The following is a 144,179-nucleotide window of genomic DNA, read 5'->3' on the forward strand; positions in this document are numbered from 1 at the left end:
CGTTGGTCGCGAGTACCAAGTGGATGTCGCAATTTAAATGTCTTCATTTAATGAATTTAAACAATAATTGTTGCCGAATGAGGTTTCTGAAGGAAGTGCACAAAAACTGCATGGTAAGTGCGAAGAATTTTCTTTTTTATTAAAACTTGTAACTGTTAATATTTCTTGAACTGCTCGTATATCATTACAAATCATCCACTAGTGATGGGCATAATCGAGTTCTCATAATCGAATCACTCGATTATTCAAGATCATTCGAGAACTCGATTACGACGAGTTCTCGATTATCGTATCTCGAGTTCTCGATTACCACTTTTCGAGTTCTCGAGCGATGAACTTCTCGAGTTCTCGATTACCACTTTTCGAGTTCTCGAGCGATGAACTTCTCGAGTTCTCGATTATCATTTTCCGAGTTCTCGAGCGATGGACTGCTCGAGTTCTCGAATATCACTTTCCGAGTAATCGAGCGATCAACTGCTCGAGTTCTCGATTGCAACTTTCCGAGTGCTCGAGCGATCAACTGCTCGAGTTCTCGCTTTGAACTTCTCGAGATCTTGAGTTCTCGAGATGTTGAGTTTTCGAGATGTTGAGTTCTCGAGATGTCAATCACTCGAGCAATGTATTTTTCGACCGATTTGATAATCGAATGAACCTCTCAATATAGTTGACTTCTGATAGGGGTGCCCACCTAGAAAGGGAGGGGGGGGGGAGGTCATGGCGTAGCCTGTGCCATTGACATTTTTAGGGGCGGTGTTTTAAGGGGTATTTTTCATTTTTTGGGGGGCTCTGCGATATTGAGGGGGGTGCGTCTTTGACCTCAGGGAGGTACCCCTGCTTCTGAAGTGATTCAGTTGCAGGGGCGGATCCGTCATTTAGGGGTTAGAGGGCTGGCTTTGAAAAGTTAATGATTTTACTTATGAATGGGCATGGTTTTTGTTGGCTTCCGAAAAAATTTGCATTGTACCCTTCCCCCAGAAAAATTTGGAGTGACTGACGGGCTGCGCTGAGGTGCCCACAGGGGAGGTGGGGTCATGGCACAGACTACGCCATTGAAATTCTTAGTGGATGTTAGTCTTTTTTAGGGAGTATCCTTCTTGAGGGGAGAGGGTGTTTTGAGGGGTATTTTTTCTCTTTTTGGGGGGGAGGGGAAGGAGGTCTCCGCGATATTGAGGGGGGTGCCCTTGACCTCAGGGCGGGTGGGTACCCCTGCTTTTGAAGTGTTTCAGTTGCAGGGGCGTATCCGCCATTTAGGGGGTCAGAGGGCTGGCTTTGAAAAGTTAATGATTTTACTTATGAATGCGCATGGTTTTTGTTGTCTTCCGAAAAAATTTGCATTGAACCCTTCCCCCAGAAAAATTTGGAGTGACTGACGGGCTGCGCTGCGGTGCCCACAGGGGAGGTGGGTCATGGCACAGACTACGCCATTGAAATTCTTAGTGGATGTTAGTCTTTTTTAGGGAGTATCCTTCTTGAGGGGGGGGGGGTCCTGATTTTGAAAGGTGTGCCAGCACACTTGAGGAATAGATACCCTTGCGATCTAAATGGTGTTATTATCAAATAATTGTCTCTCGAATGTTTCATTCGAATATTGTTAATAATTGAATGTATGCTGTCGAATGCTTGTTTATTAAAAGATCCTTTGGGATGCTTTGGTAGTCTAATGATATGTTTGTTGGAAGTGAAGGTTGGGGACGCTAATAAGGTTCTAACTTGAGAGAAATTAAAATTATATTTCAGGTAAAAAGCGGAATACTTAAGTTGAAAACCTGAGGGGACGTCTTCCCCCTTACGTTCATCTTCGACTGTACCATTGGGCAATGATACAAGTGTAACAGGTGTTAACAAACGTTTTAGAGTCCAACTATACACATTACTGCAGACACGTGTTTCGGGGTTCCAAGGAACCCTTTTTTTTTCAACGCAAAATAAGATTGTGGATGTAGGGACATTACTGGATGTCTTTAGGGACCATTCATTAATTACGTAAGGGTCTTGAGGGGAAGGGGAATGGAAAAATGTCTATATTTGGGGGGGGGGGGGGCGGTTCAAACCCATTCTTTTGCAATATTTTCCAAGTCGATGTTTTACATTTGAAATTGCGCGGTCAAGTGATTTGACAGGATTATATATTTCATTTGCGTCTGGAAAATAAATAACGTATTAGGATAAGCTGTTTTAATTTGTTTTACAAAGCATGAATAATGTTAAACATAATAAAAGAATCGCATTATTGCATGGCATGTTTTTATTTTTAATTAGTATCGCATCATATACAAAAAAATGTCGAAAAAACATTCAGTCTAAATTCCTACTTTCTAGTAAATATTTAATTACACAAAAAAGTTAAATTTAATAATAGTAAATTTAATTTCGATTCCAGTGATGTTAGATTCGTTATTTTATTATTTTGAAAAACGAAATGGAATCTTACGTAAGAATAGGGGGAGGGGCTTGAAAAATCTTCCGTATCCTTACATGGGGGGAGGAGGGTCAAAAATTGCCAAAATCATCCTTACGTAACTAATGAATGGCCCCTTACATGCAAAAGCAAACTATTTTGTTGAAAAAAGAGCACCTTAAAACTCCAAAACAATGTTTCTGCAGTACTCAGTATATTTGGGATACAAAACGTTTGTTATTTCATGTTACTTCTCGGCACAAAGGTATTTATTTATTTCTTAATAAAACAAGTTTTACTTCTGTAGTTTCTAACTGTGATTCCTTCTTATGGGTGCAAATAAGTTTTGACACAAACAGTGGGATTGTAATTTTTAGGAGATTTTGTCTCTTTTGGGGGTATTGCTCTTGGGGAAGAGCTTCATAGGTGTCGCGCCTTCGCTCTTGGGATGGATAGATTTGAATGATTTTAAAATCGAATGATTGCTTTTCGCTTGCTTTATTCGAATGGAGTTATAGTTGAATGTTTGACGTCGAATTTTCGATAATTGAGAGATTTCATAATAATCGAAAGATATTTTTCGAACGAAAATTGTTAATTATCATATGAGCGGATTTATGGAGGGGCATGCGTTGTATGAGTGGCGGATACAACGGGAGGGTCATGGGGGTCATGACCCCCTCCCTCCCACCCTAAACCTACATTATCCGTACGCATTGTGTTCAAACACTTCATGCATAAAATGCAAACGATGACAGTATCTTTTCATTTCATTAATTATTTTTTAAAGTAAATATTTGAACTACTACTTCGTTTCATTGCTCATGAAATTAATTTGCAACGTTTATCTCCATTAGGTGCCTTATTCCTAATCGATTTGATGCTTTTTATTGACTCCCAAACACGTTCAGACATTTTTCGTATTCAAAAACGGGAATTTCGTTCATGGGGGGGGGATGGCTTTCTTCAACACGACCCCCCCCCCCATAATGGTTTTCTGTATCTGCCCCTGGTGAGATTCGGCGGTGAAATCTTGAAACAAAGGGTAGAGAAACGCTTTCCATACTGTTTTGAACTTGACAGTTATTAAGATTAAATATGTACAATTTTTATTAAAAAGTGAGTGATAATGATAATATGGGCGGGTCTTTGGACGACACTAGCAGGTTTCAACTTGAGAGCTGTTAAACTTAAAAATATATTGAACTAGTATTGCACAAACTGTGTAATTGAGAATTTAAGGTGGTCTTAGCTCTTTTCGGATCATTGTTTCTTAGGGGGAGGGGGAGGTGGAATTGTCATAAGAGGCGCGCCATTGCTCACAGGAACAGACGAACACCTTTGTCATTCTATAAGGTTTAGAATCAAATAATTGCTTCTAAAGTGCTTTTTTTTCGGATGGGGTTACTCAGAGAGCACATTTCGTTGAGATAAAGGTTTTAAAACGATTGTTAACGCTGTGACAACCATGTCAAAACGTTTGTGAAACGTTTTAACGCAATGTGTTTATAATGCAGTGGTGCCCATCCCCCCCCCCCCCACCTGGCGATGACAATCATCCCTCAAATGCGACGAAGAACCCCCAGAACGAGAGCCCCCTAAAATAAGACGAAAATCCCTCTTATAAGTTACCCTCTCTCTTCAAAACTTCAATGGCGCGGTCTGCGCCATGGCTCTCCCCCCCCCCGCCCTCTCTCTCGTGGGAACCCTTGTATAATATATTGCTTCTTGTCGAATGTTCAGCTATCGAGCGTCTCGGATAATTTGAAAATCCAATACGTAATCTGCTTTTTAGAGAAACTTGGTAATCAATTTGTCCTTTTTGAGGACCAGCGCACGGAAAATGAAGCGCAGCTACGAAACCTTAAATTCCGAAATGGACCGTCGCGAACCAAAGCATTTTCAGCAGTTTTGCCTCAACACACTTTACAAAAAAAAAAAAAAAACTCATAAAATCAGCACATCAATTGACTCCAAATTTTTAAGTTGAGTAAATAATATACTAATCAACATTTATGAAAATATAAGGAATATGACATTAAAAATGTAAGGAATATGACATAACCAGAAGCGAGTAAAACAAGAAAAACATTTAAATTCAACTACGCACGCAAAAATAAATGTTACGCACACAAGAAGTCACAAATATCTTGCGCATGGAATTTAAAAAAAAAAAAGCAATAATCTGTATAAAATATAATTTTTGTTAAAAAAAATGGGTCAAAGAGTGGAAGCTAAAACTAATCCCACACGACGATCTTACATATTTCTTTTTAATGCATTCAGAAACATTTCAACTTCACTCCCTGCGCTTTTAATTACATATTTAAGTCAGCGAATGAAAAAGAAAAAGAAAAAAGAGCGAATCAAGAAAGAAAACAAAATCATGAACTTCAATGCACTTCAAACCACACTTGTAACTTTCAATGCGCCGGGAATCCCAATCTTCTGGAAAACGCAGCCAGAAATATTTTAACCTCCCACCTCATGTATCAGTCCGATTAATATAATTCTACTAACAAGAACACACTCATACACACACAAAAAAAAAGCAAAAGCAATAAACAAGAATAAATGAGTCCTTTTGCGCAGAGCAACGATTCCCCTACTTGTTTACATAATTAACTTCATGTTTGAGAGATCGAAACCGTTCGAAATAATCACGTGATGTCTGAGAATCATTACTTTAAATGCATAGCCGTTCGAATAAATCACTCAAAATGATTCTAAAAAAATAAAAATCGAGAAATCAACCCGTTACACAAATTGAGATCGAAGGGAGAGGGGGTGATAGCGTATCATTTCAATCACTCCGGGGAATCCCCCTGAGGGCCACCAAGAGTCAAGGGACCGTTGCCAGGTTTTTAGCCGCCACCCATAAACTTATAAAAGTTTATACTACTCCAAGACGGGTCGTCCAAATGCCGGGCTCCTAGTTTCTGATAAGCTAACAGTAGTGTTGACAAGCAATGAATACAATAACTTCTAAAAGCCAGGAGGATTCGCCCCTTATTATACCCCTAAATGATAGGCTTAATGGCACATTCCTATTTTGAGCGTACCCCTGCCAAAACAACTCGGGAATTCAACTGTTCCAAAAGTTAAGGGTATCCCCCCACCCCCTTTCGCTGGGCGATATGGCGCACCCTATCAAATGTTACGGGGCATCCGTCTAGAAAGAGCTCCCCCCAACTCCCGAAATGAGATTTAAAAATCTCTCAAAAAATCACTTCTAAAAATTTCAGTTTCGCACGCTGCGCTATGGACCCCTACACCCTCCAGAAAATGAGATTTAAAGAACCCTCTCAAAGAACTAGACCTCAAAATTTTAGTGGCACTGGCTGCGCCATGCCCCCACCCCTTCCGAAAATGAAATAAAAAACACTCTGAAAAAACCGGCCAATGGCGCAAGTTGCACCATGCCCCCTTCCCCTTTTTAGTAAGCACCCCTGTAGCAGTAAACTCAATTCTGGAAAAGTTCAGAAAATGAACTACTTGAGTACTCGATTCAAACGTCTCGAGATCTCGATTTGAAACATCTCGAGATCTCGATTAAAAACATCTCGACATCTCGATTCAAAAGATCTCGAGAAGTCAATCGCTCGAGTACTCGATTATAAAGATCTCGAGAAGTCAATCGCTCGAGTACTCGATTATAAAGATCTCGAGAAGTCAATCGCTCGAGTACTCGATTATAAAGATCTCGAGAAGTCAATCGCTCGAGTACTCGATTATAAAGATCTCGAGAAGTCAATCGCTCGAGTACTCGATTTCAAAGATCTCGAGAAGTCAATCGTTCGAGAACTCGATTCCAAAGATCTCGAGAAGCAAATCGCTCGAGTTCTCGATTTCAAAAGATCTCGATTATCAATCACTCGAGTGATCGACTTGAAGAGTTCTCGATTATCAATCACTCGATTATCAGAAGTACTCGATTCCCGAGATCTCGATTATCAAAAGATCTCGATTATGCCCATCACTATCATCCACGTGCAATGTTACGGCGAACATTTATAACTTTTTGTTCCAAATGAATGAAACTTTCATCAACAATTTTATTTCGATCATCGAATCAAAAATATGACATTTGAAACAGTCGTTACCATCTTTGGTGTGTGTGTACTGTATATATATTTTAGGCAGGTGTTACAGACCCGACCATGCGCAAATCTATAGGTCGGATACCGAATCCGCTCCCGATGGTCGGAGCTCCAACCACTGCGTATATTTTAAATTAATCAAACATTGTTTTTGTGTATAATAAACTTTAAAGAGTATCATAAACTTTGTATAATACACTCATTCATATGTGTAACGGGCCATTCATTAATTCAGGGTCCTGAGGGGGAGGGGATGGAAAATTCTTTACATACCCTTGCTTGGAGGGGTGGGGGTAGATCCATTCTTACGTAATATTTTCCAAGCCGATATTTTATATTAGAAATCCGCGGTCAAGTGGTTTGGCAAATATTATATTTCATTTGCTTCAGGAAGGTAAAAGTATGTATTATAGGATGAGCTGTTTTTTACTTGTGTTTCAAAGAATGAACCGTGTAAAATATAATAAAAGAATCGCACTGTGTTTTGCATGTCTTATTTTTAATTATTATCGCATCATATACAAAAATTATTTGTCAAAAAACATTCGGTCTAGATTCCTTACAGTAAACATTTCTTTACTCAAAAATGTTTTGAAAAAAATTTAAAAAAAAAAATTGATAGTTAGTTTAAGAACGATCCCAGTGATGTAATATTTGTTATTTTATTATTGCGACGAAAAAAAAGAATCTTACCTAAGATGGGGGGGGGGGGAGTCTTACATACCCTTACATAGGGGGAAGGGAAGGTCAAAAATTGCCAAAATTGTCCTTACGTAATTAATGAATGGCCTCGAAGAAACAAAATTGAATTCAAACGTATCTTGTCACAATTTATGAGTGATTTTTTAAATTAATTTGAACTGATGTAACTTTTAAAACATTATTAATGTTAAAAGGCACACCGAGAATATCAATATAGAGTTTCAAAATTTTAAATCTATTTATTTGGAACTGTGTGGGTTTTTTAGTTTTATTTCAATCTTTAGATTCGGAAATGTACGTAATATTGCACGTGGGTGATTTGTAACGATGTACCAGTAGTTCAAGAAATATTACCAGTTAAAGTTTTAATAAAAAAGAAAATTCTTCGTATTTGCCATACAGTTCTTGTGCATCCTCTTCGGAAACACTAAAAACATTTTTTTTTTCATTTTTTAAATTAAAAAACTAATTTTTTTTCAAATGAAATAAGTTTTAAAAACAGTTTTAAATTCAAATACACAGCATAAGCACATGAAAACACGTTTAAAAAACAATTTCACCAAAGGAGAGTGAAATGATTTTACCTATTTTATTCTAAAAAAAGAGTGAAATAGCGGCTTTCCAAAACAGAAAGCAACCTCTCATTTAGGATATTAATTTAGTCTTAAAAAGAGTGAAAAACACTTATCAAAAGGGAGTGAAATAAGCTTATCCAAAAGGAGTGAAAATAACCGCTCCGCAAAAGGAATGAAATTCACTCCTATAAGGAAAGTGCGTTTTCGACACTGGAAAGGAGTGAAAATTTACTCAGTCTGAGTTAAAATCGCTGGAATTTTTTAAGAGAGTATATATCTATATATCTATATATATATATATATATGTGTATATATATATGTGTATATATATACATATATATACATATATATACATATATATACATATATATATATATATATATATATATATATATATATATATATATATACATATATATATGTATATATATGTATATATATATGTATATATATATGTATGTATGTATATATGTATGTATATATGTATGTATGTATATATGTATGTATGTATATACTGTATATATACATATATACATATAAGTGTATAAACTTGAGTGCATGGCTTTACTTTAACCTTCAAAAAAATACCAAGGATTTTTCTCGCTACGCTACTGACTGTGCGTATACATTAGGGTTTCCAATCCCGGAATAACGATCACGAATCCCGCGGGATAATATTTAGCGGGATTAATGCACGAGATGGAGAGCAAAATCCCGCAGGACTTCCAGTCCCGCAAATATTTCCCATGCAAGCGTCTTCCAACTTTTGCCCCTCATAAAACGAATATTTTCACGAACAATATCTGAAGTTTAAACCACCCTCTGTGCATGTTTGCAAGAAGAGCAAGAAAAACTTTGTGTCGCATATGATGAACGGTGGATTTACCATTGAAGAACACAGTAAAAATAGAGAATATTTTTCTAAGAATGTATAGAATTTTCATTCGTGATTTCGGTTTTCATTCGTTCAAATATTGGGAATATGCGTAAAAATTACAAACAGTTTCGAAAAACATCACTAAAATTTTAATCCCAAAAAGTTGCGCATCAGAAAAAGATTGCGAAAGTGTATTACAGATTTCAAACCCACTGGAGTAGTCAAAACGAAATATTGGAACACAAACCAATAACTTACTAAAAGTTCACGCACAATATTTTTCTCTGAAGAAAAAAGCAATGATAAACCTGACATTATTTATGCTCTCTCCTGTAGAAAGGTCCTGCCGATGTCTTCGTCGTCGTGAAGCTAGCATTATAAATGTGCGCGGTGGCATGAAAATTATGTTGGATAAATTGTCTGAGCAATCTGCAAATACAGTCGTATCCCGACTTACGCGAGGGATGCGTTCCAAGACTCCTCGCGTAAGTCGAAATTTCGCGCTGTGGAAAAGGATATGCATATGATTTTTTATAATAACATAACCAATTGTTTTAGACAGGTTAAGCACCTCTCAAACTGCTTTAGACCATTTTTAAACTATATATTTTCTTTTCTTACATAAAGAGCTACCTTTTTACTGTATTTTTGAAAAAGCTGCGTTATTCAACATAAAATACTGTTACGATGCACAAAATCAATGATCAATGTGACAGAGAGACGTAAAATAAAACAGTACGGTACGTGCAGCATGTAGTAATAACAAAGCGCTGCACTATTATAGTACTGTACAGTAGATACGATTAGAGTCAGATTTATAACTTAAATATTTAAGATTATGATTTATGCTGGCGCAATCAGATCGTTATTCCAATATATTCTTTAATACAGCATGAATTTTATAACTTTTCCATCCATGGTAAACTCCTCTTTCAGGGTCTCTATAATCCGTAATACAAGAGCAGTTTTAAATTCCATATTTACATTTTGCTTAGACACTACTCTGCGAGTTTTATATTAAAACTAAATTCTGAACTTATACGGATTGCCTTTTCTTGACTCTTAATTGTACGTATGGAAGATTCACTCATACCTAATTGTGCTACCTTCGATCCACTTTTTAGTTGTTCAAGCGTATTAAGACTCTTTACCTTTTCTTAAATTGTTTCAAACTTTAACTTTTTGTTTCCACCTTCACAACCTTTAGATGAAACAGAGTGCTTAGGTGCCATGATATTTTATCACCTTTCATATTTAAAATAAATTAATGAAAAATGGGGAATGGATATTTATCCACACTAACAAAGCGATGTTTAGACTAGTGCGGTGTGTGGGAACTTGCGCAGTCAGTGATGCTAAAAGTACAAAAGTCCAATTACGATGCCAATATTTAGTAGTCAATAACGAAGCCGTGTTGAGAGCAGGAAATTTGCATTAACTCTAAAATTCGTTGCTCGTGAAAAACTCGCGTTATAACCATTTCGCGTAAGTCAAGTCGCGTTGTAGCGGGAGTCGACTGTTCTCGGCACGACTCACAAAGAGAGGACTGAAACTTGGATGAAACACAAGATGATTCACCTGACAGTGCATACAATAAACTGTTTTAAGTTTTCTAATGTCTCTTTAAAACGAGAGGTAAAATTAGCGAAGTTATTCCAAAAATTTTTACTGGAGGCTTCGATTTTATGGCACCAATCAGCATCCACCCCCTGCTGTAATGAATCAAATGCACTGATACAATAATCAAAGTTAACTAAGCAACAAGTGTGTTCTCAATTATATTGAATTTAGCAAGATACGCAAATCAAATAGACATATCTTTTTTGTCCGAAAATTGCAGTTCTTGAAGAAATGCCAAACATGAACTCCACTGGAAGAGAAAAATCTATTTTAGAAGGTAATGAAGTTTATTGGGGATATTTTGCTGAATGTCCACAAGCATTAAATCTCTATAAAACCAACTGCAGTGAAGCCACAGCGCGCGTTTTCATCAAGCGCGGTATTTTTTGAGAAAAAATTCTTTCCCATCAAATACGAGCTATACTTTATTAAGACGTATTGGACTTTTTTAGGGAGCACACTTTTGCGTTCCAAACGATAGCTGCTAATTGGTATGTAAATTATTCGAGAAAACTACTAATTTAAGTAACAATCAGTTTTTTTCAAAAAAGCGCAACTTTTTTCTACTTGAAATTAAAACCTAACTTTTTGAAGAATAAAGTTAATCCCGCGGGATCCCAGGATCCCGCAGGACTGAAACTGGCTCGGGATTGGAAACCCTAGTATACATATAGTATTACAATAGACCACGTATAACGAAAAAAGTAACAACAAATACATCGTAGCTCAGGCGGAGTACCGAATAACTTTATTTAGAAAAATATTCACCTAAATAATAGGAAGCTTCAAAATTATTCCACAGTACCAATGAGAACAGGAAAAAAAAAAAAAAAACGCAACACTTTTTTTAAATGTGAAAAAAATTAGACGGCTATAATCCTTTTTAAAATATCTGGATATTGAATGTAAAATAAGCGACTTGGAAGCCGTCAAGTAATTTAAAATAAAGCAAAATCAATATAGATGTAGTTGATAGGGTTGTTATAGAAAATAAAAGGATGGCCAGAAAAATAATAAAAGGTATTTTTAGAAATAATTTTGGCTACAGAAAGCGTGAAAAGGATTTTAGCAGTTGCGTGGGACAGAAAGTGGGCATTTTGTTAGTAGAACAGACATTTTGTTAGTAGCCCCAACAAGTTACACAAAATATTACGAATAGATACATTAGAAAATTGCAAATGAGCTGCAACGGTAAAAGAAAAATGATGAAAAACAAAGAAAGAAAGAAAAAAAAGGCAGAAAGTAAAAAGGTTCGAAATGAATAGATTGTACTGCATTGAGAGAAAGAAAATTTGAGATTAAATGAGATTAAATGATTTATATATATATATATATATATATATATATATATATATATATATACAATGCATTTTTTTAATGTGATTTTATCACAAGTTAGTGCATCAGTACAATGTTCGAAACTGCTAACCGTTCAAAAGAACGGTCGTTCATTTTAAGGATTCGTTCTTTTTGACCCGTTCGTTCATGAACGACACATCTTGTAGTACATAGCCTAAGTTGCGTCGGAGAAAGGTTGTTCATATACCATGAGCATCATTCCAATAGTCCATTAAAATAATGCGTTCATAAACCATCTAAATATGACAATGTATACTTATTTTCCGACAAAGATTCCAGAGAGTTGTTTACAGGGAAGATGTAGTAAACAATTAACGTTTTCTAATGTTTACTAATAAGACTGCGTGTAACGTATCATATCTCTTTGCTGGCTTATTCAAACTTTTATATCAGTTCCTGATTCTCTTATCAGAAATTTTAAACTTCGACTTATTGGATGAAGTTTGGAACTCGAGGAATCCAAACTTATCATGTTATTAATATGAAATCATGCTTTACAAGTATTCGAATATCTGTTATTGAATGTTATCATCAAAAAAAAAACTTATGGAACTATACACCATAAACTTAGAAATATGGCAATAAACATGTATTTCTTACGACTTTTTCAATCATCTTTTCTTCAATTCTTGGTAATGATTTGCATACATAAAAGCAACAAAATATTAAACTGAAGGAAAGAAAACTATTTTTGGGAGGTTGTAGCAAATAGGCTACTAGACAGGCAAGAGGAAGGGTATTTAAAACAATGTCCACCCCCCCCCCCGAGATGTTTGAAGTATGTTGCTTTTCCCATAATGATAAGTGGTTGTTCGAAATTGATGTGTGTTTTCTTTTTTTTGGGGGGGGGGACATGAAATTTTGACAGTGTGTGACAAGATGGATATCTATACGACTATATTTTTTAACTTAACCAGTGGTAGGTTTTCGCAGGTTATAATAGCTTTTCTGATAATTACTGAAAATACTTGTGGATCCTTGCGCTGTTCCGTTCAAATGTTGCATTAAATGTCTCAATCAATGAAAGTTCATTTGCATACAGGGGACATAATCAACCATTGCATGGGTTTGTTTAGTTTTAACTCTTGACGACGAATGACATCTCTCACACCGGTATTGTTGTTGGTACCGTCGCAACCAATAACAACAAATTTTTTTGGAGAGACTGATCATTACATGTTAAGAAACGAATAATGCTATTCTGTATAATTTCAGTTACTCTGCGCGGAACTGCTATATGTCCTATATGGTTTTTTCTAATAAATATGAGCAAAATAAACCACTACGTGGGTTTTTTTAGTTTTAATTCTTGACAACGAATGACATCTCTTTTCACACCAGCATTGCTGTTGGTACCGTCGCAAACAATAACAACCAAGTTGTCTAGTGGCTGCTCATTACATGTTAAGAAATGTATGTTATACTGTATAATTTCAGTTACTCTGTGCAGAACTGCTATATGTCCTATATAGCTTTTGCTAATAAATATGAGCAAAATAAACCACTGCGTGGGTTTTTTTTAGTTTTAATTCTTGTCGACGACTGACATCTTCTTTCACACCAGCATTGCTGTTGGTACCGTCGCATCCAATAACAACCAAGTTGTCTAGTGGCTGCTCATTACATGTTAAGAAATGTATGTTATACTGTATAATTTCAGTTACTCTGTGCGGAACTGTTATACGTTCAAAATAGCTTTTGCTAATAAATATGAAAATTTGACCATGTGTCTATGTGTGATTTATGACCATAAGTACAACATTTTCTCTGTGCTCAGAGGAATTGCTAGACTATTGAACAGAAAAATGTTCCCCTTATGCTTATTGTTATTCTCCGTTTTTATCTATGCATTCATCCCTGAAATCACCTCTAGGCGAGAATCGATCGATGCCTCCCTCTCTAGATAGAGGAGGCGGGAAACAAGGCGTAATAAAGGGCATACAAGCTGTTGTCAATTTAAATATTTGTACTTGCTTTCGACTTAAGTAAGATTTATTATTCAAAATTCGTTTGGTTGTTCTGGGTACGAGAATTTCTAGAAAATGCTAAGATACCCAATAAACTTGTGGTGAAAAAATGAATTAATAAATGAAAAAAAATTAAATTAAATCAGTGGTGTTCATAATGTTTTTGCTTTACAACAGTAGCGGCGATTCGGGGGGGGGGGGGCAAAGGGAGGGGGGCAACCGCCCCTCCACTTTTATGGTTCATTTGTTAATTTTATTTTCCAATTTAGGAACCAAAACTAGAAATTATAAAAAAAAAGCAGAAGTGTCAAATTTTTCAGATCATAATTATTTGTTTTATTTTGTATATCTGTTTACGAAACATTATTTAGCACAAGAAGTAACATTTAGTTTATATGTTCATTGTTTAGATATTAGTAAATCAATTGTCTTACTTAAACAAGCCATACTTGCTTAATCAAATTATTACCAAGTGTTTGTGACATCTCAAAATACTTAGGAATAAATAATGTAAGTCTAATTCATGTCTAAGTGTTTCTTCGGGGGAAGTTATTGTGTAAATAATTCATCAAAATCTTAAGAAAAATGTGAGTTAAACTGTTATATTTGCATCAATTACCACTCATGTGCTCTCAAAACCAACCTTAGCAAAATTTTGTACTTTTATTTTCTTTTATTTATTTATTTATTTATTTTTTTGCTTCCGCTAACAATCCTATGGTTTTTAGTCGTTTTCTTTTGCCCCCCCCCCATTTTCAGTCCCAATCGCCGCCTTTGCTTTACAACTGTAGAAATACAGCTTGAAATAGAACGCATGCCATCATAGCTGTATTTGTAGCTGAAAAATCGAACCGTGAAAAACTGCAGCATAAGTTTTTAATTTATTGAGCTCGGTTAAAATAAAATGTGGTCGTTCTTTTATTTTCAGATGAAAAAAAAAGATAATATTTTCGTGAAACAACATCGCAGGGGGGGGGGGACACATCATTTGCGTTTTGTATAATTTTAGGCAAATATGAGTCACTGCAAATAGGAAGAACTTTATTGCAGCGACAATAATCGCTAGTTTTCGTGGATTCGGACGTCATTTTCACAAGAAATTAAGATTTAGCACTGGCCTATTTATTACGTAATTACACGTAATATTTCACGGACCTTGACCACAACGCTGTCTTTATTTCAGTGGCAGTTATTTGCGTGTGCGCGTGTGTGTGCGCATCCCTCTCTCACGCAATACACATATCTCACACGCTTACATGACTGAGTCTCGATTCGCGAAATTAATGCCTGATTAATTTCATTTACACTACGTTACATATCCCAGGAATGAGGTCGAAACGCTGCTTTGGTGGTGTCACAGTTCCTTCCTAAAAAGTGTTACATCAAAGACTATTGCTTCATGTCTAGAGAATTTCAGTAAGATATCATGCCGAAAATGTTTAAAAAATCCTATTTTATTTTGTTTATTATGTTGGATATGGTAACATTTAAACGTGAAATGTCCGTTATCTTCTTTGACATTTTCCCCTTTGTCATTTCAAAACTTTGACTGCATTTTCTTTCAAGAATTTTTAAGCAATTGGCGACAGTCATCCAGTTTATCATAGACCAGTGAGTTGAATATTGCAGTTGTCATAGTAATAATGATTAGTTTGATAGGTTTCAACATCAATAAAGGCAGTGAGATACAAAGGGATTTAAGAGGACGTTTTAAAGTTTTGAGTTAAACGAGTTCAAAGTTTAAATCCTTTGGTAGACTTTTAATGAATTTTTTTTCTAAATCACCTTGTATAGCAGCATCAACAAGGGCTCCTATATATTGCCCCTAACAGAGTAGAAGTTCTCCCAATATTTAAACTGGTTATTACCAAATTTTTGATTTTGGCACTTACATTCCTTTGCTTTTCACTGCGTCACCGTTCAAACGCAACAAACATCGCATTGCATTTAAAATCAAAATAAAGTTTCAGGTCCCCGTTTTTTGGCCTGTCTTTATTTTATATGCTTGCATATTCGAATAATAATAACAATTAAAGAGATATTATTATTATTACTACAATAGCTATAATAAGAAAAAAACAATAATAATACTACGTAATAATACTTCCCACACTTTTAATAACAATAACAGTAAGGGTAGACACCAGGAATGAAAATTTAGCGGTCCAGAAAAACAGCCTTGGTTAATGTTTGATTTAATAGTAGAATAGTAAAAATGGTAGACAAGAGAGTTAAAGAAACATCATCAACAAAAATGCTGTCATTTTATACATATTTCAACTGTATATAAGAATATTTTTATGCAAAATTGCAATAAATCATTTATGTTTAAGATTATCTTTACACAAACTCATGAATAAAATATAAACTAATAAAATATTTTACGCAACAGAGTTCAGCGGCGAGCGGATCCAGACTTAAGGTTTTTGAGGAGAACCGTTTCAGAAATTACTCAAAAGAAAGAAAAAGAAAGAAAGAAATTTAAAGAAAGAAAAAAGAAAGAACAGGAAAGAAAAGGACGGACGAAAAAGGAAAGAAAGAAAGGAAAGAAAAAAAAAGGAAGGTAACCTTAAAATTGCGTTACTATCTATCCTCTGCTTCGTCGTTTCATTTGCGAAATATTGTAAGCATTTCAAATGTTTCGAAGTCCACTGTTAGTCACAGCAATCGAATAATAACTAATTTAAAAAAAATTTTGGAAATTTCAGTTTGATAGACCAAACCAATTGTTTCACAAAACATCCTACAAAGACCTCAAATATATTAGTTCATTGTTTCATTGCGTGTTGAAAAACATGAACTACTTCTATATAATGCTATTAAAATTTTGAAGAATTCTAGAAACAATTCTCAAATAATATTTTACTTGCAGACGTATCTCACGCGTCCGTTACCGAGCAAAAAAAAGTAAATATTGTTTCTCGAAATATTCAAGATTTAATTGCATTATAAAGAAATAAGAGTCTATGTCTTTCATAAAGTTCATTCAATGAAACACAAATCTAATATATTAATTGGTTTTTATAAGGCGATTTGTGCAACAGTTGATACGTCTCTGTTACCGTGGAACTGCTTTTATGTTCATTTTGTAATTTGTACAATGCTTAAAGAAAATTTTAATTTGCAGCAGATAATGACGAACTCTAGAACAAATAAATACAAAAGGGAACTAAACATTTCCAAAAATACTGATGGGAAGTTGAGGGAAATCCCTGTGACCCTCCTTATTCGGCAGATTTTATCTGACGATTCGGCAAAATTATCATCATTTGGCAAAATTTGGAGTTCTATTTGGCAAAATTTGAAGTTCCATTTGGCAAATTGAGAATTTCCGCCCTACTAACAATTTAAGTTCGGGGTGCCCCTGTCTCCTCCGTTTCATAGGTTTGAATGACGATGCTTCTACGATGAGTAGACGGTGATGAGCAATTTATTGTCTTCCCGTTTTCCCTGGCACCTTTTATCAAGTTCACGTTCTAAGAATACATTCTACTGTAAAAACATGGGTGGAAACGGAAGAATTTCTTTGCTGTGTGTGTGTACAGAAAACTATTAGATGCACTAGGAATTTTAGAGGGGTAACATTTCCCCAGCTCCTTCTCCGAATACCCACGCCTGAAATAAGTGTTTCCATGTATGTGATTTTGGCAACATTTGTTGCTGGCTTGACCAAAATCGTTGCTTTGTCACCATGCTGGCGATTATAGTAATAATATTACTAATAATAATGGCATTAATATTAGTATTCATTGCAGCAGCATTAACAATAACACTTGCAGTTATAACATAAGTAATAAGAAAGCAATAATTTTAATAATAATAATAAATCAACGTTAGTTTTCAAGTCTTTTTGCAAGAAAAATTCTTCGTCGTTTAATCAAAGGCAGAAAACAGTCACAGCCTTCACGCATGCATTCCCTTTCAAAAACTTGATGGTGTTCCAAGCATTTCATTCGCTTTTACTTCCCCTCCCTCCATAGCTCCTAGATTTTGGCAAACAGTAATTTCTTCTTCAGCGTTGAACTGGGCAAAAAGAAATAGATGTGGCACGCATTTATTAAAGCTTTCTTTCTTAACATGTTCTATTGATGAATAATACATGCTGCATCAAAAGAAAGGCAAAAATAGATTTGTCTCATAAATGGCGACAAGTATTACGTAAGAGTAGGCTTAATTTCTAGTGGGGGAGTCGTTTAGTCTTCAGAACTTATTTTAATGTGCAAATAGCTTCCAGCGATAATGAAGAAGTTCACCTAATATTGAAAAGAAGTGCGAAAGTTAACTTCTCGCAGACAGGATTGCCCCGAACTCAAGAGTGGAAATTCTCAAATTGCGGAATGGAATTCCGAATTTCGCCGAATGATGATAATTTTGCCGAATCGTCAATCAAAATTTGCCGAATAAGGAAACTGTTGGGAGGTCACAGTGACCTCCCCTGACCTACCATTGGGGGCCCACCTGCCCGTAGGCACACCAATTAAGTCTTGTGTAAAAAAAGTGTTAAAACGGATAATGAATAATGAAAAAATAATAGTTTACGTCGGACCTTGATACTATTTGGCACCTAGAGAGGTTCGTAGGTTGATTTTTCGAAAGTCAAAAGCTCCAAATCACTTGGATTTCAATTTTAGAACCAAAAAATTGCTCTTTTATTACCGGATTTCAAGCTATTCGTGGGAAGCATTCGCGCTCGACATAAGGAGTGAAGAAATCACGTTTTTTTTTTCTTCTATTTTTTTGAATAATAGCAAAAATGTCACCAGTGTGTGTGTGTGTGTGTGTGGGTGTGTGTGTTTATTTTACTCTGATAGCGCTGAAAAATTTGGATCAGAATTTCGCTGAATAAAATAAATCTTTAAAACGATATATTTTGGCTCATGGGTTTTTGAACTCCCGAACTTCGCGTTTATAGCACGACGCGCTAACCGAGTCGTTGGAACTTAGCCTTAAGATGGTATGCAATAAAGCAATGCAAAATAAAAAAAACGAAATAATTTGGTTTTTTTAAGGCAAAATAACCAATTGTCTCTTTGAATTGTTTCTTTATTTTTCGAAGAAAGCGATGAAAAACATTCTTACAAATAAAGAAGAAAAGAAAAACACCTTTGAGAAATAGTACAGAGAAAACCTGTGTAAGTTGACATTTGCAGTGCAGCAGTCTAGTGCTCAACTTAGACAGGTGGTCAACTTAAAGAGGTTGATATATGTACAGTAGAGAACCAATTATCCGGAAGTTCGGGACCATAGCTATCCCGGATATCTGAATTTCCCGGTTTTCTGGATCGGTAAAAGCGCTATTGTTTATAAAGCTTAAATTACTATAATAAATTGTAATGTATATTCGAATAAGAAGAAAACAGTTCAGAAATGCTTATAAATATCAAAATATTAAAAACTAGTGAGAGAAAAATTTAAACACAAAAACTCTTAAGTTATTCATAAGACTTGAGACCCCTCACAATCAGTTTGAAAAAGGAAAAAAAAAAACACTTTTTGATATTTTAAAATGAAAGAAAATGAAGGGAAGGGCAAGAAACAAGTTTTTGAAGGTAAATGTGCGATTTTTTCTAGTGTATGAAAGAATTTGTTTTCATGAACGCATTTTTTTTTTGGAATGTTTTATAAAGATTTTGAGTTTGCGATTAAGATAGTTATTGACAACTATTGCTTTTGCATTAAGTTAATATCAATAGAAATTTGTTTTATGAGTTTTTGCAACCTTATTACAGTCTTGCGTTTAACGATTTTTAGATTCCACGAACAACTATCCGGAAAATTCGCGAATCTGGTTTTCGGTGTTTCCCGCACTTTCTCGAAATCACTTACGCTCAAAACGGCTTTAATTACAAGCCATTCAATGAAGTATCGCATTAGAATGCCACAATATTTATTTCTTTAGTTTTCAGTAGGAATAAAAATCGAAAACTTCAGACTTACAAGTGTGCTTTTTAATTCAAGAAAATTTCGCAAATTTTGCAAGGCGTAAGGGTTTGAAGTTCGTTTTTGTAAATATTTTCCCGAGTTATAGATGAGTAATATGGTATTTATTAAGAAGCCGCTCATATTCTTTTAGGTATTTCAAAAAATGCTTGTTTTTTCAAAAATTGCCAAAAATGCATATTTTTTTTTTTTTTTTAATGGCGGGAAAATCGGCAAAAGGTTGCCGGTTTTCTGGTTTCCCGGTTTTCTGGTTCCCCGGTTTTCTGGTTCCCGGATAAAATGTTCTACACTGTATATATATTCATAATATAGGACTAGTTCTGTACCTGATAAAAGCGGTTAACTTAGACAGGAGGTCAACTTTACAGGTTTTACTGCATACGATTTTGGTTTTGTTCTACTAAAAAAAACCCGTAAAAATAGCCCTTGAAACAGTTTCCTCAATGTATCTGTCTTTTCAATGGTTCAACGAGAATTTGAATGCATGAAATAATTATCTCTGTAAAAACTTATTTAAAAGTAACAACCTCCCCCCCCCAGGCTTGAGCTGAAGGTGACAAAATAGTTTAATTGAAACCTGAACTAAGTTGAAAATTTTTCACGGTTCAGCAAATTGCCTGCTTTTGTTTTCTCACTTTTAACTGAAGTTTATAATAATAAAAACAAAATTCTTCGTAGAAAAAGGCTGTTACAGAGTTTGTTCTAAAACGTGAAAAACTCATTTTTATTTTTCCGAGCCAAAGGGTTCATTCTTTTTCGAACAATTTGGTGTTACTTGCTTGAAATTTAAAAAAAATAAAAACTTTTTCGATCTGTTTTTTCGTTTGACGAGTTTTGGTAGTTACGCACTACGGCACACTATAATGATGACCAAATAATGTTCTATGCATGCCCAACTTCATGAAGTAGAAATTGAACATGTAGAAAGTTGTTTCCGTAGAAAGTATTATCCGTAGTACCTTTGGGGGTAGTTCTATCATCGTCGGCAAAGGCAGCTGAAAACTTTCATTACCCGTCTGGCAAATCTTATTTTTGTTCAGGTACGCCCAAAAAAAGCACATTTTCGCAAGTAATTTCAGATTCAAGTACACACGCACACAAAACCAGCTCTGAGAAAGATTGTTTTTTATTGTAGACTATCTGCGTTGCCCGACTTTGCACAGTATAATACATCGCAAACAAAATTTATGTCAAGTGATGCGTTTCAACAATCAGACTTGAAAAAAAAAATAAAATTTCCGAACACATCGAGGAAAAATATCCAAACAGGAAAAAATTAAAATCCCCCCCCCCCCCCCGATTACAGGAAGAACCACAAAACAAAAGCAAGAATTTTATTGGTTCGTAGTCGAAAAGAAAAAAAAATGCCAACAGATCTTTTTTCTCTGATTTTATTCACGCTAATTAAAACTGAGTTCGCTCGCAGACGATACATTTCTGATTAAATATTAATATTCGTTGACTAAAAATGCTTATAACTTTTCTCCTGGTGATTTTACAGGCTTGATTTTTTCGAAATTCGAAATAAGTAAATACACTTCAGGGGTATTTTTCGAGGGCTTTCGAATGAAACTGAAATTAAAAAAAAATCTGATAATTATTTCGAGTAGAAAGAGCCCTTTGATGCCATTTTCGGGTCCCAAAATTAAAATTCGAATGATTCGGTACTTTTTTGGCGTTTGAAAAGTCCCCCTGCGTTCTTTCTCGGGTGCCCAATTATCTCCCCTGCGTTCTTTCTCAGGTGCCCAAATACCTCCCTTCGAAATTTGGTTGAGATCTGATGTAAACTATGGATTTGTGTAGGGAACATACACACATACATATATATATTCTCTGTTTTAATGCTAATGAACGATTTTTTTTTTTTTTTTTTTGGAAAGCCATGTTAGTTTTCACTCATTTTGATGTCCCTTTCCGTGTAAAATTTTTGTCATGCGCAACTGACCCAAGAAAAAAAAAAAATAGATACACTGATTTAGCTTCTTATCGTTTGGTTTTCTACATTTTTATCTACATACTGTACTTAAAACCAGTACACGTAGGGTGAGCAAAAAAAAAAAAAAAAAGAAAGAAATTTCCTACGCCAGCATAACGGTTCCTTATATTCAATTATATAGAAACTAATCGCTAAAGTTTGAAATTGCTTAAATAGAGTATAAAAATATAAGTAAAATTGTCCCTCGTAGAAATTGATTGAGAGTAAGACTTGTTTTTCTTAAGAAATCAATGACATTTAGTTTTGCCAAAACGAGCTATGATCAGAAAATATTTGTGAAAAGTAATCAGAGATAAGAACATATGAACTCTCCTTGTTCTTTGAACTTCTCAAGTGACTTAAAAATAACTATTTGTAATCTCAGTGATATGAACTAATATTTGTACAAAAAAGAGCGAAGGAGAGACGAAGAAACCAGTTTTCTCTTCAGAAGCTTTGACACTCAACCACGTTTTATTCTTTCTCCTTATATATTAATCTTTTTTGTTGACACAATTGTTATTTTTCTTTAACTTTGGGCAGCTGAAACAAACTTAAACGAAGACGTTAAGTATAGTTTTCTTTTCCAAAGCTAGTGCAAGTCGATAGAAAAGTTTTCGGTTGCGATAAACTTCGCAAAAATTGTTATATAAACAGAATAAAACTAAAAGGATTTTTAAAATGAATGCAAAATAATTCGAGAAATTATCTTCTAAACCACTCTTATTCCAAGATAAATTAAAAAAAGTATTTATAAAGTCATAAGTGTGTGAATGGGAATCTTGAAAAATTCTCCTCGTTTAAAATAAGTGCAAAAAAAAAAAAAAAAAAAAAAAAAAAAAAAAAAAAAAAAAAAAAAAAGAAAGAAAGAAAGAAAGGAAAAAGAACATAAAGAAAGAAGAAAAGAAAAGAAAAAAAGAAAAAACTTTCAAATTTTCAAAATTAATCTGAATTCTGAAATTTTTAATTCAAATTATGTTTTTCGTAATCACGAGTTGCGACAGGACCCTACTCATACTACCCCACTCGCTTGTTTCTAGAAACGGTTCCTGTCCCTCCTCTTGGGCGGTTACATGTGCATAGTTGTGTATGTGTAGGCTTGTTTGTGTGCTTAGACCTGTGTGTATGCACGTTGGCGTGTGTGTATGTGTGTAAAAGCGGTGTGTGGATGTGTGTGAATGTGTATGAGCGTGCTAGTGTGTAGGACATGGACGCCACCGACCAGGAGCAGCGGCTACCGGGAGGAGTCGCGCCTGCAGAGGACGGTGGGGTTGAAAAAGGAACCAAACATCAAGGACGATCAAATGAATACAATAAGCAATCGTGATTGCTCAAAAAAAAAAAAGGTCGCATCTTTGTCAGCAATTAGTCATCGTCTTACTAAGAAGACGCACTTCAGCGTTTTAATTATGAAACATTTCTCCAAAAGCGAAAAACAATTGTAACGGCGGAGCGCCTCGATGGCAGGTCACGGGAGGTCACTGTGACCTCTCAAAAATTTCTTTATTCGGCAAATTTTGTCTGACAATTCGGCAAAATTATCATCATTTGGCGAAAAGTGGAGTTCCATTCCGCAAATTCAGAATTTCCTCTTTTCCCAAAAATTTAAGTTCGGAGCACCCCTGTTCACAAGTTCACCGAAATTTAAGCATTTCAGTTAAAACCAATCAGAAGTAATGTGTTGTTTTCTAAGAAAACTTAAAGTTCCTCCAAAGCTAAGAATAATTTGGAGCAAAAGCGATTTAATTATTCCTTTACAAAAGAAAGCAAATGATGGCAATAGTCACACCTTAAACACTGGTGGGTGTTTCTCCAAAATTTTTGCTTTCTTTAACATTCACATTGAAAACAGGGTGTGGGCAAGTTGTTCATTTCCTCTCCTCGATTCTGTTTTGCAGACACTATTGATAAGATTTCTTCTTTTCTCAACTTTCAAGAGATAAAACTAGAAGAGAGATAAACGTACAATATCCGGTAATAATTCTTTGAAGTAGTTTGAAATTCAAAAACAAAATTAACATCTTTTGCTTCAAGGGCAAATCTTTAAAAAAAGGAAGTTCAGTGCTTTATAATAATTTAAGGAATGAAGCGGTTTTGGTATTTACAAGTATTTTTTTACTTTATTATAAACTATTTTTTAGTTAAAAAATTATGTTTTGCACTTATTTATTCTTTACGTAATCATTAATGCTAAGCATTTATTTTATTTTTTCGTTCTGAAATATATGGTTATGTATGTTTTTTATTAAATTTGACTAAAAAGTCATCAATAAATGATGTAGCGTTTTGACAACGGGATAGGGGGTCGTGAAATTGTGATAGTTTGTGACAAGATAGAGGGAGGAGATATCAAGAAGTGTGACATCAATAATTTTAGTTGAAGTAAAAACATTTTTGTTGCATCATGTTTATGAAAAAAAGCGTGGCATGTAACAAGGAGATTGGGGTTTGGTGAAGTGTTATACTTTGTGACAAAGAGGGGAGGGAGTCAAATGTTTTGCAAAGAAGCGCTTGACGTAATTTATGGACAGCCTCTAATATGCACTTTCACTGCATACATAAAAAAAAATAATTGAGAAAGAAACTTGTTTGTCTTTCTTCCCACATACAACGAACTCAAAAGTCGTTTCAGGCGGTGACGCTTGAGACGCATTACTTTCCTAGTTTATATTTTTTTAATAATTAAGTTAAAACATTCATGATTTTTTTTTTTTTTTGATTGCATCAAGTGCAATAAGTAACAGCTTCCTAATACGTCATTTTACTCCTACAGTCTGAGACGTTTTTAACGCGGTTCCACGCGTACTTCGCCACTTGAAAATGGAAAATGCGCCTCAAAAATTTAGTCAATCGTATTTTCACTTTGCATTTTCAACAAAAATCGTGGGAATGGGGGGGGGATACATTTTTATGATCATAATATTCACCTACAGTTCATATTTAAAACCTTCTGTTATATATATATATATATATTTTTTTTAATATTTGAGTTGTGTTTAAACTCTAGCGCCATACTGCAGATTCAACCACTAATTTTAAGAGTGGTGGATAGCAGCATTATTTATTGATTCTAGCAAGATTCCATTAAATAACAAAAATTAGATTCTAGCATAAAGTAGTTTCGACTAACCAAAGGCAAGTAATAAACTCAGCGAATACTTTATTTTAGTTAAACCTTTCAACCTGCTTCCGTTCGTAAGAAACCTTATTTAGTCTTATCGATTTCTTTGGCTTCAATGACTTCTTGAGGAAAGCAATTTATTTTCTCTGCCACTTGTCATATAAATCGTTCAAAAAAAAAAAAAAAAATCAAAGGATATCTACAATTTCAGGATAAAATAGGAACAATATCTGAAACAGTGTCCTCATGGCATGATGTACTGTAAGAGATAATGGTATCATGAATGAAATAAAAAACGAATTTTATTGACTTTTCGTTGCAAAACGAAAACAACCCAATTTGTGTATTTGAGGGGAAAAATAGAAATATAATTTCCTGACTGAAAATCAATTTTGATCAATCAGAAACCAGTTTATTCCTTGTCAGTACTTGATGACAATCCCTTTCATTTATGGAATCGTTTGTAGCAGAAAAAGGTGAATTACAATTTGTTTGTCTTTTGTGACTAAATGGTGATTTTATTGGAGCTAGAAATACATACTGACTTAACACAAGAGAACCAAACCTAGCCTGGTGTGCAAATGGTCCTACCTATCTGCCGATCACGCCTGCTTTCATTGATCATCAAAATGAAATTGCCTATAGGTAAAGTAGCAACAAAAGTTAGAAGAATACCATCTCTATCCCACTAATCCGTCAGAGAACTTTTGCCTATTTCTAATGACGTAGGGGTTCGTATTACTACTAATGATATGTCAACGTAAATGTAACACTTCCATGTGTAAATTGAGAATTGCATCGAGATGCTCGATCCTCCTCAAGAACATGCGCTGATTTATCGGGATGGAATGTAAAACGAAGATCATTGCAGAAGAGAACACATTGCTCCGTTCATTTCTTCTCCACCTGATATGTTTCCTTACCCACGAAGACATTACGATGATGAACTGTTAACGAAGCCCGTACCACAGGTTTACGAGCACACAAACTTACAGCGTAGAGTTAATATCAAGTGGCTTTACTCAAAAGTGGTGACACTAGTAGAGTAATTGCGTTGCTTTATTTAAAAGTGCATATACAGTAAAACCTGTGAAGTTGACCACCCTTGTAAATTGACCACCTGTCTAAGTTGACCGCTTTTTTCAGGCACGGAATTAGCGCTTATCATATAAATCAACCTCTCTAAGTTGACCACCTGTTTAAATTGACCACTAAAGTAGTGCACCGTTAGTGGTCAACTTACACAGGTTTCACCAAGGACGTAGCCAAGGGGAGGGGGTCCGGACCCCATGGACCCCCCCCCCCTTTCCCGAAAGACCTTGTCTGCTTTTTGTCAGTTGTTGCACCTCATGTCAACAAAAATTTTTCAAAAGAGAAAAACTTTATGAAACCCGGTATTTTCCCCTTAAATATTCCCATTAATCGGCAATTTTCCCGCGTCCGAGTCAATTCAGAACACGAGAATCTCGTGCAACTGCCTCCTGTCTTTTGCTGTGTCGCGTACTCCGTCCGAAAATGACGAATTTCTGTTTCCTCTTTCAACTCAGCTGGGTTGTGACCTTGAAATTCGGCCCCTTTCCCTTGGTCCACCAGATTGCCATTGGCGTGGTTTTCTTTCTTTCTTTTTGTTTTGACTATTTTCCCGTTTGGACTTGATTTTCTAGACACATGCTGCACGAAGGACAGCCAGAGTGGGGTGCATCCCTGGTGAATCAGTAATTGAAATTTCTATTATTTTCTGTTTTAACACACAGTATTTTTCTACTACACATTTATAGGAAACATATCAAGAACAAATTTGTAATCAGAAGAAAATTAAGTTTACACAAACTAGGTAAGTTGTAGTTCTTTTTGAAGTTTTCTTAACAATACGAGCAATTTTATGTGTTAATGTGTTTTCCTATTTAAAAACTAAGTTCAGACAGCAACGAAAAAGAAATTCTGCACATTTCGTGCGCTTGAGGATGAGAAAAAATGAACATTAATTATTAATTAATTTATTTTTGCTCTTTATATTTTTGGAATGATTCATTTCAGATTCATTTTATATTTTGATTAATAATCTTATTTAAACTTTTAGTTTATTTTTAACAGCAATAAATTACTTATGTCCAGAGAAGGTTACAACTTTTGAACTGTAATCCTGAAAAAGTTCGTTTTTTTTTTTTTTTTTTTGAACGTTTGTGTCTTATTTTTAGATCAAGATAACAATGAGAAACTTCTCTCTCCTTTCTAAGAAACAAACTAGATTTTTTACGGATGTTTTTCCACTTAATATTTAAACATGACCATGAAACATATTAAATGCCCAAAAAGAATTTGTGTTTGGAGGTAAAATAAGTGAATGAAAAAAATTTGATGTTGATGCAACGAAATTACTTTTCGCTGTATCAAAATTTTATAAAGCGAAGAATGAAATTGAAAATTACTTGAATATTTTACTGTGATCAGGTAATGAAATTGCAAGTTCGGCCATATTAACGCATGTAATTTAAAAGTAATTATTTGAAATTCGTACTTTTAAATCTTACTGAATTGTGAGTCTATGGTCCCAAGAGAAGAGCCGTTAATCATTTTTAACTGAAGAAAAAAAATCTTTCTTCGATGTTGTTCCGTTTTTCAAGTGAAGCATATTTGTATTTGCTTGATTGGAATAAATTTTCTGATTGTTATTTACCGCCTTTGTACTGAGGAATTATTAGTGAGCATCTATGCATCTATCATTAGTAAATTGCGAAGGTAGCATTAAACGTAAAAAAAAAAAACGGACATGTGCATTTAACTATAAATTACCAGGTGAATATTTCTGCTATTTACTGCGTTACAAGCAAATAATTTAAAAAAGGTGAATGCGAGGTAAATTTTCTTGTGTTTTTCACTTCTATATTAGTTATTTTAACTCTTAATTTCTTCAAGTGAAAATTATTTACTATTTCTTGCAATAGAATATATTTTACTAACATGACATAAAAAACGAAAAAAAAAGTTACCTATGTTATAAAACATGATATACTTTCGAGAATACAGGATGATTACAAAATTGCTCCTAGAATGGAAGTTATACCAATTTGAAAATGAAAGAACCAGAAGTGTTATTATTGTTATATTAATTTTGGAAGATTGATTTAAATCATTACTGGATTTTTAACCACAATTACTCAAAGAGCTTTTACAAAAGATTGTATTTACACTTTGGAACATCAGATGACTGCGGAGAAAAATTTTTGCAAACTGAGACTATAAGAAACCTATAAGTTTTGTTTCCAAAAATTGGCTAGCTTTATGCATACATATTGTTGAAAATGTATCTAATTTGATGCTGTTGTATTATCGCAAACGGGACGAAGACTACCTTAATGATCAAAATTTGACTCCAAATAATGAAATTTTTGAGTCTAACACTTGCTTGCTGCTAATAAAGACAGTAAAGTAACTAAGTTATAATCAATATTGTCACGATAATTCGTAACAGAGCATATTGACGTTTTCCCTGTAGAACAGGTAATAAACGGAGCTCGTGTTTGATGGTGAGATAGGTGGGTGCAATGCCTCCTCTTGATCTTTTAAATGAAGCATCCAATTGAAAACATCAGAGGAAAATTGCCAATAATGTTCAAATCATTCATGACCTTATAAAAAAAATATTTATAAAAAGCAATCATTTACATTTTCTCCAAAATGTTGTTAAAATAAAAATACATAGATGCTTAATATCATTCATTATACGTTTCATTACTCGCCAGGTAAAAGATCTCTCAGGTATTTGTTTGGCTTGATAAAATTAAACTCCTAGTGCAGTTTCGCATCGCAGAGAGCTCAAGTGTCTCCATCTGGTGGAAACTCGGCGTCAAAATTTCCTGTGCCAGTCACATCCGCGCCTTAATGGTAGTATATGAAAGACTAGATGCCATATAGGTGTTTCGCACCAGGTCCGAAAAGGCTAAAGCCTCTAGCGAAGCTCCATTAGAAAGAAAAAAATACCATAACGGATCCTAAGATAGCTTATTTTACCAATTCGTTGCAAAAAAATAATAACGATAAAAAAAACGGCAATACGCCTTTAAAAAAAATGATTTCAGCACTGGAAGTCTCCGTCCCTCAAAGAGTTAATAGTTTGTTCAAGCTTTTAAATGATAGTTAGAAATGATAATTAGAAAACGGATAAAATTAGAAATTTCATTCTATTTCGTATTACCAAGAGAATGTTATAAACGTAAATGAATAAAGAACTAGTTCAAGTTTTTAAAATGAAACCTTGCTAATATTTTCGTCGAGAGGGTGGTTGAATTTTGCCAGAAATGTTGTTCAAATCAAACAGGGTGGCGGAATTACGTTATATAGCATTCATACAGTTATACATTCGACTCGATAGATATAGATTTCTTTATTTTTTCAAATAAAATGACTTGTACATATTTTGTTGAAATATATTACAAAGCTTTAATATTTTATTAAATTATCACCTGTATTTTCCAAGTAATCCCTAGAACAGTTTTCGTTTTCCGATTTTCTTTTAGTGTGAACTTTTTATTAATAGGAATTATATCACTCATTTTCAAAGCATCAGAACAGAAAAAGTTTATGTGATGGAATTTTTCTATCCATGTTTGAAAACTTAGTATGGAATAACTTTTAGTTTAATGTTAATTTTATAAACTGACAATAATTTCTTTGCCACTTATATAAAATTTTTATTAACTAAAACTAATTGCTCTATCAATTTCAATTATTTAATTAACTTTAGTTAGTTATCATATTTTCATAATTAGTTTTAATTGGATTTATTTCTTTAACGTAAATATAAGCTACTAATTCTGCTTTAGCATGCATCCTCTTTTGGAGTTCGTGCAACCTTGGACCCCCCCCCACCCCCCTTAACAAAGTTCTAGCTACGTGCCTGGTTTCACTGTACTATCTTAAGAATGGCCAGGAGTTACAGGTCAAGTTAGATATAAAAACACTTAAAAAAATTTCCAGGGTCGCATTTAGCTTGGTCTCGCCTTTGTAAGACTAATTAAGGGATATATTATTTAAAACAGCAACTGACATTCTTTCGTAAATTTGGTGGTGAAAACATACTCGCATATTTAAAACTTTTAATACCAATTGAAAAAGCAGATTCTTTTTTTAAAAATAGTACTTTTTCGGAGCTTCTAAAATAGTTAGAACCCGAGCTATGAATGTTTCATCGCAATTTCGAAATGCTTCCTCAATGAAAATCATTAACTAGCTCTTTACCTTTTTATAATAAACGTTGTTCCCTCTCTCGCCAAGAGCTGACTTTTTTTTTTTGCAAATGATAATTATTTTCATATCTAATTTATTCGTTTTTACACTGACGTTTTTTACGGGTGTTTTGTTTAAATTTAATGGACGACCAAAAAGATCTCTTCTTTATATTTACTCATTGATCATTTCAATTTTTTATAATGCATACACATTTTCATTTTAAAATTTGTACGTTTCATTGCATTTTATATATTATTGGTATGACTTTTAAAATGCTCCTATTTGTGCTCTTTTCTTATGAAATTTAGTGAGAATCAGAAATAAGAAAACGAAAGTCTGGAACTTGCATAAAACTAGCTTTTAGAAACATGAAACAATCAGCCATAAGGCATTGAAACTCGAAAGAAAAAAAAAAGGCGTTAAAAGTAAAAATATTGCTTCAAAACCTGGCTGGAATTCTTAGTTGGAAAAATTTTAATTCAACAAAAATAAATTCTTTTTTTTTTTAATAGTGAATGATTATGTAAGAAGTAAACTATTTTTTTGCAAAAGAGTGCGGATCGAAGTTTTCTCTTCAACGGGGATGAGTAGCCGTACTACTGCGAAAAAAAGTAGGAAGACTCTAGTCAATAATTTTTTCAAATTGAAAGACAATTATGGTGAAAAGAACACCTGGGGGGGGGGGGGAACTCTTAAAGCATTGTCTGATGAAAGAAGAGTTTGCTAAACTGAAAAGTACTCAATTAGGAAACTTATTCCCCCCCCCCCCCAGACGACAGGTAAAAATGTTTGTCAAAAACCGATGTGTAACACATGGTAAGGTATGGAAGTTTATTCCTGGAACAAAATTGGTGAAGCCTCAGTCTCTGAATGGGACAAAATAAAGAGTTTAAACTTGAGCCAGGAAGCCACGATATGGGATAGTTAATGCAAAATATTTTTTTTCTGGCGGTAAGAAATTTAATTTGGATGGACCAGACGAATGGAAGTACTAATGGCATGATTTACGAGAAAAGGAAATATTCTTCAAGTGCCAATTAGATGGAGGCTCTGTCATGAATTGGGGGGTGATTTGCTTACAATGCTATGTGCTCAGTTGCTTTCGTTTCATGTAAAATAAATTCACAAGCATATCAAAAGTCATCGCAAGTCATCTTTTCCCAAATGCTGAATTTAGAGCTGGAAAAAATTGGAAGTATCAGCAAAAAAAAAAAAAAAAAAATGCACCCTATCTATTCAAGTAACGATGCAAAGCACTGATTAAAACTCAACAATGTTGAAACTTGGTAAAGGCCAAATACAGATCTCAACTGAATGCAAAAATTATAAGTTGACTTAGCAAAAGGAGATAATGCAAATGGGAGAACTTTTACTTCATCAATAGAGCTGAAATCTAGTATCGAAAAACAAAAGGTATAAAACAGATTCCGAACTTTGTCAAAAACTAGTTTTATGCATGAAAACAAGAATATTTGAAGCAATTTCTTCCACTCAAGTTTCTAAATGTTTTTATATTTTCTCCCTGTGCTTTTTCTAGGTTGGCCGTAAAGATTTTACTCAGGCTCAAATATTGATCTATAATATTTCTGATAGTGAAACTTACATTATTATTATTATTATTATTATTGTTTTGGTCTTTTTACTTGTATTTAAGCAGGGGTGCTCTCCCCCCTAAGGGCAAGGGAGCACCCCCTCAATATCGCGGAGACCCCCAAAAACAAGAGCCCCCCAAATTAGAAGAATACCCATCAAATCCCCCCTGAAAATTTCAATGGCGCCATAACTTCCCCCATAGGTGGGCACCCCTGATTTAAGATTAATAATTATCACTCAAATGATTTTTTGATCCTCTGTTTAAGAAATGTCAATTTCTCAAGACAAATACCGGTCTTAAAATTTTTACTCAGACTATTCATGCTCAGAAACATGGGAGAGTTTAGTTTATAAATATACATTATTTTTGTTGTTTAAAAAAAAATGTTATAATAAAATCAATTTTTTGAAATTCTTGGTTTGTAAGCTAGGTGGCAGCACTTTGTTAGCTTCAATAAAACAAATTCAATTAGGTATCTTTCCAGCGTGGGTTAACAGATGGCAGCACTAAAATTATCTTATGGCATTAATTAATGAGATTAATATAATTCCGCTCTCCCAATAATTTAAGTTCGGTGCTCCCCTGTACAAAAATTAGCCGATTTCTTTGTTAAGATGGTATAATTTAGTACAAATTGCTTTTATCTGACATTAATTTCAACTTTCATTTTTCGAAAAATAATAATAAGGCCAGAGGGAATAATAGGAAAAACGCTCTGAACATTTTTAAAGACATAAAAAAATTCAAACGGCTATTTCTCATAAGCTCTTCCCACTTTTTTTTTTCTTTGTAAAGTGCAACAACTCTCTTATTTCATTCAATTGAATTCCTGAAATTGTTTGTAAACAGTTACATAATTATTGCTTATTTGAGAGACGTTGTGCAATTAAAGACTGAAAAGAAGGAAGAAACATTATCAAAAACCTACTCTTTATTGGCACTGAAAAAAAAAAACCACTTAATCTTCTCAATTCAGCATTCATTGAAAAGGTTCAAATTTGAATTTTTATTCAAATGAATCATTCAAATAAAATGCCTCTCTACCACCCTTTAGTTGCAACATTTTTTTATATTTTTTAAAACTGAACCTTTTATATCAATGCAACTTACTATAATTTAACTGAAGTAGTGATATCTTTGTAGAAGCAAGCATTGATCAAAATTTTGCTTTTTTTTATTTTAATTATTAAATTTGTATGAACATTCGGAAGATTAAAAAATATAAACACGGGAGATTTCTTTTTTGAGGTGCGATTATCATTATACGAGATTTTTTACAACGTTATTTTTTTTCTTTTTTTGGACAATGAGCGCATGGGAAAGAGTCCAATATTCTGGTTTTTCACCAAAAATAAGTCAAAAAATTGAACAACACCTATGAAAAAAAAAGATACTTTTTTGTTGATTTTTAAAATATTTTAGGAGGGAATACCTCCATGAGTCTCCATCCTTGCTTGGTAATATTTAGTTTTAAGGGGTCATTTGAAACAAGAATCAGCAAGAATAGTGTCGGAAGCTTTTTGAAGGTTTTATTTTTTGCCGTACAGTGTTATTAAATTATAGAGGAGACAAGTGATATTATTCATTTTGTAGTCGTGCTGCCATCTAGTGTATTATGCGTTAGGTATAATACTATTTAGAAAGATTCTCGTAAGATAATTTGTATTATGTTCAAACATCAGCTCCAACTTTCAAAACTTCCCGGGGGGGGGGGGGAGGGGGGGAGGGGGGCAAAAGGCATAACATAAATGAATAATCACATCGGAAAACAATGGAGCTGTGCTCATTTACTGTTCAGTTTTGGTCTCCTTATCTTAAGAAAGACATTAATGTATTGGAAAGGGTTCAAAGGCGGGCTACAAGGCTAATAAGTGGACTTTCCCACTTAGATTATGATTCCAGGCTTAGAAGGCTAAAAATGTACAGTCTTGAGCAAAGAAGAGACCGAGGGGACATGATTCAGCTGTTTAAATTTATTAAAACGAAAGATGTTACGGGGCTAAAGTTTAGCACTGAAAACAGGACAAGGGGTCATTGTTTTAAGCTATTTAAATCTCAGGCTAACATGGATATTAGGAAAAATTATTATTTTAGCAGGGTAGTGGAACCTTGGAACAGCTTACCGGAAGAGGTGGTAATGAGCAAAGGAGTAGACAGTTTTAAGAGGGCCATTGATCTTCACTGGGGATTGTAAATTGACTAGGACCAGTCTAGCTGGGCCCAGAGCCTGTTGCTGGTCGTCACTTTTGTATTTGTATTTGTATTTTTTGCAAAGGCATTCTTTTTTCAAAGCGGGGCAACTGCCCCATTTTTGATCACTGAAAAAATAAAAATGAGAGTTAAAAATAATAGAACACTTCGTTAAGTGCGTTACTACAGTGAAGAAAATATAAAGATCTTAAGATTTAATGCAACGTGCGAGACATTTCACAGCAAAATACTGTGGAATAATCCATGTAGTAAAAATATTTTTAAATACAACTGTTCAATTGCATTCCTATTTTTTAATTATTTGATGTTTTTTCTTTTCATTGCAAAAGAATTTATTTTGCTTATTGAACCTCTCACTCGCAGAGTTTACTTTGAAATCAACGAAATGCAAATTTGTACTTAAATTTAATGTTAGGTCTAATTTCTATTTTGCGATGCCCTGCATATTCAAAATCAACTTTAAATCAGTGAACACATTTGAGGGGTGGGAGAAACGCCAATATACTACACTGAAAGTTCTAAAAAGTTTTCTGATGTAATACCTGGCGAAAAGTCACATAATCAAAACTTTGTACCAGCGCGTAAAAACGCTTGCAGCTGGTGCATGCAAGGGTTGAGGCTCGCGCTTTTCCAACATTGGTAAACAATTATGATGCATTTTTTAAAAATGTAATTTTGCTGTTAAGGCTCAATGCGGAATAAGATTCTACATATAACGCGGTAATAATCTGAATATCACCGTTTTTTAACTCAAGTTAATCTCACCCCGGGGCTTAGATATAATCATTCTACAATATGCATACAGCATTCAAATTTTAAATATAGCTAGTGAGTTACTTACCTTCTAATGCTTAGGAGGGCGATGCCTGGTCTCTTTGAGCTAATAGCTGATTTAATATTATTTCCACTTTCTTCCTAAATATTAACCCTTTTTCAAATATTAGTATCATCAGTACAACCTCCACCACTTTTCCTATAAGATTACATGACACATTCTTACTACAATGTTGCTCGAGAGTACTTCTGAATTCTAATCGACTATTCATTGCAAAGTCGGCGAAAGTAATCGGAGATCCTTTCCACGCATTGCTCATCTGCAGATATAGCAGTACAGCACAAAAATGCGAGAAAGCTTATTTATCGATTTAAAACTTAAATTTGATGTTCTTTATTGCCACTATTGACGCGTTTACAGAAGAAATAAAATATCCGGTTTATTAATAGTAGGGGAGATAGTGACAGTTTTTAATACATCATTTATATAAAGCCAGATTTTTTTTTAAATCTTAGATTAGTTTACTTAAAAGAAGAAAACGCGAGTCTACCAAAAAGATATCGTTGCAATAATTAATAAAAAATTTTGCAATATGTTGCAAAAACTTGTGAAATTGTCTTATATATATAAGGTTGAAACTCGGTAATATTATTGATTATGTATAAACATAACGAAAAATATATATCAACCGCGTCCGAAGCGTTGCCGTGCCATGTCTACCACCCACGCAAGGTGCGAAAAAATCAGTCAATTTTGACTTAAATATATAAGCCTAATTTTTTTTTTAAATAATTGTTTATAATGTATAAAATATAAAAACAAAAGTCTACCAGTTGTGTTATGTTGCAAAGGCATGATAGACGCCACGGAATGTCGACCGCGTACCTCTATGTACCGTTAATCGGGCTGCTAGCACTCGCTAAAAATGTTTGCTTATCGTCCCGAAATTGAAATAAATAAAGCTGATTTATTTTTTAATAAATATTTTAAATCCTATTTTCACTAAAATTTTTAGTCTACCGTGATTAAGAGGTTGCATAGTCTTTGGTAGACGTTGCTTAAAATATAAGGTAGTTGGAAAAGTATGATTATTTTATCTTTTCATTCTTTATAAATGGAAATTTTTCAATTATTATTATTTTTTTATGATTACAATTTTCTATCATATTTAAATTGATATTCATACTTTTGTTATATTATTCATATATATATATATATATATATATATATATATATATATATATATATATATATATATATATATATATATATATATATATATATATATATATTAAACTTCAAAAATATTTTGAATCACCACCTTTTCAAATATATTTCGTAAATGGGGAAGTAAAGCTGTTTATTCATCTACTGCGAAGAAAGAAGAGGGGAAAGGGGGAGGACACGCCTATAATAACCTTGGGTCTGGGGCCTGGGCCTGAGTAAGACCCCTATAGTGGAGGAGCCGACGCATCCGCCATTTTGGAGCAAACTTGATCCAGTGCTTCGCGGCGATAGCATTGCTGCTGATGTTTATATTTCTTTAGCATATGTTAAATTGGGTCAACAGATAATAGCCATCTGCAGAACTGAAAAATCTGCCTTACTGCATTTACTGGAAAATAACAGATTTTTTAAAAAATAATAAGCACTTTTCATAATGCACTCAAAAGGACAAAATAACTTTTCTGGGTCAGAAAGGACAATTTAAGAATTCCTGTAGTTTTCAAAAATTTCCAAGAAAATGACACCACAAACGAAGAAAAGGGCGGTTCTAGTCATGTAGAGAATGTTTTATCATTATCTAGCTTTTAATCATAAATTTGAGTGTTGAAACACGCATTTTTTTTTCTTATTGGGAAACTTTGGCTTAAAATGACTTGAGCGCACTTTTCTTCGCTTGTGAAATCTTTTTCTTCAAAGAATTAAAAACTACAGGAATACTTAAATTGTCCTTTTTGACCCAGAAAAATTATTTTGTCCTTTTGAGTGCATTATGGAAAGTGTTTAGTATTTTTTAAAAAAAAATCTGTTATTTGAAAGTTTTTCATTTTCAAACAAAGTTTTACTTTAGAATTTGATTTTTTAGCGTTAAGTTGTACCTTAAGGTTAAACAAATCATTTAATGAAAGTCTGTAAGTGGTCTAGTTGCTGTATACGCAAAAGAATGGTTCACAACATATAAGTAACTTGGGATAAAGATCCTAATACGTCTTTTTACTTAGCCCCGTTATCGATTATTGGCATAGATGCATAGATGAGGATAAAAACCCTAAGAAAGCAACGACTGTGAATAAATTTCATTCTTGCTCCAGAGAGGACTTGATTCAAAATTTTCATTATGATTACTATTAACATTACATTTGCAAGGCAACAAAATTTGTAACAATGGATTTTATATTTAAACATTTAATGGGGAAATTACATGAAATTTGCTATTTTCCATCCTAACCGAAATAATGATGTTATTTCAGAATTTTAAATTTTCAGCCTTAAGTTGTACCTTAAGATTAAGCAAATCATTTAGTAAAATCCAGAAGTTTCTTAGTGATCTAGTTGCTGAAATATATAAGCAAAAGCACGCCTCAGATTACTCCATGACAATCAGGCCAAGTGTAATAAAAGTGCTTAAAAAAACATCAATTCTGAATCACCAAAATTTCTCATCTATGATGGATTCTTTTTATTACACCTAATGAAAGAAATTCCATCATCTTATGCTATGATAATGAGAAAATTATTAAGTATGTTCAGCAGTATTCGTAGTAATTGTTTTCGACACGTACCCCGTCTCCTTCCATAAAAGATAAGGAACATATCGTCGCCTCAGAGCAACAGTAAGATATCCAATCCCAGAAATAACACTAAGATATCTTACTGTTGTTCTGAGGCGACGATATATTAAGCGGAACTCACAGAGGTCAAAAAATTCAGATAGGAGACTCTGCAACATGTCCCTCTGACTTTTTGAATCAATTAAAAATATTACTTTTAAAGAAGATTTGCTAGAATATTTACTAAAAACTGGGAACAAGATATATAAAAAAGTGATTTATTTTGATGATAATTTTGTGTATATTTACTACAAACAGTGTTATAGATTTGAAACCATCAACAGAAAAGTTGTAAAAATAGTAGATCATATTCAATCGTGCCCCAGACCGCGAAGAATCCGACACAAAAATGATTTACCATCTTTGTAAGTTTTGAAGAGCTGCAGCCTCCATATGACCTCCACCTACGATGTTCAGATACTGATGTATTAGTTATAATATTGGCTAACATGAAGTTTTTGAATTCTTAAATAAAGGTCTGGATGGAAGTTGGCGTTGGAAAATCATTAAGATGTATCAATGTCTCTGAACTTTACAAGAATTTAGGAGAAACCGTTTGTTCCGCCTTGGTTGCTTTACACGCAATGACTGGTTGCGATCAAAATCCGGCTTTTTTCCGAAAAGGAAAAGTCCGACCATCCCTCTATTTACAAAATCGGAAGAATACACAGGAGCGTTAACAAATTTGAGTAACCCATCGCACAATGTAAAATGCATGTCGCAAATTCGAATACAACTCGAAATTTTGGAAGAGTTGTGCGTCGAATGTACAGACAAAATAAAATGGAAAAAATTAATGATGCAAGAACCATTACGTTTTTAAAAGTTTATAAAAATTTTGAAAAAAGATAAAGTAATTCTCGAAAACGTGAAGAGTTTTGATCCGTCATCCTTAACTCTATGTTAGTCTAAACTTCATGAACATTTCCTCAGAACAGCTTGCATTTCGCAAATTCGGACAAATTCTCATTTAAAAAATCTGAAAGCTTATCATCTCTTGATTGTGGGTGAAAAATTGAGGACAACTGAAAAGTTTTTAAATGGGTTACTGAAAACAATTACCGCAAGCAATAAAAGATGTTACATTCGAAGCACAGCCTTCTGCCTCAGGTAATCATTTTTTTTTTTCAACCAGACTTGGCTTTTAATAAAATTTTTTCCTTTTTTTATCAGTTGTTTTCTATTACAAATATTGATGATTTTACCGAGACAGCTAATTAATAGTACTGACATTCACAGTGATGATGATTATTGAACTGACAATGATGCTAAGTTGAGCGTAAGACATTTTGAATATGAATTCAGAAACGAAAGCGAAAACGAAAATTATTTGGGCGAGTCAGACGTGAGCGGCGATGCACCTGATGAACAGTTCACTTAAATAAAATTATGTTCCTTGCTACAGTTTTATAGGTTACTAGTGGTAACCGCACGGCTTTGCCCGTAATAGAAAAAATAAAAGGTCTTTTGGTTCTCCTGTATATTTACAAAGAATGTATGGTGAATTTTCTCGCCAATTGGCTTGTGCCCATGTTACGGTTCCACGTTATGATAATTTCGTAATTTACTCGTTCATCTTATGATAATTTAGTTCTTAAAATTGGAACAGGAAAAGAATCACATCGAATTTTCGAAAAATCGTTTCGAGGTGCACACCCCATGCTACAAACTAACTTTGTGCCAAATTTCATGAAAATCGGCCAAACGGTCTAGGCACTATGCGCGCCACAGAGATCCAGACATCCTACAGACATCCTCCGGACATCCAGACAGAGAGACTTTCAGCTTTATTATTAGTGAAGATTAATTAATATGCAAAGTACTGTTCATTTGATTATTTTTAATTATTTATTGTTATGTAAGATCGATCCAAAAAATTTTATTTCATGAGTACTTGACCATAAAAAATAAATAAATAAAAGAGGCGTAATTTAAAAGGTCAAGACATTATTAATGAAAAATAAATTTCACTATAATTTTGTACATAATTTTAATTTTAATAAAATATTTTTTAATTTTGTTTAAATGTTAAAATTATTTTTTTAATATGTTTAAATCATTCATACTTTTCCAACTACTTTATAATTTAAGCAACGTCTACCAAAGACTAAGCAACCTCTTAGTCACGGTAGACTAAAAATCTTAATAAAAACAGGATTTAAACTATTTATTAAAAAATAAATCAGCTTTATTCATTGAAATTTCGCGACGACAAGCAAACTTTTTTGAGCGAGTGCTAGCGGCCCGATAAACGGTATATAGAGGCACGAGGTCGACATTCCGTGGCGTCTATCATGCCTTTGCAACACAACACAACTGGTAGACTTTTGTTTTTATATTTTATACATTATAAACAATTATTTAAAAAAAATTTAGGCTTATATATTTAAGTCAAATTTGACTGATTTTTTAGCACCTTGCGTGGGTGGTAGACACGGCACGGCAAAGCTTCGGACGCGGTAGACATATTTTTCGTTATGTTTATACGTAACCAATAATATTACCGAGTTTCAGCCTTATATATATAAGACAATTTCACACGTTTTTGCAACATATTGCAAAATTTTTCATTAATTATTGCAACGATAACTTTTTGGTAGACTCGCGTTTTCTTTTTTTAAGTAAACTAATCTAATATTAAAACAAATTCTGGCCTTATATATATTGTCGTAAAATTTCGGTCGCTATCTCCCCTACTATAACTGGAGTAGAGACTCTTGATAACAGCGTTTACATTACAAACTGTCGTTGACCGTCCTCTGTGCAGTATCCTGCTTTGCACCTTTTTCTTCTTCGTAGTTTTGTTTTGATAGGGACTACATTCTGAGTGTTTCGCCTCCCTTACATATGATATATTTTATTCCGTATAGTACAGAATACATATGAGGCAGTGAGAAGCAAAGGGATATAATTGGACATTTTCAAGTTTCGAGTAAAACGCGTATAAAGATTACGTCCTAGGTAGATCTTCATTGATTTTTTTTCTAAATCATGCTCTACAGCAGCACTTACCAGGGCTACTAGAACTGTATCTTGTCCCAGGACAGAGGAGGGGTTCACCTACCATTTGTACTGGTTATCTCCAAAGTTTTAATTTTGCCACTTCCATCCCTTTGCTTCTCACTATCTCATATAAACAAAATATGAAAGAATTTACAGCTCAAAGAAGGATAAGTACACCCGAAGCGAGGGCGGGAGTCAAACCCACCGCCTCAAGTGTGGGAAGTAATCGCTTATTAGACCACTCGCTCACTCTGAGGCCCCTGCACCTTTTTCTTACCGTGGTTTTAAACGTTACATTCGGAAATACGGAACGGTCGCACCGCAAGCGTTCGGAATACTCGAAATGTTTACGTCAGCTTGTTCTTTGACTTCACCTACCAGCGTTCCGAAATACTTGCGATCACTCTCTGGCACTGGACCGGTTGCAACCGTTCTCACCCATCACAGTCTCGACGAGGTTAGCGAATCACGCGGTATTTCTTTAGGCCAATCCGGTCGTATTTCAAGTCTTACTCCCTTCGATTGGAGCATCGTCTGATGTTGAACTAGCCTAACCGCGCTGTAATTCGGAGTGTTCGGAAACAAAGCTGTTCTACCAAACTCGCCAGAAAACACCAATGACATAACCGCAATCTGATCTGCCACGCGTTGTATCGGGTGAACTGTTTCCGAATGCAGCTAAAGTATACCTGCAATGAGCAAGATTTTTGGTTTATATCAATTGATTATACACAGTATAATCAATAGCAGTGCATGACTAGAATTTCAATGCTAAGGGGGAAAAAAAGTTCTCACACCTTTGACTACCAAATCAACCAGTGAACGTGTCATACATTTTCGCGTATTGTAGTATGCAAGAATAAATCAGTTTATTGTAAAATTAAGTAAAACCTTGATTTTCTCTAAAATGTTTAAATTTAGCGCTATTGTAGCCCGGTGATTGACTTAGGAAACATTTCGTCTTCTCTTCTAAATAGCTCCTAGTGAGAGTTTAGGGCCTCGGCGGATTTAAAAGCATCTACTTCGTCTGCTTGAGGACGTGGGTCGATTCTCACCTGTGCCTTGGGCGGAATTTCCTTTCTTTGTTCGTGATTTCTAAACTCACATTTGAAATACATATTTCAAAAGCCATTGGCATGCATTGAGGGAAGAAAGAGGAAGCTTTCGTTTTATACTATTTAAGAGTCAATCAACTTCTAAAGAAACAGAAAAATTCTGTGTACTAAGACAAGATCAATACCTATTCAAGTATACCCATTTCGTTAGCGTCAAAGAAGCAACTTCTTAAGCAACATTCAAACGTCGTCCGTCCGGCACGTGAGCTCCGCTTTTTTTCTCTCCCTAAAACCAGTTTTTGGCCGGCGTTGCCATGACGACAAGCCGTATTGTGCGGGACCCGTGAACGTAATGAGAAGCTGGATATCTGACGGCTCTGACGTCCATAGAGTTAGGAGTCGCATTCATTGGCATCCACGAGATGAGCGCACTCTATTGGACGAGAGTACTGCCATGTGCTTTACTTGTGTTCGCAATGTATGAATGCTTCTCCCTTTTCGGAAAACGTACAGCTGTCCGCTTTGCGTGGCGAACGTGATGTGCGGACGATGTCTGAATTACGCTTTAGTCTATTTCTGTTATCAGTTCTCATGAAGTAGGGTCTAGTACAGTTGTCAAATTTGTAGTAAGAAAGGCAGCTTTTAATGAAAATTTGTGAAAACCCTCGAGTGAGCTATGTTTTTCTTGTCCTTCTCTACTCCTTTTAAGGAATGGACTCTTTTTCCGAAATGATTGGCAGTTGCCACATTTCCACGGTCTAATTACAGTTTCATCTTATTTTATTAGTTCATTGTCCATTCTTTAAAATAAATTTAAATCTAAACTTTCGCCATCTATCGGTATAAAAAATAATGGAGGCAAGGCACTTAGTATGCAGTCCTCGACATAAATACAGTTGTAGTCAGTTGTGACTCGGAATCTAAACTTTCAGTGTTACGGTAATTTGTCAAAATTTAAAGGAACGGAGCTTCAATTGCTACCTTTAATTTTTCTCTGCATACCACCATCGCTGAAGTCCGCAAAGGCAAAAAGTAAAGAACTATATAGTATAAGCACCTTATAATGTTTTTGGTTTTATTTCAGTTGCGCACTTTTTTACCCCACTCGAGACCTTTAAACTGCAAACTACGTACTTCCTCTTTGAAATTTTGTAGTGAAAACAAATTTGCTTCTACAGATGGCTCGAAAGTGAAAACTAATCCTTCGGGAATTCCAGTCATGTTTCTGAATGTAGCATTTTCAAGCTTACGGGTTAGATTTGATTTAAAAAATCTAAACTTAAAAAATATTTGCTGTTTAAAATGTTAATGGAATTTAAAATAGAACCAAGTGTTGTGAACCTATACCACCGCCTTCACCTTGAAAAATCCGACAAGTCACTGTGTAATTCATTCCTTTTTTAGACACATAGTGTGTCTGTGTTAAATTGAATCTTTAGCTAAACAATGTTGACTTTTCTTTGTGATAATAGGGAAAGGTGATTTCCGCCGAGTTAGATTGGGTTGGATTGGACCCAACTTTCAGTAGTTCTGTGAAAGTATTCCAACTCAAATCCATGCCAAAAACACATCTCTTTTTCGCCGAATTCCGCAAAAGCAGAACATTGTAAGGAAAAAGCTTCACCTTAGAGTCACACTATTGCCGATAGAGCATTTATTACATAGTGTCAGGATGTCATGAATATTCAACTCAATAACAAATAAATGTAAATATTTAAAATTTTAAGTTTAAATTATTAATAAATAACGCCCCATAACGTTTATTCAAATCTTTATACTGAAATTATTGCAGTTGAAACGGCTGTAACTCTAGCTGAAGATGCCACTAAATATTTCTTATAATATTGTTAAATTTTAAAATAATCTTGAGTTCATATTTCATACCTTCGATGTTCAGAATACAAATTTCCCATCTACGTCTATGGGAATGAACTTTAAGACTCATTAGCACGGGACAAATTTGGCAAAAAATCATTTGAAAAAAATATTTCGTTTTTAAAAATAAACATCAGAATCAGTAAAAGCAACTTTTATTGCGAAAAATACAAGCTGCAGTCAAATATAAAAATACTCTAATTTACAAAAATAAAACTCTTATTAAAAGCAATAAATATGATCCTTTCATTTCTTTTCTTACATTTCTCATACTTTAGTGGAAAAAAAAACGCGATTTTACCTTGAAATCTTTTGAAGTTGCAAAAGAAAGCTTTAAAGATTCAATTGAATAGCATCGCGAAAGGAAAAGGTGTTTTAAGTTGGTCTTTCCCAGTTAATAACAGTAAAAAGTAATGAAACGTGTTACACAGTAAAGAAAAAAAGATAATGCCTAGGCAAAATTGAGCAAACGGAAATTGCACGAAAAAAGGTTTGTTCTAATAAATTTGTTCATTGCTTCAATTTCTAGTGTCATGCAGTTAAAAGAAAATGACCATAGAAGTTTGAGTCACAGAAATTATTGCACAAGTGTCAAATGACTAACAATTTTAAAGAAATTGAGGTATAGATATAAGACTAAAGAATTTGTACCTTAATACCACGGAAGAAGTACGCAGATATTAAACTGTTACATCAGTTACAGTGACAAGTTATTGGCAATACAGTGCCCGCACTTTATGCACTTCTGGTTTGAAGTTTGTTAAAATTGTTTCACTGTAAAACATTGACTTCGCATCCAGTCCTAAATGTTCATAAGTGGCTTTGCCTTCGTCTGGCAGTGTCAGTGTCCTCCCTATAGCTCACAGCGCTATTTTTCGTGCCATAGATTTGCATTCGTAGATTTCGACCACCCGTTTCTTCGTCCGAGCTTCCATCATACGCTTTATTGCCGAAACCGGGATCCAAACCTCCGTTTTGGTTATGGAATATTTTGTCCACTCGTCTGACGTCACCATTCTTAGGTCGAATGTTCTTATTGCGACCATTGAATTCGTTTTTAGCACCTAAAGTTTCCATTTTGCTGTTGTTGCCGAAGACATTATTCCTGCGCAGTTCCAAAGCTCTGAGGGTTTCCCGGCTTCGACCTAAGCGATGTAATCCACTTAGTACTGGCGTTGCTGTAAAGGAAAGAAAAGCCAGATTATATTATTTTGTTAGTGTCATTGCTTAACAGCATTACTAAATGAGCACTTCCTGCGCCCAAAAGTAGTTACATTTAAATATTTTAGCATTGATGTTTTTTTTTACAGAGTTCAGGGTGCTATGCTATCAATTAACATTTACTTACCAAACACTCGGGGGCACCCCGATGAGAGGGCACTCTGACCTTCTACAAAATTATATAATTAGCAAATTTCGTCTGTCCATTTGGCAAAATTTGGAGTTTTATTCGACAAAATTTGAAATTTCAATCGGTAAATTGAGAATTTCCGCTCTCCAAAAATGTTAAGTTGGTTTCTCCCCTACAAGCACTCCCTCCTTCCCTCAATAAATCAGTACCAAATGTGGTTAAAATCGAAAGTTCGCACACCATTACGTCGTGCCCCATTTCGTAAAGACTACCACCACAGCATTCCAGAAACCATCAGCTTGCTTTCTAATGTATTCACAATTCATTAGTTATAAGATAGTTTTATGCGATTACTGGTGGAAGAGTTCCCACAAAATCAGGCATGGCCTAAGAATGTACAAAACTTGGATTTTTGAAATTAATTTGGTACTAATTTCGAGGAGGTTCGGAAAGACATTATTGTAGTAGTTGACCGATAATATAACACATTGAAATCTCTGGGAAGTTTAAATAAAGCAATAAAATTACCAGTTTAATTCTTTAGAACACAAGTATTCTAACAAAGCAACTATTTATGACAAAATTTTAGACCTAAATCAGATGACTAATTTGGGACGGAGGAAGTACATGAAAGTGTAAACAATTTAGAATTTGCCATTTAATTAATGCGATGTAAACTAAACCGAATAAAGATTTATCTAAAAAATTGTATGAGCCCTAAGCTGTCATTGCATTGAGTCTACTCCACATTTTAAAAACATTTCATATCTCAAGTTTTACCTATTCAACAGAGAAATGAAACAAGTTGATTTAGCATTTCAAGGTTTAATTCACTTATGCTCACACTTTTTCTTAGGGTTGCTTTCCAAGGTGCGTCCGGGAGCAAAATTGTTTTTTTATGTTAATTACTTAGTCTTATTTCGTAGATGATGTAATAAAAACAGTTTTAATAAGGACCAAAAAAACGTTACTTTAGTATAGCTACATTTTAACAAGCTGCATTTCTTATTTACTCTCTTCCTAATGATTTTTTTAAGAGGATTTGTCTTCTCTTTTGAAAAAAAGTTCCACCATTTCTTTTCCCACGTAGTTAAGTTTTCTTTAATGAACGGAAAGTTTCTTCTCTTCAGGATTCCACGCTTCATCAGGATCAATAAAGCAAATTTTAATTTCAGGAAGAGGACATCTAAGGTTAGTTCCAAATAACGAATTTCAAGTTACCTCAATCAATTCAGCTTTATTGAACGTTTCGCATACAACTTATGAGTGAAATATCGGTTTCATTAGAATACCTTCGGAAATATAACATTCTTTAATTTTTGACGTACAAGAACTTTCTTCACACTACAGCAAAAGACGTTACTACTAAGGGAAGTTTGCGTTTTATTTGTTGAGAAAATTTGTATTGAAAGAAACTATTTTGAAAAAAAAAATGAAAAAAAAAAAAACCTCTAGTTAAACGACAAATTCATATGCTGAATCAAAGATACGCTACACATACCATGAAACCTATTTTTACTTACGTGGTAAGATACTAATTACTATACGGAATATATTTTTCTCTATGCTTTTTAATTTTATAGTGTACCATAGGATATCAGTAATGCTTCATTACTATATCCTCTTTATGATGAAACCTAAATGTCCCATCTTTTAAGTTCATCATCTATCTAAGTTTATAATACCACTACGTAAACAAATATTCATTTAATGCAAACTGAAATGAAAAAAAAAGGTTAAGATAACCGATTCAATATCGAATATATGTGTACTATAAGGTACATAAAGAATTACTTACATATATTTCCATGCTCTCCATCATGGACATTTATGTTCATGAAACGTTTCCTAAAGGCAACGTCTAATGTTCCAATCCTGTTCCTTTGATTCTTCCTCTTTTCTAAATTTTGAATTGTCTTTCTTCGTGCTAACCTATCTCCATACAAAGATTCTTCACTTTTTTCATCATCATCTATTCCTCTGAGTCTTTGAAGCTGCTTTGCTATTTGAACAGCATTTTTGTCGATGAACGCATCATCGCTAATATCATCAACCTTTTGATTGCAGCATGTAAGCTCTATGGATGCCATGATGTGGGACAAAGTTCCAAATCGATGGAACAACATCGCCACAAACTGGATGACAAGAATTAAAGCAAAGAAGACAGCAAACACCAATCCAATGGGTTCCAGTTCCAGATATTCTTTATCTATTCTCACTTCGCTAGTTTCCGGAATATAAGTGATATTGGTCTTCACACCCAGAGGCCAATCAAGATGAAGTTGATCTTTGTTAAGTTGCAGAAGAAATACAATTAGAATAAAGAGTGCGTTGAACATAAAGAAAGCAAATACAACTTTGTTTCTCAATTCTTTCAACTCTGACGCTACTCTTGCTTGATGTTCTTTGTTCTGCTCGATAGGAAACAAGTACTTGTCGATTAGATCATTCCAAAACGTTATTTCAGCAGTCGGAAGATACTCCACTTCGCCACGTTTAAGGTCTTTATCTTCTATCCAATATGGATTAATTAAATCATCTCTTTCTTGCTTAGGCTCTGAAAAAGAAAAGCATTTTTTAAGCAAGAATTCAATAGAAAATGTGTTTGTGAGAAAGCGTCGTGTGTTTTAACAAATGAGATTATAGACAACATTTAAAAAAATTAAACGTTCAGCTTCAGAACCGTTAAAGTTATTTGATATTTAAAATCTCAATGCATTTGCAAATGCTTGCAATCAATTCACACGTATGCTAAAAACGATTACCTTTATCTTTCAAATCTTTGGATTTCAGTATTTTTGCTTAGTTTTTCGAGTAAATATTTATTGGATATTTTTTTTACTGATAATATTTCAACACCATCCAATTAACTCCCACATCTATGACATGAAACTTTTTTTTTCAACTTAAAAAATCAGTTGTGACAGTTGCATTGTTACTGTATGCTAAGTTTGGGAACAAAAGAAACAGCTTAAAAAAACAACATTTCATTTTTGAAACGGGAAAGATAGGCCACATACAAAAGAAGAAATTTGGCGACATCAATCACGTGTTCAAATTGAACAAAAACTAATTGATGCCAAGCAGAATGCAAATACTATTGGTTTACTTTTTTTTAATATAGAGAAAATCCCCAAATTGGTATATAGTGGCCAGCTTTCTGGCAACCTGTTTGTCTACCTTCGGTCTATCTTTTCCCTGAACAGAGTGTAGAAAGTTCACCTCTCTTTAGATTTATTGATAAGATTTTTTAAAAAAAATTCTGAAGCGTTAACCGCTCGTACCAGGGCTGTAGACAGGGTGGGGACCGTGGGGACAAATCCTCCCCCGAAGTTCTTGGATACATGATCTTTTGGATATACTTCGACTGATTTTTTAGATTCTTAATTCCAATAATGGTATCGTTTAATTAGTCTGTACAGCCTTTCTTGCTTAAAATTATTTCCCATTCATTTTTATCCTCACTTGACCATTTTAATCTCTTCCAGTAATCTCTTACTCGGCCTGAAAGTTTAAATTTTTAATCAGCCACCTACATAGGTGACTGCTGCATCAAAAAAGTGGGGGTGGGGAGATATTTTAATTCTTTTTTAAAAAATGAAAATATATCTGAATAAAAAAAATTTTAATATATTTTTAAAACAAATGATAGAGATCTTATATAAAACTATCATTTCTCAATGATGAATAACTCTGATGTAATACTAATTAATTATCAAATATTAATGAATTAATTAGTTCTTTAAAATAATTATTTTATACTTATTTTTCAACTACATTTCAGTTTCATTTTTTCAATCAACATAATAAACATAATTTTTAAACGCTATTCCCCCCCCCCCCCTGGATTACATGTCTGGAACCACTTTTGCCTTCGATCATGTCCCTCCCCGAAAAAATATCCCGGCTACGGCCTTGGCTTGTACTCTACCATTCAATAATTTTAAACATATTACATGACTTAAAATTCGCCTATAACTTACCAAGGCCTTCGCTGGGAGATATATCAGATCCAGAATCAAATTCTGCTTCATCATCATCATTCTCATTAACTACAGATAATCCTGCTTCTGAAGCAGCTCGAACTGAACCTCTACCACCAACTGAAGTCTTCCTTCCTCTGAATGGAATAGCATGAGACAATTCAAGTTGTCTTTCCAAACTAGAAATTTTCTTGTTCATCTGTTCCAATTGATCCCCGATCTTCATTAAATGCATTTTGTCTTCATTAGATTTTGGGTACGTACAAAGCATGCAAGTAAACAAATTGGCAAGACTTAATGTAATGCTGCCTTCTTCATTGCCGCTGCCTCCTAAGCCCAAGAAAGATAGCAAATCAGGATTTCGTTTCTTCTTAAGCAATTCTTCTTGTTCTTTTCTTTCTTCTTCTAACTCTTTCTTTGTTTTCTTAGTTTGAACTTCTCGTGTTCCCCAAGTGACTACATTCAAATTTACAAGAGAATAAATTATAAGCAAAAGGTACATAGATGGAATACTGAGGAAGTAGAGTAATCCGGGAACTACACACCAAAATTCCTGAAACAAAACAAGAAACTTTAATGATATTCCAAGAAACAAATTTTGAATTATTGCATAACTAATAAAAATATAAACTTTCTTTAGCAAACTTAAGTTATCTCAGGGGAAGGGAGTAGTATAGGGCAAAGCTCCCGAAGTAACACTTCGTCGTTTCCCGGAAAATTGAGTTTTACAGCAACCCGCTGCAGGCGGGGTCGTATATGCAGCGCCGCAAGAGGCAAGAAGGGGGGCTAAGTATGTTTGAATTATCCAATGAACAAAAAAAAAAAACACGGAAAATGTCTCATTTTACTGACATTGCTTTGAATCTGAAAATATCTGTATTTTCTCTCATAGATTTTTAATGCGTTTTAAGACACTTTTTAATATTCCATCTCGAAAAGAGGTTTAAAGGATGACCCCAAAAGCTGAGAGTAATGTTAGATTTTATGTTTACATGGAGACGTTTGATAAAGGATTAGAGACATACTGGGTATATTTATTCAAAACCATTTTTACATTAATCCCCTTGAGGCATTTACTTTAACTTAGACACATTCCATTCAACTTGTATGCACGAAACTAAACCAATAGAGGATCAATCAATTTACGGTATCGAAAAACCTTTACATTTTCAACAGTATTATGTCAGTTTCCATCAAAATTAATTTTTTATTCCTAATTCTCCAGTGAGAGAAAATTTGGTATTTTAAGTTAAATGCCATTACAATTTCTCTGACCCTATTAGTTGCTGAGACAGAAGGAATTTATTCTAACTCTAGTTTCCAAAGTTTTGAGACGCAGCAAACAGCAAGTTTACCATGAAGATGAAGGTATTTAACACTAAACGTACCTCTAATAGGTCTAAAAACCTGTTATGAACTTTTACATTGAAAATACGAATGTCCTTTTATCGCATTTGCAGATTTGACTTCACGACTTTTGTATAATGTTTTAGTTTTTTAATTTGTACTCAGTTTATTTTGATTAATACTTCTTGTGTACCGTTATTTACCACTACCGGTCATTTGACAGGCTATGACAGAAATGGGTATGCATTGATTGTTGATATGTTATTGTTAATATGAAGATCCGATATTATATTTATTGCTCTTGAGGTAGCTAACGCTAATATAGGCTCAAGTTATCGCTGAGTGTCAAATCAGTAGCTTTAAAGTATAGGCATGTCAACTGATGGAAAATATTGCGCGACTGAATACTTGTATTGCATTCTGATTTCGCGAAGTAATGAAAAATAAAAGTAGAAAAACAACTGAAATTCGTTGCATAAAAATAAGAAAATATTTTCATTGCCAATAAACGTTAGAATTCAGTGGAATTATGTGCTTACTTGTGGATGTAGTAGGGCTGCTATAAAGAAACTCCCAGACAATGCTATGAGAAATATGGACGAAGGTGAGCCCACGCCGTCTTCTGTTAGCTGAATAGAAGTACCAACCAATACAGCCATCATCAACAAAGCGTAAGCTGCACTCATAACTTGCGCCACCATGATCTAAAACAGATGAAAAATTTATTAATTTTGAGCTTAACTCAGAAATAAATGTAACTGGATAAAACCACATTACTCTCTTAAAAAATTCCAGCGATTTTAACTCAGACTGAGTAAATTTTCACTCCTTTCCAGTGTCGAAAACGCACTTTCCTTATAGGAGTGAATTTCATTCCTTTTGCGGAGCGGTTATTTTCACTCCTTTTGGATAAGCTTATTTCACTCCCTTTTGATAAGTGTTTTTCACTCTTAGTTAAGACTAAATTAATATCCTAAATGACTGGTTGCTTTCTGTTTTGGAAAGCCGCTATTTCACTCTTTTTTTAGAATAAAATAGGTAAAATCATTTCACTCTCCTTTGGTGAAATTGTTTTTTAAACGTGTTTTCATGTGCTTATGCTGTGTATTTGAATTTAAAACTGTTTTTAAAACTTATTTCATTTGAAAAAAAAATAGTTTTTTAATTTAAAAAATGAAAAAAAAATGTTTTTAGTGTTTCCGAAGAGGATGTACAAGAACTGTATGGCAAATACGAAGAATTTTCTTTTTTATTAAAACTTTAACTGGTAATATTTCTTGAACTACTGGTACATCGTTACAAATCACCCAGGTGCAATATTACGTACATTTCCGAATCTAAAGATTGAAATAAAACTAAAAAACCCACACAGTTCCAAATAAATAGATTTAAAATTTTGAAACTCTATATTGATATTCTCGGTGTGCCTTTTAACATTAATAACGTTTTAAAAGTTACATCAGTTCAAATTAATTTAAAAAGTCACTCATAAATTGTGACAAGATACGTTTGAATTCAATTTTGTTTCTTCGAGGCCATTCATTAATTACGTAAGGACAATTTTGGCAATTTTTGACCTTCCCTTCCCCCTATGTAAGGGTATGTAAGATTCCCTCCCCCCCATCTTAGGTAAGATTCTTTTTTTTCGTCACAATAATAAAATAACAAATATTACATCACTGGGATCTTTCTTAAATTAACTATCAATTTTTTTTTAATTTTTTTCAAAACATTTTTTAATATAAAAAATGTTTACTGTAAGGAATCTAGACCGAATGTTTTTGACAAATAATTTTTGTATATGATGCGATAATAATTAAAAATAAGACATGCAAAACACAGTGCGATTCTTTTATTATATTTTACACGTTTCATTCTTTGAAACACAAGTAAAAAACAGCTCATCCTATAATACATACTTTTACCTTCCTGAAGCAAATGAAATATAATATTTGCCAAACCACTTGACCGCGGATTTCTAATATAAAATATCGGCTTGGAAAATATTACGTAAGAATGGATCTACCCCCCCCCCCTCCAAGCAAGGGTATGTAGAGAATTTTCCATCCTCTCCCCCTCAGGACCCTGAATTAATGAATGGCCCGTTACACATATGAATGAGTGTATTATACAAAGTTTATGATACTCTTTGAAGTTTATTATACACAAAAACAATGTTTGATTAATTTAAAATATACGCAGTGGTTGGAGCTCCGACCATCGGGAGCGGATTCGGTATCCGACCTATAGATTTGCGCATGGTCGAGTCTGTAACACCTGCCTAAAATATATATACAGTACACACAACCAAAGATGGTAACGACTGTTTCAAATGTCATATTTTTGATTCGATGATCGAAATAAAATTGTTGATGAAAGTTTCATTCATTTGGAAGAAAAAGTTACAAAAAGTTCGCCGTAACATTGCACGTGGATGATTTGTAATGATATACGAGCAGTTCAAGAAATATTAACAGTTACAAGTTTTAATAAAAAAGAAAATTCTTCGCACTTACCATGCAGTTTTTGTGCACTTCCTTCAGAAACCTCATTCGGCAACAAATATTGTTTAAATTCATTAAATGAAGACATTTAAATTGCGACATCCACTTGGTACTCGCGACCAACGTTGGGTAAGCCTAACGTGGAGGTATAGAAGATTCTCCCTAAACAAAATCACGTGACAGAATCGAACCAATGAAAATGTTTTTGAGTCCTTCTTTTAAAGAATGTTTTTATATTTCGCTCATCAAAGGAGTGTTTCCGAATTTCACGCGAATAAAGAAAAGTTTTAGTCTTGGTTTTTTCGTAAAGCGTCTTTTTTCGATAAAGCTAGCACTCAGAAAGAATGAATGCACCCGCAATAGATTTCACTCTTTTTAAGAGTTATTTTTTCGCTCTTTTGAATTAAGAGTGTAGATAATATTACAGGAAGATAAATTATGCATAAACAGCACTGCAGCTTAAAGATTTATCATAAGCTCATAAAGTTAAAACTTCATGAATGTGGAATTAGTTCACTGGGAGTTTTTTGGAAAATCTATTCGCCAATATTTTGTAAGACAAAATGGTACCAAATTGGCGAAACACGGTAGTTATAGATCATTTTGCTGCCCTAAAGTCTGTGGCAAACTTTTTAAGGTTTAAGATAATTCAACGTGGTTTTAAATATTGCATACGAAGCTCAAATTATTTCGTTAATAAGATGAGAAAAAACGTAAATTTAAATCGAAAATGTGATTCGTACTGAGAAACTATTCTTTGTCAAATCGATTAAAAAATATTTTCCCCCGGAAGAAAACCATTTTCTTACGCTTAAATGTACTTAAATCAGCAGGAAAAAAGCTTAAAATTTTATTTCGTTGAATGAAAAAACATATCGTGCCCCGGCAAGGAAATTGACAACTAAAAAAAAAAAAGCAGAATTAGAGAAAATAAAGATTTGACGTAATAGTAGCTTTAAACGATTAACTCTCAAATATTACAATCATGCAAAAAAAGAAAAAATACATTGTAATGTTTACTTTTTGGTTTTCGCTGTCTGAATTAATCATGCATACTCGAAGTTTGAAAAATTTTCTTCTAAATTATAAAATTTTAACGATCGCACCGTTATGTAAGCCAATTTTGTGCGAGTTTTGTATCAAGAGCATTCAATTTACATTTTAAATCAATTGCTTGTATGTTTTTCAAAAATTGTTGTGTCTCTTTTCTTGCCAGGGTGCGATATTGTTTTTTACCTACATAGCTCATATGACATCATGTGTAAGAAGTACTAATTACAGAAAGGTTAATCAAAAAATATATTTTTTTTCCTCAAAAATAGAATTAATATAGTTCTGTTGAACTATTAGAGCAAGTAACAGATTTCCTACTCAAACTTCATTCATTTCTTTGGCTAATTTGCCGATAGTTCTAAGTAAATTAGGCTTAACATCAAGGAACAGAAGCAGAAACCTGACATGACATACTATTTTTTTTTTCGGTTTGTATTCGAACAAATAAAAAATCTCGAACTTTTCAAGATCGTCAACTAGTCATTTAAAGTACAAAAGTCTCAGCATTCTTACCTGAATATCATTTTTAAAGATGAAGCAAACTATCATGAAAAGTAATATGGGAATTATGTTATAGGTAAAAGAGTTCCAGTTCGATATCTTAAAAGCAGCCACCATTGCACCCACCAACATCAGAAAAATCGTTCCTGGACCAAGTACAGTTCCAACCATCAACATCCCTTGATAAATTATGTACGGGACAGAAATATTATCATTAATTGCTACTGTAGATTTATAATCTGACAACAGATCCATTATATTAGCCATGGTTGATGGAGCCCATCTTCTACGTTGTGTGTAAAATTCTCCAAATCCTTCGGGACAGTGAGTATACGCATCAGACGCAGCACTGTATTCGACACGATAACCTCTTTGAAGGAGTAAAGTACATAACCAACGATCTTCACCTGTAAAAGAAAACTTATTTGAGCATTACTTGGGGAATTTTAACACAATACAACTTATCTAACGGGGGGGGGGGGAATCATTCTTAAGTACATTAAAAATATGTTTGAATTAGTATATTTAAGAATATTTTATGTAAGAATAGTTCAGTCAAAATTCTCAATTGCAAGCATGGGCGCCTCGATGGGAGGTAACGGGAGGTCACTGTGGCCTAGCAAAATTTAGTTTGGCAAATTTTGTCTGACGATTGTTCAAAAATGTCATCATTCGTTAAAAATTGAAGGCTGTATTCGGAAAAATTATCATTCGGTGAAATTTGGAGTTCCGTTCGGCGATTGATAATTTTCGCCCTCCCAAAAATGTAAGTTCGGGACACAACAGATTGCAAGAAGAAAACTTCCGAATAAGAACTTTGTCGCAACTTCTTCCCCATATTTGCGCAATATATCAAAACCGAATGTTAAACTGTTGAATGTCTAAAAAATGCTGAGAATACCTTGATCGTACTGGACATAATGTCTCGCTTCATCTGATCTAGTTGTGTATTTCCTCATCACATTATCATCCATGAGCGCTTTTGCTCTAAATAAAGAAAAACAACCGGGACTGCAAAGCACACATCCAATCATATGTTCAGTAGCCTTTTGAAGCCAATGTCCTATGGCGTATTCAAATTTCTGATACCATACCATGGGACCTGAAAGATAAAAATAAATAAATTAGCATAGCAAAATTATATGAAAATTGAATTTTTCCGAAACCAACTATATTCAACTGGTACAAAAAGTTCAAATTACCTTACGGTTATAGAGTAAAAAAGAGATAGTAACTAATGCAAGACAAAGCTGTTGCTGAGTCACAATGAGTTGTGTCTTCAGACGATTTGAAAATGGTTTTGTTTATTGTAACTATTTCGTTTAGGCAAAACAGAACTAATTAAAAAATCAGTAAAACTTTTTTTTAAACGAAGTTTATATTTTTTCTTTAAAATTTACTTTTAAAACCAAGGCAGTTTTTCAGAACATATTGCGCGCATGCGAATTTCAGTTACTTGAACGGATTTGCAAATGCTACTTTTGTACCCATACAGATAGCTTTGCATTCAAATTAAACTTCAAATCAGTTTCAGAAAAAGGTTTTACTTCCCCTTACAAAAAAGGAAGTATTTTATTCGCGAAAAAATTTTCACCCAAAAATCGGCCTTAATTTCCATTTTGCTCACCCCCAAATGAATGTTGAGTTTTTTTTTCAACCCGACCACACGTGTATAAGTGCCTAGGAACGTACAGACACCCGAAATATCCATTTTGACGATTCCCGAGTTAATTACAACGAGTTTTCTTGTGACGTCTGTATGTACGTATGTATGTGCGTCGCATAACTCAAGAACGGAATGTCCTAGAAAGTTGAAATTTGGTACGTAGACTCCTAGTGGGGTCTAGTTGTGCACCTTCCGTTTTGGTGGCATTCGTATGCTCCAAAGGGGAGTCTTTTGCTCATTTTTGGGGGGAAATCATTGTTAATTTCGATGTAAACTCAAGTGGTGTTATAATTTGGCGGACACTTGGCGATATATCGCCATTTTGGTCGCCAAGTTTTGTCGCCAACTTGGCGACAAATTTGGCGATTTTTTTTTTAAATTTGGTTTTAATTTGGCCATTGTTGGTGATATTTAGCGAGTAAACTATCCTTATATATTATTTCTGTAGCCTGTTTTTGGTTTCTACGCCAGATTTTCCTCAATTCTTGATCGATTTCTTTGATTTATGCCTTTTTTTAAAGCTTATGGTGCTGGCTACTGACGAAAAATAGACACACGGTCTAAAAATAGTTTTTTTCAGCCGAAAAACCTGTTTTAAAGAACCAGAATGAGGTTTTCGGTTAAACTTATAACTTTAATTTGCGCTATGACCGACAGAGCTGAATAGCTTGATCGGCAGAGCGTTCTCTTCGTAACCAGGAGAATGCGTGTTCGGGCCCACGTCCGGACAATCTGCAACAAAAAATTAGAGAAATATCGCGCATTACATGAACACTTAATTAAGTGAATAGCAACTATGAAGGCATAGAAAAATGAGAAGGAAACGCTCCTTGCTGATATAAAAACTTGAAGTGACTTTGTGCTAAATTACTTCTGAATTGTACGTTTTTTTTTTCTTTTTAAGCTTTGGCTCTGGTAAGAAAATTAAAGCATAATGTAAGCGAAAATATAATTAACAGGTTTAAGATTTCAGACTACAATAGAATTGTTTTTGTTCAGAAAAAAATAATAAATTGTATATTGAAATATATATTCTTCTAATGAGTTTTTGACTCTTTGTACAAATAAAAAAATTACTACCTCAATTTGAAGGGTAAAATATATATTTTTTCTTCTTTTTTCAAAAAAAAAAAAAAAAAAAAAAAAAACAAATAGCTTATCATATTTTTATTACATTCGAAAAGCTACGCTTAAAAAAGAGCATAGTTCAATTTATTTTGTATTTTAACCGTGCTGTTAACTGATGAACACGTGCTGCCATCTAAGTCATAACGGTTCAAGCAGCCTGCGGTAACAAATTGTAAAAATTTTCAAGAATAAAAAAATGTTTTTTCAATATCTTATCCTATATATTATTCCCTTCTCATTTTAAATCTTATCAGGCTGGCTAATCAAGAAAAGTAGACTTACGGTCGAAAAATCAAGTTTTCGAAAACGCCCCTTGCTGTTTCAAAACCTTGATGCTGCCTGTAGTTCTTATGCATTTTTTAAAAGCAAAGTTCTAATGCAGTTTTCCATTTTTTACGTCGCTTTCGGCAAAATAAAATAAAATAAATATAAATAAAAATAGCCTGTGTGTGTGTTCCTATTTTAATAAAGCTTAAAAGCACTGGACTTAGTTGTTGGGTTAAATTGATAAGATTTTTTCGGTAGAGCATTCGGCTATAAACTATGAACTTCGGGCAAGTTTGGGCTGTCCGATATAATATCAAATTTATATTAGTATTACGCATTACATGTACTCATAACATACAAACGTAATAAAAAAATGCAGTGAGAATGCTAATTGGTGTTTCGACTCCTTTATGCAGGCTACAGTTATCATTCGGATAAGTTGACTGTTAATCGAAGAGTGTTCTTCCTTTTTTTTTTTAAGCTTTGACTACATCCAGATCCCTCAGCATAATGTAAGCATAAAAAAGTATTAGATTTACGTAAAGGAAATCCTTTTTGTGCAGAAAAACATTTTCATTGTATGCTGCAATGTAGATGTTTCTAATAGCAGTGTTCGACCTTTTGTACAAATGAAAAAATACTACGCCCAATTAAAACTACGAGTTTCACCCAGTAAAAAACTTTAATTTTTTATTCGCGCGAATACGATATAAAGCATTAAAATTATTATCAATTTCATTAGCAAGAAATCATTTTCTACTCCTCTGCTTTCTGCTGAAAAAAAAAATTGTCTTTGTTCGAAAAATTACATTTAAAAAACGGACTCAGTTCAACTGGTTTTTGTTTTGAATTTTAAGTGTTCGATTAAAAGAGAAACATGTGCGGGCATTTTAGCCGTAACGGTTAAAGCAACCTTCTATGTGAAATATTTCAATATTCAAAGATAAAAACACTTATTTTCAATCTAATTTATTACTTCTCTAGAATGTTCGTTTCAATCGCTACGTGAGATCTTCGTCATTCTTTAATCAAATTCCATGCTTTGCGAATAATTTTAAATCGTATCATGCTGGTTAATGACAAAACATAGAAGCATGATGTTATTATTATCATTATTATTTTGGCAAAAAGCTTTTTTGCTGTTTTTTACTACGCATTCCTTCAATGAATAGCTTTCGAAAAGGAAGGCGCAATTGCTAGGTTTGTTGGGGTGTCGGGCTGTTAATTAGAATGGCGCCAATTCATATCCGTGCCAATAAATATCTCTTTAATGTTTCTTTTTTTTTTCCGTCAGATGCTCACATGGGCAGGACTGTATTTGCCACAACCTGTTTTTTTACATGCACAATTATTGATTTTTCACGAGTCACTCAGACACACTTTTAATGATATTTATGTTTGAATTGAAAATATGTACGACGAAAAGGTGAGCGATGATCAAATTATCACAACGTTGTATTTAACGAGGTTTTGTTACTGATGTCTTTAATTTACATGCCTTCTCTTCTGCGCTTACTTTTTTTTCGGTTCTTCTTCATAATGTTCTTCCTTTGAAATTCTTAAAGAGCGAAATACCTTATGAAACGATTCGAAGCACAGTGCGGAGTTCCGCACGGGTCGACTAGTTGAATCATATTAAAACTGCCAATAATGAGAAAATGATATTAAATTGGAGTAAAAGGAAGTCATGTGATGCACACCTATGCTCGTTTAGAAGTATAGTACAGAAAAGGTAAAATTGATCAGTAGATACCAATTATTTACCCCAGTAAAAAAAATTTGTGGTCGACTTTGGTAATAAGCACTCAAATGCAAGAGTAGTTTTCCCTGTTCATAGCTTGAAAAATGTCTATTCAAGGCAAACCTTGTGCTGGATATTTGTCAACTTCACGAATAAAATTGCTCTTAAAGACCGGCAAGGGACTTTTTCAAGTTTATCTGGACAATCTTACAATTCCATTCAGTAAATAAATACAAGATTTCAGGATAAGCAGGAAAAATTCACAATTTCTTACAGCCTTCTCAGTGCAAAAAACACAATTCCTTGCCCCACACCTCTTTTTTATTCTTACATGATATAGCTTCATATGACTTTGTTCTTCATTCATGGAAACAAAGTCGTGAAGGGGAGACAACGTCCGATTTCATGCCTCAGAACAGGAAAAAAACACACACACACACACAAGAGAGGAGCTATGAGCCACAAACACAGGACAGAATTGAAAACTACTTCCAAGAATGACACCACAAATAAAACATATGCATTGAAGTAAAATTTATTGCCAGTACTTTTAAAGTAATGATGTTCTAAATTAATGTGTAGTTAAAAGGAACTGAACTTCTCCCGCGTACACATCTACATTTCTGGGCATTCTTTTTGATAAATTGAACAGCTTCGTCTCTACAGTAAAAGGGTTACTATAATCTTGGAGCAAGCATGCGATTTTTATTGCGTGTATGATTTTACTACTTTGTTCTTCAACCTATATTTGGATCAAACGTACTTTTCTACAACTTACACTCATTTTAGTTTTCTAAAAAAGAAATGCTCCATTACCTGCCCCAACTGGATGAATGCGCCCACAAGCAGCTCCAAGATTTCTGTTCTTTTTCATGAGATCCACAAGAAGTTGCACAGCGTGAGGTCTAAAATTAATGTCACCATCTAATGCCAGAACAAATGTGTTTTCCGCCATTGTTGCTTTTCTGTTGACATCAATGGGCAATTCCATGAGCCGGTGGCCAAGTAAATAGTACATGTACATTACCTAAAACAATAAAATGAATCTAAAATAAGTTGTCTTTCGTTTATAAAAACAGCAAGTTTCGTAAATGCTTCGTGATTAGATAAGTAACATTCACATACGCTAAAGCATGCTAATATTTTCATAATATTTAAAGTACTTGACTAAGCTCAGTACCTGACTCCATCGCTTTCGATGACGAATTTTAGCTTTGTCTTTTAAATGAGCAATCAGTTTATTTTTGCCGGGCATTATCCAAACCAAGCGGCCTCCATAAGGAGTAGGAATTTTCTTTGGAGGTTTCAGACGAATATTGCACTGATGAACATTACTAAAAAGAGAAGTATTAAAATACATATGCATGAAAAACAGGCAGAAAATTAATTTATACTGAACAGTTTTTTAAATAACAAAATGTTTTAACATAGCATAAAAATATACAGGTTTTATCTGAAAAAGTAATCCAAACTTAAAGAGATGATAAAGTACACCTATAGACTACTCGGAACCACTTAGCACCTGCCGGAAACAGGGCCTGATTAACTCGTGCCCCACAATTTTAGTGGCACCAAAATAGAGTAAATTTCTTTTTTTTTTCCTTTTATGAAAAATATTACTTCTAAAATGTGCAAATTTTTCACGAGAGTAGCGCCAAATTTCACCTCAGGAGCTGGGCATAAGCGGCCTGACTGGAAATGCTTTCATCGGGCAGTAGAGGACAAGTTCGTAAGAACTAAAGTTCCTTTAGGTATTAAACTCACAAAATCATCTTGTTTTAATACATTTCATAGTCTTTCTGTTGAACACAGAAATATTAAGAAACAAACCTCTTCGATGTGATAAAACAAACTGGTTTTATTAGTTGCTTCTCTTTAGAGTCGCTAGTTCAAGACTTTCTGCATTGAAAAAATGGTTTCTCGCAGCCCTATAACTTACGCATGCAACAATGTTTCAGTTTTTGATTCAACAACTTTCATTTTATCATCTAAAAATATCTTTCGTCGACTACACAACTTCCCAAAGACAAAACTTTTGCACTATCAGCTCTCGTAGAACGCACTCTATCCTATGAAGAATGCATTTCTGACCCTGCAGTGCTGGGTAACTCCGAATAGTCTAGGTAAAATCTATCACCTTTTACTGTTTGGTCCACTTTTCCAGATTCACCATATATATGATAATCTGAACATTAACGTATGGTATTTCATTGCATTATAAAACAAACGCTCGTTTGGCAGCATTTTTTTTTTTTAGAAAAGATCTTTCCTGCAGCTGAATTATATGCTAGTATGCACTGTTAGGATATTCTCACTTCATCGATAATCTAAATACTCTGGCAACCTCAGATATATTTTTGAATTTTGTTTGCAATAATTTCAGTTCTTGTGTAAAGCAAAATAAGGATGTAATATTTGCACACGTGGCTTCTTATAACCGAGCTAAAAATTCATGGCTGTACACAGAAAACTGGTTTTCACCGCTGCTTCTTAGCAAACCTAACGTCATAAAACGCAGAAACTTACAAGGAGACCTTACGGTATTGGAAATTCAAATCGGGATGAAATTCAGCAGATTAGTAGCACCCCTTGAGAGTTTCCACACAGTAAAGTAATAAAGCGCACTAGCCAGAATATTCCGAGAAAACAACCTCTGAAGTTTTTTTTTTATTATTCCCTTTTTTTTTTTGAATTACATTCATCTTTAAATTTTTAACTCTTACTCTCAAATTTCCTTTTTCTCAGTGCAGCACAAAATATTCATTTCGAACCTTTTTACTTTCTGCATTATTCATAATTTTTCTTTAACCGTTGCAGTTCATTTGCAATTTTCCAATGTATCCATTAGTAATGTTTTGTGCAGTGGCGGATGGAACAGCATGAACCAGCTCTGGCATTTACAGGCCAGCCAGCCCCGATAGTAGTGCACATATATTTATAGGTATGCGTGTTTAAATGTAATATTTAAGACTAATCTAATCAAATAGTCTGCAGTATCATGGCAGAAAAAGAGGGCAAAGAACTAAGGGAGGGTGTATCAAATGGACAACTTCGTCTTTTTTTTTTCCCAAAGGTAAAAGAGAGCTTCTATGGCGTCACCACTAGAATTTCAGAGATTAAATAAGAATTACGTTTACATATCGCCGCCTCAGAGCAACAGTAATATATCTTAGTGTTATTTCTGGGATTAGATGTCTTATTGTTGCTCTAAGGCGACGATATGCGGAGAAAATTAGCAATAAGAACCAGTAACCTAGTTGCCAGTAAATGATGTATTAACTGGGGAGGGCCCGGAGGCACTCCCCCGTAAACAATTCGAAACTAGCTCCAAAAATGCACTTTCAGACGATATTTAGAGGATAGGCGATGTTTGGGGGAGAAGGGATTCCAAGAATCCCCTCAGAAAATTTTCAAAATTGGAGTTTTAAAAACGCAAGTGTAAGCCTATTTTGCTAACTTTAGGAGAAATGATGGGGTTGAGGAATTCGCAATATTTCTCAATTGAAGTTCCCAAAACTCAAATTTAGACGATATTCGAAGCTCTTGCGGGAAGTCTAGAAATTGAAGCCCCTTAACAAGTTAGTTACTAATAAATTACTCCCCTCAAACGCCAATCTCTGCTAGTACTTAGCATCCAAAAGGTTATTTTTTACTTTTCAGTTCATATTGCTACAAAAGCGTGTTTTTTTTTTTTACTTTAAATTATTTTATTTATTAAGAAACTTGATTGCAAAAAAAAAAAAATACTTTTTACTTTTGGCAGTACATTCATACCTTTAAAATCTGACATGGACACCACACTACTTCCTTTTACATCTAATTGATAATACATGATTTTTGATTAATATTTTCTACCCTAGTTTGTTATGAACCGATGCAAAAAAGTGTTTTGCAGAGATTTTCCCAATATTGAAAGCGATTTAATGGATGACTAATTAAATATCGCCAATAAAACAAAAAATCAAACTACCCAAGAAATTTTCGAAACTGAAATCGAAGAATAGCACTGATATCTTGAATCATTTCGAATGTAGGCGAGTATGTCGCGCAGAGAGATCACATGCAACTTTTTTAAATGAACGATCCTCTGATGAACGGATCATTACAGAGAACGACATTGCCCATCTCTAATATATATATAATCATCGGAGGTTTTTCTACATTAATTTGTTAAATTTTCTCAGTGTACAAGGAGAATAATGCTGCGGTTACATACAACCTCGCTTTTTTAAAAAAATCACGACCTCAACAGTTAAGGATTGATGCGTTATGTTTCCACGAAGTCATAACTATTAATCTTTTAATGCTATCAATTAAAATGAAATTAGTATTTAAATCATATAAATTAGATCTTTTAAGCGACTATTTCGACCGCCTAAATTTGAAAGCAGCTGCGGTTTGATTTATATGTATTAGCATCCCACTTAAACGCCTCCAGTCCAAGGAATTGTAATCCGTTGAGCTAAACGAGTAGAGGTGTTTTTTTTAAAATGAGATGCCGCGTAAAAGAAAAATCCGTTTTCAGATGAAATAACTCTGCAGAAAGAATGTGACATTTATTAATCATAGAAGCTGAGGGTGAACTCACTCAATATTCTCGGAAATATTTAATTTTCTATCGAAAACAGTCGTTATAGCTAATCTCTTTTTTGCTGTCACTCGGCAAACTACAAAATTTTAAATACACACCGCTTTTAATTTTTTTCAAACAAAATACGATGCTTTTAAAGGATGCCTTTTTCGACAATAATTTCAGCATCGTTGCTTTCTCTTTTTTTTCAATCGGATTTGAAGTAAATTCATCCGAAGACAAATGCCAACAATCGTGAAGTGAACTATTGTATGATGTTAGATGCGACTGTGGCCAATGTTTGTGGTATATCGGATACTTACAATCTTCACGTAAAAGTTCGATCACTTCCGAAATTTAAAGAATTTTAGACCAACAGCTTATTCTCGTCGAAGTCTTTTTGTGAAATAAGTCTGACTCTTAATATCCAAAAATTTTGAATTTCACTACTTGGGTCACATCACTCCTATATTAAAGGTTTTTTACCAAGTTATGGAATATGGAAAAATGCAGGGGGCCCACCTAGGGGGAGGGGTCATGGCGCAGATAGCGGCATTGAAATTTTCATGGGTGTTTTGAGGGGTATTTTTCACTTTTTGGGGGGGGGGGCCGCTTTTGCTGTGGGTGGGTCATCGTGGTATTTAGGGGGTGGGTACCCCTGAAAAATGTGACACGTCAAGGATCACGTTGAAAAATTTTACGAAAGAAGGTTTTTCCGCGAAAAAGTAATTTTAACTATGCTTCATAAATAAACATTGAATAAGTTCAACAGAAACGTAAAAACCAAGTCTACGGTTTGTTTGCAAATTCAGTTCTGTAATGAACTGCTGTTCACGAAATTAGGACAATCTAATCGACAAATCTTTTTCACGAAAAACCAACGTGCTTGAAAATTTCAAACCGAAACGCTTCGTCAACTCGCGTAAAAGAACTATACTTAAGTCTAGCTGTTTAATTTATTCTACTTTTCTTACTTGCGTAGAAAGTTAAGTTTAAGTTGCGTTTAAAGAATATAGATTCCTAATTAGTACAGTTCAGTGCCTCGATGCTTTGGAAGCATGTGCGTGCAAGTATTGTGAAATGCCTCAGAAGCCCCCCCCCCCCCTTTAAGTTTTTCAGTCGTTTTTATTCAGTTGAATCAATTTCATAAAAAAAACGAATTCGTTGGTTTAAAATATATCGATAATTTAAAAATATTTTCTTCCAGAATTTAAAACCATTAGAAAAATTAATGCAATTTTCAAAATATTGGTGATCAATACTTTCATACCTGGGGTGTCCGAAACTTAAATTTTTGGGTGGGCGGAATTTCTCAATTTGCCGAATGGAACTCCATTTTTTTCCAAATTATGATCATTTTGCCGATTCTTCAGACGAAATTTGCCGAAAAAAGAAATTTTTGGGAAGTCACAGTGAACTCTCGTGACCTCTCATTGCTCTTAACGCGATGTCTCATTTTTTTTTTCCAAATGGAATTTCTTTCGTCTCAAAATTGTTCCTAAATTAAGGTAAAATATGTGGGAGCAAAATAACTTTTCAAGTTTCATGCTAGCCAGTAGTATCTCTTTCACCAAAAAAAAAAAAAAAAAATGCAATCAGACTTCTTGCCGACATTCTATACAATGCCGGTTAAGCTTTAGTCTACTTGAACACTCCGAAGCAGGTCAAAACATTCAAGTTTGTTGTATTTTATTTACTTTGAATTAGTCCAAACAAAATTACCTTAGAATCAAATAACCTGAATACGAAAAATGCAAAGACAAAAAGTTGCCCGTCTCAGATAGCTGTTCTTCAAACAGAATGTGTTTCGTAAGTAGGGTTGACTTAAAAACTAGACTCGAAACAAATATTTTGACATCAAATAATTGTGCCATGATTTTATAGTAACCTGGAAATACACTATATGACCAAAAGTATTGGGACACTTTGATAATTTCATATTTTTACGTATTTCTCGAGAAATAAGAGAACAATTACTCGGTAATTTTTTTGACATAAAAGTATATTCTGTCAGTTTCCCGTAAAATTGAATGTACAATTCATTTAAAGGACTAGCAATAAATTGAGAAAACAATAGGTTTTTGATAATCCTTCATTGTAAATAGCTGGGAATAAGCTATAAATTTCAGAAATAAAATAACGAACTATTTAGAATTTATTTTTATAATTTCGTGAAAGTATGTCATAGTGCAAAATTGCACTGATGAAAGGGCTTGCATGTGACAGCCCGGAAACAGCTGTTTGCTGAGTTTTTAACTCTTTTATACTACTTTATTTGTACTTTATACACGTTGTTATTTTTATTCATTCCATAGCAGGGGCATAGCTAAGGGGGGGGGTTTTTGGGGACAAACCCCCCCCCCCGAAACGTTTGTCACAAAAAAAAAGAGAAAAAGAAAAAAGAAAAAGAAAAAAAGAAGAAAAAGAAAAAAATGAAAATGACTTTTTTCTGAGTAACAAATGTCAAAAATTCACTTCGCCCCCCCCCCCCCCAATGCCATTGAAAATCTGCTCCACGAGTGACCCTCAAGTATAAAGACGCCTCCCTCTGCTGCGACAATTTTTTGATAATTGAGTGAAATTTGACCCTTCGCTTTAGAAATAAGATTGATTTGCTACATCCACGTGTCATAGATTCTGCAAATTGTTAAATTTGTTTAATTTTATGAGCGGCGCTGTGGGAAAATTGCATACAGTCGAATCTGTATAGTTCGAATTTCACACGAAAGAAAAAAATCGAGATAAAGAGGTTTGGAGATACGGAGGCTTTAAGAAACTTTATAGAAATTTGGAATATGATGGTGAAAATTTGAAATTGATACTAAAGACAATATGGGCTCTTGATTAAAATTCCTCTGTATTAGTTTTGTTAGGTATTTATTCCTTTATTACATTATTAAGTGCTTTATTGCGAGTTTAAGGAATCATTTCGACAGTAAAAGAAACTTCATGCATATATTTTTCAAGAAAAAGTCTTTTATTGGTTTTTGGTCCCTGATTTTTTTTTTTTTTTTTTGATTCATTATTTATCCTCTTGAGCTTAGCAATTGCTGCAAATCTAACTTGGCCAATATTCTACGATTTTCCTTTTTTCATCACTTGAAAAAATCTTATACTTTCTTTTCACCCCTATCATTTCGTTTTTCTTAGGAATCACAATTTTAAGAAAGAGAGCAACAAAAGAACAGTACTAATCCAGGTAACAGCGAAATGGCTTTTAACTTGAATGACGTTTAACCATGAACTTGAAAAGTTCATCTTACATGTCAAACCTCTGAATTTCACCCTTTTACTCTTCTTCCAAGAAAGTGCGCGAAACGACTGTCCTTTTCTTAATCTTAATAGAAAGCCTATTCGTAGAACGCATTTCTCAGTTTTTTCCACTGCCTTCTCAGCTCTTGAAGACAATTCCTCTGTTTCTGAATTGAAGAAAATGTTTTTGTATGCTGCTTTAAAGATCACTGGGCTTCGAATCTGAAAATGATAGCAAAACCGGAATTCGAGACGATAGAGGTTTTCGTTGGTCTGGTTTCGTGTGTGTCATAGGTCATAGTCAAAACTACCTTTGCTAACCAGAGTATCCATTGCAATCACATTGATTTTTCAGCCAGTATTAACTGCATATTCTTTTGGAAACGTACAGTCTGTTTAGAATAGTACATTCTAAGTGAAAGTTGCTGCATAATGAAGTGAGCAAAACCGATAACAAGCTTTTTTAAACCCAAAGAAAAAACTGAAAATGACGAAAAGGATTGCTCTAAAAAGAGAAAGTTAACGTCGTCTGAAAAAAAACGATTTACAGTCTGCAAAGCAGCATTAGTCCCATCGGACCCTTCTAAAGGTAATTTTATTTTAATACAAAAGAAAAACTGCATAGCATTACCTGAATAAAATGTTTAAAAACGAAATGATGAAATGAATCTAGATTATTTCTGTTAGCTTGGTTCGCATTAAAAAATAGAAAATAAAAAAGACTTCTGTTTATAACACTCAAAAATTGCTGTTGCTCTCTCAAATAGATATTTATGTAAATTCTAAAGCAGCTAATAAAATTAAAAATAAAAACTTGAAAGGAGAACAGATGGTACGCAGCTTTGAGCGAATCACGTTCTACCGTCTATATTTCTTCCCTAATTTTTTTTAATTCAAATTTTATTAACTGCTTTAGAATTAGCACAAATGTAAATGCATAAAAAGCAACTTATAAGTATAACGATATGAAAAGCAATTTCATTTTTTTAGGGTTATAATTCAAGAAGTCTTTTTTATTCTTTTTCATTATGAAAGTATGAATCATACTTTTAGTGTAAACCAAGTTAGTAAAAAGTCTTTATAGTCTGACCACCGATGAGATTGAAAGCCAAACATCCAGTTTACAGGCGGATATGGAAGTATCTATTAGTTTTTAGGGATGCCAGCTTTTGTAGATGTGTGTTAGCCTCTAAATTAAGCAGTCACACTGAAATGAACGGAACACGCTCATCAGATATTTGATTTCTCCCTGATTTGTATAGACTGGTTTTGACAAGACGTTGCTAGAAAATTTCACTTTAAATTAAATGGAGGGAAAAGAAAAAAAAGTTGAATTTTCCATAACAATAAAAAAAATTAAAAAAAAAAGTCTTTGCTTTTGTTTTGTTTGACAAAAGTATCGGACTTGGGGCACTCCATTCCAAAGTATGTAAGATTCACCTCCCTCTTATTTTTTTAATACTAAAAAAAGTTTACACACACAAACACACACACACACATATATATATATATATATATATATATATATACATAAAAGAAGTAACCCCCCCCCCCCGAAACTTGGGTCTAGCTACGCCTCTGTTCCATAGTACAAAGTTTTCGACTGCTTTTTTACAATGTGTTAATACTTAATATTCAGGATTCATTACAAGCTTTACGATGTTAGGAAATTTAAATTAAGCAAATGTTGTTTTTAGAAAACTGTCAACTACTGTTTATCTAAAGAACAATTTTTATGACCTTGTTAAATATGAATGAAAAACATTTCTTCACTTCCCAGTTTATTATAATTAATAAATAGCGACGTATCGATTGTAACAATGTCACAGCATTTTCTATATTTAGCTCATAAAAACTGGGCTTATGAAAGCGATAAGAAATAAGCAGATACTAACTGTCAAAAACTAAAATTATCGCTATTCTCTTCAAAAAGCGATCCAACTTTCGTTCAAGGCCAGCTAAAACAGTGAATCTGTAACTAAGCGAAAAGAATCTGTATTGTACTCAAAATACGGTGACCCAGAAAACATCGATTTTCAAGTATGCTAGAACAATGGGTCATCCCATAACCTCCAATTCATTTGGATTGTTCAGAGTCCAATACATTTCCGGAAAAGGAATACAAAGAAAAGCTCCGATTTGCAGAAATGATTTTTTTTTTCTTCTTCTCGTAGGAGAAAACAATGGATGAAATTTCTGGCATAAGAATCTTTGAGAATAAACAAGACATACAGAAGAGCAATCCAAACTGTACATTTAATTTCATCAGTCTTGTTAAGGCCGAGTGCATTGGTTGAAAGCACTGAAAACATTTAGTTTCGACCTCTAAGGACAAATGGCTATAGATTGCTTCATAGCAATAAACTCCCAAATTCTTGTGTGAAGGGAGACTTTAAAATGAGTTCAAGATGAAAAATAGCGGTGGGGTAAAGTGAATGTGGGGTAAAGTGAAATAGCGGGGCAATATGAACCTGTGAAATATTTTCATAGTTTGCAGCGCGACCTATCACGCAGTATTTTTACTATGTTCTTAAATATATAGTTAATTCCAGGCCTGAAATAAATTTCTCTAAAGATAAAATTATGTATAATTACACATGTCATTTTCAAAATTTGATACTTATATTGTGATATTTTGGTATATCAAAAATAAATAATAAAATGATAAAGTTTTTTGTAATAATTTTAAATATTAATTGAGGTTTACTGATGCCAAGTGCAGTATTTATTTTGTTAATATCAGACTTTATTCTATTGTAAATGTTTTATACAATTTTCAACTTCACGCAGGCAGAGTGAATGCGCAAAGTGAAAAAGTTAATTTCGTTTACTTACTCATTCATTTAATCACTTACGTAGTCATTCATTCAGTAATTCCTTTATATTCATTCACTTATTAATTCACTCGTTTTCATTCATTCACTTATTTTATTGTCCAATCACTTTTTTTCTCATATTAGTCGATTTATTTATTCATTTTTTTTTTATTTATTCATTTGTTTGTTTATTTATTCATTCATTCGATGAAAAATATTTTTAGCGATCAAATACAAAATACCTCATTTAATTTTTTTTTTCTTTCATTTTTTTTTTGGAGGTACAAAATTACTGCCAAAAAAGAAAAATATTTCAATGCAAGTTTTATTATGAAGTATAACGTTCTTTATGTACAAAACATATTCAATATATTTTCCAAAACAAATATCTAATTTTTCATTTTGAAAAAAATTAAGTTATCTTCCTTATTTCACTTTGTTCCACTTTTAACTACTATGAACTATAATACTATGCAAATAATAGTTTCAATTACTTATTTAGATCATATTGCACAATACAGATTAAACCATTTACGGTGATAAGATTACAGTTAAAATGAGAACAGAAATTTAAAAAAAAATCTACGTAGCGCTCAAACAAAATTAAGCATTTAAAAAGTCTAGTCTGGCTCTGATAAATCGACTTTCGATGGACAACGGTTTAAACGATTCCTCATTTGTTAAGATAGGGCGAGGGAAACCGAATCCGTAGCCAATAAGTTATTAGCATTGTGCCAATATAAGAACTTTTCTTTCAACCCAAACAAGAGTGAGTTCGTCAAAGATCAAGTGTCATTGTACCAGAGCAAGATTTCAAAAGAAAATTACAAAACGTATGTAGTAATTGTATGTAAAAACAGTGAATAATTTGTTTAAAACATTTGAGTTCGCCCTCACACTTTTGGGGGATCGGCGGAACTAACAATAAGTAACCATATCATAACCTCCTACGTAAAATATGTATTTCGGTGAGAATATATTTAAAAATAAATGATTCATATTTTTATTTATAATGACATGTTGTTTAAGAAAACTACTCATTTATTGTTTATGACTTCATCCCGTATAGTCTAGCTCTGGGCTTACTAGAACTAAAGTAGTTTAAACTTAAGGGGGTCCGGGACACAAAAATCGCCAAATTTTGCAAATGTGTTTTATTATTTAAAAAACTTCTCCGGCTTTTTTTTTTCTGCTCAAAAGGATGTTTGAATCTTGTTTCTATCTTAATTAGTACGAAAGATGTAATTATTTTTGTTACATGCATTTAACTAATACTATATTAAACTTTAAAACTTTAAACGCATTTTTCTCCATGATGCAATTTTTCCCGATGATTTTTTGCATTCAAACTCTTATAAGTCAAGAACTGATAAAGTAATGAACTTTGGAGCATATCTTTTTCAAACAGTTTACTTTATCTGCAAAAAATATAATTTAAAAACATATTTTCGAATTTTTCTTCAGATATTTTCTATTGAATTAATATTTTTTAAATCGCCGAATAAAAATTAAAGCTTTGATTTAATTTTTATTTGTGCATAATTGTTTGAAAAATAATTGACTAAGAATATTTTGACTTAACCCCAGTTTTTTTTTTAAACAAACTAAATTTTACTATTTTTTTCTTTTAATATTTATGTTATGATTTTGCTTTTAAAAAGATGGTGAATAAGTGCAAAAAATTTCAAAACTCTAAACTGTTGAACATTTTCTTTTTCAAAATGTATCCCGGACACCCTTAAAGAAAAACAGCCGATTCATCGGTTTAATTTGGCAATAATAAATGATCAGCAAAGTGGCCGATTGCGACCGATAAATTGGGGCATCCCTAATTCGATCCCAAAATTAACACTGAATAAAAGTTAAAAGGTTTTATGCCCTCTTTACGTTATCCATGAGAACCCATCCCCTCAAGAGCAATGGCGCACTCCCTGCAAATGGTACGGAGTACCCTCTAGGATGAGAGCCTTCAAAACACAAAAAATACCTCTTAAAATACTCTTAAAATGTCAACTGCGCAGCCTGCTCCATGAACACATCGAGGGCAACCCTGAATTATCTACATCTAATTTTCAACTATGCTTTTAGCTATCTTTCATTTTGGTTCATTATTTTTTAAGTACACGGAAATCTAATCAATATATTTTAACCGCTTTTTAAACTTCCCTAATTTCAAGCAACAGACGCCCGCAATAATAACCTATACCCATTTATACCCGTCTCACGACAGCATTCTTTTGCTGTTTGAAAGTGTCGTTATCAGATCTGTCTCTGAAGGCTTGAATTCATATTTTGAAACAGATGTTATGAACAGTTATTTCAAGGCAACTCAACCCGTTACACCGGCTTTTAACTTTTTTTTTTGCTTGATAACACCTGTGATTGGGATGGGTTTGTATACTACACCCTACCTTTAAGTAGGTCAAGATCAGCAGCTTTTTCTTTGAAAGTGAACTTAAACAGTTATCTCGTCTTCGGTGAATCTTCCATTCATCCATACCAAATGAGAAAATGTTGGCGAATTTTCCAGCTAGTGATGACAGAGGAATAAGTTTTCTTTCATAACCTATGAACGCTAAACTTTTTTCGGTATCTACAGGGTGTTCAATAATTGTTTGGAGCTTTACAAAATTAAATTAAAAAAAAAAAACTTGGAAGTTGCATCAAATTTCAAGCACCAAATTTTAGTCGATTTCAGTATGAGATCTCTTGAAAGTTTATAGTACTCTGAGCTGTAATTCGCAACTTGAATTCATTTAAAGACAACGCACAAGTCACTTATTCCTTGAAGATACTCCACATTTAAAAAAAAATCTAAAAGTGGGGGGACAAGAGGTAAATCTTGTAAATATTGCGATCGTCCATAAAACTTAAATGAATTGACAGATTAATGGTTCGTAGTTATTATCCAGTAGTACTTTGCTATTGGCTGCTTGTCAGCCAATATTATAAAATGATTTGTGGAATATTTTTATATTAATGGCAACCTGTTTCATATCGTTATAAAAACAGTCAAAACTTTTCCTCCAGAAACCAAAATTTCCCGGAATACACGAATAACATGCGGTTAATGTCAAAATATCAATCCAATTTTAAACCGAAAGAAATAGGCCAAAGAGTTTTCGTTGTTACATAAAAGTACAAAATAATATTTAGAAAGGATTTGAAAATAAGTTTACCTGGCAGCTGTGTCCATGACTTGAATTAATTGTTTCACGAACCTGTTGACAACCATCTCTTCGTCGTCATCGTCACACAGTTCATACGCATCATCAAAAAAGATATGAACTTTAAGAAATAAATAATTGAAGAACTGTGTTACAATCCAGTAATTAAATTCAATTTGAAATTTATATTTACACCAAATTGTGTCCAAGATCTAAAAAAGTAATACATTTATAGGATCATGTGATCGTGTTCCTTTGAATATGGACCGTTCTTGCACAAACTACAAGTAAATACTATTCTATTTAGACATGTTTCATTATGAAAGGATTTATTTCTGAGCCAAATTCGCTTAGCAAAATTTCTTCAAAAGTAGCTCTTATTTAAATTTGTTACAAGAAGTTATGCGGAAATTTTAATTTTTCTGATATTAACATTAAAATTATGATTAGTATCTGAGTTCATTACCATGCACCCCGAGTAAGAAAAACCTTTAAAAAGTTTGAGTATGTGTACCATATTAGTAATGGGATTAAAAGTACCCATATGTTAGTAATATTATGTTTGTACAATAATGTAAAGTACTATGTAAAGTACTGTGCCCTTTGAATGTCTTACATGCGTGCGTTTCGGGATCATAATTAACACATTTTCAATGTGAAACTTTTTCAATTCAATTAAGCAATTAACAACGCAACTTCTATTTAGTAGCCTAAAGCTGAAAATACAGCTATGTTGAAAAAAGGCGCTTAGTGCCGTCCTGAATTACGCATATGAAAGTATATTTTGAAATTTTTACTTCACAACATTTCTTTCTCACCATTTCCCTTCAAAAGTTGCTCAGAATTTTGTTTACTTTTGACTGAACCAAGCCACAACATAATTCAACGTTCAGAAGCCTTCACGGTTCACTTATTTGACAATTGTTATAGAGGCCGAAATTCATGTATACAAACAAAGAATATTAAACGAATTTCGACAAACGCTTCAAATGCATTTTCCCACCGATGTTTGAATTTATTAATACACAAAAGGCGCAATTTTCAAGGAAATTCCCACAATGCATTTAAAAATGTGTAATATTAAGATTTATGGTATTTATTTATACTCAAGTTATGTTTACAATTGGGAAAACCCCAAAATCTCACCTTCGAATTCGTAATAGTCAGGATCGACAATTCTCAAGTACTTCTGCGCGTTTCTTCGTGCGCATTGGTCCTCATCCATTCTGTAAATTTAGAATTTTCATTTCACAAAAAGTATAAAATCATATTTATTACATTCAAAAGGATTATTTTTAATGGTGTTTACCTGACTACTGATTTTAACATCTGAAGCATTTCTTCTGTCGTTTCGTGCCACATGGTCGCACATGCGTAGATTCTTGTAATGTGATCCGAGCTCCTGACGTTAGCACTTTTGCTTGTATGACCACTTGATGTTTCCGTTTGAATGGATATTGTTTCATAGTATTGAGATATGTCGTTTTCATCGTTTCCTTCCAGATCCAAATCCTAAAATTATTTGCGATAGTTCCATTTACATTTTGTTTTTAACTATTAAAACAAATTAAATTGTAAAAAATCAAGATGAATTAACTCCGTTTTACAACAGGAACATTATTTTAATAAACTTATTAAAATAATATAGTTTTGTTTAATTAATACTTCTTGTCATAACTAATTCTGTAAAATCATATCACAAATATTTTACAACTAAAATTTAAAAATATATCTCACCACGACATCAGAAACGAACGCTCAAAAAACAAGCATTGGAATAAAATTAAAAAATATAAAAAACTTCTATGCAATGTTTTTAACTGACTTATTCTAATACGCACTAAACATTTATGATATGTTTATGGGTTTGTTTTAGTAGTCGAAATTAGTTGTCTATATAGTAAAGGTTTCAAAAAATATTCTAAAATTTGCGAGTTTTGTAGCAAAGAAAGAGCATCAAATTTAGACATTAAATCAATCATTAGTACGTTTTTTTTTTTTTTTTTCAAATTTTTGAGCTTTGTCACTTCTGGTGCCACGCATTCAAATGTTAATAACATATTGACTTAAAAATAGTTTCGACTTAAAAATCGAGAATTCAATATATCACTGCGCCAGTTCAATAAGGAGACACGCTGAAAATTGCACTCATTGTCATTTATAAATATTTATTTTTTCGCTTTTTAATACAGGAAATATGCCTAAAAAAATGTAATTACAGAGTAAAAGCTGGAATTTAACTTGGCAAAGAACGAATTTCACTAAGTAATAATATTTAAATTTCCAAAATCGCACTTTAAAATAGTCTTAATATTGAACTTAGCGCCAGCGATATATATGTTTCATACCTCGCTTTTGATTTCCCCTTCGTCATCTCTTCTGCGATTCAAAGCAACAGACTGATCAATCAGAACTCCACAATACATAGGATTTACAAACAACCTAAAGAATAGAGAGTTGTAACTAAGGTGGATTTGTTATTAAAGAATTTTCAGAAGACTATAAAATTCTTTTCTAAATAATTGCAATTGCTCCAATTATACAGTTCAGCTAAACCAAGGTAAATATACGAACTTGACAAGAGTTACGCGTGTTATTTATTTACAAGGAACAATTTTCATCAGTTAAAGAAAATTGAACTACTTTTAAAAACTGAAAAACACTGCTTAGCTTTGTCTTTTAAAACCGGTAGAAAAACTAAATTTTTTAAAAATATGCTATTTCTTTACAAGTTTTAGTTATCGATTTCTGTAAATATTTCGCAATTTAACCTTTTCCTAGCTCAGTTTCGTTTCTTTGCTATTCCGAAACTAGTGCACGAAATTATTTGTAAGAATCGTCTAACTCAGTTATTATAAATAAGCAGTTGGCAAAAAACAGAAATTTCTGTAAGTTTTTAAAATCCAAAAAACTAAAAAACACCTTCTTTAGAAATGTTTTCCGTACATTTGCAATAGCGTAAAAGCATTAACATTTTATGTTGTACATTTAAGTTACACACTTTATGTAAAATATTTACTTTCAGCCACTAAGCATTCAGCTAATGTATTAAATTGCACTTCCATTTGAATTTAGAAATATGCGACTGGGGTACTCCGTAAAAAAGCCGCCATTTTGTTTTACACGTAACCGCTCACATAGTTTTAAAAAAAATTTAAAAAGGTGAACAAAAAATTTCCTTAAGATATCACATGTTTCGATTTCTTAAGCAACAAAACTTCGTTAATTTCTCTTTTAAATTATTTTTAATGAAATACATGAGCTTTGACGTGTGAGACAAAATGTTCGTTTTTTCGTGGAAATCTATTGGTAAAAATAACATGACAAGTTTGCTATCTATACAAGTTTTTGTTTCACCAAACAAATTTTCTTGAAACTTAAGCACTAAATGGCGTGTTTCTATTCAGTCCTGTTAACTTTTGACAATTTTAAAGAAACACTTTAATTCTTTTGCTTTAGTTATCGATTGATTATAAAACTACTTAGCAAATAGCGCGTCAATCGGTCAAGATATTTTTTCGCCCGTTTTACTTTTTCGCGTTTTATTAATTTTCAAAAGGGATTCACTTTGAGCATTGTTTCTTTTACTAAATCCATTGAAAATAGGGTATAGAACATTAATAAAGTTGTTCTTTAATGTGTAAGTTTCCAACTCGATAACAGGCGTAGAAGCGACTTCAAGTTTGAATTATGTAAAGCAAATGAGGAGTTTACTTTCAAAACGAATTATATCCAGTTTTATATTTTTTTGGCAAAATGATTGAAACATTTTACGCACGAACACTGTTAGAATTTCGAATTTTTCACAATGTTTTTGTAGAATAACAAGTGATTATTGGCATAAGTCTAGGAATTTTTCCTCCATTTTATCAGACCTAAATTGCCAATTTTATTCTGGATACATTCCCTTCTGGTGTAAAACAGTGGATATCATCCCTTTTGCAAAAAAAAAAAAAAAAAAAAAAAAACACGCATTTTTCTCAGAAATAAACTTTAAAACTGAAACGAACTATTCAACATTTTTTAATATATTTTTTTACTCTACTTGATTCCTTCTTACTTAATTCTTTTCATTGAACATTTCAAAAAATTAAGGACCTTCGATCCAATAAGTATAAATTAAGGACCTTCGATCCAATAAGTATGAACAATGAAACTACCCAAGCTGATTCAAATAACAATGTTGTAGGTATTAATATATCATAATTTTTATCACAGTTTTTCAATTAATCACAATTTTATAGTAACATTAATTATTTGATATTAATTTAGCAATCCCAATTTGAGGTCGCGCTTGCCTAACTGATAACAGACTTGCACAAGGTGCAAAGTTCTGCGATCACTTAATACGGACGGGTATCATGCTTGATTGGAAATGCTCAGCCAGTGCCTCGCTTCGTTATTTTATTTGTGAACTACTTTTGAATTGAAAGTGGCAAATTAAAATTTGGATATGTGCCCTTTTGATATGAAAGGGAATGAGTGGGTACCGGCAAATAAGGGATAAGTTCTACTTTGCTGTAAAAGACCTGGCGAGAAATAAGGGGATGGATGTACACCGTTTAGGTGATAAAACCAATGTTTACGCATTTTTTAACAGTAGATATAACCCACTTCGAGAAGAAAGATATTCATTGGTCAATAGGGTTTATATTAGAGATTCTAAAAACGAAAAAAAAAAACTTTTTTTCCAAAAATGGAAATAATCCGTTTTGAAAGTAACCGCCTCATATAGCTATGGATTACTACTATTGATAAAATACGGTAAAACTTTATCCAGAGATTTACTACCAACATTAACTTCCAAAGGAATTTTTTTAGGAAAAAAAAAACCTTTACCCTACTTTAAAAATTGTCCCTTTGAAACATAAATCAAGATCTAGTTGGAAGTTCTGACAGCTCCCGATCATCTTTTAGTAAGAAATCATTTGTCATGAAGACAAAGAATTTTTACAGTTATATTAAGATTTGCTACTTATGTCAAATGAAATCAGATTTCTTTTAAAACCGCGATAAAGAGAAAATACTTATTTTTTGTGTTAGTTCTAGTTCGCATTATGATTCCAAAGAAAAGTTTACAATTTTACTCTTCAGTTTTTATTATATCGTTAAAAATGTTAATTAGAAATTCAAATGCAAGAGACTATTCTGAAATTCGTCGCTTGATCTTGAAAGAAAGGTTCAATTTGCAACAAGAATTTAAAGATTTCCAAAAATAATTTCCAAGTAAAACAGATATATAAAGCTCAAACAACGTTTTAAAGTATAATGTAAAGTTATTTGAAGATAAACGCTTCTTTAGTGTAAAGTAACACTAACAATTTTAACAATTTTAAGCAGCGGGGAAGGGGAAAATATCTCTAAAACCTTGAACCTTATAAGACTCATTTATAAGGTTCAAATGAAAAGGAGTTCAATTCACTTGCAGCTTTCAACTGCTATGTTGATTACAGTGTGGTTGTATATTAGAGGCAAAAAATAGCGATGCATTTTAGGACAATATTTTACAAAACAATTTTAAAGTTTCGAAATGAGCCTTTAGCTGTAAGACTCCAAACTTTATAGCGCCTTTTAAATACCTCGATTGCTTCAATTTTTCTCAGTAACACATCCAGAAAAGTGACATGTAGTTGTACAACTGATCTTTTATTGCGTTGCATTATTTTCGAAGTCAAGTTCATCTTTTTCATGCAAAATAAGAGTTGTTGCAATAACTTAACGTTGTTAGTTACATTATCATCAAAATAATTTAAGAAAATTCTTACTTTTCAGTACTTGCAAGTCGCTCACATTTCGGAGTCCATATATGAACAGTGATCCAAGTCTGCGAGAGTAACCATAGAAGCCATATCCAAGCATACTGACTCGATACAAAGTCTTGGAAGAAATCTCCTTGCGGACAAGTCAGAAACAAGTATTTGGGTATAAAATCTTCAAAGAAGCACACGTCTTCATATCTCACTCCGCAAGCAGCAATTTGCATCGATATGCATACAGGTATAGTTAAACTAATAGGAAAGGCAAAAACTGAAGCCTTGAATACAGATTTTACAAGCAAATTTTCCGAAGACGTAACAAAGCAGAGACGCCATAATTTGTATAAGAAGAACATAAATCGGTGTCATTACTGATGATGGTATCGAAACTTGGTCATCAAGAGGACTTGCAGTTGGAACATCGGGTAAATTATTAGCTAATATAAATTTTTTAATCTGCTGCACCATAATAGGGTGACTTCTGAAACTAGATACGAAGCCTTTGTATATAAACGTGGCATCATTCATTGTTATGTGCAAAAACCCAAACATGGCACAAAATATTACTAGTATTTTCCACATTGATAAGAAAATATAAGTGAAGTAACGACTTTTCCGTAAATCTTCTTTGACTGCACTAAGCTTCCTAATGAATGAGAGAGGCGACTTCTTGTCTAAATAGTTTTCCCACCATCTAATGGAAACTAAAAATACTGAAACTGGTATTAGCCAGGATCTAGGTCCAGTTTCCATGATTGGCCAGATTGCAAATCCAGTGCCTTGAAAAAGAATTGCAAAAATGTCAAGTATTATTTTCACTGGTCTCTTAGATTCTCCAGAATATCTAGATAAAAGTCCAAGGATAGCAGGGACAAAACACACACAGTTCGTCAGCATGGCTGCTTTGATAACATCCAAATCTGGTATGACAACAAAGGCCAACAACGAGAGTCCTATGGCGTAAAATGTCTCTCCGATAAACACCTATAAGGAAAATTAAATTTACAATCCTTCCTTTGAAAACGTAATGAGTAAACTGATGAAATTATACTTACAGTGATAAAAGTCGTTAACTTTGGCTTTTTGTATGACTTGAACACACATATCCGTGAGCTGCGAAATAGTGCAAAAAGCTCCGGAACAATAAGTGCTACAAACACTGCCCATATCCATGGTATCCTTTCAATTTCGGATAGATATACTTCATACTCCTTGTCTCTATCCAATCCTACAAAAATAAAACTAGTTAAAAGAAGATGCATATTTATACAATTTGGTGCAGTTATGAGTGGATCTTCCCTTACCTAATCCTCGCTTACAGACTTGAAGGCTTTTATTCCCTCTAATGTGGGAGGTCATGAAAAGAAAGGTTCCTTTTGATATGACAGCAGCACCAAGGACAACACAAAAGGTTAAGAGGTATATAAATAATTTAAAAGCTTTAAGCGTAATATCAATAGTTTTTGATATCACTGTTTCATCCTCTTCTTCAGGAGGAGTAACAACGAACACATCCCAGCCCTTCACATCTTGGCCACTTCGTCGGCTAGAAAAAAAAACAAAACTAAATCAATGTCTTTTTAATTTTATAGAAAAAATACTCTGCAAAGCCATTCACTGCCTTATAAATTAATGCATGGCTTGTTCTTTTTAATTATCAATAAATGATGTTCATTGCAATATTTTAAACAGAAAACAGTTCGCTTTTTAATTAAATCGAAAATGATCCGCTTTGAGAATAGCTGTCTATTTAAACGAACACATTACTTAAAATTAAAACCCTCGGGACAACTGCTCATTTACTCCAACACATTTTCCGTCTACTTAAAATCTTCTTTAAACATTTGTTATCTAATTAAGATTTAATTTCCTAATTAATATCAGTTATGAAATACGGTATCTTGAAGTCTAGTTTGTTCAGACAAGCATTCCAACTGAAAGTTATTACTAATACCATTGTTCATGTTTTCTGTCGCAATCAAGATACTAGCCAAGAAAAATTTCTTACTACAGTGAAATCCCGTTGCAACGAATACCAATATAACGAAATATCGGTTTTAACGATTTAAATTTTCAGTCCCAGTTTAATTGTCATTACATTGCTGAAATTCCCTTACAACGAAATTCTCGTTACAACGAAAAAATTTTCGGTCCCTTGAAGTTCCTTGCAATGGGATTTAACTGTACTGATGAAAGAAAAAAAATTACCTTCAGTTTTAACTTTTAAAAGTTTATATTAAAGAGTTATTCTTCAACCGTTTGGGGACTAGAAGCTTTGCGTAGAACATAGAAGTTTGCGGAGCTAAATATAATGTTAAAAAAATAACTTTTTTTCCTTTTCGCTAATATTAAGTTTCTGATGTTTCAATAGCATGAAAATATATTTTATAAACTACGTACAGGGAAATCCCGTTACAACAAACTTCACAGGACCGCAAATTTTGTTCGATGCATCGGGAATTTTACTATAACGGAATTTTGATAATGACATAATATTTGAAATAGGCGAGATAGTTCAAACATTGAACTACCATGCTCCAGAAACTTAATTACGTCGTCATGCTTTCAATGTCTAAAAAAAATGCTTTAGATTTCGGAAAATGCTGCGAAGCAGAACATCTTGCATGATTGTTTGTCTATACACATTCCAGTCTACTTTTAGAAATACTTTAAAATCTGCTAAGTTTGAAGAATACGAATTGTAGCGAAACAGAGGGGAAAATACATCAAAATTTTGCCTATGTTTATTTTATTTACTTTTTCCACACACCCACCGAATAGCAGTATTAGAATAAGCTTTTGAGTTCTGCCCAGCAAAAATCTTTCACACACACAAAAAATGATTTCGATTGATTTACTCAGTTTTGTATTTGTTGCGTTAAGATATGTTAATGCTGAATTTTAGTCACGGGTATTTAGATTTTGCATACATTAAATGCAAAATTAGAGCTGTGGAATTTACATGCTGAGTGTCAACGTGTTTAAAATTGTACACAATGTTGTCACAAAAAGCGCAATACTCTTAAGTTAGTGGATCTGGATAACTGTCGTAAAACACTTTCTTTTGAAATTCTCACACCAACCTAAGAAGCAAATCCGCATCAAAATTATTATACTAAACTTTACTGCCAGTCTAGATAGTTTCTTCAATGAATCTTTCTTCATGCTCTTTCATTACATTTATTACTTAGAGCATTTCACGTTGTATGGACAGAGCTTCGTCTTGACATTCAAAAACATTTTAATGTCAGAGTTTAGGCAGAAAATCTTAATTCTTTTCTGTTAGCTAACGTCCTTTCCGAGAGCGTGAAGTTACGCAAGAACTTTCTACGCATTCAAGTTAAATTACTCCCTTTTGGCGTAAATGTACTCTAGTAGCTTATCGACGCAGTCTATCACACACACACAAAAAATACCATCAAGATTCCGATTAAATGTGAGGGATGCAAGACATAACTGAAATAGAGTGGATTGGCATCTTTTAGAACGTTCAGCAAAGCTTAGAACTTTCTTGTAAAAATAAAATCCAACTTTTAAAGCACAAAAGAGGATGTAATTAAAATTATTTTTTCTTATTTTCAGCATGAACATGTTCAACATACACTCAAAGTTGTAAAATTAAGACATTTTCACTTGCCGAAAGGAAAAAGGAAACTACTTTTCTCAACTTTACAGTCGGAATGACCACAAAATGCATCCCACGTGTTACAAACACGTGGGCGTCGCTTTTAGTTTCAGTTACGTTTTGTGGCTTCGGTACTAATGAAGTAAGTTATGGGTGTAACTTGAAAAAACTGGATAAGCAATAGACAGCAAGTCATTCACTTTAGCTGGAGTTCAGCTGGTTTAAGTGTCCAATTTTTTAAGTAAAATTTCATCGTTTTCATTAAACCGAGTATCTTACTGCTTCTTGACACATGAGCTGAGTTCATTAACAAAGACATTTTATGTTTATTAGAAGTATGTTTAATATGTGCCACGTATGACACTCATCACTCATGGCCATCACTCACTTGCCCGTTTTCGTAGTGGACATCTTAAAACTTTAAAATTTTTGGAAGGGTTAAAGATCTTTCAGACTTGTTCCAAGTGTTCTGTTGAGCAGGCTTCGCCTGACCATGTACTGTCGTGCCTGGGGCTCTCCAGGAGGGATTTGACTGAAGACCCAGTGATGGTGCTGGATTTCTTGAGGGCAAACGAACTCATGGACCTGGTCTAGCACTGCTGACCATGGGGGCATGCAACAACAACACGTATGACACCCCATAGCAAACAAGCTTTTAATGTCCGTTACTTTGAAGCATTATACAAAGAGAAGTCTTTGTCCATAACGAACACAAACTCTTACTCAAAACAATACATAATTGAGAGTCTTGTATCTAACAATAGACGTTTAATGTAAAGTAATTCCGAGAGTGTCTATGAGAGCGTGTTATGGCGCAAACGGCGCCATTAAAAATTTTAAGGGAGTTTTGGGGAGGGTCTATTTAGCGGGTATTTATTAGTGGGTGCTGTAGCATTTAAAGAAGCGCGTTGTCGCTCTTGGGGAAGTGAAAACATTTTTACGACATATATTCTCCTTTAAAAAGATTAATGCTACATTTTCACAGTAAGAGAAATATCACTCTAAGCCTTTTCAATTAAATCTATACTAATAATACAAATCTATTTGTTTTGACGCACTAATCTCAGGAACTACGGGTTGGAATTTCAAAATTCTTTCCATTTACTGAGGGAGGCTATAGGCTATTTTTTAAAAAAAATCAAATTGACCAAAATATTTGTAATTCCTAATAGATGGCGGGGTAAGCTAACTCATCGAGAGGGCGCTGGCTGACAGTTTCTATAGCTGCGAGGAAGCATGCCGTGCAGCTCAGACGCGTGGTCGGCTAGACTACTGTGGGACTGTTGTGGTCAGCGAACTGATTTTTGAATGAGTTTTTTTTTTCCGATATTCAAGTACATAATTTGATTTCGTAGGATTTTTTCATTGGGTTTTGCTTTCCTTATTTCTTCAACATTTGTTTTTTTTCCTTATATTAGAAGATAGTTACTTATCGAAGTAAATAATTTGATTTGTCGTATTATTCAATTGTGATTGTTGTTTATAACGTTTTTATTATAGTATTTATTTGGCGAAACATTTTAACTTGCAGAAAAAAACCCAGTTCACTCGCTGAATTGCGGGGTTATGGTAGCATGGTTGCTTGGCGCGTTAAGCGATGAACTATACAATTGAAAGATATTTTGAGTTTTAAAGCTACTGTTAATCTTTTTATGTGTTTTCGAGAATATTTTTAAATTCCAAAGAGACTTTAATAGGTTTTCGAAAAGGTGTGTACGCATTTTAGTTGAAGAAAAATTATCATTTCACATTAGAAAGGGGGGAGGGGCATGGATTTTTTTTTATTCAAAGGACTTCCTTCAAATTCTTAGCGCAGGCATCGCCGTGCGGATACTGCTAGTTTAGATCAAAATCAAACTCTGAATACAAAATTTGTCTGGTTACCAATATTTTTCTTGATTTCGTAGTAGAGTAATGCTAGTGACGGAATGATTCCAAAATAATTATAATTGCAGAAAACTTGATTTTACGGAACTCGACGTATCGTTTTCCTTGATTTGACAAAAAAATTTCTGATTTACAACAGATTGTATAGAAATTTATGCTAAATCATGATTTTAACAAAACACCCTCGCTTTTGCGAATATTATTGTTCTTCCGCTCCACTATGAACCGATTGAGTTCTGTTCCCATTAGGCACATTATGTGATAGTTCATACAGGTTATTTTATTTGCAAAACGTTACCTTTCAGCCTAAACATAAAAGCAGAGTTTAAAGTGAAAAGTTACTTCATGCATTCTGTTTTAAAGAAGAGATTACTTTCTTTTTCACATGGTTCATGAAATAACCTTGGGATATCCAACGCACCTTGTTAACTTTGCAATTGAATGTTTGGAGTATCTGATCTCATTGAATCAACGTTAAATGTATGCAAATTTTGAAACTCTTGACGTTGCTACATACGATGAGAGCATTTGCGTACATACATCTACTAATTTATTACTGCATAATTATTTATAAAATATAATATTGCCAGGTCTACGTCAATTATTACTTTTTGGGAAACTGTATCTAAAGAAACTGATTTATCGTACCGCTTTAAGCATCCGAATACAGACTGGGTTGTTCTTTCTTTAAGAGGTTACAGTACCTCAAAAATGATGAAACGATCAAAAAAATTTTTATTGCTTATTTCCAAAACAAAAAACTATTCTGAACATAGAGGAAAAGTTTCATTACTTTAGTTCAAATATTTAAAAAGTTGTGAGTGGTTTTGGGCCATGCTCCCTATGTGTTCTTATGCAAAAGAAAAACTTCAAATTGCTTTTTTTCGCTGTTTTTTTTTTTTTTTGTGTTTTCATGTCATTAGAAACCCTAAGGATTTTTTTCTATTAAAGATACAGCTTTAAAGTAATTCTTTTTGCTATTGGGATAACATATTTGACAAAACTGTGCATTGGATAAGCATTTTATAAATTTCTCCAATGTTTAGAGCATGTTAAATCTTTAAAAACTAAATATTTAAAAAAAAACGGATTTTTTTACATAATTAATTACAGAAAATTTTCTAATGAACTCATAAGCAAATGAATGCACAGATTTTTAGAGATGATCAGTGATCGTTTTGCAAAAAAACTTTTTTTAAATTAGTGCAAAAATAAGAAAGCCTTAGGAATTTAAAAAAAAATTGAAATTTTCCTCAATTTTTCCAATTTTCAAAAAAGTAGGCAATATTTTTAAATTTTGAAAATAAATTATTGATTACAAAATAAGTATGCATGTTATGGTTTCAAAGAAATATAAAATTATATAAATTAAAAGAAAATGTTTGAAAGGTACTGTGACCCTTAAAGCTTGCACTTGTTTTTATAAGAATGACATTATGTTTAATGTTGGCGAAAGTTATTCTGCTTTAGTATTGTTTACTTATCGATCTGGAACACTAGAGATATATACAATGTTTAGCAAGGTTTACACCTTGTTTCAAGTTTCGTGACGAATAATTACAGATTAATAAAATTCATAAAAGAGATTATTTTAGGGAAAAACTACGAAAAAGAATCGTATTTTGGATATCCAGTCACAAAACTAAAAACCCGCAAATGAAGGATCAAATTTTTACTCATGCAGAACCAAGTTGGAAGCGTCGATGACCTTGTTTCAGTTTCTAAATCAAGTGCTTCCGAAACGTTAAGAATTTCTCAACATGAGGAAAGCGGTCTGTGTTGTGGGAAGAAAAGTGACATTTCCTTTGGCAGTTTCCTACATTTTTAGCTTCAGAAAATATACTGCAAGAGGAATTATCGTTAAAGAAAAGTTCTTCATGGTACTAAATAATTTCTTTTTCCTGACCATTGTGATCTTCAGTTCACTGGGATATTTCCTAAAGCAATACGGTAGTGTTTATTTTAGTAGAGAGACAACCTGATTCATTGCTTTTTGAAACTAAATCGAAATATTCAACAATTTATGAGATTATAAAGCGTGTCTGGAGAAAGATCTTTACCATTAACGAAATTACTAACTGGTGAAACAGCATGCAGTTTGTAGCAAATATGATGAAAAAATGTGGTTTTTTTTCTCTTTCAACTGTTTCTGCTACATTCTGTTTTAAAGGCAAGGATACGATTATCAATCCTCACTTACACATCAAGAGGTAAAAACACTTGGACTAAAATAGAGAACAGACTCGAGGTTTTTATTGAAACTAACGGGGAGCTTACCAGGGCCCGACGCGAGGCCATGTCAGCCTGGCTGAAATAGGGCCCTGTTTGTAATCTGAGTAATATAAATTTTATAGTGGTCGGAGGTCCGGCGATCAAACTGACAAGGGGACCGGCTAGACTCTCGGCGGCTCTGAGCTCACATGCTGCTACATCGAAGGTATTTTAGAAAAAGAAAAGGGTTTCTCCTTTCTTTTGCAGAAACTGCATTTCATCTGTTAGTATTTTTTTGTCAATATTTAGAACGGCAAAAATCTTTCTTGAACACGCGGTATGACAGATGTTTTTGCTATTAATGTTTAGATTGGCAAATATATTTCACGGACACTTTGCATATCAGATGTACATGCAAGCTCTTATTTAATATTCGTGTTAAATGACCTCAGTCTGAAACGGATAGGATTTCCAAAGAACGAAATGCTTATTTGTGCATGACTAATGTTAACTAAAACCCACTAATGGATTAGACTGTCGTTTCGCTATCTCATCAAAGGACTTATTTTGTTACAAAAGCGATGACATTTGGGATCTTTCAAATGCATTCGTATGTTCAAACTTCTTATTTGGAACTAGAATTTATAAATTCTATGTAGGCAAGCTGTCGCCTTCGGGAAACCAAATCAAGAGGTCAACAGCCAATCCTTTTTTACAAGGCGGACACACGTCTATTTTTCTGTTTCTTAGTTGGTATTTTACATCTATGTGGTGAATTCTTTGATTCAGATGCAAAAAACTTGACAACTGACCCATTTTCTAACACAAACTATGTATCAATAGAAGAAGTATTGTTAGTACTTTGTTTTGTTACTACAGAGGTTTTTATGCTATATTTTGCAAATAGTCAGTTTTTTCTTGCGTAATTTCTCATTAACATCAATTTCGTAACATTATCTTTTAGCTTCGGATCCAAGAAATTTTAAATAAATTTAATGTTTTAAACTATTTCAAAACAAGCATTCACTTTATCTAAAAATATTATTGCTAATTTTGACAATGACATCAAATTCACTATTATGTGATTACAGTCAAGTGCCCATACTTGGGACAGTATCCTAACTTGGGACATTTTGCCGAATTTAGTTTTGTGGGCTGGTACACCTGTTGGTACTTCACCAAAGGGAAATAAATGTTGTTACAGAATAAATAATTATCTTATGAGGCTATGTGAGTTGAGCTTTAATGTATCAACTTTTATGGGTTATTTAAGATTTTGAAAATTTCGAAAAAATATGCGACTTTTAAGTATGGAAATAGCTTTGGTTTCCTTCGCTAACTGAGCAGCATTAGTTTGAATGTGTTTCGCAATTCATCTCGGCTATGTACCTGTGCCTTATTTGGACAAACTCATTTCCACCCAACTAATTCAAGTGAACTTATTTATTCATAAATTTGAGAAATTGCAAATACGCTCCAAACTTGGGACACCATTCCAAGTTAGGATACTAAAGCACAAAAGTGTCTGTAAGGAATATTGAGGAAGTAAAGTGTATAATTGTATTAACAAAAACGTGTAGATACAAAATTTTATAAATTGAAGGCTATTATGACAATAAATGTGTTATAGCATAACAAGACAGAACAGTCATTGGTAAAAAAAATTGAATCTATTGATGGGCAAAAGACGTTTTGCCAAAATATTACACATATTAGTTTATGAAAACAAGTAATTTATTTGTAGTGAATTTTACATATTATGAAGGAATGAAAATAAATGTGAGATAAGGAACTCATTCTTCCAAATATAGAGGGGAAAGCTGAAATATTACATTCAAAAGAATTATGAAGGCTGGGGAGATATTCAATGTTTTCAGGGGAAAGTGTACATTCTGAAATTATTGAAAGTTTACAAGATTATATTACTTCTAATTTTTTTTTCTTTATTTGGTTGTAAAATAAACTTCTTTAAAATGATAAGGGATGTCCCAAACTATTCTATATTGGGGGTAGAAAGAAAGATCAAAATAAGTGTCCGAAGTGAAGTACTAAGGTACATCCTAAAAATAGAATGCTTCATTCGAACGGAAAGCATGAGTAATATTCTACTAAAGGTAAAAGTTCAAAACTGTCCCACGTACGGGCACTTAACTATATAAGTTTTACTAAAACCTAACGATGAAGATTTAAAAAACACAATATTCAAGCACTGTGTATGTATTAGCTTTAGTGATGTGCAGGATATTGGTATCCACGGATATCAGAGGGAAAAATTAAGGATTATGTATCGTATCCGTATCACATTTGTCGAATCGTAAACTGATCATTCAGTTCTCAATTTTATTACAGATTTGAAATTCTACATGATAGGTAATTATAAAAAAATAGTATTAAATTCCATTTAAACTAGTTTTTCTTCCTTAAATATATAAGGTGTCTTAGCAATTTAATAGTTTTTTTTTTGGATTTGGAGATTGTATTATTTCTCTGTTTTCCGTTTTAAAAGATGTTCCTGGCTGCATAATTTCGCCGGCAAGAATGTATCAGCTCTGCATTTATGCCGAAATAAAATGCAAAAAATATTTCTACCTTGCCCAATAGATGTAGTAGCTTTAAACTCTTGATTCTAATCTCCTATATCTACTGGACAAGGCAAGTAATAATTTTTCAAATTTTATTTCGCCGCAAATCCTACCCCTCCCGCTGTCCCACTCCTCCCTACTCTACCTTACTCTTAGAACTTCGTTTACGAATAAATCATATTCTTGATGTTCTCGCTTTAGATGAATTTTTCTTTAAAGAAGTTTTGCCTTTACTCTAACGGGAATACTTCCGGTCACAAATTTTATGCTTAGACGTGGACTAAATTGGGTAAAAAAAAATATGTCCGTATCCGTGGACCTACATTATTGACTAGCAAGCACATCACTAATAAGCTTTAAAACACAGAATATTAAAGTTAAAACGGAATTGTACAGCAAAATATCGCTATAAGAAATTTAAAAACTACGAACGAATAAAAAAGTGTAAAGTAGTAACGGCTATTACGCAAACTCTTCAAATATTTATAAAAAAAAAATGAAAGAAAAAACTATTTATTTCATAAGAAACAAATTTTTTAACTTTTCAAGTCTTCCCCCCACCTCCCAAAAAATTGTAATAGTACCAAAAATTAAACGAGAACAAAAATTTATGTAACAGCAATCATTTGTATCAAACTAATTCGTTCGCGGCGCTTTTTTTTGGGGGGGGGAGGGTGAAAAATGAAAATCAGTTGCATTAAATTGTTAGAATACGGGTAAATTGAACCTAAACATTTAATTAATAGTCAGTTCGACCATGCAATTTGAAAAGTAAGAATTTGAACCACCCCCCTCCCCAAGATCTTTTTCCTTCATAAGATTAAAAAAGCAAGATTACGTTTGGAATTTTTACAATGTTAACAATTTTGTGGAACAAAAACATAACTTCTAGAAAAAAAATTTAATTCGATAAAAGGTTTAAATTTTTTCAGAAGCGTAAATTTAAAACTTTTTCAAAGTATTAAAAATAATAACCTTACAGCAATCAAGTGAAAAATCCCTCGCTATAAATGTTCTACACGAAAAATTCCTTTTGAAGTTTCTCTGAAGCAAATACGTTTGAAACGAATAAACTTATTCTAAATTTGCCCTAAAGCGAAAAATGTACTTTTAGTGTTAAAAGTTAAATTGTTTCAATAAAAAAGAAGAGAGAAAAAATGAAACCCTGAAAAATGTCCCGGCATAGACCTTCCACACAAAAGTTTTAGTAGGATCGTATTATTTTCTGTCATAAGTGGAGATTTTGCCCCATCTAACGAGACTAATTGTTAAAATTTAGTTTTGTTTATTTTATTTTCCACACTTAGGCGTTGAGTGATTTTTTTTTCCAGAGGATAACACCTATAATTTGCTTTCAGTTATTTATGTTTGTTCCTCTTTTTTTCTAAGTTTTTTTTTTTTTCGGAAAAGTATGTTTTAAACATTTTAAACGTATAACACCAAATAATCTTTTCTGAAAGAAAAACTGTTTCACCGGACCGTCCTTGGATTTTCTGTAGATAATAAGACTCATTCCTACCCCACATGCTCCATATTTCTATTCTTTAATACATTTTCTTGAGCTGTTTCACACTTTTAAATGAATCAAATCATCGAACAATAGATACTTTCGATACAAATCTAATCGGGAAATTTAAAAAATCAGGTCACATTGTTTCTTTCTTCACACGATCTACTCAACAATACGGAAACTTAGTGTCACGACTTTTTAATTAACAGCTTTACGGAAATCTCCAGGCATATTTTCGAATTTCGATAAGAGTTGTAAATGTGCCTGGAATAAATTATGATTCAATCATTTCCTTGTGAGAATACACAAATTGTTTCATTTTCGCGGGAGATTATTTATACATGGAAACATAACACATAAATCAGATTTTATGTTTTAGTGCTGCTTGATATGCGGGTTACCAAGCAAACAATACCACAAATCAGATTCAGTATATCATATTAATTTCTTCAGACGTAGCTTATTGTTTGTTGCGTGAGAAAAAAATCGTGAAATTATCTCAAAAGAGCCATTAATATACAATGAAAGGCTATAATTTATGCCAAACTAGTCGGATTTGCGTATACCAATTGGCGTGGAAGCCTTGTTCTAGATTTCATTGATAAGAATATGCAAGTTACGTTATGTCGCCAGCGAAAGTGACGTATACTTTATAGGTGTAATATGCTATTTATAATGAAATTAAACAAGATTAAAAGCACTATTAAAATGCAAAATCTATCAACTATATAAAGCCATTAAACTGCAGAATAATCCACTAATAACTAAAGCAAATCATTCCAGTGGCATTAAAAATTGCAATAAATTATAATATTAAAACTTCAGAAGCAAATATGGCAGTTACGTAAATGACACTATTCTGCTTTCATCAACGTAGAAATTCAACCAGTCGGGAATTTGCTAAGCACCAGGGGTGCAGTAGGCGCCCCCCTCCCTTTTCTTATACCCTAACAGAAGGGGGGTGGCGAATTACCTCTTATTTCTCTATCTCACAGTATTAACTGACAAGAACCAGAAGATTATCAGGCATCTTGATGAGTATCTGATGACGGCGTTCACAACAGCCGTAAACTTCATCCCACGTCTGAGAACAGAGACTTCAATTCTCGAAATAAAAGCCTGCGGTACTATGGTTCTAAGTCAAATACGTTACTACTGTCGGCTACAAAAGTCAAGTATAATTTGCATTATTTTTTACTTAAATTGGTTCAAAGGTTACATCAACTTCATATTGAATCCTTACTCTGCGTATTCTTCTTAACCACGGAAATATTGTGTTAGTTCTAAATTTTCATTTAGTGAACTTTTCTAGAGAGAATTTAATGTACCCGTCATTGTAAAACGGCTGAAACTATTCCAGCAACAATTCACATCCTTGTGTTAAACACAAATTAAAAACTACATTACGAAATTTCTATTTTTTAAACTTTTGTTGGAGCATTTGAAATAAATTACATGGAAATCGAAATATTGAAGAAACTTCAAACCGCACGATCAAGTTTTCTTTACGAACATTTTCATAGAAATTAGAAAACATTTGTAGGAGCTACACTGTTAAAAAAAAAACTTTCCCGAAATTTTACGGTAAAATTTACTGGCATCCATCCTGGCAGTACTTTTTCCCATAAAATATTATTTTACTGTAAAATTTTATTTTACTGTAGAAAAAACGAGAGCGCTGTGCTTTGAGCAAAATGCAAGTAGCAAGGTCCGAACCTGGGCCGCCGCCGTAGCGAATCGCGGCCAGTTTCGCTATCCCTTATGGGGGAAAGTGACCCGCGACAGGTGACCTCCCCCCCCCCAAATGGAGATATACTTTAATCTTAATTTTATGAAAAAATAAAATATATAAATGGTAAACTTTAGAAAGTAAATTCAAGCAGTGCAGAAAAGATTTCCATCCAAATAAGTTTACCACAGTTACCCTTTGCCATGCAAAAAAATGAAAACTGCAGCCTAGATTTTATCGAAAATGATACTAAATGTTCGGTAACCTAAATCCGCGGGTTAAATTCTACCACGTGTCTACTTATTAATATTTTCAACACTTATTTTCATAAATTATAGACAGATCTTAGGGCGTTCATTCTGCCGTTAATTACTCTAAGATCAATTAACAATTGCTGTAGAAGTTGTCTTTGTAGTCAAACGGGTCGTTAAGTACCCTAATGCCTAAGGGAGTTTCAACTCAAAGTTCACCTAATGGTAAAACTAATGAATGATAAACTGGTCGCATTGAGATGAAAATTCATTATTTTGGACTTATGCGACAAATTCAGAATGATTAGCATCTAATTACACACACGAGAAAGTCGGCTTTTCCGACTCTTGCCTTATATTGAAAGGAAAGATGCTAACATAAGATTAACCTAAACGGAAGCAATCGTAATAGACCATGGAGTAAGAAAGTATTTTCATTGCGCAATGTTGCAAAAATCTGTTTTCTTAATTTCATTCGACCAATCATTCGTCAACTATATTCGCATAATTTATTTCAAAAGCACTGTAAAAGGATTTTTTTCGGGAGATAGTAGTTTTATCCCGCCTACAGTTTTCGCGGAAAACTAAAACTCGCGAAGTATTTTCTCTTCATCTCCATTCTGTTTAGATGAAATTAGCGAATTAGCTCAACTCGCGAAATCGCCGCTATCTTCATTTTCGCGAAAATAGCGACTTACGAAAAATAAGTGTTTTTACAGTATTAAATGCATTTATTGAATTTAATTCAGTTCACACAAAATCAAAATTATTAGAGGAAAACTCCAACATCTCTACTTGCATTGTTCTTTGTTTGATGTTTATTTTGTGCGAATATTCCAATATTCAGTTGCAGCAGATAATTTCTGCTTGCATCTTATGTAAAGGACTAGACTTTCATAATGTTCTTAAAAATTCTCCTTTTAACGAACGTCAACTTTAGTTACAAATTTGAATATTAATCAATTATAATGGACAATTTCTCCGTTTATTTTCCTCTTCGAGTTCCCTACATTTTAGTGAGAAGACTTAGGAGTGCTATACGGAACGGGAGAAGTGGCTGATTCCAACTACACTGGGGATTGAGCCCGCAACGTTTGGGTGAAAGCCTGAGACCCTAACCACTAGATTACATGAAAGTCATACATACATATTCCACAAAAGTGGATTCAGTGGATGAGACTTGACGTTTGTCTTTCAATGCTCCAAACACAACACACATTCAAGCAAAGCTCAGTTGTAAGAAATAAATGTAATAAATGAGGAGTGTACAAATCAAAAATGTAAGCTCTATTTTGAAATTTATAATCACTGAACTCTTTATTATTCGTGCTCTTTAATGTTTGGATTTAGACTGTAAATTGGGAAGCACGAAAATTTTACAAATTGCTCTGTAAACCGTGAATAAGAGAATAATGAATTTGAAACGACTATTTACGTCAACTTCTATTGACGGATAAGTTGAATTCGGAAATGCTTGTTTTCCCTTGGGAGAAAGGTTACTCTGATTCCCCTTCGACAGAGACAAAACAATCGTCTTTAATTAAAAAGAAAAAAAAAATGCTTTTCAGACCAGATTACTCAATGGTCTTACGAAATTAATTTCCCTTTTCATACAGTACACCCAAACCTGTTTTTATGCGGTGGATAGGGACCGAATAAAAAACCGCACAAAAAAAATTGTTCCTAACTTCACGGGTAGCTTTTAAAAATTGTTTTCGCAACACATTTTAAAAAAGATTTTGCAGTGAGTATGGACCGCATAAAGAAAGTCTCACGTAGAAAATAAACCAAAAAAAAAAGTCACCTTTAAACGAAATCGAAAAAAAAAAAAAAAAATGATAATTTTGCCGGCTTCCGAAAAATTTCCCGAATAAGGAAATTTTTTGGAGGTCAGAGTGACTTCTTATCGGGATGCCCCTGTCGTCACTTGAAGATGCTACATCGCACGCGTTTTATAAATAATTTACACTCGTTTTGAAAGTAATTTTCATATACCGCATAAAAAAGTTCATACAAAACAAAAATCGCACAAAAACAGGTTTGGGTGTACTTAGCAGTTATCGAAATTTCGTTTTGAACTTTTTGTGATGACTATGGACGCAATAAGTAGGAGCACTATTTTTTTTTTCTTTTTAACTTCTCGAAAAATCCACAAAAAGATTATCACCAAGAGATTGAAATTACTCGAATAATTTGTACACCGAACAATCGAGAGTTCAGTGTAGTGTCCCATTTTAGCATCTCTAACAATGTTCAGCACATGAAATGTACGGTTTAACTGGACGTGAATGGCCATGCATTATGAAAAAAAAATTGTCTCCATCGAGATTCAAACGTTCAAGACGTCTAATAAAACATTGAGAAATTACATATTTACGTTACGAAACATCGATACGATAATGCACAAAATACCAAGAACTTATTTTCTCTGCACAAATGCTTCAGAACAGAAGTTTTAGGCAAGCCCATTTTGCAGTTACGAAAAATTGCTATAACCATTTAAGTAATTCCTAACAATACTACCCGCAGTCATTTTGACCTGCCGATGACCTCATCTAAATGAGCTAATCCCACGCGTTTTGATAACCAGTCCCTAATAGGAAACTGTCAGCATTACAATGTTTTACAAATTTCTCTTCGGGCAGTTTCGCTGCTTTCATGTTTTATCTCGGTTTACATACGAGAGCTTAAATTAGCAATAAAATTGCAGTAAAAAGTTGCCACGATATTACAACATAACTAATGCAAATAGAGCAGTAAAAGGAAAACATAAAGCATGTTAATTCTGGACCTTTCATCAAATGTAGTTTAGATTCCGTTTTGGAATGTCGTTACTTTCAAGCAAATCTAAATATTCATAGGAGATTGTCGATTGCACAAATTTCCATTACTTCTGCCAAAGAAAAGGAATTAAAACATCGAAAAGCAATTTAGACATAAGTGGAAGCATATAGGCAAAGATTTTTTGCGTTCTTTATGAAGCTTTTAAACATGTTTGCAATTTTATTGTTACTTTGGTCCTGAAGACATGTCTCCAACTTTTTATTGAACTCAAAAAATAACTTAAACTCTTATTCGGTCTGCAAGAAGCTAACACTCGAGAAGATTTGACTTAAAACTGTTTATTTCGGAGATTTGAATTAACTTTACATGGTTATTAGAAGTTCCTATATCACTTATTCCACTACCAAATAGATTTTTTTTTCTAAAACTCAGGAATCATTCCGGTGGTAATTTGGTGTTTAAAGAAGTGCAAAATATTTCGCATACATGTAAATGCACTATGTTTATAAAGATTTATGCAAAATGATTAAGGTGGTAACGATGATTGAAATCGATCTGTATTTTATCAATAAAGGATTGCTCCGTTGATACAGCTACCAGAAATAATAATGACCAATAATACAATGCGTAAAAAGACTCTTCATGCGTCAAAAGGCTCTAATTTACTCTTCAATCTGTGGAAATGTTTCAAAACATTTTTGAAATTTTTCAATTGCAACTTGCAGTTTATATTGACCAAGCTCCGAAATGAAAACAGAAAGTCCTTTCTGGAACGTTCGCAGAACAGCTTTTAAATGTTTTAACTTTGAATAAAGCAATGATGGATCGTCGCAGGGAGTTTGGATTTGCATTAACGCAAAAATGAAAATAAAAGCTAAAGTACATCTAAAAATCTGGATTCTCCATTTTAACATTGTACTATTTTTCACTATGGAAAATGTTTCAAAAAAGTTACCTAACATTAAATAAGCTATGCAGAAAATCTAATGGTAATGAATTTCTCTCCTTGCATCTATACATTCTATCCCACCCCCCATTTGACGTAAAATGAAATATTTATTTCACACATGAAGCTAATGATGCATAAAAACATTTTTCTAAATAATACACCACAGTAAGGCTTACTAAGACTTTACGCTGTGATTTCAACTACATCGCCAAAAGTTTCCATATTCAGCCCAAATTCATCAACACAATTGGTACTTTTGTTGTAAATGCGCTTTGCTTCAACTTGATTGCAAAACATGCTTGTGCGCAACACATATCTTTATATTTTTTACATTTAGTAAAACATTTTCATTTATGTTGCAAATAGAAAATCTTGATGCAGAAATAACAGTTTAAGTAGTATAATTTGAAACTGAATTTTAACATTTCTTTCTTGTGAATTAAAACCAGAATTTATTACAAAATTATTGAGGGCTAATAATAAATGTTTTGAACACTAGCTATTTGATGGAGATCCCCAGCATTACGAGGAAGAGTTTAGAGTATCTTTTTGATGCAACCAATTAGTAAAAGTTGATCATAGAAAATGCCTTTGTACACCTTTTTTTAGTGTAGTAGTTCTTCAAGTGGAAAAAAGATCGTTGTCAAAGAAAGGGGGCAAGTGACTGCTTTATAAGGCTCAGAATGTTGCCAAGAGGATTGAGAAACTAGCTTAAGAGATTAAAAGTATAAATATTCCTAAGAATGCCTCTTTTTTTTTTAACCAGACACTCCAGACTCCAAAATTACACATTGAAGCTTTTTTTTTTTTACAAAAGTAGGGAAAAACAGATTCAAAACATTTAAATGAGATTTAACTAGAAAATAAAACGAATACGAACAGCAACATTTCCATAATCTAATCCAAAATGTTTTTCACTTTAACAGGTCTTTTTTTCTTCCCCACAATGAGTTGGAACTCATTTTCTACTGATAAGAAATGTAGTTAATTGCAATTTCTAATACTTTCTTATGCTGAAAAGTAAGTAAGAGCTTTAAAAACTGTAAACATTACCTGCCATACGTATTTTCATTTAGTGGTGTTTTCTCATCATCGTCCCCCGAGTCCTCGTCCGACAGATGCAAGTCGGCCTTCATTTGTGCAGGAACCATATCACTCTCACCTAAGCAAAATGAAAAAATATCAATATGCGTGAGCAGTATACAAAACAATTATGTGAATTGTTAAAAAGATTTCTGCAGTAGCATAAGTTAAAATATTAACTTCTACAGGCCGACCTCGTTAACGCGAAATTCAAGGGACCATGAAAATTATTTCATGTTGAGATATATTTCACGTTATGCAAATTTCATAGTTTATTTATAAAATTCTTTTTAGTCTTATAATGCCTCTGTCGCCTTCACAGATATTATTTGATGACGATCAGTTAATTCCCATTTACTACACGAAACATCCCCCATTGAATATGGAAGTATTTTCAAATATCCAGTGGCGTACCTAGCATGGAGGACACCCCCAGGGTGTCAATTTGTGGTGTCTCTGCCCCCCCCTTACACATAAAAAATAAAATGAAAAGGTTTTAATGTTCTATGTTAACATGAAAACAAGAAACTCATACAATTTTCAGAAACAACTACATTTGTGTTTAACAAAATTTTAAATGGGTTAGTGCACAAAAGAAAAAAAAAACTGAACGCTTTTTATGTAACTTGTCCTAGACGCATATGCGCAGGGCCATCTCAAGGTCAAAACATAAAAGGGTGTAGGAAATTGTTGGCCCTTTAATTATTTCAAACGTATCTCTAACACAGGGAAAAATAATGGATTACAGTTTTTGTTTTAAGAGAAAGTCATCAATAGGGCTATGTTTTGACAATATTAACCTAATCCTGTATCCTTAATATTCAGTCCATGATGGTCAGTGAGAAAGAGGGGATCTGGGTCTCTTCCCCCCGAGGGAAAATTTTCAAATTTGTAATCTTAAAAATGCATTTTAGCTTTATATTTTTCAAAAACTTGCAATTTCACTTTAAGTGTCATCCCCCAGATGGGTGACACCCGAGGCGGACCGCCTCACCCCCACCCCCTCGTAGCGACGCCACTGCAAATGTCGTTTTCTGTGGATTTTGCAATAAACTTCATCCATAAAAACACATTGCTGTTTTTCATCACATCACAATTTTATTGAAACGAACTCATTCCATAACTTTTTTCTATCCTAGGTAATTAAAACATTTACGATCTTTTTAAGCTAATGTGTCCATTAAGGGGTCACAGTAACTTTCAAACATTTTTTTTTTTAATTTGAGTAAGTTTTATATTTGTTTGAAACCATAACATGCATGCTCATTTTGTAATCAATAATTTATTTCCAAAATTTAAAAGTATTGCCTACGTTTTTTAAAAATTCCAAAAATTAAGGAAAATTTCAATTTTTTAAAATCCCTAAGGCTTTTTTATTTTTGCACTAATTTAAAAAAAGTTTTTTGCTAAACGATCACTATGATCATCTCTAAAAATCTGTACATTCATTTGCTTATGAGTTTATTAGAAAATTTTCTGCGATTCATTATGTAAAAAACCAAAAATTTTTTTTAAAAAAATTGGTTTTTTAAGGTTTAACAATCTCTAAACATTTGAGTAATTTATAAAATGCTTATCCAATGCACAGTTTTGTCAAACATGTTATTCCAATTGCAAAAAGTATTACTTTAAAGCTGTATCTTGAATAGAAAAAAATCCTTAGGGATTCTAATGACATGAAAACACAAAAACCATCATCGAGAAAAAGCAATTTAAAGTTTTTCTTTTGCATAAGAATACATAGCGAGCATGTCCTAATACCACTCATAACTTTTTAAACATTTGAACTAAAGCAATAAAACTTTTCTCCTGTGTTCAGAATAGTTTTTAGTTTTGAAATAAGCAATAAAAAAATTTCTGATCGTTTCATCATTTTTGAGGTACTGTAACCCCTTAATAGTCAAAGTAAAATATTTTAGCTAAAGGAACATGTGACCATAATTAACTTTTTAACTATTTAATTTACTTAAAATTATTAAGGAATGAGAATGATAATTTTATTTAACTGAATAGTAGCCCCTCCCTTTTTTTTATTTACAGATATCGAAAATTTAAAAACTACTTTTCAAATCCGTGTTCTAAAAGGATAAATATGATGAACTATGCGCTAAACTTGACAAATGTTTAGTCCATATTTGATCTACAAATAAAAAATGCAGCAGTAGAACATTCCATTTGTTCACTTCTTGTTTCAAATGTAGCTCGAACAGGCAAGTCAAGATACTTATTTTTTTTCTGCTGTGATAAAACTAGAAAACAGTTTTCTAAAATTAAGTAAAAAAATTTCAGAATTAAAGAGTTCGAATTTACAAACGATAGGCCTTACTGTGAAAATTGTCATTAATTTGTTGGTTTTGAATTAAATTTTATGTTGAACTGTAATCTGAAATCGATGACGGTAGTGATGATGGTGACCACTTCAATGAGTGACAATCAGTTGAATTAATCATGCAATTAGTAATGAAAATGTATACTTAAAAGATCATATTGTAAAAAAATAGTATTAATATTGTTTAGTACTTGGCGTTTTCTTGAAAATAGTTGTATTCAGCTAATCCGAACAGGACTGCTTTTTAATCAGACCATAACTAAATGTGTGGGACCTAACTAGTTAAAAAAGGGCGTTTCAATTTTATTCTAAATATATTTATAAATCTCAATTGAAAACGAATGAAAATATCACAGTTATAAAACTGCAATTTCTAAGCTTTAACAACGTTATAATTAGTTTTTTTCCGTGAACTAGAAAAGTAACAAAATCTAAAATTTTGAAAAAAAAAACATGTCCAAAACTATTTACCCTATGTTCATTTTTTCGGAGAATATTATTTCAAACCTCATTTCTCATAATATTGGTTCAACTTATTGTTGAAAACAAACTGATAGAAAACTATTTCCTTACGTTAGTCGTCAGCTGGAGCAAGTTAATTCAGCTTTTGGGAGCGAAGCATTTGAATGAAATATATAGGAAAAATAAAACTAATTTGAAAGATAGGATCAAAGGTTCTTTTTTTTAGTTCGCAGAAAATATAAATCATAAGAAATTAAATTGCTATGACTTCCTTCCAAATACCTTTTCATACCTTAAAGACTCATGCCATCACGGAAATTTGAACCAATCATGAAAAACTAGTCCTAATATTTCTAAACTTTACAAAAAGTACAATAGTACCTAAATTGTACCTTATTTTACAATATTTGAAATTAACTTAACAGTTTATTCTCAGTTAAAATTTCGAGGATTTAATAAATCTCAGGAAAAATTGCAATTGAGCAAAAGCGTGCGATTTTTTAATGTGCCCCACTTACAGAGTTATAAAGTCACATTGGAAGTGATATCCAGGCATTCTATTAAAGTAAAAGAATGAATAAAGCACTGCCAATGCCTTTAGAAATTTATGAAAGTTCACTTGAACACAACCGACAGACTTTTTGAGCAAATAATTTTCAGAGCTTGTTTCTATTACGTAAAAAGCCTGAATTACGTCTAATATTTAAAAAATTAGATGAAATTAAAAATAACTACACTGATAGAGCTCCCGTGAGCTTTCATACAAATTAAGCCCTGTAAACTGGTATGATCATCTTAGAATGAATTAAAACATATACTGGGGCAATCTTTCTATACAGACTCTAAAGTAAGCAGCCTTGTATACAACATTATGATTTTGAATTTAATGTGCAATTGCTTATAGCAAATTGATTATATACCCAAACAATTTATATTCAGAAATCATTTGTGACTCAAGATTAGTTCATAATTTTATGTAATAATAATGTTTGAAACACGCTGCTAAAGTTTTTGTACCCATTGATTTAATGTGATCTTCATTAATCGTTCTTAGTCTACTAAGAACTATTACCATCCTATTATGGCAATACTTATTTTATGGTCGTTTAAATATTTTCTCTTTAAAACTGTGTGCCAGTTGTAATGTAAGTTAAAGTTATGTGGATGAAATTATCAAATAATGCATTTGAAATTACAAAACATAATTTTAAAGATTCATCAGTTGCTTACGATACATTCGTACCAGGGGCGAGTACGGGGGGGGGGGAGAAGGAACACATCTGATGGCTCGGCCCGAACCTGAAGGGGGGCCCAATATTTTTTAAAACTGGACGTGAAATATAGGGGTAAACAATATGGAGGGTTCCGGAAAAAGTCATTTGTGACGGGCCCCAAAATTTCTGGGCACGTCCCTGATTCGTACCGTTATGCATAGAAAGCACAGTGAGTTAAGGTGACAGAAAGTTGTATCATATCGAATTGATGTTGAACTGACTTAGAACAAAAGACAATCAGTTGAAACTGAACATTACCAGAAACAAAAATAGAAAAAAAAAAGTTCATCAACATTTTACACAAGATGCTAAATTAATGTGTCATATATAAGGAATATAAAGGCATTAATAATCAGTTTTACAGAAATGCTTTCGATTCTATGACAGATTTACGGCAACATATAAAGCCAAAGAATGCGTCATGCACCATGCATTTTATACTAAAAGATAAGATTATTTCATTCTGATGTTATATAAAACAGAAAATTAAATTAGAATCGGAACTTATGAGGTTATGAAATAATATCGTATAGATTCGTAGCCTTACCGGAACATCAGATGGTTTCTCCAAAGAAGTTGAACTCAATGCTGAGCCAAGAAGTTAAGTTCTAATCATTCAACATTTGGTACTTTTACCCCATATTTCTGCGGGATGAACATTCGTATAAAAGTATATATTGTTAAAGATTTTTCGGTTTGAATTTTTCATAAAATTACTTTTATTAAAATGTCAATAGTTTTTTTTTTTAAATCAAGTACTATTTTTTATAGGTATTTATTTACCTTTGGATTTATTTTTTATTTCCACAACAGATCAGCAGTTTTCTCTGTTATAATTTCGCCAATTCAGGTTTACTTTCGCCAATATCTTCGCAGCCAAATCAGTTTTTTTTCATTATGTTCGAACAGTTAATTAAAAATGGATTGAGCACTTCAAAAGTAGGTGTTGGTTAGATCAGTGCACTTTATAGGTAAGATGCAGTATTTATTAATTTCTCGAAATGCTTAATATATTATGGAAAACTAGAAGCGTAATATATTTTAAGTAACTTGGTCAACTGTTGTTTTAGTACAGTACAGAATATACAAGATCTGCATAGATTTTCAATTTGTACTGAAGGCAGTACAAACTTAAAAAAAGCATTTAAAACGTTCCGTAGTTCCAATTCTAGTGCATTATTTGGGTACTATTACTTAGATGTCACATAAAAATCATTGTAATATTAATTGAAGCATTAAAATGAATGCGGCAGAAATAATTTTAAGCTGTGCTGTGCACAAGTCACATAAATAGCAGTTCAAATAAACTAATGAAATATCAATTTTATACAGCTCTGAAATAATATCCGATACAAAATGGTAAATCCTTCTATAACGATAATATTTTGAGGTCCTCAAGAATTTGGGTACAATATAATGTAAATAGCTCTTCAGTTGAAAGATTTATTTCTTTTTCTTTTTATTTTTTTAATTAATTTATTTTTGCTGTTTTGAACCTCTGTAAAATAATGTTTTTCTTGTGAATATTGTTAGTATCCCCTCCCCCCCCCCATTTTTTGTTTGTGCCACAATCATATCAAGCCAGCTAAAGTATCTTTTAAGTTAAAATAATATCGTCTCGCAATCCAACGATTGCCATTATAGCGATAACTGTACTGGTTTACGTTAAGTGCAATTCTAGGGTAACGGACGTATCACTTGTTCCACAAAACACCTAGGAAAAACTCAAAATATGTTAGATTCTTGCTTTATTGCATGAACTTTGTGAATAACATAGACCATGCTTTTATTTATTGCAATTAAAGTTCTGAGGTTTCCAGACGCAATGTTTATTTCATTTTTATTAATTAATTATTTTTTGAGCAGTACCGTACGTGATGTCATGCTTTGAGAGTGAGAGGGAAATTGTGACAGTTTGTGACAAGGGGGAGGGAATGGGGTAGTAAACAGTGTGACATCGCGCATTTTGTAAAACAATGTTTATAAAAAGTATCATGAATATGACAAGAGGAGCTGCAGTGTGACCCTTAGTGACAAAGGGGGTGAAGTGTGAAACTTTGTGACAAAGGAGGGGGCGGGGCAAAAATATTGAAAACAGTGACATCATTTATGGACAGTCCCTAAGATACGTTAAAAAAAATAATTACGTTATATAAAAATAGTCTTCATAAAATTCATGATTCTAACACATCCGGAATGTTTGTAGCGTGTTATATGCAACAATTGATAAGTCTATTGAAATGGAATTGCCCTTAAGTATTACTATATCGAGGTTTCTCTGTAGTTTGTTCAGAATCGAATCTAAGTAAATTGATCTGGGAATTCTTCGGCTGCTCATAAATTATTATTCGAGTAAATTCGTTCCACACATGGTAAGGATTTTACATTAACAGAATATAAGATATTTAAATATGATCTGAGCTGTAGCTGGGGTAACGCAGGGGGACACGGTGCCCAAAAATATTTAGTTTTTTACTGTAAAAATTATGTAATTGGTTTGTAGTGTGAATTGGTTTCAAACTACCGTTCTCTGTAGGTGAATTTCTCCAAATACTTTCCCTAATTACAACTCTGAGTATGATTACATTTTTCATGTCTTCAATTCATTCTCATTTTATTGTGATTGATGAAAAAATATTTGCTATGATGAAAAACTTGAAATCATGAATGAAATTTTAGCTTAATGCTTTCAAACTTGTATAAGTTACAAAGTATCGAATATTTCAGACAATTTTGAAAGAAAACTCGTGTTTGCGCATAGTAGCTATCCATAAATGATGTCACATTTTTATTCAACATTTAGTGTCACACTTTCCCTTACGCCTACCCTTGTCACATGCCACGCTATTTTTCATACGCATATTGTAATAAAAAAGTGTGGCGTCACACTTCTTGTTAACCCTATCTCATCCTTGTCAAACTATCACAACTTCACGAAATCCCCACCCCCTCGAAGTGTAACATCATTTGCGAAAGACTCCACTAATAAAAATAAGTTATTTGCTTAACAGTTTGATTGTGGGTATAATTTTTAGCTTTTTCCCTTGCAACAAAAGTGACGTAACTCAAAATTTTAGAAAAACGTACTAACTATTGGTTTGAAATCTAAATTTAATGCTCTCTTTCTTGCCACAAAACTCGCACTAAGTTAGCTTACATAACTGGTGCGTGGTGACGTAAAAACGATACAATCAATAACGTAAAACCTTGACTTTCTCCAATGCTGTTTTTTGAGTTGTGTCACTTTCGTTGTCGGGCTGCCATACGATACTATTAGTGAAACACAATGAACAGTAGGACTCGACCGATGCATCGGCGCCGATGGTTCAACAATTTAGCCATCGGCATCGGCGGCCGATGCTAACTTGGGGGAAACATCGGCCCATCGGCCTTAAAAAACATCGAAAAGCCGATGGAACTGGCCGATGTTTTTGAAAAAAAAAAGGACCTTAGCTGTTTTACTTTTTAATACAAAGTAAATGGAGTTGTTGTTTTCATATAAAATTATTTACTTAAATTTCAGTATGAATTTCTATTTTTAGTCATCCCTAGAAGAGTTTTTAATACTACATTCAGGTACCAAACAAGTTAATTATTGCGTTGTTTCTTGCAGCAGGATATACATATGTATCTGTCATAAGTCATAACTCAAAAATGATAATCTGTAGAAGGTTAAAGTTTCGTATGTGGGGTCTGCGGACGTTCCAGTTGTGCACTTCCCTTTTTGTTTTCGATCGGGTGTTCTGAAAAGCCTGTTTACTCATTTTTTGTGGCTATTAATTACTTATTTCAATGCAAAACTAATATAGCGTCTCAGACTGACGATCATTTGGTGATATATTGCCGAATTGGAGACTATGGAAACAAATATGAGATGGCGAAACCGATTTTTGTGTCATTTAATTAGATTCCCGTTGAACCGACGGTAATTTTTAATTTTTCGATATTTGTAATATGAATCACAGTAATGTAGTCTTTTCTGTATCGCTTCGGCGGAGTTACAAGCTTGGGGCCCGTCGAAATACATTTTGGGGATCACAGAAGTTGTAAAACATTTATCATTCGCATTTTTGTAACTCCTTCGGTGGCCCTATGGTTATGGGGCCTCTCGCGCAATTGCAACATTTGCTATATTTTAAATCCGCCATTGCACGTCAAAACAAACTCGGGTGCAAGTTTTGAAAGGGTTTTCTGCTCAATGTTTATGATTATTTTGAACTCTATTTTTACGACTATTTTTTTCAATTTCCGAGAACTCTTGCGTGCCCCTCTTCCCACTCCCTCAATTTCTGAAATTAAACTCTAGTTGTACTTCTGAGTTGTTTAAAACTAACACCATTCATAAAATTGGAGATTTTTTTTTTTTTTAATTTATCTATTGTTTAGAAAGAATTTAGGGCATTAATGTAAGAAATTGGTTAAAGACGTTTTGAATGGTGACATAATTCGGAAATCAAAGGGACTTTTGAATTTTTTTTTTTTTTTTTTTTTTTCGGAATTGCTGAAGTAAATTCAGAAACTCTTCCGAGGCGTTGGTGGTAACTGTTCTGTACTAAAAAAATGAGGCAGAGGTTGGGGCCGAAGTGTGATTTACTCTAAAATCAGAGGGTGACCCCCCCCCCCCCCTAACCCTACCTCGTCGTTTCAAGCATTTCTTAAATACTTAGCGATTATTTATTTTGGTCAAGAAATGTCATTTTGCGTACTTCTCATACTTGTTTCACCTATATTTCATAAATTGCCATCTTTTTTGCATCATTAATAGCGATTGATTTTTTTTCTGTTGTAAGTAACTATTTTTATGTATTTATATAAAATCAATGAATAAGTTATTTTCGTTTTTTATAGAAAAGTTTCAAGGATTTTCTATTATTCAATTTTGCAAATTTCAGAAAAATATTGTTAAATTGAAATATTTAATTTGAACTTGTTTGTAAAGCTTCATAAAAGATTAAACAATCAAATTGTTCAATACTATGTGTGCAAACATCAGATCAAGTAGTATATGTATTCAGTTATTAACTTGGTGTAAATATTGAATTTGTTTATTGTACCCGCGTTTTAAGAACCTTGCTCTTTTCATGGCTATTTTTTTCAGCAAAATGTATGTCACTGTTATAGCTTTTATGAAAAATGCAAACTTTTCTATTCATAAATTTTAAATAAGTATAAAAATATTGCCATTTTGATTTAATATTGTAATTTATCTGTTACCTTTTTTGTTTAATTTGATGACTAAAAAATGTCTACGTGCAATCTTTCCACTTTAATTGCGTAATTTGTTGACGGTTTCATAGTTCTATTCTTATTTATTTTTTTTTTTGAATGATTAAACAACGTAGTTTAATTTTTTTTAACTATGTTTAGTGTACCTAAATCTATACATTATTACAACATTACTGAAATCTTAGTTATATGCTCGATTTAAAAAAAAAAGAAACAAATCAATTGGTTATTAAAGTCTCTTTGTTTTTCTTCCTTCTTTTTTTGGCTATTGTTCTTTCTCTTTCATCATACAGCAGTCAAAAAAGGAGAAGCATACTACACCCTGTACAGATTGTACGTAGTACGATGCAAAAGTTCGGGAACAAGCTGTATAAAATCTTACCCAGAATAGTTCACATTACCGAAGCACATCCACCTTCAAAAGATGGCCTTAAGGGACTATGTACTTCTGCCAGTGTTCATATAACTTTTGGAAACACTCCTGGAAGCCATTTTTCGCTACCTTCTATGATGCAGCTTTATCTTCTCCTGACGGAAAAAAGCGGCGTCTATGAAATGTTTTTTTACTGGGAACAGGTAAAAGTCACACGGAGCTAAATCCGACGAAACGTTATGTTATTTGTTTGTCATATCAGAGTATTGACCAATCGAACCGTGCATCCTCAACATGAAAGTCGCCTTCTTCCCCACGAAGAAGTTTAAGCAGCAGCGCAAGAGGCCTTACAGGAATTTGCAAAAAATGTCTTCGAGTGCTTCTGAAAGCTATACGAACGTTGGCAGAAGTGCATAATCATTCAAGGTGACTATTTTGTAGATAGATATATGCTTCGGTAATGTGAACTATTCAGGGTAAGGTTTTATACAACTTGACCTCGAACTTTTAGATCATACTACGTACGTATGAGTTTTCAATTTACTATTTCATAACGTTTTTGAGTGACGCAAGTTTACGCGCATGAAGACATCACAAGAGAATTTGCGATAATTAACTGAGGAGGCGTTCAAAATGGATATTTGGTTATCTATATGTTCTTAGGTACATATGTATGTACATATGTGCCGAAAAAACTTGTGAAGTATAAATTTGGTGATAGTAAAATAGAAATTTAGGTCGAAATCTGATTTTTTTTTTTGTGATTACAATTCTTTATTCATAGAAAGGAAGTAAAGTGAAATGAATCAATGATCCTTTAAATTCCTGACAATCTTATCAATTTATTTCTGTTTGATTTTTTTTTTTTTTTTTTTTTTTTTTTGCCATCGGCCAACGGCATCGGCCATCGGCAATCGGCCATTTGGAGGAAAACAATCGGCCATCGGCCATCTTTGAACAATCGGCATCGGCCCATCGGCCAAAAAATGCCATCGGTCGAGCCCTAATGAACAGTATGGTATGATATTAATATATAGGCGCAGATTATAAAATTATATAATAATACTAGCTTATGGATAAGACTGCTGTTCTTGTGCACTGTTTTTTTATGTTGTAAGTCGTCTGCGGTACGAATTTGAATAAGCAATGGTGATATTTTCATGTTTGAATTGCAATAAACTGATTTATAGTACACCTACGTAATGTTTTTGAAAATATAGGTTTCACAATCCAGGAAAGATTCAGAATTAAGGTTAGTTTTTCATAAATACAGTAGATTTACATTGATTTTTATTTGAATTGCGAGCATTAAATATATATATTTTTTAAACTATGGGTCATTAATATAAGTGATACATGTTGGAACCATTCGGAGGCTGAACTTTATCGGAATCCTTTGTATAATCATCGTTAATTTTTTTTAACTTTAGAACATATGTTTCTACCATCGCGTATGCTAGATCAAAAAGTCGCACTAATTTAGCGTAGTTAAATTTAAAGAGATAGTGTAGTCGTTCTCTCCCATGACTCCGAATTTTCAAATTATTTTCCGTTACTAATGACCTTGGTAGTACCTTATAAAGAAAATTCTGTTTTCACCTCAATGAGCCACCAAAAACATTCACATACGTTTAAAATTGGTTTTTTAAAATTCAGTAAACAAATGGCTAAGCTTCAACTCCTCTGGCAGGAAGCTCTAATTATGGAAAAGTTACGTACCAGAATTAAGCACAAATGGTGTATTGTACTAGATTTCGTGGTATGAACAACATGTTATTGCATCAAGAAAAAAAATCATGTTGTTGTTATTACCTCTTAACTTCATCATTTGAAAAATAAGAAAACATATTCCCATAAACGTTCATTGTGTCTGAGTGTTTGTTGATATATTTTCGTAAGAAGAACCATGCCACAACGTTTTTAGTAAATAAGATCACTGCCATGATTTTGAAGTTACACCATTAGAAAAAAACTTTGGGATTTCTTATCAGTGTGTTTAACAGATTTCCTAAGATTGAATTATTTTTTTACCCACTGATTAATTAAAATTTAACTCATCAATTTGGTAATATTAAGCAAATATTGCTTTTATCGAATGTGGCATTAAATCAATCGAAATATTTCATATTTTCCAAGAACAAATATTCAGTACTAGTATTTAAAAATAAATAAAAAGTTGAATTATTTCTCGGAAAATAACTGCTGAATGAATAACACATTAACATCATACTATTCACAACAACCTTCAAGGGATATAAAAAGCTGCCAGACTTTTCTTCTTTTCTTAAAATGACCCAGAAAAATACTAGAAGTAACGACGGTTTTCATTCATAAACTTGTTTTATTTAGTGAAAAATTAGAATAATCACACGTAAACCTTGACTTTGAAAGAAAAAAAAATGCAGATCACTCTCCAGTAGAACTTCCAAGATGTTCCGGCAAGTTATTAAAGGTCGTTTTCATAGCCTTGAAGAGATTGAAAATGCAAGAAATTTTTTCCAGGTCATTATTATTCTCTACCGGTCATTCATCCAAGTCCTTTGTTGCTTTCTTTAGAGGTTGATCTTTCGCCTCAACGTCTTTGATACTATCAGCGTCCGGTGGAAGTTACACTTGTCATCAAGTCTTTGTCCAAATATATTACTAGAAATTAACGGCTTATGGTTTAACACGAAGAATGCTTTTTTGTGCAAATGACAAAGCCGACTAATTCATGATGCGTAATCCTAGTCAATTTTAGATTTATTGTGTTAAAAATAAAAGTTTCAGAAAGAGATTAGAGAAAAAAAAAGCAACTTCTGAGAAGAGACAGCAAAGGTGTCTGAGAAGTGACAACGAGTTTCTAACAGCTTGACAACAAAAGTGACTTATTAACTAGGGCCTTCAATAATCTGATCATTTTTGCTCTAATTCTAAAATATAGTCAACGAAAATATTTGGAGTCGATGACTTAAACAATTATTAGGTGCAAAATTAAAATTACGAAAAAAAGTTCATCTGGTAATGTCAATCGCCGTTTATACTCAGGGGTGCCGCGAAGGGAGGTCACTGTGACCGCCCAAAAATTTCTTTATTCGGTAAATTTTGTCTGTCGATTCGGCAAAAATTATCATTCGGCCCTGCTTTTAATTTATAAGAAAACTGTCTTAAATAAAAATAATTATTAAATAAAAACAAAAAGCCCCGACTACGTGAAACCCAAAGAAACTAAAAAGAAAAAAAAAAATTAGCCCGGTAGTTTAGAATGTTATTAAGTATTACTGAATAACTACTCCATTGAAATAGTGTTATAATCGATACACACATAAGACAAATCATAAATTCAAAAGCAGAATAGAAAGATCAACAGTCGGGCCCATTCCTTTTTGACCAGTCAAGGAACCCCGTAAAATTTGAATGGGCCCCGATTGTTGTTCCTTCTATTTTGCTTTTGAATTTATGATTTGTCTTATGTGTGTATTGACTATAAAACTATTTCAATGGAGTATTTATTCAGTAATACTTAATAAAGTTCTAAACTACTCTGGGCTTTTTTTTTTCTTTTTAGTTTTTTTTTTTTTTTTTGGTTTGCACGCAGTTGGATTTTTTGTTTTTATTTAATAATTACTTTTATTTTACCCTTTTTAGTTAACTTGCATTGACTTAGTTATTATGATCATAAGACGGCAAATTTCGCAATCTTGTCATTTTATTGAGAAAGTTTATATCGTGAGGATTATTAAGTAACTTGCGGTGATCTAAACTACTGATTATTAGTCCCTCTACGGACCTTACTCGGCTTAAAGATACATATGCTTGACCTTTAGCAAAAATGCGCGAACTTAAGTCAACCACAGCTATATTAATAGCGCGGAAAAGTCGTCAGTCAAATCATTTTTCCAAAACTAAAAAAGCCCATCAAGAGAGTACAAGTCGCGAAACTCAGTCCCCTGAATCACGAAAAAAAAAGCAACATGTTAGAGATGAAAATCGAATTAGTAGACTAAGTAAACGAAAAATTAGGCAGCGAAAACGCTATCTGCAATTGTCTCACGCTGTGTAGCACGCAGGTAGCGTGCGACACGATCCCGAACAGACAATATGGCGACTGCTTGTTGATCAGGTGAATTTTGATTACTGTCGTGTGTTTAGTGACGCTCCCAAGGTTAAGATAAATCAATTGACGTAAGATTTATCAAAATCGGCCAAGGAGTTTAGCCTGTACAACGCCACATAAGAACAAACATACATACATAGACTCATATAAACGCATTCTTTGCGTCGCTCACGCGCAGTCGGGTAAAAAAAAAAGTACATTTTAGTTGAAAAAGGTAAAATTTTTGAAATAAATTGAATAAAGAACAGAAAGTTCTTCTGATAATTAAATTATATGTTCTACGTACATGAAAATTTATCAGTAATTTACTCCTTGCATTACAAAATCAATGTTTTCTTTTAAATTTTGCTACAAAGAATTTAATCACAAAAAAAAAAAAAACCTTCTCTATAGTGTTTATTAGTTTATCCATCGTTTATTCATAGTTCTTTTAAGAAAAAAAAACATAATCGTAACACTAAACCAATAAATATTGCATAATTCGAGAAATAATCCAATTATAATGGAAAATTTTACATCGTGTATATGAGAAAATTTTCAATTCAAGAAGATTATATTCTTTTTCAAGCAGAATATTACCCTATACGTTATCCCATTAAGGGCTGGCGACAAAATATGCTCAGATATATTTGTGACTCCTTAAAAGCGCACTTTTCACATTAAAAATTGGAAATACGCTTCAAAATTTTGTCAAACGTATTTTCATTCTTTGTTTTCAAAAACAGATAGTTTTGTGAAAAATAGAGAAAAAAAAGCAACTGGAATTAAAAAAATATTAAAATAATATTTTTTGATTTTTTTAATACGAAATATCAAACAATTTTAATTTTAAAAACCAAAAAGTGCACACATCTTCTTTTCTAGCCATCTTCCATTTCATCCTCAATTTTTTTCATTTTTTATTATCATTATTAATGGAATTACTCACTATTATGGACTTCATTGCTTTCATATATTTCACTATTCAAAAAAAGTAGAGTATTTTCCTAGGGGGGGGGGGGGGAAACTGGCGATTTCTGTGTGTGTAGTACATTCCAATTTATTTATAGAAATTTAGTTTTGTTAAAAATGTTTCATGTAACCACCAAAAATACAGAATTGGAGAGATCTTTAGTTTCGATTGCATCCTGTTTCTCGGAAAGGTCGTTCTAAAAAGTTTCCAAATGTAGTTTGGCTTTGTTTCAAAATAGTTCTTGAGCGATGGTATGTCTCACTAGTGGATGGGTTACGAAACATCAAGAACAAAGTGTTATCCTTATATTGTAACATTATTGCTCGAAAGCTGTGTTTTGTTATTGTTTAAAAAAGATAACATATTATTTTGTCTGAATATCTAAACAACGCAAAAGTCTTTCGTAGGATTGCGTAAAATGTAGCATTTTAGGGGTCACATTACCTTCAAAACATTTTTTTTTAATTTAAGTAAATTTTGTTTTTCTTTGAAACCTTAACATGTATACCTATTTCGCAGTCAATAATTTATTTTCAAAATTTTCAAATATTGCCCACTTTTTTTAATAAATTCAAAAAATTTAGGAAATTTTCAATTTTTTAAAATCTCTAAGGCTTTTTTGTTTTTGCACTTATTTAAAAAATGTTTTTTGCTAAACAATCACAATAATCATCTCTAAAAATCTGTGCATTCAATTGTTTATACATTTATTAAAAAAATTTCTATGATTAATTATGTAAAAAATCGAAATTTGTTTCAAACAAATTTGATTTTTAAAGGTATAACATGCTCTAAACATTTGAGTAATTTATTCAATGCTTATTCAATGCACAGTTTTGTTAAATATATTATCCTGACTGCAAAAAGTATTACTTTAAAGCTGCATCTTTAATAAAATAAATCCTTAGAGATTCTAATAACATGAAAACAACCCCTATGTTTGGAATAATTTTTGGTTTTGAAACAAGCAATAAAAAATTTTTTGATCGTTTGATCATTTTTGAGGTACTGTAACCTATTAAATTTCGTTAAATGTAATAGAAATTGTTAAGTTCTTGAAGATTTATTTTACAGCACATCTCTATTAAATGAATTTAATTTGAATAATTTGAATATAAATTACTTTCTTAAATTATCATTTCTAACTAATATCTATTTGTCAAGCGTTGTACTTTTACATGCCTTACTATACGCATACACACATATACTGCTCATTTGGAAGAAGAGTGCCACATTACGAAGAAATGAACTTTTACTGGAGAAGCATTTTAAGTTTAACTCTTCAGGAAATTCCCTGTATGAAAAGTAAATTTTTTGTGCTCTCTGCTCTCTAGTGGTTAATATTAGACCAAAAAATCTGTAATTATTTTCCAAAGAAAATAATATCATTTGAAGCCCTTTAAGAAAAAAAAAAAGAAAATTAACAATTGTGGTACTCTTCTTCCAAACGAGCGATATACATATCGGGGGTGAATTCGTAAGTTTTTCAGTATCGGAACCGTGTTCCGCAACCAAATAACCCCGGATATATATATATATATATATATATATATATATATATATATATATATATATATATATATATATATATATATATATATATATATATATAACTGTTTCTAACCCTTAGAGGCATGGTAGCTTTGTTTGAGGCCACCTACATTTTTATTTTATTTTTTTCAGGCAATGTGTCAGTTGGCAAAAACAAACCAAAAAGTAAATAAATAAATAATTGGGGCTTCAAATGAAGTCACCGTGCTTCAAAAACTTAACACACCAGAAAATAAGACCTCTTCATAATGATTTAGGTAAATCTAATAGCTCGCTGATAGTGTAACAAAGTGCAACATTTTATCTTCGTCAATGAAACTGATTCATCCAAGAGTAAATCCTTCAAAATTTAAATGATTGATATGCCTTGCAAAAATGTGTTTTGCTGAACTATTGAAATAAGTATTAAACAGTGAACGGGCTTAAGAAAATGTTCAACAAATTTACCGCTCAAATTAGTTTTAGTCAACTAATGTATATCTTTTAACTGTTCCTCTCTAAGAAAGCTTGTCGTTTGTGGGTTATAACTATTATTTTTCTTTGTTTTTGAAAAGTAATAGTTTTTCAATGCAGACAGCGTAATTTAAGGCAGCTGAACTGTTTTGTAACACTAATTTTCATTCACTGTGTAATTACATACGACTAAGACCCGTGAGAATTATCAATTAATAAGGTCAGACTTTTGCCTACAGAATGAGAATTAAAAGAAAAACAAGTTTCTTTCTCCAATCAATTAAATAACCTCACTTCCGAAAGTACATTTTATTGCTTTGTCCTCATTGGGATACTGCATGAATTAAACTGTTTGAATATTACAATAAGCGTGAAAAATATTTTTTGGTCAAATAAAGAGCAACAACATGGGAACTGAACATTAGTTTTCTTTCATTAAAAAGTGTTTGCAAACTTGTTTTATTTATATCGGAAGTTTCATGTCCGACTTGGAAATATTGCGTACAAACAGACCACGAGCTTTAAAGTAGTAAGCAATATTATATTAAAAAAAATGCGTTTTTGCAAATTCTTCTAGTATATTAGAGTACTGAAAACTTAGACTAGTTCGGATCAAAAAGAGGCCTAGTTTGTGAAAATACTGGATTATCAAAAATATGAAACAGCAAGTTTTTCGAGGTTTTTTTTTTTTTTCTACCAGAATGTAACCGAGCTTTTTGTTATCGACCGAGTTTTCGGTACTCTAGTGCATATCAATAAATATACATGTTGGTAATTAATCTAACTTGAAAAAAGGGATAGAGTAGTGTGTACTACTATCCTATTTAAGGCAGAAAGGTGTGGTATACGTCTTAACTAGCGGGGGGGGGGGATCTGACTTACCTCAAACAACACACATAGACATTTCAAAATTATTTGATCTGGGCTAGGAACAGAACAACCGCTCATCCACTACCGCCAGGTGGCTATGATTTCTTGTGAGAACTTTCAAGACTCAGTAACTGCATCCGTCCCTATTAACATACACGGAGGATCTTCGACATCAACTGTCGAACCCACGATCCTTCGCGCACGTGAGTTTGATGCTTAACCAATCGGGATATCTGTTTAAGACTTTAGTAAATTCAACCTTTCCTCCGAAGGGAAAGAAGATGAGGAAAGAAAGAAGAAACTATAAAGTAATAACCAAAGAAAGTGAGAGAGAAAGGAAAAAATATGCAGTGTTTTGTCATAGTTTATCTTCACACAATTGTATCATTGATCATCGCACACATTAAGATAAAATATTGACTAATGATATGATGTATGAATGATTTTTCTCAGTTTCGTTATTACTAACATATGCCTTAATTCATATAGTGTTTTTGCATGAGGATAGGGCTGAGAAAGATAATATGAGAAGCAAATCAAAATATCCACATGCAGATTGTCTAAATTTTCAATATCTCTCAAAATAATTAAAAAAATACCCGCTTGCTTATATGTTTGCACATCTTTCTGATGTTAAAGCAAAATATTAGAAAGTTAAAACACATTCTTTTTACTTCGTTTTGCAAGTTTTTTCTAATCATGTGTTTTGCCTTTGTAGTTTTCTCTTATAAGCAATTCATCACAAACGCTGAATAAATGCTGATGATGACATTTTAAAAAAAAAAGTTTAAATAATGGAATAATTTTAAAGCAAAGCATTAAAATATATCATTGAATATCATTTTGAATCAATTTTTGTTAAAAGGGAGCAAGTCAACACAATTCGTAAGTTTACTTATGCACTTTAAACAAAAACTGATTAAGTCATTACGCAAAAATATTCTACTACAAACAACGACAGATACTTTTGATATGATATGGCTCTAACAAGTTGAGCTATGACCTTGACAATGTTGAACTCTTTTAGGGGTAGAAGAGAAGTTTGATTGAGATACCAAGTTACTTTCATAGCAGTTTTGTGAAAGAACTTCAACGCCAAGAAGTTTCAACACGTCCTTTTTTCATTGAACTCCCTAAAAGAGTTATCATAGTTCAACTTATCAGATATGCACTCAACTAATTTTCATAACATCCACTCAGTCGAATACAATAAGCTGGGGTATGCAGTTGGAAATGTTCAGTCATGCCCCATTCCCGAAACCTTTTTATGTGATAAAGCTCTAGGGTAGTGGTTCCCAACCTGCTGGACGATCACCCAAAATGGGGTGATTTGGCTTCTCAAGGGGGCGTAATTTCTTGAAGAGAGAAAGTGGGGCGATGAGTATTTGAAACATAAAATATTATTAAATATCCCGTGAATATAGAAATTGAAAACGGAAACAAAATCGATTGTTCAGTATTTAGACAAGGAATCACAATTTAAAAAAATAAACAAAGTTCAGGAGTAAAGAAGAAATAACAACGTCAAAAAAGCACAAATTGCAGATTAATCTGCAATTTTTGCTTTTTGACGTTTGCTATTTCTTCTTTACTGTTCAGCACAAAGGTATTTAATTATCTTTAAAGTTCAGGAGGTTTCTCTTCAGGCCTCGGTTGAACCATAAGGAAGTATTTCATCATTCATCAGCAAGTTAGTGAATTTTTCAAAATTTCCTCTTTTTAAAAAAAAAAAAATGTTAGCGTTTTTAATACCCCCTGATTCCACTTTAAAAAAAGAAAATAGTGTCATATAAAATGTACTTCTGTTTTTGAAAAGTGCGTCACTGCTCTTAGTTAAATATTTCCCTTCAAACACCTATCTTTTCGTTTTGTTAAAGAAAGAAGAAAAATATACAAAAAGGAGGTACTTTTATGTGTTAATTTATTTTTATCTGTGTAATTTTTTTAAAGCTTAAACATGATTTGATAAAACTGCTTTATTGTATACATTTTACTTCAAATTAAAATTAGGCACTTATCGATGTCAACTAGCTCCAACTTATGTCTAGAAAAGCGACTTAGCTCAAAAAGTTTGGGAACTACTGCTAAGTCGGAATAATATGTCAGGAAAACAGTAGATCCAAATACATGAGTTTGTTATTCATAGTTTTACTTGCTCATGGGGTTTACTTAGTTTTACAATCTTTCACGTACAATCAATTTTTCCTTTGGGAAACAAAGCATTAACACACACACACACACACACACACACACACATATATATATATATATATATATATATATATATATATATATATATTATATGTGTGTGTGTGTGTGTATATGTATACTGTTTTCAGTCAAGATGGGAATTTAAACCAAGGATAAACGAATTTCAAATAATTAAAAATTAACCACCTCTCTTTCTGGAGGCTAAAGCCTGACCTGATTAATTGGTTAAAAGAGCACACTGAATAAAATTGGTATTCCAAAACAGTCCAGCTGTCTTAAATTACGTTGTCTGCACTGGAAAAATATCACCTTTCAAAAATAAAGAAATGTAAGTTTTTTATAGTTCCTAATAACTTACAAATGACTCGTTTACTAAGAGAAGAACAAATTAATGCATTTTTGTCAATCAAAAAATAATTTGAGTAGTTAGTTTGTTGAGTACTTTCATCAGTCATTCATTGACTAATATACATTCTATCATCAGACAAATATTTTTAAAAACGTATGAATAATTTAAATTGAAACATTTACTTTTGCTGAGGATATAAGAATGTGGCTAAAAAATGCTTAACGGCTGTCAACATTTTCTGTTGTGAAGAAAAAAAAAATTGAAGCAATTTAACCATATTTTCCTAAGCCGTGTGAAAATTTCAAAAAGTTCTTTTTAAAATAAATAAAATGATTTGGTGTATGGTGTAATATGTAATTAAATGAACGCTAAAAATGTTCTCAAACGTTTTGTGCAAAATAGTTGATTGCAAACTGCTCCTTCAGTTTCGGAATTAGATTTCGTTAAAATAAAATTTATATTTTTTGTGTACATTAAACTAGTTATTCATGTTCCTAGTTATTCATGTTGTGACCGTCATTACTCTACTTTCTCCTACCCTTTAGAAGCAACTATTTTTATTCTGATCACTTTATGACTTGTACAAGAGTGTTCTCGTAGGGAATTCCTGACACATATGGAATATTAGAGAAATAAATAGTTCTATTTTTTTTACGCAGTATCTCATCAGTTACGATCCCGGAACTCATAACCGTTGGAAATTACTGAAATGAAACCTGTAACCCAGGGCTCAATTTTTAACAGAAGATATGAGGGAATATTATTGCCTTTGGATGTTATTTTTATACGTAAATAGTCCATATTCCCCTTAAATAGGCAACAATTCACTAAATTTAAAAAGAAGTACAGCAGTTGAGCCTGTGTTTGGTGTCCTGTCTTTCGTTCAAGGGCAGGGTCTAGGCGCACTAGTCTTCATAAATACGACACTGTACGATCTATTAGCTTTCTTTTTACACAAAACATACATTTAGTTTTTAAAAAAAATTATAGTTACAAAAAAGATACATTTGAAATCATATGCAACCTAAACTTACCGAGGGAGAGATTTTGCAGACGTTAAAAAATTCAAGTTTGTGTACGGGAAAGTAGGCTTGTTCAGTTTTGGTCGAACTTCTTATTGTTAACAGTTACAAAACGCCATTAAACATGTTCGCAATGTTAGGAGTATTTTAAGCAGTGACTACTATATCATCATCAGATAACGGAATATGAATGCTTGAGAGGGCACGCTACTTGTGTTGTATTGCTTGAAGCTACTCTTGCGTGAAAGTTGCGTGCCAACTGTGGAATGCTTGTCGGTTCAAATGGCAACTGATAAAAAATAATGACTGACTTAAATGATTGAAAGTTACACACGATTTTCTTGCTCTACACATTCAATGACATATTATTTCACCAACTGTTTCATTCAGCTCTTCTTGTATCATCCTACCTCTTTAAAGGTGTGAAAAAGACTGCATTTTTTAAAAATTATCATCCATTTATGAAAAACGCTGACTGTTAGTGTTATTAATCATACCAAGTATAATAACTGTAGTTAACAACGTCAACAAAGCACCAATAAGCAATTGATTGCAGACACGTGTTTCGGGGTTTCAAGGAGCCCATTTTTGAATGCAAAGAATTAAGAGATTTTGGATATAAATTCATCTGAGAAAATCTTTTTATAGCTGGAAAGAGGAAACCAAGGTAGCGATAAAAGTAAGTATTTTCTCGGATGACGTTACATCCAAAAGCTCATACTTTGCATTGAAAAGGGGATTCCTTAAAACCCCGGAACACGTGTCTGCAATCGCTTCTTGGTGCTTTGTCTACGTTGCTCACTACTGTTACTTTGTTGCCCACAGGTATTTTTTCATTTCGTATATGCCAGTTATGTCTGATTCATAATAGTTACAACTAATAAAGAAAGCTAATGATTAACTGATTTGTATGAAGTAGAGATATACAGGGTGTTCCGTTTTAACCTGCAAGAGCTTTATTTTCGCAACCGTTAGTCCTAGATGTATACTTCCAGTTGCAGAAATGTCCAAAAGCAGTTGCAGAGTCAAGATATTGAAAGTTTGAATCAAAAATTAAAATGAGCAAAAAAAAAAAAAATAATGTAGCTTTTTATACCGACCCCAGGTCCCCTAACTAATATACTAATGTTTAGAGATATAATCTCCATTGAAAACTTTTACTGACACAAAAAACTTGACATTTGTACGACCAAAATTCAAGGAGATATTCGAGTTTAAAGTTTTAAGGGACCATACAAAAGATGAGTTCGGAAATTATCGCCCTTTCAGAGGAATGTCAGGTTGTCGAAGTAAATAAAATAAGTATTTACATTTTTCATTCCTATTCCAAAATAAATGCAAATGTTATGCCATAATATGCAAAAGCACGCTGCAAAACCTCGAAAATTTTGAAAAATCACACTATATGTTCACATATAATTTTAAACCCTTGTTAACTGCTATATTTTCCCCCTAAAGGTGTTATTAATGGCGAGTTTAAAGTGGTGTAAGTCACAAAACGCTGCGTTTCATAGCCCGGTGAATATTGGTCGTACTAATGTCAAACTTTTTCTGTTGGAATGATTTTTCAATGGAAAAAACTTCCCTAAATATAAGTAAGGGGACTTAGGGCCCGTATAAAAAGTTAAATTTTGTATTTTTTGACTTATTTTTATTTTTACTTCAAACTTTCAATATCTTAACTCTGCACCTGATTTGGAACATTTTTGCAATTGGAAGTATACATCTTGGACTAACAGTTGCGAAAAAAAAGGTTTTGCAGGTTAAAACGGAACACCCTGTATATGCAACAGTACTGCCCAACTACCGAGAAAACGTATCGGAAACATCCAGCATAAAGCTGTTTAGTGAACAAAGACAACCGAAAGTATTTTCCTGTGAACCTGCAACACCTCAAAACTCACTACCATACTAAGTATAGAGATCTTACACAAAGTATTAGAGTGGCATTAAACTACTAGCATTAAACATTGAAATAGAGAAATAATATACGATTATTCTGCAGCAGTTTGAAACGGATTCAGCGTGTAATTTTATTACGGGGGAGCGGGGTTAACACCCGGGAAAGTAACTTAAAATTTTAAAGACGATATATTTTTACAGTAGAAGAGAAACCAGAAACTTCGCTCCAAGCTAAATAAGTCTAGAGTGACGTTTATTCGTTTAAATTTTGTACATTTATTAAGGGTATGTTAATATTTGTGAAAACGATCTGTTAGTATTTTAGTAACTGATTTTCAGAAAATCGAAGAGATCACTCCCACAACTTATTACTTGAAAAAAGCTGATCGCATGTTATACAAATCTTCACTCATTTCATTGATATACTGAAAAATGTTAATCATTTTTTAAAAATAAATAAATAAACCAGATGTATATTAAATATTTTTATTTTTTTAAGTAAAAGAGTAATCATTTAATTCTGGGACTATTTCAGTATTGTAGACAATCCAGGTAAGATGGAAAAATCTTTAAATTCAGTGTACGTAAATTAAAATAGGTATGTCACCCTAAGATATCTATATAGAGTAATACATTTTTGAAAATAATAGGTGATGTTTATCAAGTATTCAGTTATGTAATTAATATGTTCAATAAGTGGTTAAATGATGCTCAACCAAAATTCTAATATATGGTATACTACTTGATCTATACTTTTTATTCCTTGAAAAGAATCAATTAGAAAATATATGCAAATAAAGGCCATCCATTCAATACTTTATTCATTTGTCTTTTACTTTAAACCTTAAGTTGCTCCAATGTACAATTTCTATGACATAAAACTGTGACAATAAAAATCTGCAAGTTAAATTGAAATCCCTGACACTAATACACATAGTTTACGTAAAATTTATCATTAAATCCGCTTTTGAAAAAGTTGAAAGTCTTACAACTCTAGTTACACTTTTATTTTTAATATTCCAATTTTCACTTATAAAAGGTGATTTAAAACATCTGATGCATATTAAATTCGTTTCCAAAAATATCGCAGAATAAAACAAAAGAAAAAAGTCTGAATACTTTGAAGCATGTCAATTTAGAACACTCAGTTGCGATCTCATCGACTTTTTCATAACTGGAGTTAAATCTCGTTGACACCAAAATAAAACTTTTTTCCTTCTTCCCTTTTGCTCAACAGACCGAAAACCTCTTTCTTTTGATACTCTTTCGCTGATGGATTTTTCAGTAATCGTGTTACATCGTTTTATTAACGAAATTGAAGCAAGGTGAAACTAATTTAAAAGGATATCGGTATTATACTTGGTTAATGGCAGTGAATTTGCTTTTTCCTTCATTTTTAATGAATAAATATTCGCTTTACTTGAAGTTCCCTGGTGTAAGTTAAGCTAAAGCTTCTAATTATCCGAACAAAATTATTTAACTTTTGAGGAGTACCTGTTTTCTGTATACGCGTAATGTTAAATTGCTAAACTTCGTGTACCCTTTTCTCTTAATGATAGAAAATTACAATTCTCAGTGTTTTCAAATTATGTCTAAGAGTCTACAGAAGTAATTCTATTTAGTTCATAATTTATTAAATTTTAACCAATAGTCACTTTTTAAATGAAAAACAAAACTGTTTTTGACCATAAAACAGCTGTTTAGGAAAAGTGTGACTCCTAAAACAAATTACATGCGGAGTGAACAATATGAAATGGCTGATATTACCCATTGGGTCAAGCAATAATTACCATGGAAACACTTGCTTTGAGTTTTTCTCTGAGCAAGAAATCAGACTGTGCAGCTTTTGATATTGTTCGTTAGCTTTCCCAACACTAGTAAGTTACGGCTGGAATTACAGTTTTACTCTATTCTGCCTCTCTAAGTGGAACACCACCCAAAATTTCATGGTAATTACTGTTCTTGTTTTTGCAGATGGGTACGATGGTCCCTCTTATTTTGTAAAAGCAATTTGGACTTATTATATATGCAACATTCATAATGCTACGAATATTATTGAACCGGTTTGGGGTTGAAATTACGTTGTTTTAAAAAATGTATTTAAATTAGTTCTTTGCATAGAAAAAGTATACTTGAAAAGATATGCAAAAGAAAAGAAAGGTTATCGTCTTTCTCGACCGGACAAAGTTGACAATTTTACCCTGAAATATAGGAACCACTTTTACAGAACGAAATATTCAAAAATTTTACACTATTTTTTCAAAATGTATTGAACTACATGCAGTCTACCGACAACCCAGTTGTGACATGCAGAGACTACAGTTTCATACTTGTTATGACCTCGTCTGTTTAGAATAGTCAATAACCAAGCTGGAGGTGGATGTTCTCCTATGGTAGGCGAGATTACCAACGAACTGTTAGCTTATAATAATTTTGAACACTGCAAGCAATGGCGCTGTTTAACTCGAAAATGAAGGTTAAAGTAGCAAATTGCTGCCCTCATTGGGGTTCAAAAATGATCCTGGAATGCAATCTCTTCACCAATCTATTCAAATAGAAACAAACAGTCCACGTTCACATATTTTATACTACTTACTAAACACCAGCAGCTAAATCACTAGGCTGCGACAGGAAGTGTGCCGACCGTCTGCAAACCCACTACAATAGCTAGGTACACTAACTACTGGATTAGGTTTCATGCAGTCAAAACATTTTGACTGCAAAATATCCAAATAAAGTGAAAGTATGAATAGTTTGACTAAGGGTGCGTTCCTATAAATCTATATTTTTTATAAGCTAAATCACTGTTACAAACAGAAGAAAACAATTTCGGAAAGAGAACATTTTGAGACGAATGCTGATAAGCTAATCTTTACTAATAATAAAGCTCAAAAGTCTCTGTCTGGATGTCTGGACCTCTGTGACGCGCATAGCGCCTTAACCGTTCTGCCGATTTTCATGAAATTTGGCACGAAGTTAGTTTGTAGCATGGAGGTGCGCACCTCGAAGCGATTTTTCGAAAATTCGATTTTGTTCTCTTTCTATTTCAATTTTAAGAACATTTTCCGGAGCAAAATTATCATAATATGGACGAGTAAATTACGAAATTATCATGATGTGGAATGGGAGAGCGAATGAACATAGCCAATTGGCGAGAAATTCGTCATCCATTATTTGTAAATGTACAGGTGAACAGAATGAACTTTTAATTTTCAACTACGGGCAACGCCGTGCGGGTACCACTAGTATTTAATATTGTTACTACGGTGTTTTCAACACTTGATTTACTTTCAATTAACACTTAAAAATTCATTGTTTTGGTTTCTAGCTGTTTACTTATGTGGAAGCTTTGACTACACATACATACAGTTCAAGTACGCTGCATTTGCACTCTTTATGGTTTACATTAAAATGGTTATACGAAAATACAGTATAACTTCGATTTAACGATACCCGATTTAATGATTTCCACAATTTAATGATGCATTTCTTAAGTCCGGAATTGATTGCATTGAATGTCTTTGCTCCTCAATTTAACGATATTCTTGATTTAACGATAATTTCTTCCAGTCCCTTAAAGATCGTTAAATCGGGGTTATACTGTAATATTAAAATGGCATAAGCTATATAAACAGAAAAACCGCGTCATCGTTTTTCAATATGCTACGAATTCATAAATATGATATTTTTACTTCCTTTTACAAAAAAGGACGTATTGTATTCGCGAAAAATTTTTCACTCAAAAATCGACCTTAATTTCCATTTTGCTCATCCCCGAATGAATGTTGAGTTTTTTTTTTTTTTTTTTTCGACTCGACCACACGTGGATAAGTGCCTAAGAACGTATAGACACGCGAAATATCCATTTTGACGATTCCCGAGTTAGTTACGAGTTTTCTCGTCCCGTCTGTATATATGTATGTATGTGCGTATGTATGTCGCATAACTCAAGAACGGTATGTCCTAGAAAGTTGAAATTTGGTACGTATGCTCCTAGCGCGGTCTAGTTGTGCACCTCCTCTTTTGGTTGCATTCGGGTGTTTTTAAGGGGGTCTTTTGCCTCTTTTTGGGGGGAAGTCATTGTTAATTTCGATGTAAACTCAAGTAGTGTTACAATTTGGCGGACACTTGGCAGACATTCATCATATCTTCGTCTTGTTACTACCGATGGAATATTTCACTACAAATTTTTAAAACATCTGTATCTTTCTATTTACTCTCAATGCAAAGAAAAAAAATGGAATCTTAAAACTTGGACGCATCTCGAAGTTAAACTTTTTTTATGACAGAAAAGTGGACCCGATTATCATGATGAGACGCTCCATTCCAGTGAAATTGAATTACAGTATAACTTCGATTTAACGATACCCGATTTAACGATTTTTTCAATTTAATGATGCATTTCACTGGTCCGGGTTTGACTGCATTGAATGTCTGTTTGTCGATTTAAAGATATCCTTTATTTAACGATAACTTTTTCCAGTACTTTGACAATCGTTATATCGGGGTTATACTGTAATTGATACGGGGATTGTGTAGCGTCGTATTTGGTAAAGAACACCTGCATAAATCAAGTCTTTCCCATGTTTATCTTATCTATCATGATCTAAGTGTTGTTATTGAAGTTTTGTTGTAGGTAGCATGGTGTTACTAAAAACACATCTATGCAAATATGTATAACTCAACATAAATACTTAAGTCTAATATTCATCCATGAATCAAATTCAACGATCATAATTTTGAATAATCATCCAACAATCACTTCTAACTGTTATCCAAAAACCTATAAATGAACAGCTGTTATGTTCACCATTTTTAATATCAAAAATGTATCACGGTAAAAACTATTCAAATTCTAAAATATTTCTTTTAAAATTTTCAAAGAACAGAACTAGTCTTTGAAACCGGAATTTAAAGAAAAACGTCATATTTATCAGAACTGTTAACTTCTAATGTTTCATTCTAAATTTAGGTCTTTCTTACATTTAAGGTTTATTCTTATAATGGAGAAATTATACGTTATTTTTTGCCTTTGATAAAAAAGATGAATGAAAATTCCTAAGTGGCTTTTATATATTCTCTTAGATATGCTCAGAGATAGCTTTTTCTCACGCAGCAAATCTTGCATTTATGTCAACGATCCAATGCATTGGACAGCTGGGAATAGTTGAATTTTTTGCAGTGTCTAAATGACAGATCAATATGAAAGATTTCGGACAAGGGACAAGGTAATAAATACCGGATAAGCTTCAGTAAGACTCAACACTGAAACCTTCATTGTCTTCTCTGTTATAAAGAGACTGACCTGCATTAAATGACCTTGGTGATGGCTTTAAAATTCCACGTGTCCCCAGAGTAATATGTGTCAGGATAGAAGGCTAAGAATGCTCTTCCTTTATTGCTTGTGTTTATCGGTAGCCAAGCGTAACTTAGCTGGAAGGTAAGGGGAACCGGTTTCAAGAAATAGATTTATTTAGAAGTCGTTACCTATCATCAAAATGAGTAGAAAATGGAGAGGAGAGATGCTTCAAATTGTTGATGTTTCTGGGTCAGGAGTATCTTCGGCAACTTTGCAATATGGATATTGGATCAAAACATTGAAAACGGAACTAAGGAAGTTTTGTTTCGTCGTTTTTCTTTTTATGCCAGGTTTTAGAAAGAAAAAACTGTCAACGCGGATTCAGAAACGGCTTCTGAATTGAAGACTTTACTTCTTATTTTTAACAGCACATTAATCACTTGGGCAAGAATTTCGGAAAACGCAAAAATATGTTTTTTAGTCTTTGTGTATATAGCGACAAAATTTGAAATGTATTTTTATATTTATTTAATACGCCGAACAAATTTTGTGCAAAACATTTTACGCAACACTTTTTTTTTAAAGGAATCCTCCTTTACAGGTGACCATTAAAGTCATAAAGTAACAAATTTTCACCAGGAACGTACCTCTCACAGTTTTGACTACTACGAGTTTTTAAAAAAATGTTACTTTATTTTCTGAAAAACTCATAAAGCAAGCTATTTTCTCTTATTATTTTTTTTACTGCTAATTTGAATATTAACTCAAAAATGTATTTGGACAGTTACAAAGAAATCTCTGAAGAAGTATGGAGTTGGTCTGTGGGAGAAAGTGCAACTTAGTGTTTTTTTGTTATCTTCGAATCCAGCAATAAGACATTTTTGTTTATGTTATAATTTTGTTATTTTAGAAGTAAGTTTAATTTTGTTATGTGTTTTATCTGGGTGTAAAATAGTCTTTTCTAGTGGCATTTAGTGAAAATTTTCGAAGCTGGTTCAGATGTTTTTCCAATTTAACTTGATTAGTCGTCTATTTAAAATAGAGCCGTCCACTCCATACATACCAATTTCGTACTTTATTTTCTGAAAAAAAAAGGGGGGGGGGGAACCGATTGTTCCTACTAGCATAGCATATGAATCTTCATGTAATGTTACATGCTAACGTGGCTTACTTTTCAGTGATATTGACGGTTAGAAAACAAATACAAATAGTCGATTGAAAAATGTTACATGCCAACATGGCTTACTTTTAAGTGATATTGACGGTTAGAAAACAAATACAAATAGTCGATTGAAATAAGCGATCGCTAAAACGACGCTTGGGAATTTAACTTATTTGGGGGAGGGGGGGGGGTGTTTAATTAATTTAGTACGAGTACTTTTGTTGGTAGCATATTTGTAGATGGATATCGTTTTTCATAATTCGTCCTTTAATTTTTTTTATATAGGAGGTTATGGGATGGCAATGTGACACATCTAAAAACTTGTTCGGAAATATTGTTTGATATTTTATTAAATTGGGGAATATTATTGCAATATTGCGAACTTTTATTTGATAGTGCATAGAGTCTCTTCTCACAAAGATGTAGTGATGCGTGCGTGCTTGTAGCTTGTATTTTATTTATTGGGTACAATTTTTAGTTCACAGGTCACGAGACGTCACAGTGACCTCCCAAAAACTTCGGCAAAATTTGAAGTTCCATTGAGCAAATCGAGAATTTCTGCCCTTCCAAAAACAGTTCGGGGTGCCCCACAGTGTGGCATTTGCAAAATTGAGAATTTTCTCTCTTCACAAATATTTAAGCTCGGGAGTCCCTGTAGTTTTTTATGGGTGAAATATCAAAGGGTTTGTTTGAGGAAGTATTCGACCGTTACTGCACATAGCCTATTCAGAATTTTTTGATACGGAAACGAAATAAATGATTTGCAAAAAAGGCGGAACTCGCCTGTAGTCCCACTCAAACCGTCCGTTTCAAGGACAAAGGTCGACACCGATTAACTTTCAATGATTCCCTACAACAGTGCTCCCACAGAAAGTTTCTCAAATCTTTTTATCTTTATGGAAAGCCTTTTTCTTTAAGTTAAGTGATGTTGTTGGTGTTCAATCGTGTGTTAAACATACACAAGCTGGTTTATGAAGAACAGCAAAATCTCCAGTACTGAGTAGTAATTTGTATCTTTATACGTCTTCGTATAGGCAAATTAAAAATATTTCATTTTTGGAAACATTTTTACTTAAAAGAAAACTCGTTTTCCTTTATCGAATTTTATTCGAAATTAAAAATTTGGTATTACGGAAATGAAATGAATGATTACGATAGCAATCTAATTGTTTGCTAAAAACTCTTCATTAATTAATTTGAAAAGTGCACAAAGTTTTCACTTTTTTTAAATTTTGAATACTTTTTGTAAAAACCGTTTCGAAGTATTTTCAGCAAAGTAAATTTGTGTGCTCTGCGTTAAAATTTTGTTTACATAAAACGAGTTAAAAACGTGTGATCCATTTTTGGCCAAATCACTATATCGCACCCTGGCAATGAAAGTGACACAACCGGGGGGAAAAAACAGCATTGGAAGAAATAAAGATTTTATATAATAATAGTTTCAAGTGATTTAGTGTCAAATATTACGATACGTGCCAAAAAATTTTATACTGATGTTTACTGGTTAGTTTTTGCTGTATAAACTAAATACATACTTAAAATTCGAAGATTTCCCTCTGAATTATAAAATCTTTATGGTGTGTCACTATTGCTTATATCGTTTTTATGGCACCACGCACCAATTATGTAAGCTAACTTTGTGCGAGTTTTGTGGCAGGGAAGAACATTAAGTTTATATTTTAAATTAATAGCTAAGTACGTTTCTCTCTAATTTTGAGTTGTGTCACTCTCCTTGCCGGGGTGAGATATTAATTATTCCCTGGACAAAGCGTTGCCTCGTTTCAACGAGGTTTTGCAAGACCTTGATAATTTTTTTAACTTTTCAATTGTTCCACTTGTTGCTTTATTTTTTAGTCTAGGATTCAGCTTATATTTTATAGTACATTCTGTAAGTTACGTAAATAGAATTGCATTCATTGTTTCTATTAGAGTAAAATTGCATTGCAGTCATTCAGGGTAATTTTGATCCACGATTTCTCTAATTTAAGTCCCCACTCATATTTTTATAGCGTTATTGCAGTTATTGACATACAACAAAAGAAAACTCTAAATAATGTACAAGAATCAAAAATTAAGAAATACCGAGTTCAAATTTATCCTGCCACTCAGGAATACTTTGAACCATGTGAGAAATAAAGCGTAAAATAAATCATTTTAGAAAACACAGTGCAACCTTGAATCATAAAATTAATATTTCTAAATTTTTAAAAACTGCTTGGTTTTATTTCACTGCATCACTATGTTTCGATAAATCATTATATTGCGTAGAACAGGGGTTCCAAAACTAGGTGCCGAGGCACACTGGGGTGTTACAGAAAGAGGTCAGGGGTGCCACGAAGTGTCCATGGTTTCAATAATATGTATAAAATAGAAGAAAGATTGAGTGAAGAATTCAACTCTTCAAAGGGTGCCGCTAGTAGAAACGTTTGGGAACCCCTGGAGTAGGATATTAAAATATGGAAGGGGAGATTTTAACAACTTGAAATTAGCATTGATGAGTTGTTTTCAAAGAGTAACTTTAATGTGATTGGATTATACAATAACTGTGCGACGGAATAAAAAGTAGGTAAAATAAAGAGTTGAAAGCAGATATTATAATCTTGCCATCAGAGTGCAGCATTAGGCCCAGAGTACAGGCTTAAGAGTATTTGCAACAGTTCCTCTTGTCAAATACTGACAAAATGTCAAGTGGTGCAAATTTATCCTACGTGATTCAAAGTCACCTTAAATGACTCTAATAGATTAAATTCATAGTTGGTGATTTTAACTTATAATGAAAATGTCGTAAACATGTTGATGCAGATTAAAAAAAAAAATCTCCCATTCTATCCTTCTCTCTCTCTTTTTTTAATGAAAAAAAAGAAGAATTAAAAAATTTAAAAAAAAGGTTGAGGAACTTTATTTTTAATTAATGCTTACAAATTCATTTTGAATTTTAAATAGATGTTTGTCTAATGCCAATTCTAAGCTATGAAAATTTAGTTTTAGAAAACGTTCACAACTTTTGGACAATGAGTTTAGTTGTTAACTCATATAATAAGTTAACGTTTTGTAATAACTCATTCAATTACTTTTAAGAGCTATTATTTTGTACACTTACAAGAGGTTCTAATCTCAAAGCAAGTGTATTAATTTTTACTAAAAATTGTTCCACTTCTTTTGAGACTTCTGGACTAACTAAACCATGCGTCTTGAGGGGATTTGACCTATGATCTACATCATAGGTCATAGATTTTGAGGCTTTAGGCGCCTAATCCTTAACCACCTTGCGGATCTTAACTAGGTTAATCATTTTCTGTAACATGTAACTTTGGGACACCCCAGCCGCAGAATCAGGGTAGACCGACTAGTGACTAAACATTTAAGAGGAATTTCATTTTCAAAAATTCATACCATCTTTAAAACTAGCATTTTGTACGCAACAGTAAAAACATTGTAAGTGATACATGCAATATTGAAAAAAAAAAAAAAAAAAAAAACTTTTGCGATTATACGTTAGAATATTATTTTGGGGGAGGGGGGTTGAAATTGAAAATAAAAATGTGAATGAGTACCCTCAACCAGCGGACAACACAGTACTTTTTAGTGATTTTCTTTATGGAAATGTATAGATGGAATGCCAATTCATGGAAGAAAAAATAATAAAATCATTAAAAATAGTTCACTTATAGTTTTAGATATTGAATGAACACTAAGCGAGGGAAATTTACTTTCGGAATGAGGGCGGGAATCGAACCCACTACCTCATCACTGCGTACTTGGCAGGGGAAGAAAGATAAAGAAGTTCTGTTTTAAGGTCTTTATGTGCAGGAATATCGTGTGAATTCTATAACTCGAATGTTACTCTATTGAATTAAGTGCAGGTTTCCCTTTTTTTATTTTATATCAGATAATTTTATGCCAGATAAGCTGTACTGCTATAATATTGAACTGAACTTGCATACCACCCTTTAAAATGAAAAAAAAAAGGAACATACTAATCATTCTTTGTTCCTTACAAAGCTTGACGTTCTTATCAGCAGATAAATTAATTTAAGGGATCCAAGCTTCCTTATGGTTTTTACATTAAAGGTCTTTTTTAGCTTAAAATTGAACGCAAGACGCACAAAACTGAACCATCCCAAGGCTGGAAATGCATTTTTTTAATGACAAAAAAGATTACGACAGTTGGAAAAAGAGTCTCTAATTAGATTCGAAACAACGTTTTTCGCAGAAATTGATTTTTCCTTATCATCATAACAATTTAGTATACGCACTAGCTTTCATGTGACATGTTTTTAGGGTAAACGTAGACTTTAGAAGAATATAAAGAAAATTTATACCAGTCATTTGTAAAGAACGAAACTTGTAGGATGTTTCCAATAACCAAATAAAAATAACACAATACATTAATTGTTGTATATCGCTCTTTTTTAATAATAGCAAAGTATTGTCGAAGAGAATGGATTTATCATTTCAAATGTTTGAAATAATTTAACGTTATTTACACATGCATTCAAAATGCATGTACAATCAAGCAAAATAACAGCGTTTAAAGCTACTTTTTTCAAGGAAATTAATTAATTTTTGCTAATTATTATTTATTTTGTCATTACTTTTTATATTATTGACTCCGAAAGAAACTAACCTACTGGTTGAAGTCAAAGTTATTAGTCCTGCTAGTAACAAATATAAATAGGTGTCTTAATAAATGACATAGTTGTGCATTCTTGCTTAACCCGAGAATGTTGACTTGCAAGCCTACGCGTTAAATTATAGACATCCATTTAAGAAAGGTTGGCGAAGCTAATTGATCGCTCTCAATTAATTTCGGTCGTCCTCAATCTCATATTATATTAGTGAATGGTATACCGTGAATTTGATTTGCATTGTGTTACACTGCAAGCGGTCTCTCAAACATGAGTATGAATGGAAATCAGGTTTACAGAGATTCAGCTCTTCGAAATTGGGACATGCTGCAAGGCAATCTGAAAGCTCTTTAATTGGACTTCTTAACAAAGAGCTCTTTATTTGGATTGAGTGTAGAAGAAGTAAACTACTTTTGCACGAGAAACACGCTGCATTTCGTGCCGAATGTGTCTATGTACATAGCATATCAATGAATATAATTGAATGCAATTGCATTCATAATACTTTCTACAGGAATGTTCTATCACTGGAGTCGTCATTTTCTTCTTATTGGAGAGGGATAAAAATATTTCAAAGCCTACCCTAGTTCCCGTTTTATAAACATATACATATACTGAAGGCCTGTTCTATGTTTGAAAAATGTAACATTTTAAGTTCACAAATCACGAATTTTATTTTTGTAAGCTTTAAAAAAATATAATTGCCTGAATTAACATATTCAGCCTCAAACCATTTCCTTAATGTCAATGTTTTTCTTTCCTGTTATAATTGAAAGAAAACAAACATTTTGAAAAAATGTTAAGAAATAGATAATTACCGTGTATCTTTGAACGGCGGCGTGCAGTATTAAACGTATGTTCTGGAATTTTCCGGGAAAGATGCAAAATAAAAAACCTTTCTTTACATTTTTTGAAAATGAACCTGACAATCTTTTAAAATTGACTTTTTTAAGTAAAGGCGCACTTCTGTTTCAATTAGTTGGTCTCCATCTTTCATTTAGGCAAGCTTATTTTTATTATCCGTGCATTCATCAGTTGCCTTGAAGAGGATAAGCAATGTATTGAAAAGTAAGTGTTCTTAGTTTGGAGGATTTTAATTCGATGGTTTACAACGTAATTTAAGACATTTCGATGTAACAAATTTTGACAATGCTAAGTAACTGCTCCCAAATTAGAAAATCTTTTTTTAAATTATTTTTTCGAATTTTTTTAAATTAAGTTTTGTTCTTATTAGTTCCTCCCGAAGAAGAAAAATAGGCCCTCCCGTAATTTGAAAGTTTGTCTCTTTTAAAAGAAAATTATTAGAAAGGTTATTGAGAAAGTTACAAAATTCATACTTATTCAACCGATGCACTCACGTAAGGTCATTTCGCAGTATTTCGGACAATTTTATAGAGTCCGTAACATGACTTCTTTTTTTTTAACTCTCTTATTTACCGTTTGATTAGCACATTATTTTATTTTTAGTTTGTCCTACCGACACAAACTCAAATTAAAGTAATGTGCTAATTAAACAGTAAATTAAGTAGGTATGGCAAAAAAAAGTGTCGTGTTACGAACTCGACATTTGTCCAAAATACTGTGAAATGGTTCATTGGGAATGATGACGAACGCAAAGCAGATATTAGCTAAGAAATTATCTTTTTATAAACCAAGTTTAGTTTAGAAACCAAGCTGTACATGAGCTGCGTAAAATTATGTACCGAAGTTGGGAATTCTAAGTTTTATGGGTTAAGAGAGGAATTAATCAAAACTGATAAAGTAGCTCAAATAAAACACAGCAGTTAACAGCAGCTCATCAGTTAAGGTTTTAAGTATTTGAAAAATATAACTGAATCAATTTTTTAAAAATTCATAGTCGTCTTTTTTGCTTGTTATTTTATTTTCTAGTATTTTTCAAAAGTTTAAATTCTTCAAGAAGAATACTTTGCTCTGTATGTAAATTAGTTTCCCATACAGGAAGAGGCATTTCCATGTAATAGTGAGATTCTAAAATCCAAGTATGGTTGATGCTGGCTTATCATGAACTTGATTGATTAAGTTTAAGTTGTTTTTATTTGTTTAAGTTTAATAAATATGTTTTATAACGGCTTAGTTTTCATATCAAATCAGTCTGCCACTTCTCTATGTTGGGAAATTTCCAACAGTGCTGCTTTCAAAAAAGCGAAAATACATTTTATATGGTGCTACCTACTTAAATAAACATTTAGATGTCCTGAACATTGCTTTTTATACCGCAAGAAAATAAACTTTTTTATCTAATGGTAATGGTTTCACTTATAAATTGAAGTGTATGTTATAAACTTGTTTTACTAAAAAAGGCAAAATCATTAATACTTAAATGCTTATGAATACTCGTATGGTTATATGCTGGGGATCACGAATAGTATTTTAAATTGCTTGAAATGCAGTTAGCAAATTTTTTCATGCATAAAAAAACTTTAGTACAGGTACCATTCTATATCAGCAAACCCTGTTTCTCTTTATCATTTTTCTTTGAATTTAGAGAAAAATTAAAACTTATAACTTAAACGTACAGCTATTACTTTTGAACATGATTAAAAGCTATTTGTCTTCTATGTGTTAAATATTTTTGTAGTTATATGAAAATGAAAGTCGAGGACATTATACGAGAGCACAACATATATGTAGATACACACTAATTCATACGTATAACTCACAGGAGATACATGTAACTTTTCATCCGAAACTCTCTTTGCATAACTCTGCCGGGAGCGACGCACATTTATTCAGAAATTTCGAAGCCAATGAAGCATCAATAAAGAAAAATAAATGAGCTGATGTGTGCCTCACCTGACTTCTTTTTACTCCAATTTAATGTCATTTTCTCATTATTGGCAGTTTTAATATGATTCAATAGTTTACTTTCAAAATATCACCAACAGTGGCCAAATTAAAACCAGATTTAAAAAAAAAAAAAAAACATTTTACAAAAAAACACCAAATTTGTCGCTAAGTTGGCGACAAAACTTGGCGACCAAAAGACTGGCGATATATCGCCAAGTGTCCGCCAAATTGTAACACCACATGAGTTTACATCGAAATTAACAATGATTTCCCCCCAAAAAGGGACAAAAGACCCCCTTAGAAACACCCGAATGCAACCAAAAGAGGTGGTGCACAACTAGACCCCACTAGGAGTCTACGTACCAAATTTCAACTTTCTAGGATATACCGATCTTGAGTTATGCGCTATACATACGCACATCCGCACATACGACTTCTCGTGAAGCCTATGTGATCAATAAAATTTGATTTCATTTGTATGTTCTATTGATTTTTGTTACAATAACTTATTTAAATGAGGGGGTGCTCCTTTAAAAGCATTAACACGACCAAATATTAAGATGACGTAGATTTTGAATGAAGTAAAGAAATCTGATGTGCACTGTACATCATATAACTTTCTACCTGTTAAATATTCAATGTGTTTTTAACAACTCAAATAAGTGCGTGTACTCGATCCGCGCATTTGAAGTAATACTTCTTAAATTCATAATTTTTGAATTATAAAATTTATAAACTTTTTAGTTTGTTGATTTCAAATTTAAAGAATTTTGATATTTTTCTTATCATTAAGTATTCAAAATTTGAAGAAAAAGCACTGTACTGCTTAGTAAGAAAAGATATTTGCAATAACTACCATAAAAATATAAACTGCAACTAAAGCACTGGGCTTGTACGATTCTTCAATAATAATAACTTTATTTTTCAAGTGAAATTGAAAAATAAATAAAAAATAAGAGGATTTTTTTTTCCAGAAAAAAAGTATAATAAAAAGCATTTTTTTGAATAGTTTTGAAAATTTTCAGAGGCGGTTTTGCCCTCAAAAACCCACCCTTTAAGTACGGATCTGGGTTTAATCTGTTAAAAGTTTCTATAGAATATATTCCTAAATTTTTTTGATGATATTTACTGCATATTTTTCCAAGAAATTGCAAACTTCTAAGCTCAAGGATTTCTAGTTGCTGAGAACATTTTTATACATGCTATAATGCAAAATGGTGTTTTAATTAAATAAAATACTTGGTGAGGACATTTGGTGAAAAAGTGAAAGTCCTGTAACAACTACAGTAAGCAAGCGTTCTCCCAAGGCAATGATGACATATCATTGTATTTGCTTTGCCATTCATTCATTTTTTTTTTTCCAGTTTATCAAACTAATATTTGTCTGGTCACTTTAACTATCGACTGTTTTTTAATTACTATGCAATTAATTTTATAACTATCTGATAAACTGGCAAATACACATTTTAATATAGAAAATTTTCCAGTAATCTGCTTTCAATTCTGTATTATTAAAGCATTTCAAAAATATCAATTAATTTTTCATCTTCACTTAATGTATTTCCGTTTTTGGAAATTAACTATAAGTCTGTTGTCCTTCACGTGCATAGATATTGCTGAGTTTTTTTTTTTTTTTTTTTTTTTTTTTTTTTTTTTTTTCAAGGCGTTAAAATGCTCTTGGTCATTTTTAAGAGGAGTGAACTTAATATTGAAAGAGTGAAATATACAAAAACAGTGAAGATCACAACAGTGATCAATTCCATGAAAAACTAACTTTCTAGGTTTGAGATTTAAAACGGGAGAAAAAGAAAAGATGAGTATTATTTTGATTTTTTAAACTTTAAAATGTACTTTGATATTAAAACGGTTAGAAAACACTCAAAAGAAGTATTTTTAAAAATTTAAATAGTTTTTTTCGCCTTTTTTCCACGGTTCTGAATTTTTACCTAAGATACAAAGCGTGACAACGCGCTTGACAAAATTTTTGAGTCTTATTCTCAATTTTTAATGAGAGAAACGCATTTCTGGGGATAATATAAATGTTCACGTGTATTGCATAAGTAGAAGCGTTTCAAACAACCGCTTTTCTTTTTGCAAAAAGCACGTTGCACAAGGAGGCTTATAATTGAAAACAAATGAGGGTAAGAACCCATTACACTCTTGCTACAGAATATATATATATTTAAGCATATGTAGTGTATATGTATGTATATAAGATATAGTATATATATAGTTGAAAATATTAAAACGTTAGTGCATGGTGGTGAATGAATTGGGGGGAGGAGCAATAATGATGGTTTTAAAAGAGTTTCGTTTTCGTTAAAGAGTTTTGTTTTTAAAGGATCTTGCTTAATATTTGAAAGCTGACTAAGAAGCTTAAATTCTAAACAAAAGTAACTTCTCTCAATAAATGAAAGAAACTTAATCACAATTAGTCTAAAAAAAAATATTTAAATCAAAACTATTCTCAAAAGAGTAGATAAGTAAAGTAGTAAATCATATAGTCATTAATGGTGGATAATTCTTTGTGGAACCACTACGATGTATAGAAAATTGAAAAACAAAAGCGCTTAATGAAGAAACTTGAATGTTTTTTTTTTTTTACTGTAAAGGCGAAATCAAATTTCGTATTATGTTATAATATTTCGTATAAACGTGGTATATAAGTGTGAGCGTTTACGTGTGATAATATTGAAACTTTTTTTTTTTCAATAATAAAAAAGTTTACATTTGCATGTCTTGCAACAAAATTGATCCGTGTTATCACTTTATTATTGGGTATTATTCCTGTTCCTTTATTCCTGTTCCTTTTATAAAAGAGAATAATGTGAGCACATATTGCCTGATGTGATTATATATCTTTTCTTAGAGTCTGATAGAGTATGCAGAATAAAATCAAAATAAGTAAACAAGAAAACAATACCTGGTAAATTCACAAGTTATCCGTTAGCAGCATATCCAAAAACGTTTTTGTAAGTAGATAAATGTGTAACTAGACTTCACACAAAAAACCATGGCTCAGGTACTGAATCCATGAAATTTTTCCACATATGCACCCATCTCAATACTAAACACAAAACCTCAACACGCGAATCAAAAGCAAAGCCATCAGCAAAGAAGAGAATAACGCGTGAGAGAAGAGCGCAACTGAAGAATGGTGAACTGTCCGTCCCACTCTCTGAGGGGCTATTGGCCCAGAATTGACAGTTACCTTCGCTTCATGCCCGCCAATTACCTGCGTAGTCGGCGGCCCAGATTCTTACCTTGACAGCCCTTGGGCAGTGCAACATCTTGAGAAGCGCTCACGTGTGACGTCACTACGGTTACACGTCATAAACCTTTTGAATGAATACTGGGGAGTCCCACATGGTGTAGAAATGAAGAGTTTAACGGTGGTTTATGTGGACGAAACAGGATATAAGCTTGCAGACAATCCGTAGTTGTGAGAAATCATAGCATGTTTCATCTAAATGATTTACCGCTTCATTGCCAATTAATCCTGAGTACTACCGGATTAACAATTCAGTTACTAAATCAGGCACACTATTTTGAGCAGCAAAATGTTTTTTTGAGATCTTGAGATCTCTTTCATACTCTGCTCTTGGTCTTCCTCTTGTTACTGTTAACATCCCACGAGGAGGATGGGGATCATGAAGCAAACTCAGCTGGTCAAAATGTTAAGGGGAGTTTTGGGTCTTAGTCTATTTCTTTATGGAGGGGGGGGGGGGTGATCCCATTCTTGGAAATAGGCAGCTTTTGAGGGGCATCCCCGTCGCTTTTAGGGGATGGGTACTCCTGCTACGAGCTTTAGTTTCTTCATCTACTTCTCTTTTGAAGTTAAAATTGTATACGCACAATTAAATATTGTTAGATTTATCAAGACGAATATCTATCAGTTTACACAATATAACTGACTGTAATTAAACTGTAGAATGCTGTTTTGATTATGTGATGCGTGTGTAATGCATAGAAAGTGTGTACAAAATTCATTAACGCTGGTCAGTCTCTAACGTTCCGATTGTATTCAATCTTCTACTTTATGTTCATTTGACCTAATATACATTTATTTCTGAGTATATCTTATATGTGAGTAAAAATTTGTATGTTCGCCACAGACAAATCCGAGGTGGAGACAAGTTATCCTCGCATTTAGTGTATCCAGAAAAGCTATTTCACCCGGTCTCTGTCTTCTGGACTTCCAAGTCCCGGATACATAAATTAAAATCTATACCAATAGCTATAACAATAACTCTGTGTCCGCCTGTAATCCGAGACTCTTATGGCTTTGGTGCCAAATTGGACGAGAAATTGCTATATCTGTCTCCAAATATGAGACAGCAACAGACAACTTGACACGCACAGAAAACGGGGGGGGGGGGGGGGGGGGGGAGTTATAAAAAAATTGAAAAAGACTTATTTTCTATTGGACCATCTTTCAAATGTCGTACAACTATAGTGACCTTTGTAAAAGTAAAAACTTAAAGTCGTTAATGGTGTCTTCTATAACTGTGCATAACTTGATTTTTAGTTCATAAATTTTAAAATGAATGTAACAGAATTCAAGTTTTAATTTACTATTGTAATGTAATTAAATCTTTTTCTTGGAGCAAATATAAGGTCTATATTTGTTTTTTAATTATTTAATCGAAAATAAGTAAGAGTTTTAATTGATGTTGTTAAATTCACTTCTTGTTATTTAATTTGTGGATATTAATAAGTTATTAATTATGTTAATTTGGAATGTTGTGCTTCATAAATGTTTCTTATGCAGTGCTGGTGTTATATTTTAGTGTAGCGGCAGTGAAACAGCAGCGTACCTGCTTATGTAACACCAACTCTCGTTTTAATACCGGAGAAACAGGATAAGCCGATATTTTTGTTCTGGAAATCAGGAATTGAAAATACCGGCTTATTGAAACACCATCTCCGTTTTTTTTTTTTTTTTTTTTTATTACGGATTCATAAAAACTGAAACCAATGTTTCATAAGCCAGTGTGTTTTTTGTACTGGAGATTTTTTTCCTTGACTAATGTATTTATGCATGCATTTCTATTTTATTAGAAAAAAATAGAGTCAAAAATTTCACATAGGTTTACAGAAAGTTAAACAGCATTTTAATATGGTTAGTTCATTAAAAACAAAACAAAAATAGTAAATTTTCATAAGTGAATATTTTTTAAAATACAATCCAATTTATTTCGAAACAGTTTGTTAACTTGAATTCAAATTTCTCTTCAAAGAACTCAGTTAATATAAACTTTCTACATCATTAACTTAAGATAGTAACGTACTCATCAATCTTACCTGTTTTCATTTTATTTCTTACGCCTCGAAGTAACTGTTGAGTTATAATCTATATCACAAACTTCATTGCGAACGAGTTGTAACTTTTTTAGTAACATAAACAATGGATTTTATTTTTGATTGTTTTTTCCATCGTTAATGACTTTCAAATCTTGTTCTGCCATTCACAAAATGATTTAACGCTTCTATTTTCCTTTTATTTTCCTTTTCACACAAGCAAGTTGTATTTTAATCAATTTCAGGTATCAATAATAAAGGGAAAGTGGAAAATTTGAGTTTTGTTTTTAGCAAAAAATATTTACTATAAAGCGGTGTAGATACGTTTGATTCTAATTTTTTAAACAAAAATCATTTTCAGAACTGGAAGATTTTTTATTTTGAGTTATAAAGGTAAATTAATTTTGTGAATAAGATCTGAAATATATATATATATATATATATATATAACGAGGATGAAGGGAAAATGAAATTTAATTCAACATTTTGATGAAGACGCTTAAAGGCGTGTGGACTTTTAAAAAGTTATTATTTTTCTATAATCAATGATAAAACTCTTTAATTAACTGTTTATTTCATTTTTAAATTAAATTTATTAGTTAGAGTATGATATTTAAACGTGAGATTGAGTTAAAACTACTTCGGTTGTTGCTTAAAAAAATTCTAAAAATTGCGTCATGTATTTGCCCTGATACATGATGGTGATAAGAAATAAAGAAATAAAAGTATTTGCGTTCTCTTAAAAGAAAAACAGCACACGTTTCACACTTGCATCTTATTCTTTGCAAACGTATGTGAATATGTGTATAGAACATACAAACGAAAACTGGAAACCAAAACATACAACCTCCCACTGATCTAAAATTAGAATTGTTATAAACGATAAAACTTAATTATTTTACATACATTAAATTAAAATTATTATGAACAACAAGAAAAACTTTAAACTTTCTTTACTAAGAATAAAACGCATTCTATCAGAAAAAAAATCTGAGCTTTTCTGTAGCAATCAAGTTCGTCTGAGCAGCAAATACAATAAATAGAACTATCCCATTTATTTTATTTCATATTTTGTTTCGATTACATTTATTTATCGTATGCCAAATTTCGCTTATATTTACCCTATTGCTATTTTCTTACAATGCGTTAGAAACAAAACAATTTTCATCTTTTTGTTTTTAGAACACTGATGAGAAAAATAAAGTATTTAATAGCTAAAAGTGTTATATGGGCTGTTAGTGCTATATGGGGAAGCCTAGCTTTCTCGCCGGAGACAGACAATTTTCCGTACAAGTTTCATAAAAACAAAGAAAAAAAAATTATAGAGTTATTATCATACATTTTTTTAGTGTGTTAATCGCTAGTTTGGTACCGTGTAATATCGAAACCACGTTGTAGAAGTACCGTGTTATACGAGAGACGCCTGTACTTGATTTGATAAACTTAAAATGTGTTCGGATGGGTAAAATGTATAGGTGAAGCTATTGTACCCACGGACGGTTGTACCTACGGACATTGGTCGCGAAGTTCCGGGAATTGTTGGGAGAGATCGGATGATGGGGGGGGGGGGGTTCAACATATGTGTCTCAGCCCTCTCCACTACCTCAGGAGTTTTCGGCGCCATCAAACGAACATGTAAGATTTTATCACATTTTTTTTTCGGTTTTATTTGGATCTTAGTAAAAAAAAAAAAAAAAAAACATGTACATTTTTTGGCACTTTGAGAATTGTATTATTCATTTTTGTTGTAGATATCGTGTTTTCCTATGTTTTGAAAGTGTTGTTTCTGATTTTTAATGTCGTGAAACTGTGGTCTTGTCAATGTGACTGGCTTGCAAAACCAAAAAGGCGTACTGTTATACCCAAGGACACATGACCATACACTGTCAAAACTACGGGTGCCTTTGACAAGCTATTTGGCTCCCTGGGGTGAAAACACGGTGCCTCAGGTTGCAGTGGAGGCTAGGAAATGTGATCAAGGTGAATGACACTAATAAATGTGAAAACGGACCTCCTAAATCCATGGGTGAAACGTTGGCGCATGCGCTCTCCGCTCTGACATCGTTCAACCACAATCAGTGGCGGACGCAAGAATAACTACGCAGGTGCACTTTCTCATTGAATGAAGTACGAAATTAGATTAAAACTCATAAGTTTCTGCGATTTACTCTTCAAAATTTCACGTAAGTACAAGCATTTGATCATAGTGTAGCTTTTAAGGCTTTTGAACATATTTAAAAGTGTTTCAAAGGTACGTTGATTCTTCAGTTAGCCGTTATGTACATTTGCTATTTCTATCATGCATAAATTTTACCTAAAATAGCTATCAGCACCGGATAAGTAACATCTAATAATCAAAACGCTTTAATGAGATGATATTTGAAAAATTATTTCAGCTATTAATTTTGAATATATGGTTTTACGTGCTTGTATTGTTGCGATCTTGTGGATTTTTAACTAAGAGATTTATTGTTAACAATGTGATGCACTCAGCAAATGAACGGAAACTCTAATAATTATGCGTATAACCAAAACATAAAAGCACGAAAAAAAAAGCGGATCGAAAAAGATTCCTTCTCAGTCTAGATTTTTTTTATTTATTATCTCGTGTCTAATTTAACTGGAGCTTTCCTCGGCGTTATTGCTTGAAGCGAATGACTGAGCTTTTTTCGTCACTCTAGTAAGAATGAATAGATTGTTAGAATTTGTTTGACTTAATCTGTCGAAAAACTTCACATTGAAAAAAAAAAGTGCTTATTTATCTATACGGATATTCAAATGTCGAATCATGTATGCGTACGGTTGTTGATATGTGGCTTTTGATTAAAAGTTTGGACGTTTATGAAACGATTTTATTTTTCCATGATTACAATATAATTTAATACTTATGGTTGTTCCTGTCAATGATTAACAAATACATACGCTCTTCATTTTCGGTACGATCGGGGTGCTGCAGTAAATCTCAATAATATATTAAAATTACTGAGCGATGCAAATGGATGTACGAAAATTAGTGCACGAACAGACAAATTAAAGTGATGAACACTTTTAAACTATGTTAGAAAGTTGAAATGTGATCAAATGCCTAAAATTACAAGTTTATTCATTTTCAGAGCTATTCAATGTGGAAAATGTGCCAAGATGTAGTTTTTTATAACTCAAAACAATGAATAATAATTTACACAATTGTATCCAAAAATGCACACAACACGGGGGGGGGGGGGGCTGTAACAGGAAACAGAAAGGGTGCCAATGTTCTGCCAAACGGTTCCTTTTTTCACCGCGGTGCGCCCTAGATTGAGGGTGCCAGTTTTTCGCCCATGTTAAGGGTGCAATTTCGGCTCCGTACAAGGTACCGCTGGTGAACAAGCATTTCACCCTTGAAAGGTGCCAAATGCAACTTGTAGTTTTAGCAGTGTATGTACCCACGGACGACAATTCTTAGTGTCCTTGGGGCACATCTCAGTCTTCTTACAATGTGAAGTACCTCAAAATGGTGTCTTGTCATCAACGTCTGAAATTTACTTTCAAACAATGATGATTAATTTGAAGTAGGGCTTGAAGATATAGTGTTGAAGTAACCTCCACCTGTTGTAGGATCTACAGACCGTCAATACCAACTGTTTTCTTTTGAAGTCGACTTTTCTGCATTTTTATTGGGTTAATCCAAACTGAGTGTTTTATGATAGTTTAGTTTTGTTAAAGGTTTCAATTTTCATATAAATTGAAGTCATTAGACAGGTATATAGAGAGCCATACTAATCATGTATCTAGATTTTTTTTTTTTTTTAACATATTAGGCTCTCTTAAGATTTTTTTTTTTTAAGAGTTCACTGATGAAATCAGAAAAATTAAGGATAATAAAAAAAGGAAAAATACCTTTAGGTAAAAATTAACTTTAATGCGGTTATTTTTCAAAGTTTGATCTCTGTTGTATTTTTTTAAAATGTTATTTTCAATAAATGTTTGAAATATTACAACATAAAATGGCTTATAAAAATGTATTGAGTATAACTGAGTTCCTTTGACCTATTTATTTATTTTTTATGTGTCCATGAGTACAAACGCCTCTGTCCATGGGGTGAACTGGATGATGTACCTACGGTCAAAAAAGATGATTTTAAAGAAAAAATTTTTGCAGTTGAAAGCTTTGAGATTTATACCTGACAAAAATTGCCAAATTATATAATAAGTTGTAGATTCTGCCAAAAAGTTTTACCAATTGATTATTCATTCACAAAGACCAGCAGAAATTGAAAAATTGATCCTATTCACCCTCTTAATTGTTGTTGAATTTATAACTTTAATTGTAGTTGCAAACTTGCCTACATTGGACAGACTCGGCGTGCTTTAAAATTTCGCTTAAACGAGCATCAAAATTATGTGAAAAAGCAGCAATTAAATACTCGTGTCTAGTATTGCCCAACATCGTTGGGATTCGAGTCACTCTTTTGATTTTAATTCTTATCAAATTATCCAAAAATGCACCAATTCATCAGATCTTGACTTTTGGAAATCTTTCCATATCTTGAATAACAGTTCTAACTTAGGAAATGACCTTAAAGCAGTTCCGTATTTTTCCAATGTCTGGCTTCCATATCTTTGTCCTTTCCCCATACATTTTTTTTTCTGTTAATTTTCATACTTTTTAAATTTAAATTTTTATTTTTCCATTAAGTTTTATCTATTTTGCTTGGTTTATTTTTGACTTTTTTGTCATGAGATTTCCCTTTTTCTTCTATTTATCTTTATTTTTTCCTTTTCCGAAAGTTTTTGTTTTTGCTTATTTCATTTCCAGATGTTTTTTCTTCTATTCAGCTTTTTCTTGTCTTGCGGTTCACGGTTATTGATATTTTCTTTTTGTTTTAGCTTTGTGGCTAAATCTTTATCCAATTGAACTGTTTCTTTTAGTTTTACCGTACCTGTGAGAAAACCCTTGCCCTTTGTTTGCGTTCCTATTGGTTTTTTTTATTGGTTTATAATTTTCT

General features: G+C 32.9%; 1 protein-coding gene across 1 annotated transcript; it reads right to left on the minus strand.

Annotated features, from left to right (window-relative positions):
* Positions 1 to 43,395: 43,395 nt before the first annotated feature.
* Positions 43,396 to 79,833, minus strand: LOC129231280 (chitin synthase chs-2-like). The gene is given in 17 exon segments (XM_054865566.1): positions 43,396 to 44,388; positions 46,360 to 47,118; positions 47,327 to 47,341; positions 48,545 to 49,097; positions 50,431 to 50,595; positions 53,962 to 54,356; positions 54,851 to 55,051; positions 59,568 to 59,778; positions 59,932 to 60,085; positions 72,569 to 72,677; positions 73,703 to 73,782; positions 73,866 to 74,068; positions 74,905 to 74,998; positions 78,322 to 78,581; positions 78,583 to 79,296; positions 79,368 to 79,540; positions 79,617 to 79,833. Coding segments are annotated over 17 exon segments (4,509 nt in total). The 5' UTR covers positions 79,672 to 79,833; the 3' UTR covers positions 43,396 to 44,020.
* Positions 79,834 to 144,179: the final 64,346 nt, after the last annotated feature.

This window comes from Uloborus diversus, chromosome 10 (assembly GCF_026930045.1).
Source record: "Uloborus diversus isolate 005 chromosome 10, Udiv.v.3.1, whole genome shotgun sequence".
NCBI classification, from domain to species: domain Eukaryota; kingdom Metazoa; phylum Arthropoda; class Arachnida; order Araneae; family Uloboridae; genus Uloborus; species Uloborus diversus.